This window comes from Argentina silus (genome assembly GCF_951799395.1).
Source record: "Argentina silus genome assembly, chromosome: 1".
In the NCBI taxonomy this organism is placed as follows: domain Eukaryota; kingdom Metazoa; phylum Chordata; class Actinopteri; order Argentiniformes; family Argentinidae; genus Argentina; species Argentina silus.
In genome coordinates this window covers 16,019,490-16,141,385 of record NC_139655.1, presented here as the reverse complement: position 1 = coordinate 16,141,385, position 121,896 = coordinate 16,019,490, and the positions used below count along the sequence as shown (strand labels likewise).

At 41.7% G+C, this 121,896-nt stretch overlaps 7 protein-coding genes across 18 annotated transcripts in view; 3 read left to right on the top strand and 4 right to left on the bottom strand.

The window, feature by feature from the left end:
- Nucleotides 1-3,040: 3,040 nt before the first annotated feature.
- On the top strand, nucleotides 3,041-24,444 carry rc3h1b (ring finger and CCCH-type domains 1b). Its single transcript, XM_083675138.1, has 20 exons — nucleotides 3,041-3,141; nucleotides 4,733-5,118; nucleotides 6,139-6,259; nucleotides 6,614-6,853; nucleotides 7,019-7,194; nucleotides 8,712-8,912; nucleotides 9,286-9,418; nucleotides 12,102-12,220; nucleotides 12,864-12,976; nucleotides 13,174-13,419; nucleotides 13,739-13,953; nucleotides 14,275-14,684; nucleotides 17,087-17,242; nucleotides 18,371-18,526; nucleotides 18,667-18,889; nucleotides 19,094-19,184; nucleotides 19,443-19,539; nucleotides 19,659-19,847; nucleotides 19,998-20,098; nucleotides 20,231-24,444. Exons 2-20 carry the CDS (start codon nucleotides 4,888-4,890, stop codon nucleotides 20,388-20,390), a joined length of 3,378 nt encoding a protein of 1,125 aa, XP_083531264.1. The 5' UTR covers nucleotides 3,041-3,141; nucleotides 4,733-4,887; the 3' UTR covers nucleotides 20,391-24,444.
- Nucleotides 24,445-26,384: 1,940 nt separating this feature from the next.
- Nucleotides 26,385-31,508, bottom strand: LOC310821423 (putative oxidoreductase ZK1290.5). Of its 3 annotated transcripts, none has more exons than XM_083693458.1 (8): nucleotides 31,386-31,508; nucleotides 30,293-30,541; nucleotides 29,873-29,974; nucleotides 29,673-29,764; nucleotides 29,348-29,530; nucleotides 28,900-28,959; nucleotides 28,450-28,550; nucleotides 27,513-27,643 (listed from the first exon to the last, which is right to left on the bottom strand). In XM_083693458.1, the coding sequence occupies exons 1-7, from the start codon at nucleotides 31,459-31,461 to the stop codon at nucleotides 28,455-28,457; spliced, it is 858 nt and encodes a 285-aa protein (XP_083549584.1). In that variant the 5' UTR covers nucleotides 31,462-31,508; the 3' UTR covers nucleotides 27,513-27,643; nucleotides 28,450-28,454. The 3 variants fall into 3 exon arrangements, with proteins under 3 accessions (XP_083549583.1, XP_083549584.1, XP_083549585.1); XM_083693459.1 differs by having other exon boundaries at nucleotides 29,394-29,530; XM_083693457.1 differs by lacking the exon at nucleotides 28,450-28,550 and having other exon boundaries at nucleotides 26,385-27,643.
- A 129-nt stretch (nucleotides 31,509-31,637) lies between these two features.
- On the top strand, nucleotides 31,638-35,516 carry extl2 (exostosin-like glycosyltransferase 2). Its single transcript, XM_083693347.1, has 6 exons — nucleotides 31,638-31,785; nucleotides 32,097-32,527; nucleotides 32,801-32,871; nucleotides 33,110-33,225; nucleotides 33,914-34,357; nucleotides 34,677-35,516. Exons 1-5 carry the CDS (start codon nucleotides 31,781-31,783, stop codon nucleotides 34,308-34,310), a joined length of 1,020 nt encoding a protein of 339 aa, XP_083549473.1. The 5' UTR covers nucleotides 31,638-31,780; the 3' UTR covers nucleotides 34,311-34,357; nucleotides 34,677-35,516.
- Nucleotides 35,517-38,659: 3,143 nt separating this feature from the next.
- On the bottom strand, nucleotides 38,660-50,583 carry parla (presenilin associated, rhomboid-like a). Of its 7 annotated transcripts, none has more exons than XM_083666612.1 (11): nucleotides 50,271-50,583; nucleotides 49,269-49,491; nucleotides 48,930-49,034; nucleotides 48,620-48,752; nucleotides 48,316-48,411; nucleotides 45,695-45,844; nucleotides 45,378-45,448; nucleotides 45,068-45,169; nucleotides 43,739-43,836; nucleotides 43,461-43,629; nucleotides 40,600-40,739 (listed from the first exon to the last, which is right to left on the bottom strand). In XM_083666612.1, the coding sequence occupies exons 1-10, from the start codon at nucleotides 50,348-50,350 to the stop codon at nucleotides 43,497-43,499; spliced, it is 1,191 nt and encodes a 396-aa protein (XP_083522738.1). In that variant the 5' UTR covers nucleotides 50,351-50,583; the 3' UTR covers nucleotides 40,600-40,739; nucleotides 43,461-43,496. The 7 variants fall into 7 exon arrangements, with proteins under 7 accessions (XP_083522734.1, XP_083522740.1, XP_083522735.1 ...); XM_083666611.1 differs by lacking the exon at nucleotides 40,600-40,739 and adding an exon at nucleotides 41,864-42,004; XM_083666610.1 differs by lacking the exon at nucleotides 40,600-40,739 and having other exon boundaries at nucleotides 42,881-43,629.
- On the bottom strand, nucleotides 46,140-48,292 carry LOC310802363 (E3 SUMO-protein ligase ZBED1-like). The gene is made up of 2 exons (XM_083666669.1): nucleotides 47,263-48,292; nucleotides 46,140-47,094 (listed from the first exon to the last, which is right to left on the bottom strand). Exons 1-2 carry the CDS (start codon nucleotides 47,601-47,603, stop codon nucleotides 46,743-46,745), a joined length of 693 nt encoding a protein of 230 aa, XP_083522795.1. The 5' UTR covers nucleotides 47,604-48,292; the 3' UTR covers nucleotides 46,140-46,742.
- A 19,888-nt stretch (nucleotides 50,584-70,471) lies between the features above and the next one.
- Nucleotides 70,472-97,369, top strand: fgf12a (fibroblast growth factor 12a; the record flags this gene model as incomplete). Of its 4 annotated transcripts, none has more annotated exons than XM_083666205.1 (6): nucleotides 77,526-77,721; nucleotides 78,631-78,678; nucleotides 82,649-82,759; nucleotides 85,345-85,448; nucleotides 96,085-96,283; nucleotides 97,254-97,369. In XM_083666205.1, the coding sequence occupies 6 exons, from the start codon at nucleotides 77,526-77,528 to the stop codon at nucleotides 97,367-97,369; spliced, it is 774 nt and encodes a 257-aa protein (XP_083522331.1). The 4 variants fall into 4 exon arrangements, with proteins under 4 accessions (XP_083522333.1, XP_083522331.1, XP_083522330.1 ...); XM_083666204.1 differs by having other exon boundaries at nucleotides 77,526-77,730; XM_083666207.1 differs by lacking the exons at nucleotides 77,526-77,721; nucleotides 78,631-78,678 and adding an exon at nucleotides 70,472-70,562.
- Nucleotides 97,370-118,838: 21,469 nt separating this feature from the next.
- The window catches only part of nyap2b (neuronal tyrosine-phosphorylated phosphoinositide-3-kinase adaptor 2b), a 17,418-nt gene continuing 14,360 nt past the window's right edge, over nucleotides 118,839-121,896 (bottom strand). The window contains exons 5-7 of the mRNA XM_083674261.1: nucleotides 119,966-120,982; nucleotides 119,264-119,367; nucleotides 118,839-119,080 (exon numbers count right to left, since the gene is read on the bottom strand). Of these exons, the coding sequence (XP_083530387.1) occupies nucleotides 118,865-119,080; nucleotides 119,264-119,367; nucleotides 119,966-120,982 (1,337 nt within the window). The 3' untranslated portion in view covers nucleotides 118,839-118,864. The remainder of the gene's footprint in view (nucleotides 119,081-119,263; nucleotides 119,368-119,965; nucleotides 120,983-121,896) is intronic.

The following is a 121,896-nucleotide window of genomic DNA, read 5'->3' as shown; positions in this document are numbered from 1 at the left end:
ACACACACACACATATATACACAGAAGGAAAAACACACATCCCCCCACCCTCAGACTGCTAATAATAGCAGCAGCAGCAGCACATCTGTTCAACCAAGTTGGAGGTGCTAGACACAGAATTCATGTGATAGCCATTCAACCTTATGGTCACTCACTAGATTCTTACTGTGGTTTGCACACATTAAGATGAGAGCTCAAATTTGCACAAACCACAATGGCTGCCTTGTAGGTAAAATAATTGACAGTTACTTGAAAAGGATATACAATCTTTATCTTACATTCCTATGGGTTCACAACTGATCAACACAACAGGAACAATAACAGCACTAGTGGGCCCTCCTACCCAAATTTAGTTCCAAAGCAAAAACTATCAATTTACATCTCACATTGGTCAAGGTCAGGGATGTAATTTAAGGATTCTGGGCACTGGCTAGCCCATACCTCTATCATCTTTCTTGTTGGTCTCGACTCCATTGCGATACAGACTTTCGGGCCTGCTTTGTGCCTCCTTTCTGTCACCGCACCCTCGTCTGTCAAGCGACCGCCCACGGGCCCTCTGGTTGGCCTCCACCCTTTCGTCGAGCGAGAGCGACCCGCCCCGTGAGCACACACTCTCCCAGCTGTCCGCCCTCCACAGGCCCCCAATGGGCTCCTCTAGCCTGGTCTCCTTCTGCTCGCACCTCTCCAGGTAACTCTCCAGGCTGTCTGAGCGCTGGATGTCACAGTAGGTTTCGCTCCCACCCATGTCCCCAACAGCACTCCCTGTTTCTGCCTCTGCCAGCCTTTGCTTCCACTGGGGCCCTGCAAATGAAGCACTGACAGGGGGTATGTCCTTCAGAGACGCCACTAACGAGGGGGGAGACTGAATGCCCACCCCATTTAGAAGCAGGGTCTCTGGACGTGCCACCCTCCAGAAGCCTTTAGGAGGTGCCCAGTGTCTTGAGGAGGAAGAGGAGGCTGAGGGAGGAGGGGGGTCCTCCTTGGTACTGCCTGTGCTGTCCGACTGGAGGTTCTCCAAACTGGCTCCTTCTCCCAAACCGCGGGGCTGCCCTGGAATGCTCTTAGCTGGGCATCCTCTCTCCCCTTTTTCTGCTCCCTTCACCATAAACCCCCGACCATCCCGTTCAGTCTGGTAGGCATGGAGCTGTAACCTGGTCTCCACCTCCTCCTCCTCACTGCTGCTGGACCTCTGCCCTTGGTCGGAGTACCGGGATGGAGCAGGTGGGGACACCTTCCCCCTGCCTGGGCCCTTCTGCCCAATCAGGGCCTGTGATGGAATAACTCCCCCTGATTGGAAGTCTGGACCCGGCCTGTCCTCTCTCTCCCTATCCCTTCCCCTAGGCCTCCTCTGTGATAAGGCCTTCACCTTGGACTGCAGGGCATGCACAGCTGAGCCAGGGGGAGGAGGGGAGGGGGAGCAGGAGGAGGGCGAGGGGGTCCTAGGCTCTGGGATGGGGCTGAAGAGGAAGCTCTGGTTGCCAGAGTCCTTTGTCAAAGGCAGTGAACTGGTGGGGAATGACTTTCCTTTGATATCCACTACCTCCTCCTCCATTGGCTGGCAAGGTAAAGAGCACAAAGTCTTGATAGAACCTGGAAGAAGGAAAAAGGCCTTACTGTTTCCGTAGACGATTAGTAAAATAGGCCTGGTTGTAGGATACCTAAAGTGGAGGACCGTACAGGATGATCTGTTGGAATGAGAATTAGGCAGCAGTGCATGAGAAGCCTGTGTGATGACCTAGGAATAACAATATATCACTGCTGTCATCAAATACATGTAATTAAATACTGAATGATAAGATATGATACTGCATATATCTGTAGGCTGAACTGAAATATAAGATGAGTACCGGTAATTTAGTTTAATTGTCCTTTTATTTACAAATGTTTAACAGCACTGGATTCGTCTAGTTGTGTAAAGTAATTGAATAATGATAGTAGAAATATGATATAGCACTGGAGTGGACTCCTATAGATGTAGCCTAGAATATTGGCTTGGCTAGAACAGATGATTAAATTAATCCAGCTATTTTGCCTGAACGGTTTGTAGCCTATACAAACAGACATCACAACTGAGCCTAGGACATATGAAATACAAAAAAATATATCTTGATAAGGAATAGACATACCCGAACAGTTCCAGATGATGTCTTCTTCTGATACAAGAAAGTCAGGTGGCGCACAGACTGAAGTGAGCGCGCGAACATAACATTCTAAACAACAAGACTGCGCTCTGGAAAGCTTGAGCGCATCCTCTGAAAATGGAACTTTCCCCTATTTATAAACAGATATTTTCTCAGTTTTCTTTCTGCGCTTTATGGTCTGTTTAATATACTGTCGGCACTACTTCCAGTTCAAACAGTGTGAAGCGAACAGTCGGTCTCTCAATATTCATGATTGGTCCGTTAATCCCCGCAGAAATCAGACCGGATTAGACAAAAATGGAAATAGGCTACACAAATGCTTGCTTTCATTTCGCTCTGGCGGACTGAAGCTCCCTGTTGCGTAAGTGGATGCAATTCACCACACATCATCAAACATAAAATCCTCTTTTAACCTGCACACAACTGTAGGCTAATAGACTATCATCTTTGAAATAATTAGGCCATCGTGTCATGGCCTTGTTCTGACTGTAGCTGTAGGCTAAACAGTGGGGTTAAAACGGCATATCCTAATCTACAGGCTTCTGAGGCAAAAAGTGTAAAGACACACACACACACACACACACACACACACACACACACACACACACACACACACACACACACACACACACACACACACACACACACACACACACACACACACACACACACACACACACACACACACACACACACACACACCAGTTAGAGCTAAATGGCAGGCTGTACCTGATTAATGAAGAAAGTGGGGCACATTGACCAGATGTGACCACTGCAGATGTTGCTAAATGTTTGCGCTGTGCATACAGTGACACCCTCTGGTCAACAGGGGATGCACTTGGTCCCCTCACCACTTCGCTAGCTCGAATGTTAGCGAGCCCGAGACGAGTTGACACCCTGAAACTTCGGCAGCTGCCAAGCTGCATAGTCGACATGGCGACGGGTGAAATAACACATTTTCCTAAAGACAGATGAAAATCTTCCAAAGATTTTGGAATGAGTAAGTAACTCGTGCATGTATAGGCGCAAGGTAACTATAACACGGTCAAAACGATTGATTAATTCGTTTTTTATTAGCCATTTATTTTGTTACGCCTAGTTTTTCAGGAAACGTTAGCTGAACAGTCTAGCGTAACTGCTAGCTAGCTAGCAACCAACCAAGTCATCTAAGGTAGGTAGCTAGCCTGCTAGCTACTTTCCTTTTACATAATGATTGGATGCTATGTAGTGTAGTAGCTTATACATTTCCAGAAAAAGGGCAGTGATTAGTAGCTAGTAGCTAGGTAAAGATTCGATTTAGCGGTACCGTTAGCGTAAGGCTAGCTAGCTAGGTTACATAATCGGAGCTATTATTGCCACACATGAAATGGTTAGTAGCTAAAATGGCTGGCTAGTATTAGCTAGCTGGCTAATGTAAGCAAAGTTGGACATTATTTGTTGTGTAATTTAGCTAGTGTGCCTTTTTATACACAGTTAGCTAATGTTAGTTAAACAGCCACCGGTTCAATCAATATAACTGTTCGTAAGGCAGCTAGCTGACAATAACACCCAAATATATAACAAGCTAACTAGCTAGGCGACAATACAAGGCCAGTTGCTAGTCGCTAGCCTAGCCACCCATTGCTATAGTTAGCATTAGTTAGCCAGCTACATGTCCAATATATATAATATTTGCTTATCATGTCGCATTTATCCTACATGCGATGTGAAACCGCTTCCTTATATATTATTTTCTAACACAGTAGATAGATAAACGTTGATGTACCACTGACCGTGTGACTGAAAGTTAAGGTACTCAAAATTTGCGTAGCGTAGGTTGTAAATATGCTAGATTAACTAGCTATATGTGTCTCTTTGTCCACCACTAGCGCTATTAATTTAGCAAGATAGCAAGGCCATAGGCTAGCGCCAGCTGTTGTTTTGATCTGATATCAGGATACGCTATGTATCTGTCTGAAGACCCCGAATTGGCTGGCTCTGAAAAATGTTGTTGCTACCAAATATTGCAGTTTGAGCAGTTTTTTGTGTTAAAGTAGCCACCGGATCGTGCTAGCAATAGCTAGCTTACCGGCGGATTGTTTTAGCCATTTTGAATTCGATATTCAGCACCGCTAACCAGAGCCTCAAGTCTTGTCACCTTATTGGTATTGCTAGTTAGCTAGCTTCATGGTTAACTTCTTGGGCAGTTGTCTGTAGAGTATCACCTATGATTTTACAAAGTTATAGCAAACTACTTGCCCAATTTGTAGTAGCTCTGTGAGTCTTAATGCATACAGCTAGGCAGGGTTAACGCTAAAGGGAGTATGCGGCCATGTTGACACAGGTCACAACAAGTGTTTACCAAATCATGTCAAAACTTAAGTATGTGTCAGTTGAACAATGTTAGTTAGGTAGCTTTATGTGTGCCAAGATGTAGGTTACTTTATTGCCAGTGAAATATGAAAATAATACCGGAAGCTCAGTTCTGTCGATATTGGATGTTGTGTATCAGTGCATTTGGCTCAGATGATGTTATAGTTCTGTGATAGTCAATGCAATCCACAGGTTTTAATCCATTCTGACTGTTTTTTGTCTCCCCCCTCTCTTTTAAGGATTTGTCACGTGATGTGATCAGCATCCACAATGTGTGAAAACATTTGAGAACAATTGAGTTCGAAGAAAATTCTTGATTCCAGTGGAATCTTTCCTACATTTTTTTCTTTGTTAAAAAACACGCACCCACACCCACCCTACACATTATCCCACCATGCCTGTGCAAGCCCCGCAATGGACAGAGTTCCTGCTGTGCCCCATCTGCACGCAGACATTTGAGGAGACTGTGCGGCGGCCCATCAGCCTGGGCTGCGGCCACACCGTCTGCAAGATGTGCCTGAACAAGCTGCACCGCAAGGCCTGCCCCTTCGACCAGACGGCCATCAGTACCGACATCGAGCAGCTGCCCGTCAACACAGCCCTGTTGCAGCTGGTGGGAGGACAGGTGAGTTTGGCTTAGAAGAGATGGTCTGTGTGCGTGCGCACCAGAAGGCTTTCTTTCCTTTGTCCTCTTACATCTGAAAGGGCAGGAGAAGTGAAGTCAGGACGGTCACAGTTCTATCTTGCCCACAGCCTGGTCCCAGATTTGTTTGCACAAATAGATCTGGGACTAAGATACTCTAATTCTATGCACAAATATGCTTTGAACTTCCAAGCAATCAAGAATATCTCTAACCACTCAATTTAAGAACCTGATCCTTGCCTAAGATCTGAGGATATAGGCATTTTTGTCCATTCTAGTCACCTAGTGGTCAGTATATAATCTTCCTTTGTTTAGGTAATCAGGATTTTTTTGGGATGAGAGTTGTGTAAGTTTTTTTATGTTGGGAGGTAATGCATATTGACACCTTTCAATATGATGCAGCCCGTAGCTGTGGGGAATGTAGCCATAAGGGTAGGATCTCATCTCTGACTGATTTGATTTTTAAATCAAAGATTGGCTCTGTTGATAATGCTACTTACAGGGGTGTGTCCTCTTTAATTGTATTGGTTTCGTGGGTGTGGTGGTGGAGGTGGGATCAATAATGGTGTCATTGTGAGAGGTCATTGCTCAGAAGGGTGTGGCAGACATTGATGTTATGTTTTGTTGGTAAAGTTGCCAGGGAAATGGTGTGTTAGGTAACGTTACTATAATTGTCTACTCAGCTATGTGTTCTGTGAATTGACGTCAATTCTCTCAGCTCAGCTCGTGCCTGTGCACATAGAATTATATTAGCAGAAACGACATTTCCATTAAAGTGTTCACTGATGGGTAGAGTGTATCTACCATTCAGGATGTGAAACTTCGACATTAAACATTTTTTTAATGGGGAAACTCACCTCCACTACCAATAGTTTACACGTGCAACAATTGTAATTTGCCACCCAATATTGGGTTTGAAGGTCCCTTTGGATTAAAGACCTATGTGTCCTGTTTATAAAAAAATATTTCTTAGTTTCTGGTTTCTTTGTCTCCGGTCCCCAGGTTCCCAAGGCTCAGCCGGTGGCCCTGATCACCAGCCCAGAGGACTCACAGCACTATGAGGAGGCCAGGCAGTGTGTGGAGGAGCTGGCCCTCTACCTCAAACCCCTCAGCAACACCAGAGGTAATGTGGGCACATAACTCAACACTCATTATGAATTGCCTTTGCTTGAATTGAGGACTACAATGTCCCTATCACTATTTTACTCATTCAATGCATCTTTCTTTTTCTCCCTCTCCTTGTCATCCTCTCACTACCATGCTGTCTTCCCATCGCCCGATAATCCATGTCTTCCTCTTGTCCATTTTCCTTTTCCTCCTATTTCTTTTTCTTTATTTGCAGAATTTGGTTATGCTCTATTGGCATGACTGTGAAATACAGTGTATGTAGTGAACAGACCTGATGCATAGAAATTGAGATATTGTCACAGAAACTAAATAGAATCCATTGATCATGCTAACAATTCTTTTTCCCCAGGTGTTGGTCTGAGCAGCACCGCCCAGAGTATGCTGAGTCGGCCCATGCAGAGGAAGCTGGTCACCCTGGTCCACTGTCAGCTGGTGGAGGAGGAAGGAAGGGTGCGGGCCATGAGGGCAGCCCGCTCGCTGGGTGAGCGTACTGTCACTGAGCTCATCCTGCAGCACCAGAATCCCCAGCAGCTCTCTTCCAACCTGTGGGCTGCTGTCCGGGCCCGTGGCTGCCAGTTTCTGGGCCCAGGTAGATGGAATGCTCAAAATACACACACACACACACACACAGCTAACTGTAGTGCCTTGCCCTGAAGGTTGGACTCCATGGCCCTAAAACACACTAAAGACCATGGTCTAGAAATCTTTGGATAAATGTGTTTTGTGCTTGTGTGTTGTTTTTTTGTTCTCCCAGCCATGCAGGAGGAGGCTCTGAAGCTGGTACTCTTGGCTCTGGAGGATGGCTCTGCTCTCTCCAGGAAGGTCCTGGTTCTCTTTGTTGTCCAGAGGCTGGAGCCCCGCTTTCCCCAGGCTTCCAAGACCAGCATAGGCCATGTGGTGCAGCTCCTTTACAGGGCCTCCTGCTTTAAGGTAGGTCTACCTGTCCTCTTCTACTCCCAAATTGACATACATACATAAATAGGTTATAACTTGCATCCAGCCGAGGCCACTACGTGGTGCTCCTTTACAGGGTCTGTGGTGCTCCTTTCAAGATGGACCTGCCAACACTAGGTTGTTGGTCCAGTTCCTGCTAGTACTGTAAGCTTCTGTTGATTAAATGTGATGTAGTGTAATGTCTTATGTAGGGTTTGGCCGACGGACAATGCTATTGACTATGTTTGACAGTCATCATGGTTGAGACATTGTGGTGTGCAAGACGATATGTTATTTTTAAATTTAATGTAGCAGAACAGTGAACATGTTTTATCGTCTTATGATAAACTGGTTATTCTATTTACTGTATTAGTGAAATAATAGAATTCTTAGTCCTTATCCCACCTGTTTTCTACCGTGCCCTTTTTTAACTGCAGTCGAGAAAATAAATTGAAACACGCATGGGGAAGTTGGCAGTGCACACCCTAAACAAAAAAAACATCAAAGCATCCAAAATAAAAAACTTAAATCAAGGCGTACTTATGTAGTAATGTCTATAAACAGAGATACATCTCATACCAGATCAACAAACTCAAAACAATGGAACATAAAACAAGCACTTCAACTGTATGTGTTTTCATCAGTGGTGAAATGTAAGGATGAACATGCTTGCTATTGTTTTTGCAATGTAAATAAGCTAGATTTCTCTATGTATTGGTGGTGACATAGTGATCTGATGGTAAGAAATGGTAGCACAGCGATTGGCTGTCTATTGAATGAGTCTAAAAAATGTTCTCGCTTCTCCTGCTCTCGGCCCACACACACACACACACACACACACATCTTTGCTTTCAAAAAATGTTTTCTTCTGTTGAACTAACTTAAGAACACAACAGTAATGAAATCTCTATCTCTCTTTGAGAACTATCTACAAATTGGTGCTGGTGCAGTGCCTTACGTGGAAGCTGCACACTCCTCAAGGAGCTACAGAATGCACGTTACACGTTCATGACTTGACCGTTGAGTAAAGAGGGAACACAACGCAAGTTTGAAAGATGTCCCATTATCAAGGCTATTATGAAACAGCCTATACCCTCAAAAAACATACCAATTTAAAAAGGTACAAGCCGCAACTAATGTCTATTCTGATTCGCTTCAGTAGCTTCTATTAGGCTCCAAATAAAGCCAATTAGTTCTTTGGATACATTTTCTGATTTTCATTTGTGCGATGGTTTGGCTGATTGCTGAAAGTCATTTTTCCTCATCTCCTTGTCTGTCTGCTTGATACATATACCGCACCTTCCCCTAAGTGCAAGTTAAAGTTGCATTTTCTTTGTTATAAATACATTTACATATGTCACAAAAATTGACAATATTATTGTATTTCGTGATATTTGTCGATATCGCCCAACCTAGTCTTATGCACACTCATTTGATTGAAAGTCTCCTGAGCAATGAAAGCTAAAACTTGAACACTTTAATAACTTCTCTTGCTCTTCCCCTTGGTTGTCTAGGTGACCAAGCGAGATGAGGATTCATCCCTAATGCAGCTGAAGGAGGAGTTCAGAACTTACGAGGCCCTGAGGCGTGAGCACGACTCCCAGATTGTCCAGATTGCCATGGAGGGTGGCCTGCGCATCGCCCCCGACCAGTGGTCCTCCCTGCTGTACGGAGACCAGTCCCACAAGTCCCACATGCAGTCCATTATTGACAAGGTATGTGGGTGTTCTGACTATTGTCAAAAGTTGAAATAAGGTGTGTGTAGGTGTGTGTGCTTGCCTACTACTACTACTACTACTACCGGCAAGCCCCATGTCACGCTCTAACACAATGTGGACACCTCATTGATGTTGCATATTCATGTATTTTCTTGTCTTTTTAGATATGAAACCTCAAGAGTGCCGTCTCACTTTTATGCCCAACAATGTTTGTCTCTTTGGGATGAATAAAGTTTACTGAATTGAAAGAGCTATCTGTAAAAAGCTTTCCATGTGCTGTAAAAGAAGGTTAATCCCATTGAATAATAAGTTGGAGAAATGTTGTCATTGTCATTCACCAATGTCTCTCCCTTCTTGTGCGTTCCGCCAGTTGCAGACGCCGGCATCGTTTGCTCAGAGTGTGCAGGAGCTGACCATTGCACTGCAGAGGACGGGCGATCCTGCCAACCTCAACCGGCTGCGACCGCACCTGGAGCTCCTGGCCAACATCGACCCTAGCCCTGGTAAGACTCAGGATGCAAACTAGTCACCTTTCGGCAAAATTTGCTGTTTTGATTCCAAAATAGGCCACCTACATGATTGGTGTAGATTCCCCTCCGCCATCACCTACATGATTGGTGTAGATTCCCCTCCGCCATCACCTACATGATTGGTGTAGATTCCCCTCCGCCATCACCTACATGATTGGTGTAGATTCCCCTCCGCCATTCACGCTACAGGTTCCCAGAATTTCTGCTTCCACATCATGCAGTGAGAACCTGAAACTAGTTTAATAATAATAAAAATGTGTATGCGTGTGCTAACCCTAACCCTGTGAAGAATTAGAAATAAAACACTGAAGAATAGAGGACATACATATTTAAGTACAACTTCAGACAATTATGGACCTGATGAAGTGAACGCAACACTTGAGGTCACATGACCAATTAAAACGTTAACATCACGTTATATCTGACTCCAAAAGATATTTCATGGTTAATGATTGATAATGCTTTGCTTTGCTCATCCCTGTGTGGTGTGTGGTGTGGTGAATCCGGTGAATCCGTGGTGTGGTGAATCTGATCATATCGGATTCTAGATTCCATTAAGAATACCCAAAATGCTATTTTACCATGCCCTCAAGTTAAGATAAATCAGATATCAAGGTGTTTACGCTCAGGCCAATATCTGAAGCTGATGATTCAGTCTGTGTGTCATTAACGATGCATGTGAACATTAGACATTAAATGGGAGAACCTGGTCATGATTATGTCGTCCTGTATTAACAGAACCTTCATCTAGCGCACATCACATTAATGCACATAGGAAGAATGAGAATAGAGTATCAACAAAATAACCAATTTAACAGTTTCAAAGCAACATATGACTAAGTTTTAACCATACGTTTAACGTGTGTCAAGGACAACACAGGAGAGTAACTCAAAGGACATTGCTGTCCTTCTCCTTAAATACCATTCCCAACAATAGGATGTAGGTGTGAGACACATTACAATCGCCAAGGAATTGACAAATGGCGAGGTGCAGTTTCTTCAGGATGTCTGCCAGGCATGCTCCTTCAATTGTAAATAGGTTGGGCGGGGGCATTGACCACCATTCACACTTGGAAGATCAAACAATCACTAAAATCTAAATCCAGAGTGGTGTAATAGAGTGCAATCACCATCTAATTAAAACTTTTTTTTTTTTGCCTACCCCAAATTGAACACCATCCTGCTACTACAGCTGTAGGTTAATTGTCTATCTTGTTGAAATCGCATGAGTTGAAATCAATGAGATCTTGGAATGTGTACACTCCAACAACCATTTAATGTCAAATTCTGTTAAATTGTATAGTGTGGCATATTAACAGACGTAAGGATTGTGAAAGTCGTAGTGTATTCCCAACATTAGAGCAAACTGATTGGAGCAGAGGTAATAGGAGTGACTCATCACCTGAGTCATCAGTGACTCATTGTACCTGAGTAATTTTTAAATTGTATTTATCTCATTTATATTTGACTGCATGTCAAGTTGACTTACAAACATATATTTTACTATGTGCCCCACAAAAAATACAAATGCATGCGTACAACTAATGGACATTTTTCTGAAATTATTATGAAAAAATGTGTGGAACTTATATTTTCCCCATCACTTCCACACATTAATTGTTATGTGAATTGCTGCTTGTTGATAACTTCACACTGCTGACCTGTGGAATTCTCCCTCAAACTCATGTCTAGCACAACTCATTCAAACAAAAGCTGTTACAAAGTACCTAACTTCTATGACTGACAAACGATCATGGAAATACAACTGTTGAGCAACAAGATGATTGACTCAAAGCGCATTTATCCTATCTTTGATTGTCAATCATTAATCATCAAACATAGATTAGGTGTTCATTTGAATTTGCAGTAATATCAACACTCTCGGAAAATCTTGGAGTTCACACAGTATGTGCTGAGTGTCAAGACATACACAACTGAAAGTTCTTGTCATGCTCCAAACCTACCAATCGAATTTTTTTTACTTTGGCTTACTTAGTCTTAATTGATTGAGTTACTGCTAACAGCAGCAGCAGAATGTATTCTGAAGTGTACAGAACAACATGTTCGATGCTCGAGTACAAGCAAATGCCTCCAAATTCATTGGCTGGCACTTCATCATTCATACAGTAAGACAGTGACTCCAAACATACTGCCATAGCAACTAGGGTTTTTTTCAGGGCTAAAAAGTGGAAAATAATTGACTGGCCAAGTCAATCTTCCAATTGAACATGCATTTTGTGATGATAAGATTTCCTGATGATAAGATTTTAGAAAAAAAGACCTCAAACCAAACAAAAACTGAAGATGGCTGCAGAACAGGCCTGGCAAAACATCACCAGATAATGGGTCAAGTGGGTCCCAGACTTCAGGCAGTTATTGCATGCAAAGGATTGCTGACTTGATTGAGTACTTTATCTGGACATTATAACAAATTAAATTGAATTAAAGCTGAGAATCTCTACTTGACCCCATTGTAATTGTTTGAATTCCAATCCAAACTGTTGAAGAGTTAAAAGAAGAAGAAAATGCTTCCTCTTTCCAATACTTATCAAGGGCACTGTATGTGTTGAATTATCTACAGGCACTTGACCATGCATATGTGTTTTAATCCCTCGCATGTATTTGACTAAATCACCTACCCCTCTCCGTTCCATAGACGCGCCCCCTCCCACGTGGGAGCAGCTGGAGAAGGGTCTGGTGGCGGTGAAAACGGTGGTCCACGGCCTGGTGGACTTCATCCAGAACCACAGCAAGAAGGGAGCAGACCCGCAACAGGTTTGTTCTGCCATGCATATCACCATCCTATCACCATCATATCACATACTTTCATCGTGCGGCATCGCAGAGATTTGATTTGTTTTTTGGCTAGATATACAGAAATACTATTTCTTACATCCGTATCAGGATACTTCCCAAAGAATGTAAGGGCACTGCACCAACTTGTCGTCTTGGCTCAAATGAAACTGATATTTAGTAATGAGTATCTTTGATCGCCAATGACATCATTGTTAAAAGTGAAAGACTTATTATGTTCCTCAGTTAATTCAGCGTTTTAGTGCATTTTGACATGAATAAACGTCATGCAATGCAGTGCCACCTTGTTAAAAAATCCTGGGGAGAACCCTGTGCATCTTATCATTAAAATGGACCAATAGTTGTATTTCCTGCAGATTTTCTTTAGTGTGAGCAAAAAAATAAGTTCTCTGTGCCATGCTAGCACATCTCACTAAATTAAGTACAAATATCAGCCCCACTGTCTGTTTGTTGCAAGTCCACTTAACTCGTCTGCTCAGGTTGGTAGTGCAAAAGTAACATCTGGATGTATTCAGATCCTGTTGAGTGTGTTACTATTCTATTAACCTTTCATTGTAATTTCCTCTCCTACCCCCCCATTTCCTGTCTCTCTCTCGTACCACAGCCCCCTCAGCACAGCAAATACAAGACCTACATGTGCCGCGACATGAAGCAGAAAGGGGGCTGTCCTCGAGGCGCCAGCTGCACCTTTGCCCACTCACAGGAGGAGCTGGAGAAGTAAGTCGTCCTATCATCCCCGTCCATCTTAAGAACCACACCTCTTTAAATGTGGGCTGTCTAGACACTCCTACAGACTATTCTGACATCGATTTTCATCCATTTACAACAATAGTGTTTTGTTTGTAGACAGTGTGAGATGACCATGTTTTGTGTATAACTATGTACTGTAAGATGACCATGTTTACTGTTTGCAGGTACCGTAAGATGAACAAGCGTCTGGCGGCTCGTCTCCCTGGCTCGTCAGGCCTTCTGTCAGACGAGGGGCTTCCAATGGACGTAGGAGTAACCAGAAAGCCTTCGCCCCTCACCAATGGCACGGCTGGGGCCCCCCTGCCCCAGCTCATCCCCCGTGGCACTGACCCCGGGACCTATGACCTGCTGCGCAAGCCCATCAAGATGGACGGAGGGAGCCCCAGCGCCCCAGGATCGCCCCCTGACCCGTAAGCAGGAAATCCTGTACTCTTTAGTCTCTGTATATGAAATATCGTTGGTTATAGTTGGATGATGGATGAGTATTAGTAGTTGTTTGTTTTTTTACAGATGTGAAATTTGTTTGAAAATCAGTTTCACAGCTAACTTGTTTTTTCTTGCATGCATTGTTGTCAAAACAGAAATGCGTCAACTAAATACAAACTAACTGAGAATGATACACAAACATGATCTGTCATTGATTTAGCATGGCATCTGGTCCAGAATATTAACCTCCTACCTATTTTACTGGTTATCCCTTCTTCTCTATATCTCTTCCCTCTCTCTCAGTCTGGACTCATTGCCCAAACCTGGGATGTCCCTGCCCCCCCATGCTATGGCCCACCCCAGAGTGCCAGTGGAGCACATGCCCATGCCCAAGCAGATGCCTGTGGTGCCCAGGGGTCCTCAAATGTATCCGCAGCAGCAGATGCCCGAGATGTACTATTCAGAGACGCGCCCACCACCCTCAGCTTCTCAGTACGAGCCCTCTCAGTACCCTGCAGGTGAGGTCCAATGAAACACTTGTTTTGGCTATAGCATTTTCTTTCAATCTAATGAGACTGTTGTCTGGTGGCTTGTTGGAATGGTTGTGTGAGTCATCATTTTAATGGATTTTTAAATACTACATAGTAATGTGTGGCTTTTATATAGTGTAGTGTGAGCAAGGTGTAATAGGTGCATGAGCTGAAGTGTTGAGTTAGTCTCTAATGTGCCTCTTGTAATGTTAGAAATGGTGTTTTCCTGCAGCATATGTCTTTAGGAACCCATAAGCCCCGTTGCTGTAAGACCATTTAAAAACACACTGGAAAAAATTCTCCCTACAGGATACCCCTACCAGCAGCCCCCCCAATATGTCCCTCAACGCTATATCCGTAATCCCCCACCCCCTGGCGAGCCTGCTGGACCTCCCTACCAGGACACCTACCCCGGCTATGGCCCCCCCGAGCGCCCCTACCCGGCCCCTCACTCTGGCCCACCCTTCTCCTACCCTCCCCCACCACACTATGACACCCGGGGACGCCACGGACCTTACCCAGGACCCCCGCCACCGCCTCAACCTTACCCCTCCCAGAGGGACGACCTGGTCCGCATGAGTCCTGCACCCCTGGACCCTTCCTCAGCCAACCAGGGGGGCTCACTCTACCACCCGGAGGCTGCAGGCAGGGAGAGGTACCCACCAGAGGGGTACTACCCACCGGGGGCCCAGCCCGCGCCCATGAGATCTTACGTCAGGGTGAGTTTGTTTTTTCCATCCGTCACTCGAAAATGTGTGTCAGTGTCTTAAAGGGAAAGTTAATTATTTTACTAATATTATATTAATATTAATTAAAATAATATTATCGTGGTTCCTTCCATTGAAAAGTCAGTGAGCTAGGTGAAACTGTAATCCATGGTTCAAATTTGTTTAAATAGCCACTACTAACTTCAACTAACTTAAAGGGGCACAATTGAAATCTGTCAATGTGCCTTAAGACTCTTGACTCAGGACTGTCTGTCAAAGTGCGCGCCTCTCTCGCACAGGGGAGCGAAAACAAGAGCAAGTCAAATAGTTACACCCCTCCTTCACTGCAGCGCTAGATAGAACTTTGCAGAATACTGCAAATCTAAGGATTGATCACTGCAAGATTTACCTGCCACAAGGAAAATGTAGGCCTATCCACATTTAGCGCTTGGCAGGTGTTAATTTTGTACCCTGTGTGGCAATACAAGGATATTGTTTCTCGGATGCACATCTATACAGAGTGGAGGCTTTCACCAAAGCAGCACAAAATGTCCAGTATCCATATGACTTGTCTTGGTCTGTACTGTCAGTGTTATGCATGTTGCCTGGAAGTGCCTTCCCCCGCATGCAATTGCAATGTCATGATCATATTTTGCCTCCTCAAAGAATAGGCGATGTAGCATGTCATGTGTTTGTAAATAGTAAGACCATTGAAATGAGAAGAATAATGTTTGGCACATACAGCATGTTGTCTCTGAATGCATTGGCAAGTTCATTTTCAAGTTCAAGATGATTAGCACACAATACATTTTTATTGCATGACAAAATGTTGGTGCGACCAAATCATGTGCTGGTGCGACCAAATTAAAAGCTTAGTCTGGAGCCCTGGAAGTTGGATAGATGGATAGATTAGGTGCTCTGAAATAGGGGGACTATATGTATAAGACGTGTAATTTCTGAATTTATGTACAACCTTACCCTTACATAAAAGCTGACTATCGCTCGACTTTAACCTTTTTTTTCCATGCATAACACTGACATAGTAATTGTTTGATTTCCAATCCAAACTTTTGGAGTATAGTGCCAAAAGAAAAACAAATGCTTCACTGTCCCATTACTTATGCAGGGCACTGCATATATGTTACGGGAAATGTATGCATATCCCGGTTAATCTACACCTGTCCCAACTCAGCAGTTAATGTATACTTATCCCGGTTAATCTATTTCCCGTTGCGACACCCATTTTCCTTAGTTAATCTGTACATCCCTGGTTAATGTAGACAGAAGCATGATTGAACTGTGCTGTGCCACACATGAGAACAGCATCTCTCATCAGTTGTGTATGAGACACCAAAAGCTTGCTAGGTCGACCCAAATACCTGAGCGGAGATCGCATAAACTATCATGGAATGTGATGCCTTAAACCAAGTTTGGAGTTGATATCAATAAGATAAAAATCTAGGTGTGTAAATCCACCAGCTATCAAGTCACTCCTTGAGTTTGCTGCTAGCTGTGAGGAGTTATCGGTATGACAGCAGACGTGCACGTCTTGCAAGCTATCTTAACCTGGGTAGGTGGAGTTGACGCCGTGGACCAATGGAATAGTCAAAACAGGGGAAACCCCTCACGCGAGATATGCAGACTTCAGGCTACATTGTTATATGGGAACCATATTTGGGAACCATTTTGATTCCAAAGCCACAAAGTCATAATTGCGTAAAATTATCTCCATGAATTTGTCGTTTTGTAACTTAACTTTTCAAATATGTAGTGCATTTTAATTTAATTGTATATTGAGGTACATTAGGCTGGAGGTATGATATCATTTGAGAAGTAGAAGCCATGCTGTCGGCCAGCGTTCTTGTCTCTCGCCCATCTCTCCTATCGCTTCAAAAAGCTTGTTGATATTTTCATTGTTATGGTATTGTTTGGTTATGAAGCAATCATTTAACCAACATATCCTTACCCAAAATTCTATGAGCACCTTAACCCTAGGTGGCCGATGAATTGGTCAGGCTCTTATCTCAATTACCCAGGCCTCTCTTGAAAAGGAGATTTTATCTCAATGAGACTAACCTAGATAAAAAGTTATTGCATAGAAATGAAAAGTTATTGCATCGGGTGAAGGCAAATATGGTGGATGCTCTCTAGAAATCTGCTCTCACCTGTCCAGTAATTATACATCAGGGCAGATGAAAAGGAGGAGACGAAAGGAAACCACTCAACTTTTGAGATGCACCTGGTCTCCCTTGAATTTCAAATTTGCATTGTTCAAGTCTGTTGATAAGTTAGATCATTGTTTATCAAGGTTGTAATCGAAACTTGGTTGATTGTTGTCTTTATTATTTGTGTATGAATGTTGCGAGGATAGTGAAGTGTTGACTGATGATGAGTTGTGTCCCCTGGTCTGTTAGGAACAATACGGGCGCTCCCAGCCCAGCCTGGACTACCTGCACCGCCGCCGTAAGGAGCTGATGGCCCAGCTGGAGGAAAGGAAGGTCATCTCCCCCCCGCCCTTCGCTGCCTCCCCCACCCTCCCCCACACCTTCCCCAGTGACTATCCCCCAGAGGTGAGACACTCCCAGGTTCATAAGTCACTCTGGCTCAAATCCGATTCCCCAAATGAGAGCAAGTCCACTTCACTCGCTCAGTTGTTTTTAAGACTTTTTTTAAGACTCCGATGTGATGTACGTGTCCATCAAATAAGTTCACTCTCATTAAGTCAAGTTGACTTCAGCTAATAATGGAATGGACTGTTCTTCAATCGGGAAGTAATGGTAAAGGGAACACACTTCTCTCTCGGAGTTCTACCTTTTCATTTACCTGATTGATTTTCGATCTTCTCATAGACCCTCCATAAAATGTTATCATAAATCATTGGCAAACTCAAAGCAGGGTAATAATCATACAAGCAGCCCAATATAAGCCATTGTCAGATAAACTATCATTCCTTTTTTAAAGCCACAGTGTATGTGGATACATTTATGGGCAGAAATGTTGGACAAAATAAAAGCTACAGCATAATATCATGGAACCGTTGAGATTAATCATATTGCAAAGCCTATTATTGTATTGAGTTGTTGAACATAGCTGATTTGAAAATGACATCAATTGTTTGGACTTTGGATAATGTCTTTTTTTTTTCACTGCCACCACACCTGGTATGTGGGCAGCAGAGGGCAGCAGAGAGCAGGCATTTCTTTTATATTCTTCCGAATTGGGTGTAGAAATAATTGCATTGCTTTGTGGGATGCAAACTCGTGTTGAGGGAATAAAAGCGAGGGTTGAGGACATAGCAAATTGAACTTCACTTGTAATTCACAAAAATTGGAATAGACTTCACGATTGGGGTGTTGTCACATCCAGGCTGTTTGGGGATTCTACCAAGTGTCAGTATTTCAAAGTGGCCCCATCTACTTTCCTTCATCTGCTGATCTGATCTGTGAACGTGCACTTGATAAGAGCAGTGTGTTGTTTGCCAGTTAGTTCAGGCTTTCCATTTAAAAAAACAAAACCATTATTTGTTATCACCATGTTTATTGGTAGAAGTAGATGGAGAGGACAAGAGCATGTGCCCTGTTCGGTTGTTGTCTATGCAGGAGTTTCCCACTCACCTTGCTTGTATGTTAGCAAGTTATCCATGCAAGTTGGCAGGAGTTTGTGTGAGTAAGGTGCTAACACCTGTGTTCTGTCTCCAGTATGGTGAAGAGAGCTCCAAAGCTTTTGGGAAATGCAGAGAGCCTGACTATGCTGGTCAGTATTCCCCATGGTCCTGCGACACCATTGGATCCTACATTGGTACCAAGGACGCCAAGCCCAAAGATGTCATGGCACCCGGTGCCATGGAGATGATGGTGAGTGTTGTACAACAACTGGTTCATGCTCAGTAGACATGAAAACCGAAAAGGCTCTGAAACTGAAAAGAAAATGAGCATTTTTATTGGACAAAAATCAGATAGTTCCTGATCCGTCTAAAACACTTTCTCTTGTTCAGAACGCAGAGGGTAAAGGTTTGAGGGATCCATCCCTGGACGCCCCCCGGCGCGCGGCGGAGGTGAGGGATGATGATCCCATAATCCCGTTTGGCCCCCAGCCTACTGTGTCACGCTTCGGTGCCATCTCACGCACCTCCAAGACGGGCTACCAGACCACAGGCCCCGTCCAGGCCATGGCCTCCACTGCCCAGGCCCCCAACCCTAAACACATGGCCATGGCTGGTAAGATGTCTGAGTCAAATATAGATGTCAAATACTTAAGCTGTGCTTAATTTAGTTTTCCTGGCACAATGGAATGCGTTTATACACACAGCTTTATACTGAGCATACACACTCCTTAAGTCAGCATACACTATTGTGTACACTACAGTTTATCCATGTTTACTAGACATATGATTCGACATTAACATCTTTTCCTGCCCACAGCGGAGTACTCCTATGGGAATCATGGCTGGGGCGGAGCGTCTTACCCCTCCCACCAGAGTGGCTCATCCTCTCAGGGACACTTCAGTGAACGGTACAACCTCCACTCCTCAAATCCATTGTGCCATTTAATCATCTGTTGATTCCATCATTTGTAATATATCTAGCCACAAAACCATTCTTCCAGCCGCATTGTCAATCATTCTTTACACTCATTGCTTTGTACATTCTTACAGCTATTCTTGTTTGTTTTTATCAAACTTTATAACTTGTGGTTATTCAGGAGTTACATTTTTCTTTCTTTATATCCTGATAATTCTGTATTTTCTTTTCTCTCCCTTCTTTCTCTCAGTCTGCCTATGGCAGCGCCAGACAGAGACCAGTTGAAGATTGAGCTCCAGCAGGTCAACCAGCAGATTAACCAACAAACCCAGATCCATGGCATGGAGGTTTGTATTCGCACACAACCCCCGCCACCTGCAGAAGCACTGAACCAGCAATCTTGGCGATAAGACTGTCCTGCCTTAGTAATGGTAAGGGAAACACTTTTAAACCCTCCTCCTCCCAGGCTGCCAGTAACTCTTTGCTGCTGCAGAGGGAGGCCAGTGCCATGGCAGCCCAGCCCTCCCAGCCCAGCCAGCAGCAGGGGAAGTGGCCTGCAGGTGACACCAGCGCAGCCGTCTCTAGCGAACAGCTCAGCATGGAGCTCCACCAGGTGGAGAGGGAGATTGGCAAGAGGACCCGCGAGATGGCCATGGTGAGGGTGGGGCGGGGTTAGGTTGTAATATTCTCATTGTTGTGTGACTGAAAAATGTCATCGTCTTGGATTTGTCTGTTAATTTTAGTACAATAACATTGCTTGGTACAATTGGTACAATGACACTGCTTCCTGATGGTATTCCTACAGGAAAGCCAGTTGGCCCATGAGGTCCAGTATAAGATGAAGGCTGCAGAGAATGGGCAGCCGGAGCACAAGGCCCAGCTGGAGGAGATCTCTTTGGCCCTGGGGTGAGTAAGCACGCACGCGCACACACACACAGATATACACATCTTCAGCATAGAGCCTTGTATCGCTTTGTTTAGGTTAGAAGTCCTACCTAGTAATGATTTTTCTGGATTTAATTTTCTTTCTCTCTCCAGTGAGGTGTCGAATGGCTCCAGTGGTTTAGTGCAGGATGGTGGTGTGGGCGTAGCCATGCTGTCACTGGCCAATAAAACATCATCACTCAGCCTCTGTTCTGACCCGGTGTCCGGGGGTTCAGAGCTGCAGAAGAATGGTGTGGTCCATTCCTGCTCCTAGACCACACTCACGTACGCGCACACACACACACACACACACACACACCCCAACACACACTGTGACATGGCACACACACACACACACACACAGTCGAAAAGCATGCACAGGCCCACATACACACACACACAAATACTTGTTTTATTTAGAAGATGAGCAGTATCTGCCGTGATATGAATTTTCTTTCTTTTTGTTCTGTGAATGAGCATTTTTTTAACGACTTTCATCGCCTGGAAACCAGGGCATTTGATAACATTTATTTTGTTTCCTTCTTTTTTTTTTTTTTTTTTTTTACTGGGACAATAAAACAAGGCTCTCAAGTAGATATGTAAAAAAAAAAAAAAAAAAAAAGGCTGATGATGATGCTGATAATAATAGTGCTAATGATAAAGAACGCCCCTTTGCTTCTTAATAAATATAGAATATTTCTTTATTCAGGTTCCCCACCCAGTTAAGTATCTTTTAACCCTCTGTGCTGGGTTCTTGTACCCCTCCACATAAAGGATATAGTCAGAGTTTAGCTGTAATTATGTAGAAAATAGAACTTTGTAACATTGACAACTTTGCTTTCCCATGCACCATTATACCAAGCAGCATACTTTTTCAAATGTCCATTTTCCATTTCATAACCAACTCAGGATAGAATTCTAACTTCAGATGGGTGCAATCTAACCTGTTATAAATTGTGCACTGATGCCAATAGAAGATTTGTGTGGCAGTTTGAGTTGCAGGTATGTATCTCAAGTTAGGATTTGGCCCCTAGTATCAGTTATGATACGTTATCATTAAGTCTTAGTGTTTTGACATGGTTATGTAAGCTGTCATAAGTATCTTGTCAATTGTTATAATTCATCATGACTTGGTAATTTATGTAGGCATTATAACAAACATTTAAAGTGTAATCGTTCGCCTTCAGGAATACTCCACCCTCAGAATCGTAGAACGCGGCTGACCAGATAAAGGAGTTCAGGGAAGGGGAAGCGAAAACATTTTGCCAATTCAGCCAACATTTAGATGCAAATAGGGAGGCTACTACAAGTCACTTAATACCACATGCAGTTTTAACCCACCATGAGAAGTATGATTTTATTAGTGCATTTTATGAATACATCATATGTCTGTTTCATACTTGAAAAGCAGTATATATATATATAACCAAAGCATTCTGTTTTAAAGATTGCAAATGAATCTTTTTGATAACAATTTCTCATGTTTTCTATAAGGGAACCTGCTATGTGCTTCTCGTGGATGTGGTGTGACTTTATGCGGTCAATTGTGCTCTGAAAGGCTGGAATTCAATCTAATTTGAGGTGGGGAAAGATGTAACATGCTAGTTCTCTTGCTGGAACAATATTTGGTAGATGTGTGATTGATTGAATCCCACCCCAGTGAGGAATTGAATTATATGGGTGATTCTGTTTTTGTTCCTTACCCTTCTTAGAACTCACTGTCTGGTCATTCAAAAAGTGTCCCCATTGGGATTATCTTGTCATTGGTTCTCCTTAACTTCTATGAAGTTGCATTCCCTTGTTTTCTTTCTCCTTTGCGTAGATACGATTATGGGGGTGTGGTTTACCTAAAACTAGTCAGTTGAAGGGAAATTGAGAAAGATAAATATTGATTTGTTTCTTCTTGGTCCTAATACAAGAGTACAAGGCTTTTCAACACTTTGCGTTAATACCTACAATGAGAGAGGAACTAAGTGTCTTTTTAGAAGTCATTTAGTCATTGTATTTGCATTCTTTTAGAATTCCCATGTATTACTTTGTGTTTTTAGAGAGTTCATTTTATAGCAATTTTCAGTATTGAGATGCACAATTAGTTTGTCCTGGTGATTCAGGGAACAGCTGGAAACAAACAACAACCTTAAACATCAAAGCTCAGCCACAATACAGTTACTCAAAAGGAAAAGGGTTAGTTCAAATAACACTCCTATAGGTAAGGCCAGTGTTAGTGCTGTAGGCTCAATCCAAACAGTACTTGAGGTAATAACCCATTTAAACGTATGCTCATTAGAGGATTGTAAGATTAGCCCAAGGCAAGGAAACCAATGAGAATGTCCTCTTCAAAAAAAAATTCCCCAGAAAGTCTTTCCATCAGACAATTTGATAGTTTTAGATTGTCAACATTGAGAGCCTTCAAATTGAAGTCCCAATTTCAATGCAACCTATCATGATACGTTTACAATATAGTTTTCTATTATTATTATTGTTGTTATTATTATTATCATCATCATTACTATTATTATTGCTTTCCCTGTCATGGAAATTGTTTATTGCTGATGCTCGATAAGGAGCTCTCTGCCTTTTGTAAACAATCCTCATGATCGGCTAATTGTAAGAGTTACGCTGAAATGCAAAGAGGTGGGTCCTAGTGCTCAAACGGTTATGGATAAGGATAGAGGTGAGGTTTTTGAGAATTTGGTTTAGAAAACAATGTTCAGATTTTGTTTAGATTTCAGGTGGGTGGGTTAGGTAGAAGTTAAGGTTGGGGACTAAGGGTGATTGTTGGGGGTTCTTTTTTTCCAACCACACTTCATGCCTCTCTGGCTGCTGTTTGCTACATTTATTGTTTAGGTACATGGCTCACTTATACATATGAGTATGTATACATACATTAATATACTAAAGCACTATTAACGTGCCACCTCTTATTCTACTCGCTCAGCATTTATATTAAATGATCTCTACCTAGAATCAGCTAAATGTTTTTTTTCTGTCCACTGGTTGCCAACACAGACTTTATCCTTTCCCAGTCGAAGGACTTCTGTGCGCATTGACGTGTGATCACTTAATCTTTTTGTGTTCAAACAAAGAAGTTCTCTATTGAATATGCTTCTGAAGAAGACAAATTTAATAACGAAAATTTAGAAAAAAATGTTTTTTTTTGTGTGTGCTAGATTGTGTTGTAGAATATGTACACTCTGACTATGGCTTTTTTCAAAGTGAAGTGTGCTGTACTGGGTGATGGTGTTGAAGTATCAGAAAAGTGTTGGGTTGGCACTTTTTACGAGGCGAGCCAGGCAGCCTGTAGTCAAAGGTTTGCCTTAGGTCCTCATAAAATAATCCTTGCCCATCTGCTTTAACAGCATGAGATATTCTGGATGCATCCCACACTAACCAAATTGAAACCAAGCTAAATTGGCATGCTAGGTTTTCCTTAAACTGTCACTCAGACATCACAATATAACATCACACATGCAGCAACGCAAATATTTTTGTAAGACTGTTTTTCTGCCAGTTAAGTGTCATTGACTAGTTGGGCTGTAGTTATGTTATGTTTTGTTTCTTCCTGTCATTGTTGAGTGAAATCACTGACTTCCAAGTCTTACGGTGATCTGTGAATCATCATGTCGTCCATCCACGGGGAAACTCTGACTCGGCATTGCATATATTCACACACATTTGTGTCATTGTTTCAAAATAGTCGTTAATTCTGCTTAAGGTCCCTACAGCTATGAGCCTTGAAGCCTATGGCTGAGAGCTACAAATGATGTGGTTTCTATGGGAATAGCAATGGTGTTAATCTAAATCTCCTGCTCTCATTTGTTTCTGAGTGAAACTGATGCCTATCCCCCCCCCCCCCCCACCCCCCCTTAAACCACAGAACTGTTACTGCTGTTTTGGGTTCATTTTATCCCCAACTTTTTGGGAAATGCAAAAGGCTTTTTATATGATTACTCCCTTGTAAGATATCTCTTAAATTAAGGTACAGGTCTGATTTCACCAAGAAAACTTTTTTTTTTTTTTTTTTATATATATATATGTATATTATACTCCATTAAGGAATGTTTAGAATTATCTTCCTCCAATGTGGATGTAGCCATTATTACGCCATTTTATGACTTTGTAAGAGAATTCACTGTGTGAAAATTGGTTTGCATTTTTGTATAATACAATCTGCTTTTTTTTTTTGTTTGATACGAGAGGGACGTCAAACTGGAAGTTTGAAGAGAGGAAAAAAATTAACCTGTGAAATTGAGAAAAGAAAAACGTAACTTATGTACAACAGTGATTCTATGCCGAGGGGGAAGGATTAAATGAAATTGCTAACTCTGCTATAAGTGTTGTGTATCTTTTCCACTCAGATAAGTAAATACCTTTTATAGAACATTTTAACACTCAGCTTACCACCATTTAGAAATCTAAGCACTTTGTGTATAGTCCTGTCATTTGGAGGTATTTTGATGAATTACATTTAAAGGGGCAATTTGGGATTGTTACATTCATTTTTACTTTTAAATGAATGACAGTCCCCTCTGTAAGTATTTGAAAGAGGAAGCATTTTGTCTTCTTTTAGCTCTATACCTCCTATACATGCTAGATTACAATTATCATGTGGTTAAAGTAGAGATTCTCATCTTCAATTAAATGTTTTCTTTTTCCAGATTGGTTTCACCATTTAGGAATTACAACCCATTTTATACATTGTCCCCCTGTTTCAGGGCACCAAAAGTGTTACAAGATTGGCTTGACGGGTGTTTCTGGTAAGTCAGGTGTGTTCCGTCACATCATTTGTGCAGCCATAAGAGAGCTGTGAATGTCTAGTATTGATTCTAGACTTTGCATTTGCCTTTGGAGTCCGCTATTGGTGTCTGTGAACATGAGGACCAAAAAGATGTGAATGAGGCTGAAATATCAGAGAAATCAGAAACATAGCCAAAACTTTAGACTTACAAAAATCAACAGTTTGTAACATCATTAAAAAAGAAAGAGAGCTCAGCAATCACAAACGGGCTGGTAGGCCAAGGAAGGCTTCTACAGTGGATGACCGAAGAATGCTCACCCATACTTAAGAAAAAAAAACAGAACTGTCCCAGAGATCAGGAACGCTCTCCAGGAGGTAGGCGCGAATGTGTCAGACTACTGTGGTGGATGTCTACCACTCTGTACTTCAGCTCTTCAGGGGTGAGATTCAAGAAACAAAGTCCTGAGCAGCCACAATATTTGAGTCCGGTATTTATTATTGCTTGCAAACAAGAGACGAGCTTAACAGCAGCCCAGCGTAAATACGGGGGTCTGTTTAGCGCAAGTCTGAAGAGGCGATTATCAGGGTTGTCTTTTATACAGATGAAACATAATGGTAGGCGCTGCCAAGGCTATCACCGGCGAGCTTGTGCTTACGTGAGATGGGGCGGGAGAGAAAGAACAATGGGGAGACTTTCTTACTGATCAATCGGCGTTCAACATTTCACACTTATCCACCTTCCTGTCGGCAAGATGGGTCTGTTCCCTTGTTCTTGCTCCTCCTCACCACTCCCTCCTCACCACAGCTATCCATATGGTAATCATACAGAGTTTCTCAGAACAATGGCTATAGAACTTTAGAGGTGTGGCAAGAGAAAATGTAATCACAGTATTTACGCAAGTTGTATCAGTCATATGAAGGTGTATATCCAGTTCATGCCAGACACCTCTCAAACCTCACTCAATTGGCTGAGTTCTGTAAGGAGGAGTGAGCAAAAATTCCTCAAAACAGATGTCAGAGTGATTAGTGGCTGTATGAGACGTTTACTCCAAGTTATCGCTGCTAATGGAGGTGCCACAAGCTATTGGCTGAAGAGGGTCACATATTTTTGCATACATTAAATCTGAGTTTAAATAAACCACTTTCATTAAATAAACAATGAAAATATATATCATATTTTCTTTGTTTGTGTCCTTTATTTGGAATGTCTTTATTACAAATTGGGGTTTAGATAAAGATTTTAGGAGTTCATTTTAAGATTTTATACAAAAATAATGACCATCCCTGTAGGGTTCACAAATTTCAAGCAGCACTGTTCTGCCACAAGAACTAGCTAACTTACCTTCATTGATGATGTTACTGCTGACAGCAGCAGCAGAATGTATTCTGAAGTGTACAGAAACATCTTGTTTACATTTCCATTTATGGCATTTAGCAGACGCCTTTATCCAAAGGGACTTAGAACAAATACTTTTGTTTAAGTAAGTGAATCATCTATCCAACAGTCATCATAAATCACACCAGGGGCCATTAGCAGTCATTATTTTTTATTAACAGGAGAGAACTTGTACAGGGGAGAAGTGGGGGTGAAGAGGTCTCAAGGGTTGGATTTGGGGTTAGGGTTAGTACAGGGGGGGTAGTGGGGGTGAAGAGGTCTTTAGGAAGGACTGTTAGGCAAAAAAACCTCAAAACAAACAACTGAAAGATGGCTGCAGTACAGGCCTGACAGAGCACCACCAGAGAATATACCCAGCGTGTGGTGGGGTTAATGGGTCACAGACTTCAGGCAGTTATTGCAAAGGACCAAATACTTAACATAAGTGCTTTATTTGGACATTATATGTTATTTTTTCCCAATACTTTTGGAGCCCTGAAATAGGGGGAGTATATTTTTTAAATGTTGTACTTTCTAAATTGTGAACCCAAACTGAAAAAAAAACCCAGCTGACAATCTGTACTTTGACCCCATAGTAATTGTTCGATTTTAAAAGTATAGAGCTAAAAGAAAATGCTTCCTCTTTCCAATACTTATGGGGGGCACTGTATATAGCCATTGACTTTTGAAGAATATAATGTATAAATGCCTCTAGAGCTTAGTTCAACCACCTTTAAAAGGTGTAGTATATGCAATCTCTGGTTCAACCATCTTACGCCCCATCAGAACACAACATATACAATTGTTTCACTCCATTATTTGTAAACAATGTCATTGTAAACAAACACTATAAAAACATGGTGAAAACTATCATTTGGATGGTCAGTCCTTGCATCTAAAGCTTTATCTATTAATTAGAATTATCTATTAATTTCTCCAGCCCCATTCCTCAGCTGTTTACCAAAAAAAGTGGCGTGGTGTTATTGTTTGAATGCCAGATTGCCCTAGGGGTGGGTTAAAAAGTATATTAAATTAATTTGAAGTTAGTATTTGGTCCCATATCTATTGCACTAACTGCATCAAGCCGTTATATATTCATTCCTTTGATGCGTTTGAGTTTGAGTTACAAATAAGAGATTGTGAAGATCAAACGACATGCCATCAAGAACATCTTAAGGGTCAGTGAAATAAAGCTGGTAGGTGGTAGAGTAACTATTCTTTCAGTTACATGGACACTAATTTCCATAAGGCACTTGGATGATGCTAGCAGTAAATGTTTCTCAGCCACACACACATACACACTAGTTTGCTTTTATCCTTTCCAGAGTGGGTAGCTAAGGTGAATGAGCTTTCTGTCACAGTGCAGTCTCCTGGTGTGATCCATGTCCTCTTCAGAGAGGGAGAACCCAAAGACCTGAAGAGAGACAAAAGTGAGTGACATCATTATCTTCGAGAAAGCAACGCCCCCTTGAGATCAGGGACATAACACTGTATCCTAATTGAGAGAGCTTTGAGGCAAAAAAACACCTCTCCCACTATAATCAGTTTGGGTGTCTTAATCGGCCGCTGTCAAGCACGTTAACAAACGCTTTGTCTCTGTTTCAGATGCTTGCCCAGGCTAGTTCCATTCATTGTGGTCTGTTTTGGTGTTGTCTTGCTGTGCCATCTGACAGATCATGTCAGGACAGCCTCCACAGCTCACAGGACACTTGTGTCAACAAGTGTCAGAGTAAATTATGATGCTGTGTCTTGAGGCAAGGTCATTCAATTACCTCAATTGCTGATCGTGCAGTTGCACTGACTTTTATTCAGAGCTGTACACAGAAGCCAAACTCAAGCTCAGGAATATAGGTCAAGCACTGTTTATTTAAAAACATTTTGAAATAAAAGAAAAGAGGATGAAAAACTTTGTGCTCAAATAACTGGAGAAGAGGTTGAACCTAACCTCATTAAAATATGAGAAATTATAATCAAAGATAGAGCATTGCTCATGATTCAGGGATCACCAGAGAGGGAAAGAAAAGCCATTACCCTTAATAAAGAGGCTGGACAGAAAGATGTGAGAAAAGAAGGAGTGGGGCTGGGAACTGATTGAGTAACTAAGGCATGATAGTCAGCTACAGAATACAGTAGTAGTCGATCATGGAGTGATAGCTAAGAGCTTCTGCTTCTGTTTTCCAACAGGCAATTTTTTTTAAAGGCAGTGAAGACATGCTGCACCTGTGTTACTGCACATATGTGGGATCCCAGCTCACATGTCTCCCATTATGCAACCTGCCCAGTGCCGCCATGTCCGCCTCCCCCAGTTGGAACCCAAACACCTGGGAGTGATAGGAGTCAGGAGGACCAGCGAGTGGAAAGGGGGAGGGGTGGAAGTTGAGAGAACGAAAATGGTGGTATGATACAGAGATATATGTTGTTCTAGGAGAGCTGGATCTATTTTTGAACTCATGATTACTGTTTAACATATCTAGTGAATCCAAAATGGATAGTTTATCACATTTCATAATAGAGTTACTGAAACCAACAGGCTGGCAATGTTCAGATGGAGCTTAGATGTCCCCATTCCATAAGTTTTTCTTTCATTTGGGGAGTGGGAGTTTTAGGTACAAATATGCACATTATTTTCAGCACTCTCCATTGTCTTGTTAATCAACCAACTTACAGTACCTGACAGTTTTCCAAAATCCTCTCATTTTTGGTGGACTTTGGAATGGTGACAACTCCATTCTGAAAACAAACAAAAAGATAAAAAGCAGTAAGACTAACAAAAGGTTTTAACCTTCAATATGTTTATGTATTACTATGGAGCTGCAATAAGAAATGTTTTGCTTACTTCAAAACATTAACTTTTTAACTGTGTGGAACCATGTCAAAATGATGACCACCACTTGAACACCCCTTGACCAATCATAATCAAGTATTTAACAAGGTGGTATTGGGAAAAACGTTGTATTGGCGAGGTGCAAGTCGGTTGAATATCAAAGTTATAACAAGAAAATAGCCACAAAAATGTGTATGAGGAAGGCAACTTGATATTGAAACAAAGAGGTAATAATAAACAAAGCGAGGGCTGTGGGTTTATATTGTATCCCCTGCAGCTGGAGGGTTACAATACCTGTATGCTCCAGCGGATACAGATCTGAGAGGGTGTGCGCCCATACTTGTGTGCCAGCTCGAGGATGGTGGGGTGGGTGAGGGCTTTCCCCTTGGCCAGGGGGCAGTAGCCCTCGAACACGATACCCTCCTGACGACAGTACTCCACCAGCTGTTCAGACTGTAGAAACGGATGGTACTCCACCTGAGGGGGAAGGGGCATCACTGTGATAGCATTTCCTGTTGTTACAGTAGGGGCCAGGGTTTGACTTTGAATTGGGTCAAAAGCCTGGGGGAGCTGATGTTACAAAGACATCACACATACACATACAGACACGCACACACACCTGGTTGACATGTGGCACCACACTACAGTCCTCCTTTAACTCCTGCAGGTGTCGGATAAGGAAGTTGCTCACTCCAATTGCACGACACACCCCTGCCTCACATTCAGACAGAGAAAAAGATCAGACTTACACAAGATAAATATGCTTATATAATCTGTTATTATATAATAATAAACTATTTTTTTATCCATATTTCTCACCCTCATAATACAGCTCCTCCAAAGCCCTCCATGTCTCTGCCCTCACCTCCCTATTCAACCGCCCAGGAACCATGGAGTCTGGCCAGTGCATCAGGTACAGGTCTGTGACGGTGGGAGGGAGGAAAGGAGGAAGAGGGAGAAGGGATGTAGAAAAGTAAGAGATGGTTAGTGCTTAGCATATACACAGCAAACCAACCAGAGGCCTCAGCATCTTTCTACTTCCAGGACTGGATCATCATTGGGCATTGCCATGACAAGTCAAGAAAATAATAAACTTCAGTATGTCCTTCAACTGGTTCAGGGCTTACATTTGTTGTTGTGGTCTTCACCTCTCGCAAATTAAAATTGGTTCCCATGTATTAACCAACCTGATTAAACAAAGGTCAAATAAAGTATCCAGAGCTTGCCAATAACTCTTACCGAGGTATTCCACCCCTAGTCGGGAGCATGAGTCATGGCAGGCCTTCTTGGCAGTTCTGTAGCCATAGTCTCCTGGCCACAGTTTGGTGGTGAGCCACAAGTCGTGCCGTGGTACTCCACTCTCTTCAATAGCTTTACCAAGCTGCTCCTCACAGCCGTACCTCTTGGCTGTGTCAATGTGCCGTACAGCGCACTCACGGAGCGCATACAAGACAGCATTGTGTGAATACCCGCCATCATGCGATGTTCCTTGAAAGAGGATGAAGATGGAAAGACCATCACTTTGTCTGTTTTAACATGTAGGCTGAACTTGAAACAAACTATTGCAAAGAACTTGTTTAACATAATTTAGATTAAATACATTTCACAATGATATTGTCTGAGGCTTTTCCTGGTCCCCTCTTCTGCTTTGTGCAGACATGAAAACATAGGATTTGCCTTTAACATATTTCCTTTTACTAGTCCAACTCTTCACATCAGTGCAGATGAAGAACATGAAGAACATGAACACCATTTTCAATATGTCCATATGCACTAATCTGAAAGAATTTGAAGAATGCTTTCTATGTCGAATTTAACCTTTCAGATTAGTGCAGGAGAGGGTACACGGTCAACTGTAAATTAGTGAGATTAATATGGACCCCACGACTTCTAGTGAATATCCTTGGAGCTCCAATGCGTCTACCTATTTAGTCCATATCATATCCATTACCTTTTAACAAAAGTTTGAGGTCCTTGAAGGAACTATAGAGTCGCATTTCTAGAACAGCCGACATCTATTTTACAGGTCTAAACTGTAGCCTTTTGGCTATCAATGTACAGCTTGACGTCAGATCTCTGTGAAACAAGGATTGGGGGACAGTTGGCTACAGCAGTTTGCTGCTGGTCAACATGAACGTGTGTACTGTATCATACAATGTTGCCAGACATAAATGATGATTACATTATCTCGGGTGAAACACCTCCTCCGGAACTACAGCAGCCTGCAGAACTTGCAAACTGCAAAATTCTGCGCAACATGAAATTCACCAAAAATATGAAATATGTTTGTGTCGGAATATAGCCTACCCGGTATCTAAATACAAAATCTCACCCAGTCCAAGTATTGGAATTTGCAGTCCATTGGAGAGAGAAACTGTAGGACAAGTCAAAACCGGTTGAGAGTTCATGCTTTTTCAACTGTATATACGCGTACGATATAGTCATTTAATATTTTTGATCATTTATTGCAGAATTTTCTCGTTTAAAGGGAGCCACTAGTAGACGTCGTAAAATCAGTTAAATTCAAATCCCATTACTTTGCGGCAAGAGGTTGGCCTATAAAGACCGTCGTGGATTTTGTAGTTTCTTCGAGTTTCTCGAACTTGCCAACTAATACTTTCGCGTCGAAAGAATGGGGCTACTGCGTCTGCGTAAATCACAAGGCTCCTGGAATTGAGTGGGAGAAAAATAGCATAATAGTTTTGGAATGCGAGTTATGATCATAAAATGAGGTGGGATGCTATTTGTTCTTGCTTCTTACTATATGTTCAATTGTGCATGCACGCAAAAACATATGTAAGTCAGTTCTGTAATGGTCAGCGAAGGACAAATTGATGTGTGTAGCCTATAAACTTATACATGAGCAGCGCGAGAAACTATCAACACGATAATCAGCTCGAGCAAAACGTATCGATGTTGTCAACTAATTGAAAATGTGACATGGCATTGCCTTGCTTTATTCAGAGTGGCTGGGCCTACTTTATTGTCTACGCTATCAAAAAAGTTCGTCTGTGTGTTTCTCATACCCTTTCCCCGGACACAGGGCTCTTCTCCGTGGCTGTAAAAGTCCTCGGCGGGCGTATCTTATGGCGCCGATACTGCTGCTTCTGCTGGTCGGTGCAGCCTTGACCGCCTTGCTTCCTCCTGCCGAGGACCGTGCAGATATCGGTATCATGGGAGTCCTTAAGCGCAGAGCCACAATCAACGCCGCTCCCCGACGTCAAACTGAAACGGCCTTCACCGTGGTCATTCAGACTTACAACCGCACTGACATCGTCCTGAAACTCCTTAACCATTACCAGGCGGTGCCACACCTACGGCGGGTTATTATTGTGTGGAATAATATCGGTGAGAGGACCCCACAAGAGCTTTGGGACTCCTTGGGTCCCCATCCCGTTCCAGTGGTCTTCAAAGAGCAGAGTGCCAATCGCATGCGCAACCGACTGCAACCGTTCATGGAGATAGATACTGACGGTGTGTGTGTGTCTTTATGCAGGCACCCCAAAATGGCCTCCTTCATAGAGTTCACGAATAATTGGACAGGCATTCCTCTGTAGACCATATTACTTAATATTAGTGCAGATGAAGGAAAGGAGGTGAGGAGAGGAAGGCACTGCAGACTATTGAAATGCACTATTGTGTCTTATTAGGGGTTTGTCTGTATGCAAGAAAGTGTTGTGGATTCCTTAGCAATATTATGAGTGTAATATATAATCATTTTTATGATCTCATTGATTTTATTCTCAGCTGTGTTGATGCTGGATGACGACACTTTGATCAGCGTTCCAGATATCAGTTTTGCCTTCTCAGTGTGGAAGGTAATGCACAGGTCATTCGATTTTACCTTATCATTCAATATGCCCATCAATAGTGTATTACATTACACTATTATAACACATGAATTACAGTATGCTCATGCTCACTCCTCGATATGATCTTGTCTACTGTCACTGTGTTAGAGCAGGACACATTGTCAATATTGACCCAGAATAGGCACAATGCATTCACAATGCATACGTTTATTCTGATCTTAACCTCATGTCTCTCCTTCAATAGCAATTCCCTGAGCAGATAGTCGGATTTGTCCCCCGTAAACATGTTACAACGGCAACAGGAGTTTACAGCTACGGCAGCTTTGAGCTCCAGGACCCAGAGATGGGAGGTGGTGACAGGTAGGCTACCCTCTGACACAGTAACTCATGGGGATGTCAGGTATACAACAAAGAGAAAACATCTAAACATTGTGTATTGCCTGCCCTTAGAGTGTTTCATATTAGCCACTTTATACAATCAAACTAAATCCAAGCGAGCTGGTGTGTGCTTGCACCAGGGAAATGACAAGACGAGTGTCAGGTGTCAGGTCACTACTGTGTAAGCCTATTTGAGAGTGTGACCTACTCAACATGCAAACCCTTTCAGCGTCCAGTCAAGCAAGCACGGGATGTCTTGTGGCCAAACATCTTAGCGCAGGCCTATCCTCAGAGAACACGCCTATCCGAGCGCAGGCCTATCTGTGCGCATGCAAACACACAGAGAGCGGCACAGGGTCGTAACTAACTAGAAGCAGATTCCACTATACAACCCATTTGACTGACAAGGAAAGAAAAGCCACAGTTAATTGCCAATATTTCTAGCCTTTATTTGATACTATAAAAATGTCAGTCGAACAGCCTGCGACTTCCTGTAACATCAGCAAAGCAGAGGTTAGTGCGCGTATTCAAGTGGCTAATGAATGCATAATGTTGATCCAATTAAGCTTTATTGAATTTATTGAACTTTTGGTGTATCTATCCTGACATTATGCAAGTGTGTAATGCTCCTGTCTGTATCCCCTGGTCTGGTCATCTTATCCTACTGCAGGTACTCCATGGTCCTGATTGGTGCAGCCTTCTTCCACCGCCGCTACCTGCAGCTGTTCCAGGACCAGCCACCAGAAGTACATACCTTAGTGGATGAGACACAGAACTGCGATGACATCGCCATGAACTTTGCTGTAGCACTACAGCTAGGGCTCGGGTCCGGGGGCAAAGGCAAACCCTCTGGGGTCTTTGTAAAGCCTGTAGATCTGCGTAACCTGGAGAGGGATGCCAGAAGTGGTTACTTGGGTATGTGGCACAGACCTGAACACCTGCTCCAGCGGTCGTACTGCCTGAACAGGCTGGCACAGATCTATGGTTCCATGCCCCTGAGGTACTCCAACCTCATGCTATGCCAATTTGGCTTCCCTAGCTACGCCAACCACAAGAGCCGGAGCTAACTGATGGACTGACTGACATGCATAGATGACGCTTAACCGGTACTCAGGTGGGTCAGTGCTCAGGTGTATGTCATAGGGTTGGGGGTGAGAGTATTGAGGATGCAGAGGGTGGATAGGAGGGTTTATTGCTTGGAATCAATGGTTGATATTGTAGTATTTTAGGGCAGAGAATGAAAGATACTGGATAGTGCAACAAAACGTGATTACACATTTGAGTAATGAGACACCTTGGTGTGATATCTGATATCTGATGTTATCATATCATTCTGTGAGATCATTCTATACAAATTTGAACATTTTGGTCAGGGATATGGTTTAATTTTTTCTGCAACTCAAGGTTAGGTTTCCGTTGTTTTTCTCTTCCAGGAGACCATATCAGACTTACTTGCCCTAATCCTAGGGCCAAATAATAATTCCATGGATGGTGGTCAAAGAAGATACTTTGCAAAAGAGGACTCTTACCTGCTATGCAATCAGACATATGACATCAGTATTAATAAACAAGAAGTTGTGCGCAGTTGCCAAAACTGTGTTATCCTCATTGTCCAGAACGTCCATCTAGTCTGGTTGTCGACAATGAAGGATGTTTACTTAATGTAATGCAATTGCTTTTACAACCAGCAGATGTCGGCCATTGCACAAAAGTAAGCTCTCTACTTTTGCTTGGCTCAAACCAGGTAGTGCATAGCAGTTGTAAGTGTACAGCATATGACTGCTGCCATGACTTGCTCATGTGAAAACTAGTTCTGTCTCTGGAGATGGCCTTCCTTTTATACCATGATGACTTTGTTACAATGTAAAATCCATTGACCCCCTTGCACAATGTTCTTGGGCCAGAGCCTCCAGTCTTGATGCATTTAAATAAGCCTTCTACCTAAACTCAGATACATTGTTAATTCATATTAATGTGATATTATCTGCCTCATATGTGTATGGTTTATCCTCCAAAAATCTATATTAGGCTATGTATCTCAAATGTTGAGCTGATGCATCATTTGGAAGGTGTCTTACACAATTGATGTATACAGTATGTACAGTACTCTGTATCACTGGAACATTTTACTGTCATTGATTTGTTTTTTTGTTTTGTTTTAGTCTTTGCTTTGTGTGCATATGCCTTTTGTAAGAGCTGTGTTGTCAATAATTAGGTTTCGCTGGTTCTTTGAGGTTAGGAAACAAATTTGCACTGTCAAAATGAATAAAGAATTCAACTTGTGTTTTCTTTCTTAAATATGTTTTTAGGGCATTTCTGCTTTATTGGGATAGAGACAGTAGAGATTGACAGGAAGGATGGGAGAGAGAGAGGAGGGATGACATGCAAGATATGTCGAGTGTCGGAATCAAACCAGGAACCTTGCGATTATATGGTATGCGCATTAGTGTGCTATGCCACTAAGCGTCCCTTTATCTTGGTTTTCTATTTGTACAATCTGTATCTGCAATGTTCTTCAAGAATACAAGCAATCAGCTAGCCTTTTGATGCATAGTGCAAGAGCACATTTGGGCCCTGTTCATTCTATGCTGGTGGTGAGCATTAACATAATTCTTCCTAAGCTGTAAAAATGCGTTCTGATTCATGTAATCAGCAACAGTATGTTAACAGGTTTGACGGAGTAGTGCTCTAAACACAAGATTGATTCAGGTCAGGATAATCAAATGGGCCCTGTCCAGAAATGTTAAATCCTGAAAAGAACTTGATAGGCACTACAGCTATATAGTGGGAATTCCATCTGGCATATTAAAGGGCAAAGTGGAGTTACCTACCAGAGTGATTACACCTGTCTGTATTCTCTTTCTGGACAACGTGAAGTTTGGGGTTTGAGATTAGGTCCTTTGGACCTTGTTTTCACTTTCTCTTGAGCCCACACTTAAATTTGGAAATTCCTGTCCTAAAAGAATGCTTTACCACTGTTTTGGGTGAGGCTCGTATGAGGAAATGGGAAGTTATAAACAAACAATTGTCACACAATTTAGACCCCTTTACTTTGTTTTCCCTTTCACCACTAAGCGACATGCAGGGGAAGTTTCCTAGGACAGAGCGACACAGTGGTGGGCTGGTGTTGGCAGGGCCTAAAAGAATAATAATTACAGTGTTTGTGTTGGCAGACATGATGTTCTGATGTTGGGGAAAAACCTGCTTGGAACAAAGAGGAGGTAAACTCTATTTGTCCAATGATGTAACCATCATACATTGGTGAGATTTGAATAGCAACATTTTTTGAATAGCGAAAATTGGTGAAAAAATGTTATCGTGCCATATTTCATGAAATACCAGATGTCTTCTAATTTCATAAACTGCATAGCCTACCTTACGCACAAGCCTGTTGACGCTTTCCCCCTTTACTTCTAGTTTTGAAATGTGTGGTTGACAGCTAAAATAGGAAGCAGCATTATTGATCCCGAAAACAATAGCCTCACACTCACCATGTCAGAATTCTTAAAATGTCAATGAATTTGATCATCATGGTGCTTCTAAACCAGTCACTTACTTATTTTTATTTTTATTTTTTTCGGGGGGGGGGGCATGTTTTAAAGCTGTCTAGACCACAGGTATGCTAGGTGACACTGTAATTGCCCCAGTCGGTTTTGGATGCAAACATTCAGTCATAGGCTACTCAAAGCTCTCCACATCCACAAACACACAAATGAAGATGTAGGCTGCACCTAAACCTGACTTCAGATAGGAACATTGAAGGGACTTATGACATTCCCTATACAACTCGAAAAGATGAGCGAGTAGATGAGTATTCCTTTCAAGGGGGAAAGACTGTGGTTATTAAAAATAACACAGACAGCACACCACAGAGGGGAGCTCAGCGATATACAGAAGTGCCCTGGTAAGCTATTTGCAAAAAAACCTGTGTTTTAAAACCTCCTTTGACCTGTTTGTCCTCTGAGAGGATGTCCATAAAATTCAATGTGTGTGGTGCCCTGTGAATCTCCAGATCTGGTCAGATTTTGTCCATTAAGGCTCCTAAATCACCATCTCATAAACCTTTTCACCTGAATTGAATGAATACGTTAGGTTATAAGATCATATTGTTGAATTTACAATCATCATGGTCTGATTGATCCCCAGAGGCTGGAATTGAAATAGATTAAATTAGGATTTTTTCCCACCGATCTACACAGCATACTGCATTTACATTTACATTTATGGCATTTAGCAGACGCCTTTATCCAAAGCAACTTAAAACAAATACATTTGTTTAAGTAAGTGAATCATCTATCTATCAGTCATCATAAGATAAAATAATCAATGCTCAGACCAGGGGCCATAGGCAGTCACAATGCCTTTTTTTTTTATTAACAGGAGAGAAACTTGTACAGTCCGAAATCAAACATCATAATTGTTTGATTTCAAATCCAAACTTTTGGAGTATAGAGCCAAAAAGAAGAAAAAATGCTTCACTGCCCCATTACTTATGCAGGGCACTGTGGCACTGTGCCTATGCTTGCTCAATGAGGCACATCGAAACAATTCATCACTTGCTCAATGCAACGACACTGGGGGTATAACACTCTCAAAGGGAAATATGTATACATACTAAATTACTAAGACACAGGATAGCGGGGGCTTTCTCAATGTCATGGCTCGGTTGCAAGCAAACTGCTGATTCAAAATGTTGCTGAAAACTATGTAGAATTGCATTAAATGTGTACCACATTTTCCTGGAAGAGAACTCCCAGACTCTTCGTCCAAATTATTATTCTGAATTTTAGCACCAATGGTTCTGCCATAGGTTAAGCTGAAACGTCACCACTGAGTATAAGGGGCATGCTCTTATAGTAATGATAACAACATTTATTTGGTGGGAGTGCACCAGCACAAACAAACTAGCACTACACCCCTGCCTGCAAGCTATATAGGACCAAGTCATTCATATCATCAGACAGCATCCATGTGCTGTGCCCCTGATCAAAATGAGGTCGGCCTACTTTGTCTGTTACTGTGATTGTAATAGTTATTTTTGTTAATTCAATGAAGGGGGAGGAAATGGAATTTGTCATGTGAAAGTATTGTTAACGTTGGGTAGGGGGTGCATCTCTTTTTCAAGTTTTTTTTTTTTTTAATTTTCTTTCACTTTGAAGGTGTCCAGTAGATCAGTAGGAGAAAAAACTAATGTAATGTATTTCGATTCCAGCCTCTAGGATAACAAAAGGTGAACATTTTGAAAGGGGTTGTAGACTGTTTGTTCCTGTGTGGTGTAACTTTTCACAGAATTGGTAGAATGCCATCCCGGACAAGCAAGGTAATCAGAGCTCATCAGTGTGAGGTTGGTGTCTGTTAGAACAATAACCTCTAAGCAGTTCCTCCCAATGATAAAAAAATAAATAAAAAGCCAGGGTGATATGGAACATATTTTATAAATATCATTTGCATTCACATGAATATACATTCTTCTGTGGGCATACCATTGACACATACTTGCAAACACAAACATATCACATGAACTTATATTCATGTGCATATTTACTTGAAAAATAGTTGCCAAGAAAACAGTCTCCACAGATAGAGCTACTTCTGCCCATCGGTGCAACACCCATGCTCCATGCACCAAATTGACTTTTCCGATGTTCTACTGCCCCTGTTCAGACTGAAAGTGAGACCATCTCCCCTCCTTTCACATGTGGAGTCTAAATGGCCATGTCATATGAATTCCCCCTTGTCCTCCTCAGGAAACGAATCAGAAGCGCTGCAGCTGTCACTATGGAAACAAAGCCCACAGCAGGTATGACGGCCTTTGGCAGATCGGACGAGCCTGGACTGATGGATTTACCTGGAGGGGTTATTTTTTTATTAAATTAAATTAAATTCAACACAAATGTATGTATCCCCTCAGGTACAATTAAAGTTATTGAATTACTTACACCATTTGGATGAAACGTGCACAGACTTATGTAAGGGCAGGTGCTTTTTCCCCAAAAAGGGCACAAACGGGGTGTTTGGGGGTGGCAATGCAAGGCAAACAAGAGTGGGAGGCGGGGGGGTTTCTAAAGCCTACTAGTGGTGTCGGTCAAGAGGTAAAGGTGGGTAGATAGGCCTATATCTAGACAAACAACTGTGCATCTGGCCCACCTTGGACTCACTTGAAATTAATTAATAGATCCAACGATTTACTATTCAGTCCAAAAGTGCAAACCCTGCCCATCTGGCACTCCAGGCAGTCTTTAAAAGTTTTAGAAAAATACTATTTAGACCAGTCTGGTACAGTATGGTTGCAAGTAAGCTAGTGGTTGTGTCTGTGTATTTAATGTACCCACTCTGGAATGTTTAGCACTCTCACTGTATGTCTATGTGCCCATACATTCTTTGCACTTGTGTGTATAACATTGGGTATCACAATATCAGTCAGTACTTACCCTGTACACTAAGGCTGAAATTTAGGCTCTGCTGCCCCAGCTCATTGGTGACGTGGAGCAGGTAAAGCCCCGCATCGGCTGGGCTGAGGTGAACCAGGTTGAAGATCCCATCAGAGGACTGCAGCTCCACCCTGTCCCGTAGCCTCAGGAGGGTTGCTGAAGGGGCAGGGACAGCCACAGCCCGGCTGCAGACTGTCACGTTCTGTCCCTCCTCCACCTGCGCAGATGGCAAAATCTCCACAGATAGGTTCATGGGTGGACCTTCAAAAAAATCGATTTAGCCAATTAAAAGGGGGAAACAAAGACGGGCTTTTGAATTGTGGAATGTTGTTGGTTTGTTTATTCAGCTCACCTTGGACAATGACAGTCACATGAGCTGTTAGGTTTCCTGCAGTGTTGCGCATCTCACATTCATACTCTCCATCATTGGACCATGACACCTCTTTGACCAATAGGGTATCTCCCTCTCCTGCCACCACCAAGTGTCCATCTTGCCTGAGTCTCCTCCATACAACCGTTGGTTTGGGATTCCCCTCAGCACGACATGACAGCATGAAACTCTCTCCGATCTTAACCTCTGTGTTCTGTGAGATGTTGACATTCCTGGGAGCATCTACATTGGCAAAACAAAAGAAAATTGTTGGTAAACATATTCCCAATTTGGAATTCAAACATTCTGTGATTAAACATTAAACAACAGGATTCCTATACAAAAACATTGTGTAACCATTGTGTACTTGCATTGAACGGACAGTGATGCCATAGTCTCTCTAGTTCTGTGGTCAATAGGCACTGCCTCGATGTTTAGTCTTGCTCGGCAGGTAACAGTCTGTCCATTGTCCTGGGCCGTTGGTTTGTATTTTAACACTGAGGTGACATTCTGGACTTCCTCTCCAGCCAAAATGTTCAGGTGGTCTTCTTGGTTGTGGACAACTTCATTTCCACACAGCCATTCTATTATTAGGTGGTCGGCTGGGTACACATCTGGAACTGTGCAGGTGAGGTTACTCTCCTGACCCTCAGTCAAAAGGTCACTTCCTGATATGATGGGGTCCTTGGGTAAAGCTGTCAATGACAAACCAGATAATAATAATTTCTAATTATTCTTATTCATAACCTAGAAATAAAAAAACGATAACCCAGATAAGCAGATATACTAACTATATGCCTAAATATGCTTTAAAAATATCATTCTGTGCTCAAGTTGCATTTCTAACCTCTATAGCAGATGGTCCTCATATTCAAATCATATTATACCCAAGACTTGCAACCCAACTTCGTGGGTTCGAATCTGCTTTGGGACAACTGTGCTTTAAGTGGTATTGTTTGCTAATACCTTCCATTGACAACTTACACTAACCCTAACCACTCACAGTTAATGCCCAAGCCTAAACCTTACCCTTGCACTTACCTTAAAGGGTCAATCCGTAATTGGTACATCCAATTGGATTTTTAAATTAATTATATATAGCCATTGATTTTTTTTAAATATAACTTATAAATGCCTTGTGATCTTAGATCACCTGTGTTATCCCATCAGAGCTCAAAATATAAGCTTGTTTTATTCCATTATTTGTAAACAATGCAATTGTAAATAACAATAAAAAAAAAACATGGTTAAAACTATAATGTTAATCTCATGGATGGTCATCAGTCCTTGCATCCATAGCTGTGTATGAAATTGAGCGTGGTTACATTTCTCCAACCCCATCCCTCAGATGTTTACCAAAAAAGTGGCAGGGATTCCACTTTGTTGAATTACAGATTGCACCTTTACCACTCGAAGTTAACGCTTAATACTCTCTAACCGCCATCTAAGCCTAAATCGTTGTTATAACGCAGGACCTTTTTTTGTTGTTGTTTGACGAAATACGACATTACATAGACGTAGTATAAGGACGCAGTGATACCGTGTTGAAATAACATGAAAGCATGAGATGGGTAAAAGTATACAGCCTATATATTGATTGTACCAAATGAGGCAAAGCAAAGACCAAATAATAGCCTAATACAAATAATAAAATACATAATATACTGTAGTGTAGTTAACTTACCATACACTTGCACTTTAGTGGACTTTTCCGCATTTCCTTCATTGCATGTAGCCGTACAAACTAGCAAAATACCATGTTCTACCCTCAAGGGGTTGAATATCTGAAGGGACACCGAACCGTTGCTCTGGAGTCTACTGTACAGCGGCTTGTCAGATAACGAACGCCAGGAGAATGTGACAGCATCAGCGCAACCGCTGGCATGGCACATCAGGACCAGACTGTCGCCGACGCGAACGGTGGGATTCTTAGGAGTCAGGTTTAGAACCAATGAAGACGCTTTAAGAAGGAAATGAAAATATGTTCAATAATTACACAATTTATCATTCTATATTTGCAATACTTGAATATATAATATTTAAATATTTGCAATATTTGCAACACGTTCAAAACCCTGTGGCAATACTTATACGAGATATTAATAATACGAGAGACGATTCGTTCATACCTACATAAGGCAAAAACACAATCCAAAGCGAGAACATTGTTGAGAGATATCTCAGCTGGTAGGCTACTCCTTTGCAGGGACTCGAAAAAAGCAGATTCTTTTCTCTTGTTCATCTCTTATTTATACACCTACAATTGTTTTCCGATATGTAGCATCCTCCCTCCACCCCTCTCTGAAACTTCATGAGTTCCACCATTTCAAAAGTGAAAGTTTTCCTTGCTGCTTGGGAAGGGGGTTTTTCCTAGCTGTTACGAAAGCTGTACACATCCTGCCTATACCCTATCACTCCTCATTGATATGGCCCTAATATCATTGTAGTGATAACAGGCAGAGAAAAGCCCAGGATGTAGCTACAGACTAGGGAGGGATGGGGAAACCCAGACATTGTGTTAGTGGTAATTGGATTTCACAGAAACTGGTCCCTGCCTTGAAGATATGGCTTCTCATTATGAACTAGCAACCTCAGGTATGGCTGAAGTTGGCTACTTATGTGTTACTTATTCAGCATCCTTTATTATAAAGAAACATGAGGCAGTCTTTAACTCAGATGAAAGAACAAAGCAGTTCAGCTATGCCTGTGTTACTGGTACCAAAATGTGATGCAACATGTCAAACAAACCAGCTTTTGTACCTGCAAGGATATGTTGATATCTGAATACCTTGTTGCATTTTTCACACTTTATTGATTGTATATACAGCATGAAATGGGTCATTGAGGAAGTTTATTGTTTTACTGCTCCAGGACGGCCATTCTCTGTCAACCGATTCCATATAACGCAAGTGGTCATTAAAGAACAGGAAGCAGTAATGAGGTCTCTGCATCATATCTTATATCATAATGACAAAGCCCCACACCATCATCTGCACCTATATCTGCTGGCACTGAACTAAAACCATACAGTACAATCTTAAATCCTGCTAATCATGACTGCATACCCATTACCCACTCACACAACAGCGTACAGTCTTGGATGACATGCACGCATGCATGCACACAATCAAATGCACATGTCTGGACCAGGTCTCTCTTAAAATTTATTTTTCAACTCAATGAGACTAACCTGGATAAATAAAGGTTAAATGTAAGGTTTCAAATTTAAAAACATTCAGATCATCTAATTTTTCAACATGGCAGCCATCCATTCTACTAAAAGGGACATAAGGTAGATGTTTCCCCTAACCAGAGATCAAGGATCTCGGATCAGGTTACCCTACCCTAAATTTTAACCCAAGGCAATGAACAAATATCTAATCCTGTGTCAGTAGTTATGGGTGACTTCTACCTACCACCCAAAGGGAGCCCTAGAGGGCCAACTAAGGGTCCTACACAGGTCCGTTGCTGCCTGGGCCCCCCGATCTGCCCCCACCCGGGCCCTGTGAGCGCATGTTGTGCCAAAACTTCACCAGTGGCTCCCTCTTCCTCCAGATAAGCTTGTGGCCGTATGCAACATACCATCTACAGGAGAAAGATGAACAAGTTGTGTTTAATAATGTAACCACCATTCTCTTACTGCCAGAATTGATTCATACATTTTCATGAATGCCATCAGAAGTGCTATACTCACACTCCAAACAGGGCTCCTCCAAGGTGGGCTGCGTGATCAAACAGCCTCCATCCCAAAACAAGCCCTGCTGTATCCATGGCAACAATAGCTTTCAAGGCCTAAAGAGGAAATTGTAAGGTTCTGTATAAGCTGCATTGAAAGGTAAGGCACTTAAGCATACAGTGCCCTCCATAAGTTTTGGAGAGAGGAAGCATTTTGTCTTCTTTTAGCTCTGTACTCAAATGAAACAATTACTATTAGGTTAAAGTAGAGATTCTCAGCTTTAATTCAATGTTTTCTCTTTAGAAATTAATAATAAAATACTTTTTTATACATAGTGCCTCTATTTCAGAACACCTAAAGTATTTGAAAATTGGCTTGACAGGTTTCTGGTTCATCAGATGTGTTTCGTCACATCTTTGTTTTCAATGTCTAGTATTGAGTGTAGGCTTTCGTTTGCATTTGGAGTCTGCTATTGGTGTCTGTCAACACGAGGACCAAAGAGACGTCAATGAAAGTCAGGGAATATCAGAAAAAAATCTATAAGAAACATAGCCAAAACCTTAAACCTACCAAAATCAACAGTTCGGAACATAATTAAAAGAAAAGAAAGCACTGGTGAGCTCAGAAATCGCAAACAGCCTGGTAAGCCAAGGAAGACTTCTACAGTGGATGACGAAGAATGTGCACCATGATTAAGAAAACCCCCAAAACAACTGTCCCATCAATCAAGAACACTCTCCAGGAGGTAGGCATGAATTTGTCAGAAATTACCACCCACAGAAGACTTCACCAGCAGAACTACAGACGCTACACTGCAAGGTGCAAACCACTAGTTAGTCACAAAAACAGGATGGCCAGGTTACGGTTTGCTAAAAAGTACCTAAAAGAGACTGAATAGTTCTGGAAAAAGGTCTTGTGGACAGATAAGACAAATATTAAGATGTACCAGAGTGATGGCAAGAGTAAAGTGTGGAGAAAAAAAGGAACTGCCCATGAGCATACCACCTCATCTGTGAAACATTTTGGGCTTGGGCATGTATGGCTTCCACGAGAACTGGCTCACTTGTCTGCATTAATGATGTAACTGCTGACGGCAGCAGCAGGATGAATTCTGAAGTGTACAGAAACATATTTTCTAACATATTATACATATTATGTAACATATGTACATAAATACCCTTAAATAAAAGCTGAGAATCTCTAATTTAACCTCATAGTAATTGTTTGATTTCAAATCCAAGCTTTTGCAATATAGAGCCAAAAGAAGAACAAATGACCCCCCCCCCCCACACACACACACACACACACAGCATGACGGATCACAAACACACAGAAAATATCACTCACGTTGCCTGCGGTAAAGCTGACTATGGGCAAGAGGATGATTCCTAGTTTGGCATCAGGTACTTTAGTGCAGACTGCAGCAAGGACTGTCATGATGGCCCCAGACTGCAGCACACAGAAAGTGGCATCAAAGCAAGGACCAAAGAAATTAGCAAAATCAAGTAAGCAAATGATGCTAATTATCAATTGTAATAAGATGTGCACATGCTTCTGGGTCAAAGGAGTGTTAACAACTTGTGTTACAGTAGAGTTGACGGAGTTGCCAGTTCCACAGTGGAGTATAAGAAGAGTGCATAAGACGAGGGCATCTCACCGCTCCAAGAGAGGGATGCAGGCGTCCAGTGGCTGTCTTACATATGTAACTGACCATAGTGGAGATCACACCTGAAAATCAACAAAGATGAGGTTGAGAAACAACGTCTAAACCACACGTGCATACGCAAACACACATGCAGTCGCAGTCTCTCTCTCACACACACACACACACACACACACACACACACACACACACACACACACACACACAAAAAGGGATGAGATGATCAACCTCTTTCACTCTCCTGCTCCATCATCTATTGCACATTCAATCTCTAACTAGCGTAAACACACTATAATCATCCAGGCTCCTACCAGCTGAGAGGTAGACTGCGAGGAACTGCTCCCTCCCCAGGAGAGAAACGATGCTGGAGGAGAAGGTCCACAACACATACATGTTGGTCGCCATGTGGAGTATAGAGTAATGGCTGAAGGAGGAGAGGACCATGGGAAGGCACCGCGTCTCTGGCGAAAGGAACAACATGAGTAGTTTCATGGAGAAAGTTAGAGGAAATTAGGCTACATGTCAAGGCTTGGTTTGATCAAAAGGTTGATCTTTAACTAGTTTCACTTTGAAGAAGTGAATAAAATTTCACTACAAATTAGTGCTGTCAATCGATTAAAGATGTTTATCGAGTTAATCACAATAATACACTGTGATTAATCACAAGTTTAAAATACTAGTATTTACGTGTATTTTTTGGGGGATAAGACAAATACATGTGTTGTGTTGGAATAAAGAAATGCATGATAAATTGGCTAGAGGAATCAGAGTTTACTCCATTAACATCAGTTACAACAACAATTTTGATGATTTCTGAATAAGCAGACAACCACATAAAGAACAGTTACAAAGTAACGTCTGCTACAAAGTGAATGTAAACAGCTTGCCTATAAATTGTTTGCAAAGTAACATCTCACCCAAATGAATGCTACAGTGAGTAGGCCTACTTAAGAAACTGAATACCATAGTGTCTTTGAAGAGACAAAGTGAACAGTCCCTTTTCACACTCTTAGTTTAATAAAATTACTTGAAACAGTGTGAATTTGTGTAACATGACTCCATTCAACCGGTTCATAAAGTCTACTTTTCTTTTAACCAGCTGCTCAGGCAGACAGTGAGCTTGTTGACATTTTCAGATGACAGAGCTGACTTCTTCTTCTGCACAATGTGGCCTGCCAAAGAAAACAGTCTCATGGCAATGTTGAGGCAGGTGTAGCCAAGTACCTTTGTGTAATATGGCCCAGCTTACCATGGGCACCTGTGTGTGCCGACCACCACTGTAGTGGACATGCCTCTATGTTGACACTGGGCTCTGCCCTATACCTGTCTAGAATTTTGTCTTTGGACAGTGCCTCATCATCAGACTCTGACCCCATCAGTAGGAGGGCCATTTTCTTCTTTGGTGGCTCTGGTTCCATTTCCTCTGTGGAGGGTTGTGATGCAGGTTCTCTGTCCTTTAGCATCTCCCTCTTCCCTCTCTGCTCTGGGCAGGCACCTGAGGTCCTTGAATCTGGGATCTAGAGCTGTTGCTACCTTTAGCCATGACAGGTTTGTGTTCTCTTTTCGTCTGTTGAGGTCCTCTGTGAATGCAGCCTTGAAACGCACTATATAGGCAGGGTCAACATCTGAGACCTTCATCATATGCAAGAGTGCAGGCAGCACCACAGACCAGGACACATATTTGTCATCACGCAGGAGCTCAGTGACATATCTACAAACACACAAGACTAACAGAATTAATGACTACACTTTTCATCCAGATAACACCCATTAAGGGGACAGGCCTAAAATTATTTTAAAAATACAATAACAAAGTGACTATTATATTAATTGTATTTGTCAGAAAATAAAATTGGAGAGGATAGGGAAATCACCATACCTGCATGGCTCCAGCAGTGTTTCCAACTTTGCCTGCCTGTCATATTCAGCTGAGGTTGGCATGGCTAATTTGTGCTTCTGCTGCGCCAGCGTTGCCTTCAGTGGGTCTTTGTTGTGTTGGACCCGATTTATCATTTCGAGAGTTGAATTCCAGTGCGTGGGTACATCCTGGACGAGTGACTCCTCTTCTTGCCCATGAGAGGCTTGCTGAACTTTCAGCTTTGCAGCACTGTGTTTGAAGTGTCTGACTATTTTACGGCACTTGGCTAAAGCACCATCAAACTCGCTGTCACAGAGAGCCACTGTGATTACCCTCTGTATAACGTGTGCTACACAGGGCATATGCTCAAATGGTATCTTGCTGTCGCGATCATATTGCGAGCGCTATCTGTTCCTATAGTGGTGACCTTGTTCGTTATCTCCCACTCCTTTGCAACTTCAAGACACTGAGTAGCGCATGCTTCAGCATAATGCCTTTCCTCTGTTTTCACCACACCTAAAGCGAACGAGTGCAGTTGCCATTTGTCATCGATTAGGTGTGCTGTTACACCGAGGTAGTTATGGTTGCTTACTGATGTCCAGTGGTCTCCAAGTCAGTGCAATAAATGTAGCTTGTGCCAACTGCTCCGCTTTTGTTGCCTCTTTTTTTTTTTTTGGGCATTTTAAGACTTGTGCTTCGGTGGAATGAGAGTTCATCACTGCAATATGTGCACACAACTTTTGTCTTGTCTAAACTTCCATCTCTAAACTTTTTTAAAATAATTTTGCCGTTCAGCACACCGGGGGATGTCTCCTCAGTCATCGTTATCTGCGTTAGCCATGCTTTTTAGTAATTCAGCCAGGTAAACATCCGCGCTGGAATTACGGGAGGAAGTTGGGGTCAATCTTGGTAATATGTTTAATTTGGGTGAAAAATGTACGCGTTAAGGTTTCCAGATTAATCGCAAGCGTTAACGCGTTAACATTGACAGCCCAACTACAAATAAAGCTCCAGACAGAAGGCTTGTGATTCAACAGCTCAATAACAACCCAACAAACCTAAACACATACATACTGGAGGCTGGATTTGAGGTGAAGTACTTTATCATGGATCTCTGCAGAGAGGGAATTCGCCAGCAACAGAGGACCACAGCATTTACTGCTATGATTCCTATGTGATGGAGATGGAGAGAAAGAGAATATCATGAAGGGGAGACAGATGAGAGAACATCTAAAGCAACCTCAGATTCATAACATCCAACACATTTCAACTCATCTTTTGCTTCAACCATGGATACCCCAAGCTGGTTCCAAGGCAGCCTCTTTAGCTCTTTGACCGTAATTCCCTGAAATCCATCACAATCCTCCAAAAGACTCACCAGTGGCAGTCTTCTGGCCCTCAGTCAGGCTGCTCCAGAAATCGTCGACCACAGACATCAGCAAGATAATTTGTTTCTGGAATTCTGTTAGCTGGTTCCACCAGTTGTGCCAGTAAGTCATGTCCTGTGACTGCTGGGAACAAAACAATGAGTTCTTAGGTTTCCTACATGTATCATAAGCTGATGTTCATATTCATATTATGCATAACAGATACGGTCAGGTAACTGTATTCATGGAGCCCTTGAACAATAGCTATTGGTTTCTTGAATGTGTTATGTCAAATGGGACATATTTGCATTACTACCTTACCTGTCCTAGTTTTTCTGCCTCAGCCTCCTCCCTAGCGATCTTCACTCGTGACTTTAGAGACTCGTACTGCAAGATGGCTGCCGCACCGAAGGAGCAGCCTGTAAACTAACATGGAGTCAGACAAGCACACGGTCCAAGATCTCAGACTGCCCACTGCACAGATTGTACTGATTGTACATATACTTGGAAAATGCTTTTAGAAAGCATGCTGTTGTTTTGTAAATGTTTCCACATACCAATTGACACAAGCTAAAATACTTGAAAATAACTAAAATGTAGTGACATATGCATTACAGTATACATGAGGGGAAATTTAGGGAGAAAGCTGGTAGGACCTACCCCCACTGTGAACATCAGGGGCTTGAACAATTTGCCGGAGGGCCTGGGGGGTGCACAAGGGGGTGGCGGTCCCACTTTTAGGTGCTCAGCTTTCCGAGGAACTGTCACATCAGCAACCTTAGACGGAGGAGGGCCCGTTTCTTCTGCAATGTTACCCTTCCTAGGTTCCGGCTTCCTTGCTTCTCTCCGGAAGCCACATCTCTGCTGGGGGTGGAGGGTGAACCTGTGGATGGGCGAAGGAGGACAACTTATTCAAATTAATACTGAATGCAACTAAACTAAGTATATGCTTTTTTTTAGGTCTCAGAAATCTGAGGGCATTGTTTCAAAGAACTGCAATTTAGATGGTTCGCAAATTGAGAATTGTTGTTATGAATGATTGTTGTCTGTATAAACTGTATTTAAATGCTTTGTAAATGGAATGGAATGTAAATAGTGATGTGTTTAGAATATTGATTCTCATATAGTGTGGCTATAAATCCTGTCATAAATCTTTAAATTGGTTTCAGAAAGAGTCCTGTAACTCCACTATGGCAAAAGTGATCACAAAGCTTAAACTAAACAGGCCACGTTTTACTCTCCATTATAGTAATGTGTGACTTAGATCTACTACTTATTGCAGAGGTTGACCCCTCTTGAGCTTTGATTGACCATGGTAACATGCAGATCAACAACACATATCCCTTCCATAACTCCAGACTGCCATGAAGACGTATATTGACATGATTGGAACGACTGTCAATACATGTAAATGACAGTATGACAGCATATTTGTAATAGGCTACGACAGCTCAATCTGCAATACAGTTATCGAGGTAGTTACATACCAACGACGCCACACTCCAAATCATTTCATGAAATGTTATGGAGTGTCGCGTCGGAACTAATGACAGCCAGAAGATGGTTAGTAACCTGCGCAACAATCAATGTCATACTTGGCAAGCGTTTGTAACAATGTTGCAAATGTACAGTCACGCGACTGTGTGGTCTGATAATAATCACCTGTCACCTCGCGAAACCGTGGAGGTGGAATTGATATGTTTTGTTTTGGTCCATTTTACAAAACATCCCCTCCACGCCATGTTACGATAACCCCGTCAGAAACGTCCCACGACGTTTCATTGCCGGGTCAGATCAAAGATCGTATGAAGGAGAGTAAATGGCAAATATTTTATATAATTGGAAGATGGATGAGTGGGTCAATATCCAATGGTAGCCGTTGTCGACCCTGGAAACTAGAAACGTAGCCACTGCCGGCATGCGTAGAGAGGTTTGTCAGTGCTAGGTGTCATATTTAGTCCTTATCTTTCCGCAGACTGCGGACGTAAATGGATGCTGAGTGAACCCTCTGGCAATGGTTCGTTTGGTTCTCGGGAACTCAAGCTCCCAGTTAAGAGCATGGGCCGGACCCCAAAATTGTGAAGTTCATCGATCCCTGGCGAGGGAGGAGCTGCTTTGTTTTTATTTTAGTCTAAATTATGTCTAGAAGGCCTACAACATTTGTTGCCATCGCTAGTTTGGGTACATATTCCTAATAACATATATTTTAATTATCTGTCTGCTCAGGCATTTTTGTCTTAGTACTTTGTCGATGGTCCAATCAGTACTTTACACGAAAAGGCAGCCAATAGCGTGCCCCAAACCAGAACGACAACGTAAAAGTGATAGTATGGAATGCGTGTTGCCTGTAGCCCTTCTGTTTGGTACATGACAAATCTGTTTCAATTATGAAATGTCATTGTCGCAGTGTAAGTGCGGTTTATGTTGTGAAACATTGTAATGATCGGAGCAGTCGGCTAGCAGAAAACCTATATCCTAAGGGCTGTGGCTATAGTTTCTAAATTATATGCATAAGCTTGACTATTCAGAAGAATGTTCAAATAAACAACTTCACCTGTTTATTTATGTTTATTTAGCCCTTGGGAAGCCCAGTGCAGGCCTCTGCCGATTGAGCGTGCGCACTCGGTTACCAAGACGAGAAGCACACTGGAACGCACAGGCCTCTGCTGCTCGGGCTGACAAGACCAGAAGCACATACAGATAAACTGCATTAACCTTAATGGGTAGTCTACGTCGTAATTATTGATGTATTTGTTTTATTTGGACGTTTAATCATCTATGCCATATTAGAACCAATGACTAAAATAAGGATACCCGTAGTGTAGTTTTTTCAGATTCTTGTATTATTTATGAGCTCCTAATCTGCCTAGGTGTTCCAACACCTAGGCAGCAAAAACAGAGAGGCTAAGACTGAGTTTCTTCCCCCAAGCCATCAGAATCGTCAACGATGACCCCACCAGTGCCCCCCTCAAGTCACTCACACATGCACTGTCATTCTAACACATATGCACACACATAATCATCCATCTGCTATTTATATTGCTTACTTATATGCTTACTGGTTATACTGTTCATATTGTTTATACTGTTTATACTGTCCATACTGTATATTTTTTAGTATTTCTATTTTTATTTTATTGTATTTTAAAACTTATTGTGTTGTTGCACTACTCTGTGGCACTGTCACTTTTGCATTTCACTGTATACTTGTATGCACGTGACAAATAAAGAATCTTGAATCTTGAATCTTGAACACATACCAAGCGATTAGTTTCAATATGGCCACGATATTTCATGTTATTTCATCATCAAACAATTTAGTCAATGCCATCTAGCCTACTAGATCTCATTTTATTCTCAATTTAGCCCAATCTTAAAAGTATAGGAGTTAGGTAATAAGAGGAACTCGAGTACTGCATTCGGAGTAGACTCAAATGGTCATGTTAATTAACGCTGTTTGATCCAAAGCATATCGATCGCGAGAGAGCTGTAAACGTTTCGGTACACTTATATAAAGCCTTACCTTCAGCCACCATGTGTACAGTTATTATCCACTTGATATCATCATCCGAAGTAAATTACCATCCCACTGAAAACATGTTTCAAATATTACAGAATTCTAAATAGCCAAATAGGCCTGTCTTAGAATATAATACACATATGGATACTGGCAAACTCACGAGTCATTAGAGAGAAACGATAACTTTGGTGTGCTAAACGATGTGTAGGCTAATGTACAGTAACTAAGCCTATGCCTACAATTTGAGATGCAAGACTACAAAACCTCACGTTGCCAATAAGGCTAGCACAGCTCATCAACATCAAGGTGAAAATGACACACTGAATTACCTGGGCATTATAAGTAGCCAGGCCATATATAAGAATCAGAATCAGAATCAGAATTATTTTATTTGGCCAAGTATATTTGCACATACAGGAAATTGACTTGGTGAGGTTGGTTATGTTGCTTAGTATGTCCCATAAAAATGCATTCCATGTCATACTTACATGAAAAAACGTAACTTTGGGCCCTTTTCACCAGTACGATTAGTACCATTATAAGCACAACAAGACGGCATTTTGACACACAACTGATCTCAGTCCGAACTATTGGCGCACAAATTCTCAAAGCTTTATACACACATTTTTTGGTGGGAGAATCCATGTGGTAGACCAATCACAAATTGTGTAGCAATTGCAGTAAATTAATAATAATCATACCAATTGTATGTAGTTCTAAATATTTCTGACATATTAGCTGGGCACGGTTAATCAACTCAATCAACTTCGTGCAAGCTAATGATCGCTGTCATTTATTAACCTTAAATCTTCAGTAGGCCAAATCATAATAATAATCAATTTCATTGTCCTTCGCCATCATCTTAGGCATCCAAGTAATGGATTGCCATCAAATAATGCCCTTTGCAAATTCATAATATATATCACATATCATAACAGTCTCATCATTTTCAACATCAGTGTCTTTATTGTCATAATTAAGTATTTATTATGCATCATTGTCATCATTAAAATCAATTAATCATTATTACATTTTTCTTGTATCTTGCATTCATGATATTGCAGAATAGCTACATGTTACAACTATTATTGACAGTATACAAAATAATAATGGATGTACTGGCCTATACTGCACACAGAATGTGATTTTATGTACTGTAGTGTTAGTGTTCAATTGTTGCGGCACTTCTGGATGCAACGTGCTTACGTCTAGCGCTGTTCATAAGGGTTCCATGCTCGTTCTCAGTAGCTTGCTCGTGCTCATACAATCCCTGCGCATTCTTGTCTCTTGGCTGGTTCAGACTCTTCAATTTGACTTCAGCGCTTTATAGAAGTAAGATACATGTTATTATTGTCCCAATCTGGGCTATAAAAAGAATTACGATGGCCAAGGCATGCATTTGTATATTTAACAGTAATTGTAGAACATGAAAGTCACGCTGGAATCGACCTAATTTGGCCGGTAACAATACTTACTCTGCCATTGGAATTACATTGGGAATTGTCTTTTTGGGCAGAACTAAAAGTGAGAACTACAATGGTACCACAAGTGGTCACTAGCTTTTGTGGCGTGCCCGCCAGACGGCCGATTGATCCCTGGTTCATAGAGCGCAAACCACAGAGATAGGAGGAGCCAGGGGTTTCACTCGGCATGTCTTTCCGTTCGCAATCTGAAAAATAAGCAGAGCGAGCCGGAAAACAATAGGGGTGTTTTATTTTATTTATTTATGACTAATATTTGCACATTGTCGTTATTGGTTTGAACTAAACTTGTGTACTGTCTTATAGTCTCGTTCTCAGACACTTGCACTACTGATCGACCAACGCGTCAAACTTAGCCATTGGCTTTACTTCACACAAATGCGTTGTGCGCAATAGCCTGGGGACAAGGTTAAGGGTCTTCATATTTTTGCCGCACAGAGCGAAACATGTTAGCCTGCCAATCGGTAAAAAAAATAACTTTCTTTGACTGCTACCCACATGCGTAGTCTGACAATATCCTCTGCCCTCATGAATCATTATCATGAATAAAAACATTTGTGACACAATTTATAAAATCTTCTCACTTGATTGCACTTTGTTGTCCATCTACTTCCACAAATGTATATTTTGAAATATGAAACCTCTGCGCATGCATGCCTGCAGTGTTGCTACTGTAGTTTCCAGGGTGAACAGTGGCTCATATTGGATTTTAAACATTTTTTGTTTTTGTTGGCTATGCATGTACGGGCTAATTTGCTCTGTTCTGTGGGTCGAACATATCGTAAGACCCTAGACATTACATAAGTTTAGCTCAAATCAATTGCAATGTGCAAATATTAGTAAAAGAAATCTTAACTCCCGTTCCCTATGATGTTCATTATGTTTTACTGCCCTCTAGCGGGGCATGTGAATTGTATTAAAAATACACCATCCAGCTAAAGTCCAAAGGTATGTGAGTCAGAATGTGAACGTAACAGAATGAGAGATACATAGGCTTTCTTCATGGGACCAGATGAGTATTGATTGAATGAAGTGTATTGATTGGTGATTGGACAGGTTCCATAAACTTTTCACAAGCTTGCCAGGACTCTAGAAATGGGTTAGAGGGTAGAATGTAACCATACCTGCACTGCAGTCTCTAGAAAAAGGATTATGTGCTACCTACTTGTAAATTACATGCATAAGTTACTAAGAGCTACTACTGTAACTGTACATTCTATCATCTGCAAAGCTTTTATACTGTTTGGAAGATACAGACAGAAGATTTGAAAGAGAACAAGAGCAAGAGCAAATTGAGAGAGGGAAATATAGGGTAGGAGTTGGCAATGGAGCATAATTTTGTTGGGGACAAAATAGTACAGAGAGATACAAAAAATAAAATAAGATAGAGGCAGAGAGAGTGTGAGTGAGGAAAAAGAGAAGGAGAGCAATAAAAGCTAAAAAGCTCTACTTTAACCTCATAGTCATTGTTTGATTTCAAATCCAAAATGCAAAATGCTTCACTGTCCCATTGCTTACGTAGGACACTGTACTGTATGCCTTTGCCAGAGAGTGTGAATCCCAAGGACATCAAGCTGCCAAGTTAGATGATATCCTCAAGGTCTGAGTCTGAGGAGAGAGCAGGTAGGGGAGGGAAGGGGAGAGAAGAAGGGGAGATGGGGGAGAAGAGGGAGAAGAGAAAGAGAAGGAAGGGGAGAAGAAATTACAAAGAGGGGGAGAAGTTAAGATAGACAGGGGAAGAGGGACTGAAGAAAAGAACAGAGAGGAGGAGACAAGAGGGGCATACATATTTAAGAGGCCCCAGAAGTAGACTTAGGTAAAAGCTGTTGGTGGTTTGGATTTGGCTGTTTAAACCCTGTTAAGCATGCATGGGTAGTGTACCACACTCTCTCTCTCTCTCTCTCTCTCTCTCTCTCTCTCTCTCCTTCTGCAGTGGAAACGTCTGTAGAGGACTCTAGGTTCCTCCCTGATCGATACAGTGAATTTTTCCCAGCAGTGGTGTCCTCTTTCAGGTCCTCTCATCGATCTGCCATGAACAGACGCCAGCCAGGGTCCTCGTCTGCATAAGGGGTGGCAGGACTTAAGTCATGTGACAGGAAGTTTGTTGTGTGTGTGCACTTGTGTCTGTGAAGTGGCACAACTTATGAGCCATGCATATGAAGCCAACAACAATGCAAAGCTGCTAAACAGTCTTTCCCAGCTGTAACCAATCATGCTGGTGAGGGGTATAAGCCTCTGTGTCAGAGTTCCATTCTGAGATTCCATTGAATGAAGTGAATCTCCCTCATGTGCTTCACAGACTTTACTCGGGTAAAGGTTCACATACTGTAGGGTACATTTTTAGATCATAATCAAATAACAATGCACAGACAACCTACACATGAATGTACTGTATTTCTATCCACAGCAGGGTTGGGATAATTTCCAATTTAAATTTAAATTCATGGGCCAATTCATGAAGTGGAGAATTTACCATGAATTTTAATTCTAAGAACCATCATGAGTGGGCTTGCTTTTTCCTCCTTGTACAGCTTTTAAGCTATTGACACCATTCCAACTAAAATGTGCAGATAGGTCTAACTTGAGTTGCTTACATAATTATACTTTTTTTAAAATAAATATTCAGATTTTCGTAACTCAAAAACTCCAATCTTTTAACATAGTGAAATACGTGACTGTTGTTGCTAGGCTACCTGATGCAGTGCCTTAGCTGGCAAGGTAGCTAGCAACCATTAGCAATTATGCAAGACTTTGCAAGCCCACAAAGTTTCTTCTGGATTTTTGTTGTTGTTGTTATTATTATTATTATTATTCAAATTCTACTTTGCTGCTCCTTTTAAGATATTCACACGAATCCAACTTTAAAATGTGCAGAGAAGTCTAAATCGTGTTGCTATGACTTTTGGTTTTGATACCTATTACATTTTTTAAACTATAAACTATAAACTACTAAGTATAAACTACTAACTTGAAAGTGCACTTTGTAACATGGATGTGTATGGGTACCAAAAGATTAAATTTTTGAACCACCACTACTTTTACACCTTTAAAGCTATTCACACATGCAACTATACAATGTACCAGAAACTCCAAATTATCAACCCTGATAAAAGCGTTCTGATAGCTATTAAACCATTTAAACTATTAAGCTATTTATAACTCCAAAAACTCTCACCCCGTTAATATGTTGAAATGTTCATTCAGGCCAACATTCTGAGAGCCACCATTGCTACTGCAACTGCTATGAAACTTCAAAACTTGAATAAAAAAACAAAGACCTGCAGAACACATTCTTAGAATGATTACACAACAATGCACTCTCTTGGCTACTAGTTCTACTCCACTGAAACCACTAAACCAACCAACTATCTACCCACTCCACTGAAATAATGCAACTTTGAAATGCAACTTTTGCATCTTGACTTGCTTGAAAAAAGCTTTTTCATACCATTTATACTTTGAGCTGTACTCACATTTGCCTGAAATCCTATTAATTCCTACGGCTATTTGCTTTGAATAGGAATATTTAAATATTTAAATATACCCTGAAATAGGGGGACGATGCGTAAAACGTTTTGTACTTTCTGATGGGTGAAACTAATATGTACACCATCAAATAAAAGCTGATAATCTCTATTTTATTAATTGTTTGATTTTAAATCCAAACTTTTGGAGTGTAGAGTCAAAAGAAAAAATGCCTCACTGTCTCATTACTTACGCAGGGCACTGTACCTATCTTTATCTATCTACTGTGGTGGAATACCACGTTAAAAATACTTTGAAATAAAACAATGCCAATAACCAGAGCTGATGTTTTATCCAGACACTTTTATTCACAAGTAATAAAAGTGAACAAGTTTGCAAAGAAGTTAGTTATCGTTTCAGTCCGCCATTTTATACTTTCAAATATAAGTCACCTCCCTCATATGCAAATCACTTATATCCACCAATATCATTCGTCTCCTACATCTCGTCACGGCCTGGTTTCCCCTCCCATTTCTAAAGACAGTTCTCGCGTTACTTCATATTGGTGACGAGCACATTGTGTTTATTACTGTGATTCTGGTGCCTGGCATGGTTGGCCTTATCTTCACCTACCAATCGCAGTGTTTATTAGGCTTTTTAATACATCTTCACTCCCTCTCTCCCTTATCCTGTTTTTCTCACGGAATAAGTGTATCTGGTTTCCATAATCTGCTCTCAGCGTCTTTGTCCTGTCCACTTGGAATGTTCACAACTGGTTAAATGTATATCCGCTTCTCTTTTCTGTTTACCATTTCCTACTTTACCTTGCCCTAGTCATCTGTTTTCTCCAAACTTTGCTCCTTCCTCGTAACCTTTAAAACATCTTCACTATCTCCTCTCACAAATCAACCACTGGCCATCCTGGTCTTAATCCTCTCTCTACCTTTCCTTTGTGGAATTAGGAATCTTTATTTTCTATAAAAATTTACCATACTACCTTTATCTGTCTATCTATCTATCTATCTATCTATCTATCTATCTATCTATCTATCTATCTATCTATCTATCTATCTATCTATCTATCTATCTAACCTTATCTCATCTATATAACCTTCTCTTATCTACTGTATCTGTCTGTCTATAGATATATCTAACTATCTATCATCTATCGATTCATCCATCCATCCATCCAACCAACCAAATCTTTGATTTTATCCGCTACCATAATAAGACTCTCACTTTTTTCAACTACCCAACAAATCTATCAATCGTCTAATCTTTAAACATTTTCTACTACCAAAAGTTTCTTCTGGAACCTCTTTTTCTAGTTAGATATGTCTTATACTGTAAAAGGTAAAGTCATTACTTGTTATCTGCCTATTGACTTTTGAGTTTAGGGATGTAAGAGAATTTAAATTAAGCAAAATAAATTGGTCTGAATAGGGAATTGAATTAAGGGAATTGTTGCTGAGGAATAATTAAATTGTATTTTTTTTATTTACAAAAAAAATGAATTTAGAGCAATTGAACTGATTCTGAATGAGATGAGAGGATCTGCAATTTGAATTGTATTGATGGAATTTCCTGAGAAAAGGATTTGAATTGGAATTGAATTGACCCCAACCATGATGCACAGACAGATGCCCTGTTAAGTTTGATTTGGCCTTGAGTTTCTATTACAGCACAGAGCCTGGAAACATCTTATACTAGCAGCACATTCTTTTTATACCATCAGAGGAAACACAAGCTGTTATCATTGTGTCCTAACAGAGTGCTGACGGAGGGCTTTCTCAGACTTTGATCAATGAGCCAGTTAGATAATACCTCTCTGTGACTTGTTTTTTTTACATGCATAAATAAAGAACTTGATGGGAGGGGGATGTGTGCTGCTACTTAAAAGCTGGTCCCATTTTGTTTTTAAGTTTTAAATGGTAAAAATATGGATAAGCATCGAATGGGCTGATTCAACATCAGATAACAAAGATGCAAATTCTAGCGTTGAGGCAAACTAAACACTATTTCATTAGATGACACAATTGTGCACTAACGCACCGTAGCAACTGTAAATTGTATCTATCTGTCAAGAGTCTTTCCTTGCTGTGCTGAGATACAGTAGAGTAATCATACAATCATAATCAACAACTTGAGGTAATGTTATTGATCCTGAAAACATTCATTAGTGGGCTTGGCAAGTCCAACTATTGTTCTTCCTCATACTTCTTCTTCGTAGTGGGTTTGCATCAGCAAGTCCAACTCTTGATATTCCTATTACTTAATTTACTTTAATTTATTATTATTCCCACTGCTACTCATCCAACAGCTTTTAAGGTTGTGAATTTTTAAGTCACATATATTAACATAGGATACTATAGGGACCATTGGTTTCTTATGATACATTTTGAAATGCATCTCCTCTTTCATCTGTTCAGATCAGATCAATTAAACTTTAAAATGTGTGTAGACTTATTTCACTTAAAGAACTTCGATATAGACTGTTGATACTATACAGTGCCCTGTGTAAGTGATGGGACAGTGAAGCATTTTTTTCTAAACTGGACTATTGGAGTATAGAGTCAAAAGAAGAATATATTGACAGCCATATGCAGTCTTATACCCAAATCTAGTGCATTTCTAGATTCCACCTTGTTGTGCCCTCTGCATGTGCTTGCTGGCGCTGCGTCAGAGATGTGAGTCTGAAAAATGAAATTCTTGTTGCAAAACCAATGTTGGTCAAGAAATGTCCAAATGAAACAGACCTGTCCACTGTGTGTAAACACCTGCAGGAGTATAATGAAGCTTTTCCTATGTTGCATAAATTGTATGTAACAGCCCTGGTAATTGGTGTGCCTTCAGCATCATGTGAAACTTCCTTCTCCACACTGTCACGAGTCCTAACCCCCCATCGCCGCACCATGTTACATGAAAGAAAGAGACATTTGGTGATCTTGGCCCATGAGAAATCAATAACAAATATCTTAGACATGGATGAATTTGTTAGAATTTTTGCAAAGGGAAAATGGAGACTGATGTTGTAGATAGATAGATAGATAAATAGATAGATAGATAGATAGATAGATAGATAGATAGATAAAAAGAAATTTAAAAAATGGATATATGACTGATATACTGTACATATACCTTCGGGCTACTAGTCCGCTTCTCTAACCTCTGGGCAACCTACCGCCCAAGTTGCCCACCCAAATATAGCAGGCTAAAACCGGCCCTGTATACTACCAGAATTTTGTCTCCAAATTGTTCCGAACTTCGTAGGAAGTTCTTATAGCGTCCTGACCAAGGAACTAGTGGGGAATATTGTGTGTGTACACAGCTTTAATTAAGTTATTACCCATTTTGCGATGGAGTGTAAAATATGCCTGCACAAATGACCATGCCAGATAACTAATACGTCGGCTTTGAGACAAAAGGCAAATGAGGTGCTAATCCACAGTGGACATTTTTAGGATTAGAGTCATAGGCCTATTGGTCAAACAACAACATCCGGAAAACATTGAATACACATGAATACAACATTTGGAAATATTTTCGGAAATATAACATTTGAAAGACAATTGCCAATGTATATGATACATTTAAACAAAGACAGAACTGTATTAAATGTAATTCTAGAGTTAAAAATGTAATCTTTTACCCTGAAAATGTATTATTCAATTAAAGATTTATGACTTCTGCTCTTAGCTTTTAGCTAATATACTGTATTTTTAGGGGTCATATTATTGATGGTTTTATTCTGTCTGCACCACTTGCAATACCATAATAGACCCATTCCATACTTTTAATTGTGTGTTGTTACCATAGTACAATGGAAGTATGATTTACCATCATACTTCACGGTTAAAACCATGGTATATTTCCATTGCCATTAATGGTTCTGAATATTCAGTATTCCTAGATCGTGTTGCGAAGTTTTCTTTATTAGACAACTAAGTGGAATTTCAGGGGAACGTTATCAATTCTTTACTTCCAACAAAATAGGATTATGGTAATTAAACGTTTTGGGATCTATTTGATTTTCCTTAACCAACAGAGCAAGGTTCCCAGAATGTTAGGTTGTCAGACAACCAAATGGGAATTTCAGGGGAACGTTAACTAAGAGTTCTCTAATTCACAAAAAATAATGTTACTTCATGATGTTAATTGAACGTTGTGGCATTGTTCCCAGAACATTCTAATCAAAGGAGCTAATCAAAGGAGAACATTTAGGGAACGTTACAGTAATGTTCTGTGTTAGCTGTTTTTTCTCTCACACTTGAGTTTGAATATATTTTCAGAGGTGCAATTGGCTGAAGATGACATGCAAACACTGATGAGAGTAGCCAATGTGATGTGTGCTACAGTACGTCAAAGCCTTGGGTCCAGTGACCCCAAACATCACCTTTGTAAACAACAACAAAAACATAAAAGTAGACTAGCATTAAGTTCATGACCTACCTTCACCTGGCATCAAATGTCACTGATTCAAAGAAAGGTAGATGGAGCGTTATATATCCATTGATATATTGTGTATGGTCATAGTCTAATCAAACATTAATCTTGATCAAATAAGTGGTAAACATGAAATTGCTTTGAAAGCCCTGAAAGCATGGAGTGGGTGCCATACATACCCCCCCCCCCCCCCGATGAAATCGATCAGCGTCCGGAGAAAGGTAGGCTGCACCAAAATATATACCCCCCCCCCCCCTCACACACACACACACACACACACAAACACCCGCACACACACTGAAACCCCGCCCATTTCAGTCATAAAACTCGGAAAGCATAGCCTACGCCAAAATAGCTACAGAGTCTACAGCGTTTCTATCGGATCTCTTCTGTTAATCGACCTCTCAGCATCCCGGATCCCTTGTTATCACTGCCCCAACTGAAGAGGAGAGGCGCACCCCGAGAGGACCACGCACATTCATATCACAGCACTTTCATCTTCAAGCATCTTTAACTTCCTCTCAACGACTAAGACGCAAGGGGACATGGGTGATAAAAACGCCGGTAAGAAACTTTTAGGCTTTGTGTCCCTATTATTGCTGTAAGCCTAGGCTATATCTACGGAAATGCTGTGGGGGTATTGCAGCGTTTGAGTGACTGGGTCTTGAGCATAAGAGAGAGTGGACTGCGGTAGCCTACAATATGCTCCAACTCCCACTTTTCTTTCGTGTTTTATGTCCGTTGCAGTAAGTGAGTGCAGTACATGGGTGAATCCCTTTACTCGTAAAACTTCAGCCAGGTGTTTTGCGTTATTGACGGGCAGTGATATTATTTCACCGCGGCAACCCCACAGTTGGTGCAGCACATGCTGAGCAAGATATCTCCTAATAGTGCCGGTAGCCTGCCTGCCTCACCCCGCTATGCATCCTATATGCTAAAAAAAATAGTGCACAAAGACCATAAAAAAGCCAATAGAATTTAGAAATTAGTCTGTTTTTCATTTTAGCAAATTTGAATAGGCCTACGTTTAAAATCCATCCTGAGAAAGAGAGATGTCTGCCTCTTTCTTGGGATCTTGGTCATGTCAGGTGATTCGAAGGAAAACTGCTTACTCCCCACTTTTTCGGCGCGAGAGAAATGTGCTGTTCCGCGTGTGGCTAGAGAACCTCCATGATCAGCATGCGCGCAGCGGCGGGATTGTAACTGCCAATTACCGACGGATGGGCAAAGTAAGGTACAGAGGCGGTTATGGAATATTAACACCTCAATTCTGAGAAGATAGTTTTCAACTGACCAATTGTTTTACTCTCACAATGAGTTAATGACCTAAGTTATTAGGCATATGATTCTGCCCATGCAGTTGGTTGCAATTTCCAACTCTCTTACTCCTGTAACATCACTCAGGGTCAATTGCAACCAAATTTCAGAACAGAAATCAAAAGAAACAACCTAGAGGCGATTCCAAGCAAAGCCAAAGAACAAACAGAAAAACACACTTCTTAAAGGGAAGGGTCCTTAATTAGTGATTCGCAACACCTGGGAGTCCATAGTCTCTGGCGGTGATCTCTGCCGCCCAGATGGAACCGTGACAGTACCCCCTCCCTTAGAGCGGCTCCAGCCGCGAGCCAGAGTGACCACCACGCAGTCGGCTGGTCGACGACTGCCAGGATAGCGGCCAGCTCTTGGGACGGAGGTAACCCTGTGACGAAGGGGCTCGGGCTGGAAACCGGTCCAGTGTTGGTCTGGGGCTGGACTGTGCGTTACTGCACGAGCTGCGTGAGCCAAAACCACCTTTGCTCCGGTAGCTTGTTTGTGGCTAGGGCTTGGCTTGGGGGGCTTGGGGTGCTTGGGAAACCAGGGGACTGGCTCGGTGGGCTCGGGAAACCAGGAAACTGGCTTGGTGGGCTCGGGAAGCTTGGGTTCACTGGGCTGGTTCACTGGGGGATCTCTGCTGACGACTGATGCGCTGGGCACTGATGCTCGGGCAGTAGACACTCCGCGGCCGGGAGTGTGGTGTTGCTGGACGGAGTGGGCAAGTGCCCAGAGTGCCTCCGCCTTTTAGGAGATATGCTCTTGCTGCCGCTCCAGCAGTACTGTTCGGTAGGACAAGACGCCCCAGAGCTGGTTGATCTCTGGGTCCATGTTTTGGTCTTTTGCTTGCTGTGAGGTTGTATGGTGTAGGACCCAGACGCAGACAGGAGACCAGACGAGAGAATGCAGTTCAAGGCAAATAGGCCACTTTGCTAGGTAAATAACAAAGGAAATTGCAAGGAACACTAGAGAATACAAACACAGGAATACTAGTTAGAAATCAAAAGAAACAACCAAGAGGCGCTCCCAAGCGAACAGATAGAAAAACACACTTCTTAAAGGGAGAGGTCGTTAATTTGTGATTGGGAACACCTAGAAGTCCATAGCCTCTGAGGGCGATCTCTGCAGCCCTCTGGCAGCCAGACGGAACCGTGACAAGGCGCACACACAGCAGCCGAGCCACGGAGAAGCAATATTACTTTGCTTTTCGCCTATTGGTGGTTTGCCTACCTGCCTGTTGTCTATTCACCGACTTTACGTCATAGATAATAGAGTTGCGTGTTTGTTTGTGCGTGGAACCACTGTGATAGACTACAGATTGTGACAATCACAGCATATTTTTCAACCCAATTTCATATCTTGGACAAAATACACCATACCAAACATTTTACAATAATGTGTTGCCATTTGATCAACCTTCTGTTTGAGGTTGACCAACGATGGGGTTAAGGCCTTTGGTCATTCATTCATATTATCGTCCTTAGTAATTATTTCACAAGTGAGAAACAATTACAACGCGGATTCATGGAAATATGAGATATGAACATTCAACTTTAGCTGGGTAACCTCTGTGATTTTTGATTGGTTGATAATTCAGATGGGCGGGGGTTGATAGCCTCAGACGTTTCCAGCCATCTGAGGCTATTGTTCCCCAGCAAAAGTTGGGAGGCTTTTTGGTTGCATCAAATTACACCAAACCTAATGTTTTACCATTTTCATTAAACTTATTAAAACGACGTAAGTGTCCTGACTGAACCAGATGTAAGCACTCAGCTAATGGCTGTCAAGTCAGATCGTTTGGTTGTAATTGGCCCATAATGTTTCCATTAAGGCGGGCAAAAACACTGTCAATAGAACTCTTGAAACTTTTTCTATTCATTGTTCTGGTTGTGGCCACGGGTAGGCTAATACAAAATGTATAGATTTTGCAAAAGTAGCACGTCTATGAAGTGAGGCTCGCTTGAAGCAGCGAAGTTTTACGCTTCAAGTTTATTTTCCTCGGCAGCAAGAGTGTTGCAGAGGCGTAGATGCAGAGAAATAAGCACATAATATCACATAGAAATTCACAAATAATCATCCTAAAACATGTTTGTTATTGCATTTTAGACAGTGTTATGCAGGGATAGGCTACTTCAAATAGTTTAAATTGCAGATTAGTTGTTGAGGTTTCAAGAATATAGCCTCCCATTATGAAGTGTAGCCGAAATTATTTTCAGATAGGCTGGTATTTCATAAAGTGAAGCTATATTGTCTTCAGATCAACATTTGTGGCAGAGCATCTTGTCTTGCTCTTGGTGCAGCACCCTAAAAAACTGTGTTAACAGAACTATGACGGTATGCTCTCGTTTTGGTGTTGGTGTACAGAAGTTCGGCCCTTAGTTTACAGAAACACACACACACACACACACACACACACACACACACAGTTTAACACTCCCTGTCCCTCCATTTCTTACTCCTCACATACTATACACCTGCATACTCCACTTGCGCGCGCGCACACACACGCACGCACACACACACACACACACACACACACACACACACACACACACACACACACACACACACACACACACACACACACAGGTCAAAATGAGGAGGTTCTCAGTCAGTGTTCCTCCATTCCATTACCAATGGTATATATATTTTTGCTGACCTATGCATCTTTTCTGTTTACTCCTTGTTTTCTAATAAAGAAGTGTGAGCTCCCCACATACAGTCATGCTGCCTATTCATATTTCACATCCTCCCTCCCTGCCTTGCTCTCTTCATCTTTTAAATCCCCTCTTTTTCTGTCATGCCAACCAAAGCTGTCCTCACCTTTCATTTCTGCTCCTCTCTCATACACTTAAACCATGACAATCTTATCCACTGGTACACACAAATATACTCTCTCAGCCCCCTCTCTCCCCCTCTCTCCCCCTCTCTCAGCTCAAGGGAGTCAGTGCGCAATGCTATCTTAGCCAACCGCAATGGATGGGTAGAATTTTCTTTTTTGTTTTACAATATACCCACATGGGCGTTCAGTCTCTGCCATTAAGTTTATGCACTTTTTTTGTTTGCAACAGACACTCCTGTTGCACACCAATTAGACTTGTGGTCATAATTTTGTGATTTTTAACTGGAGATGCATTGCCTAGCAGATTTACATAAACATTGCTCACTCATTGACATTTTAGCCAACTGGGAGCTTCCTTCCTAATATCACTTTGTTGTAGGTCAGAGGTCTTATGGCACAGGCAATGCATCATATATTTTATTTAACCTGTGTGTAATAAGGAGATAATGGTTGCATTATGACAAGTAGCCTTGCCTAAAACCTGAGGCTTTAGCTTAGTGGGACAAGGAGGTGGTTTGTACTTTACAGTAGTCAAACGCTTTTTATCCTCAAGGCCTGCTTGTATGAACATTAATAGAATTGACTAATGATTTCTATGAAGTGGACGGATCAAGATCAGATATTAGTAGTAGTTGAGGTTGTAGTAGTTGAGGAGTCATGCTGTGCCTCTCAGCTGGTGATAGCAGTAGAGAGGGAGATTGTCTGACAGTACTCTAATGCTTGCTACTAACTAGTGTGTTGTCTGATAAAGGGGGTGATTTCTGCAATTGGCCAGGCACAAATAACATATATGACAATGTATCTAGATAGAGTGCAACAAGAATGCCACATTAAATGAGGAGGGAGATATTTGCAAGTGCACAAAGTAGGACAAAGGTGAATAGTATCTACACAAATATGAATTACAAGCTTATATTTTGGGTTCTGACGGGGTAAGACGGAAGAAATAAGTCATGAGGCATTTATAAGTTATATTATTCAAGAATCAATGACTATATGTCATTCATTTAAAAGTCAACAAAAATATGTAGCAATTACAGATTGCCCCTTTAACATATCAAATATGTATAACATGCTATTCATGTTTACAGCTGAGCGTTCCTCAATAGTTTTGATTTGTTTGATTGATTAGATTTCACAGCTTTTTACAGTTTCCTACAACAATAACCTACATGTGTAATTGAATAGTCCAGGTCATAATAACCTGCCATAAAAAAGGATGATGCCTGCAGCAGTATGCAGCAGTGACCTTGTTTTCTTGTAAATAAGCCATGATAATATTGCATTGTGACGGGCTGAAATGGGCACATACTTTTTTTGGAACTTTATTTGTGTTTTGCTTTTCAAAGACACACAATACAATGACACAAATAAAGACATACAATACCTGTGAATGGGAGGGTGTGTTGTCTCCCATAATGGGGGGGTCTGGGTCGCTGCGTAGTTCAGCTCCCACGCCCAAAATGGGCACAAGGGATGTCAAGGGATAATATGATTACTTTACATTATTGACTTTATATAACATATAAATAGATTTAACTTTCATGAGTGTTTGGCTATACAGTTCCTATTGCTATCATCTTACAAGGTTAACATTTTAACCTCGCCTCTGTAGACACATTGAAGTGAAATGAGAGGACTAAGGGCTGACTGGGAACAGCTGTCACAGCCAATCCTGAGTTGGCATAAATTTAACATACTGTGTACTCCTTGGGTATTTCTGTTTGTGGGCTATTGACGTGACAAGTTATTTTTGTGAAAAAATACAAAGACAATATTTCAATATGAAAATAATGTATAATTCTTTTCTTTTTTTACGTCACATTTGTACATGCACTCCTCTTGTTGATACCACTTCAATTCATCACAAAGCATGATCAATATATTTGGGAGCATTTTCAGTATCAAATGGGGTAACCACTGAAAATGTGACCAATGTTTTTGTACTTGAAATTATTGTATCTGTTATTATAAAACAAGAAGTATATATAAATTGTACATTTCCCCAAAAATGTGGTCCAAAATAGTGTTACAGGGCACTTTAGGTCAATTTTGCCTCTTTCAATCAGTCACCTACCTCCACTGATGATGTCATCATGTGATTTGCATACCCAGGTACATAGAAATGGGGACAGGCTAATGTGCAGTGACACACATGCTGAGGGGCAGTTTAAGATCACTTAGAGTGAGTGTAGCGCCCTGTGCACACCATAGCGGCAAAATGGATCTCGTTGCGGCGGAAGTCATTCATTCCAATGGGGCGATCTGCACCGCTGCATCAACACTACCTACAACACACTACAACTACCTACAACACACTACAACTACCTACAACACACTACAACTACCTACAACACTGCCTGGGGAAATCCTTTGCAGAAAGTAGCTACAATGGGGTGGAAGCCCGTCTGAAATGAGTGACGCCTTGAAACATGTCAAACCAATCAAATATAAATTTGATATAAATATAAAAAAACCCAGAATGTAGTCTTTCCCTCAGGTTTTCTTCCATTTTCATAAATGTTGCAAGCTAGCATGGGCAACAACTCTGCAAAAGAGTCCTATCCGGTTGGAAAAGATGACACATAACAACAAACAACCATTCTACGGGCATGTGGGGGGAGGGTTAATGGAATGTAATATCTAATGAAATTGCGAGAACATTCTCCCATCGCTCCATTCAGTTCAATCCAAGCCAGACTGGCTAAAATTCTCCAGACCACCAACGGAGGCGTGAGAACAACGTGATTTGGAGGTATGGCTAGGTGAAACTAATGCAATAGCAACAACACAAGAACTCATAGCTTCAAAATTCAGTACTGGCTGTTTTAGTATTAGAAGCATTTATATGCACTGATTTGTAATGGCATGGTGAGCATCTGTTTAGTTTTGTGTGAAATGTGACTGGCTGCCTATGCTAGTTTTAATCCTCAAATGAAAAAAAATAAAATAAAATACATCACCTTCAAAACTCCTTTGCTAGTCATACAATCATCAATCATGTAACTTAGAAATTCGCTGGAGAGAAACGTCAATATCAGTTATGGTTGTATTGTTTTGTTGAAGTCAAACATTAGTCATGACATTAGTCTTTCAGTTTCCGCGGAACGCAGCAGTTGGTCATCACACTAGCAAGAGTCAGGAGCAAATGAACTGATTTGAACTCGCACTGCAGCCTCTCCAACCTTAAATGTTACTTAGAATTCCATTTCACTTGGTGGCATAAACATGGGCTGCTACTTTGTTCATGTCATGAACATTGCTACTTTTTCAGATTAGCTCTTTCCCTGCATTCCTAGCTTTCTCTACCTTCCTCTGTTCAAATCTCCAACTCTCATATCCACTCATTGCACAGGCACATTGTCATCATCTCTGAATAGAGATATCTTACCGCCCTCTAGAGTAAGAAATCATGTATTACCATTATTTTGTGAGAACTTGAGGCAACACTTTTTTATGTGAGTGAGTACTGTGGAGCAACTATATATATATATACATGAAGTAATACGTATGATATACGTAGGGTATATATAGGGTAATTTTTGCTGCCTTGTCATTTCTTGCTGGGAGTTCCTTCCACACACCATTGAATTCAAAATAGACCTACACATCACCGACAGCAACGGTGATGCACATCAGTGCCTAATAAGAGTTAAATATAATCACCCAGTGGTTCTTAAGGGTCCACTGAAGGAAATAAGAAATATTATTAAGAGTTCTGTAACCAACATTGTCAACGATTTACTGAACAATGTAATATTGATATAATGAGCAGTATCATAAGCCTACTTTCTTCTGTGGAGTGAGATGTCACTGACAAAGTGTGCTTTGCATTTCCTAGCGTATTCTTATTCCTATTTTAGCTGTGATCACTCAATATGTATGCTAGGCTGATGGAGACCTTTTAGAGTCGTAACACTTGCATGGCATCAGGGACGGACTGGGACAACAAAACGACAGCACATACACCAGCCCCGCAGCCCACATATCGCGTCGCTCACCGGCCGCGCAGCCCACAGATCGACCGGCCCATCCACCGGCCCCCGGCCCACAGATCGACCGGCCCACCGGGAATTCTGCCGGTGCTCCAGATGGCCAGTCCGCTACTGCATGGCATTGAGTTGAACTTTCATTTCTGATCATGACCTTACAACACATCGTTGTCTTTAAATTGTAGGCTGCATCTGACGTAGACTATGCGTTGTCCTCCTGTTCCCTGTGGATCGCAAATGGCTTTTTAGTCCCAATATTTGTGCTCTCGCGCTGTTGCCTGCATGGACAACAACTCTGCATTACCTCATCCGTGGCCGTCCCGCCACTTACCCCTGCAGTTTAACTTTCGCGTGCACGCTCGCACAAGGGCTTTCTCTCTCTTTCTCTCTCTCCAGCTCTCTCGCTCTCTCTTTCTCTCTATCTGCCCCCCCGCCTCTTCCTCTCTCTCTCTGCCCCCCTCCCCCCTCCCCCCATCTCCCCCCTCCCTATTACGTCCGCTAGTAAAGACGCGTAGACAGGGGCTGTACAATTAGGAGCAAATTCTAACGTCCTTGCGTAGCCTGCCTTTGAAGCAGTCTGTTATAAACGCGAATGTCCGTCGTTAGACGGGTTGAGAAGGGGAAAACACTCAAGATGCCTCGTTTTAGCGTAAATTGTCCTGTAGACTGTGCCCTTCCGGCGTTTTGAGGCTAGTGAACATAGAGAGATGCTGCTCTAGTCGAGGTGGCTACGCTATGCTACCTGACCCTGTGCTGTGATAGCGTGTCCGATTGCTTGGATTGAGGAAGGCTCCCACCAACCCAAATCAATGAGGATTCTGAGGCCATTCCTTCAGAAAGGAGCGCATATGCTGCAGTGTTTCTGTGGACAACGATCGAAGCCGACCACAATCACCAGCGGTGAGACATAGCTACCCTTGCATGCTTTCTCTCTTGAGCGATGAAAGAGGGGTAAAACGATTTCATTGGCCACCCGAATGAATGAGTAACATCTTCCGAGCCTGCGGTATAAGCCTCCCGTTGCACTTGTCTCTGTCCCGAGTTTTGCCTCTCTCCGCCGAATCGCGGCGCAGTGACGGTAGTGCGCGAGGCTCGTCATCCCCGCACTACTGTAGAAACCCAAGTATTTGTGTTCAACCCCTTACAGTTTAACACTCCTTGATCAGTGATTTTCTCTGAGAAACTGGACATTCATTGAGCTATAAGCTATTCTAAAAAATACTTATTCATATGCAGCAAATAAAACAGGCCAGCAGCAGGACAACCAATACAGAACGGGTTCATGCCATAAACTTATGCGGCCTGGAAACTACCCGGCAGTTCTGTGGCCCTCTGCAAACAAGTAACGCACCATAGACAGCAACGTGGCGGTGTCCGGGCATGTTTACACTTCAGCACCATGGACAGCACACATCATAAGAAATTCTGATGTGTTGGTTATTCTGGTTCACTCTCCGATGACAGATTCCACGGCCTTAATCAGTTCACTTAGATCTTATTTTTGGAAATGTATCCCTGTGTAGTTGTCAAGGTTTAACTTCAGTTTCAAAGAAATACAAAAAAAGAAAGACAAAGACATTTTACATCAATGCGTCTGGTTGAACAAATGGAAGTGGCACACACACACACACACACACACACACACACACACACACACACACACACACACACACACACACACACTCACTCACATATATATTAATAATGTTTACCCATATATTGTTAATATTAATATTGTTAATCTATTGCTAATAACCAGTACTTGCATTTGTATTTATATTGTGGAATTTAGTTATGGTGCATTTTAAGCATTTAGTACAGTTTTATTGTATATTGTGTATAACACTGTTGAGGCACCGTGTGAAGTAAGCATCTCACTGCAATGCTCACAGAGTATGTGACAATAAAGAACTTTGACTTTGACACACACGCACATATACATGTACATGCACACGTGTGCACGCGCACACAGACACACACACACACACACACACACACACACACACACACACACACACACACACACACAGCCCAACGACCTCTAGGTTTGAGACCCCTGTCCTGTTCTGCATTCATGGTCCCACAATATACTGCAGTGCTGTTCTGATCCAACTCAGTTATTTTCCAATGACATAAAGTACTATTATAAAGCATTCCACATTTTCTCATGTAGGAAATAAATAGACGTTACATTGAAGCAAAGGCAACACCAACAATTCCTTTCATCACATACGATCTCAACTTTCAGTTCAAATGCTCTCAAATTCAGGGCAGAGACAATTAGAAACTCCATTAAGCAAAGTTGATTCCTTTGGGGTAGTTGGACCAAAAGCAGCATGCACAGTGGGATCTCCAAGACCCGGATAAAGAAGCACTGTCACTGTCCTATACATGCATTTTTAACCCTTTAAGTGAACTACGGTGTCTTCAATCAGAACTTAATCATAGTATCAATAGTATACATTTTAGACAGAGATGAGGCACAAAATGGTTAGGCAAATGCAGTTTCTTCAGACAGGGTGCATTCTAGTAAGTTTGAGGTGAAACTGTGCCAACATGTCTTTGAAGTTGAACTGTTCTATATTCTAACTTCGTTTTTAAGTTATAAAGGGTAGGATTTTATCATGCAAATTTTGGATGCAAATTGCAGACTTTTTGAGGTAAGCTCAGCCGTGACCCCACTGATGATTGCTTTGTTTTTTTCATTGTTTTGCAGCTTAACCTTTAGCCCGTGGAGGGTTAATTCCATAGATACCATCCAGCCTGGGTCTAAAATAAAGAAGATCAAAAGTGTGTGGTCCTCTTGTAAAAATCACCTCACAGTAATTTTGAACAAATGGCCTGATTTATTAAGTGTTTGCACCTGTGTGAAGTTGGCACTTGTGCAAAGTGTACTGTACACCTGTGCGAAGCATTCCACTTTTCACATTTTCATCCAAAGAGGGCCAACAACACAAAGCTTCAAATACAATGTTAAATAAGTGGATAATATGCAGGATAATGTTGATACTGTAAATATCATACATACAAATAAATAAACCAAAATAATATATAGGTGATTCATATATTATATCATCTTTAAGCTCAAATGCCAAAACAATCTCACAAATACTTTTAATAATTTCGCATCTGCCCTTTGCATTTCAAGTTATAGATATTTTCCCGGTAGCATCATGACCTCACCTAGTGGGTAAGTCTTTGAAAAGTAATCGTCATAGCAACTTCCAGTATTGTCATATATTGATATTTACAGTCAAGGAGTTATAGCTACATACGGTAGCTCTACAGTAGCTTGGTTATAGATTATTGTGAGGTGGTCTTGCCTTTCAATTTAGAGCTGGCTTTTAATTTCTTCTTTTCTGTCATTGATCTAAAAGTGAGCCAGCAGAATATATTGGCTTTTGAGTAATGGAGTTTTGAATGGGCACACTTAAACACTTAAAACAGGATGTTTGTCGCGCCCAGCAACACAAAGTTTATTGATTCACAGTATGTACCACTATGATGACCAATCCAAGGAAATCTTCCACAAATTTGTTGCAGGGTAATCAGGAACATTTTGCAATAGGCTTTGATGGTTTGCAAATTATAATAGTGTTTTGCCAAATTGCCAGTGTTGATGCCAAAATTGACATCTACTGCCTTCCTGCTGGTATAGTCTAAACTTTAGACCAAGCAGTTGACTTTCCAAACCATGCTCAATAGTGAAATGTGTGTGTGTGTGTGTGTGTGTGTGTGTGTGTGTGTGTGTGTGTGTGTGTGTGTGTGTGTGTGTGTGTGTGTGTGTGTGTGTGTGTGTGTGTGTGTGTGTGTTGGAGGAAGGGCAGGGGGGTTGCACATGCTTGTAAATACAATTGTGCTTATGGAACAGATTGCGATCAATTAATGAATGAATGAGTGAATACTTTATAGTCTCAGGACCAATAGCTAGAAAGAGTTCTTGACGCATGACAAAGATGCAATGTTAGTGACTGTCCACAATGTGGTGGTAGATGTCATGAAATCTGCAGAGCTGTTCACATTCTGTGGTATGTCTTTTGTTGTGGGATTTCAAACCAGGAGTAATAGTTTCAATAGTATCCAAATATGAGAGAACATTTAAATTCCATTTTTTGTCAGTGAGAGTATGATTTAATTTCCGGTCAAATGAGAGGAATCTCTCTCTGAAACAGACTGAGCCCCAGTTAAACTTTGTTGATGCACCTACAATATGCCTTCAATCTGTGGAAACAAAAAGGAAATCTTATTATTGTGGCACCCAACGTGGGTGAAAGCAGACAAGGGGGAGGTCAAAGGGTGGTGAAATGTAAGTGAAGTGGTTTAGAACCACTCTTGCATGATCAGTAACCTTGCCTGAGACCTGAACATGTTTGCTCCCCAAGCTAATGCCTAGGCTTTAGCGTGGCAGGCTGAAGCAGTGTTGGGGACACACACACTAGAACCAAGTAAGGTGATGGAGTACTGATGCTATATGACCAGCCCTTACACAGAGAGGAAATGACATAAAAGGCAAACATTGATGAACTGTCACTGATAGATGACATGCCAGTTATGCATCTGTATTTTGATGAGAAGCTTGTTGAAAGTTTCCATATAGAAAAATAATGATTGCCTCCATGCAAAATGGAAAAACTTTGAATGATGTACTTTCTCTCCTATAAAATGATTGCTGTCATGAGATAAAAAATCCTTTATGATACTGTACATTTGAAAGGACAGTAGCTTTGTTAAAACATCACCTTCTTGACGTTGTAATTAATCTTGATTAGTTCGATTTTTTATAATACATGTAACATGACCAAACATTTTGCAAATGGATATATAGCGTTTTTGGATGAAACTCTTAAATTTGAAAAGTGTTTTATCATTTGTGTACAGATGGAATGAGGCAGGAATCTCAGGCAGAGATAGTTGATATCAATTCACTATTCACTTTGGGTATAGACACTGAGTTGTTACCCATTAGGGAATAGCTTCTCTTATTGTGACAATGATATACTGTACAGGGGAGGCTGTGTTTGATAACTCGTGTTTGATACCGTTTCTCATTCCACTCCATGCATTACAATGAGCCCGTCCTCCAATTTCTACCTCCACCAGCCTCCCCTAATATACATCCCATACAACCCATATACTGTACATGGGTTATCACAGACATTCATAGGGCTACAGATTTTCTATTGATATTCAGTAGAGGTAATATCAATTTCTTTTATGCACTTAAAATAAAGGCTCAGATTATATCTCTGTTTACATTTTCTAGACATTCTCCAACCTTCCCAAACTCTCGCTTGCACACACACACGCACACACACACATACTCACATACTTCACCAACCAAGACCTAAACTTGGAATCCCAAGAGAGATCCCAAGATTGACATGAAGCACTTTTGTCCCTTATTGTAAAACGTATGTGAAGGGGTGTTGAGGGAGTAGCTTCCCTCACCATGGATTCAGTTTTGGATGAGGAGATGTCAAACCGGGACCTAGAAGAAGCCCATAAATGTTTCATGGCGATTTGACGCAGGGAGGCAAGAGGTTTGTGTAGGACTCACGTGTTCCTGCCTCCTACTCTCTGTGCTATTGTGCTGTATGTACTCCCACATGATGACGCACATTCGACATAGGACACGGCACTAGAAAGATATACACACAAACACACACAGCAGGCTGCACACACAACCCTCTCTCTCATCAGGTAATGCAACAGAGTTCAAGAGTTGGCACTTTACTTGAGGTGGGCTGCCAGAACATTTTCTTAACTCTGGCATTGAATGACAACACTTGTTATAGCATGCCACAGCAGTTCATGGCAACCCCATAATGTAATGACAAGAACACATGACAGTCTATTTAAGTTAACACCTAATCTTAAGGTTAAACTATTGTTTTATTTGGCTTTGGTGTTAGGGCATTGTTAAGTTTGTTGAGACCAGGCTTTCCGAGAAAGCCTGGGAAAATCCTTTGCACAAAGTAGCTACAAAGGGGTGGAAACCCATTTGAAATGAGTGACGCATCATGACACGTCAAACCAATCATATACCTTGTTTAGGTGGAGCGCCAAAAAACAGAATTCAGTTCGGTTTTATTCCATTTTCTTCAATGTTGTAAACTAGCATGGGCAACAACTCTCTGCGAAATAGTCATTTTCCTCTCGATAAAGACGACACACATAACAACAAGCAACCATTCTACGGCCATGCGAGGGAGGGTTCTTGGAATGTAACATCCCGATGAAATTGCGAGCACGTTCTCCCATCGCTCCGTCCAGTTCAATCCAGATAGGCTAATCTAAAATTCTGCAGACCTCCAAAGAAGGTGTAACAATGTGATTTGGAGGTATGGCTACACGAGACTAGGGCATAGTCAGTGTGTGGTCACTCTGCTCATCATGTGGTCCATATGTGTATGAGTGTGAGTATTCAGTGTGCTTCCTGTTGTCACCGCATGCCTCCCTTATCAATATGAGCTGAGAATTTCTATCAGTGAATTGTGTGCAGTCATTCCTATAGTGAAGAATCTGGTAGTGTGACAACACCTGTTGCACATTACCTTTAACCAAACCGTCACTTATTAGCACCTTCAGTTATGTCTTATAGGTATTAGGCATATCAGGAAACGTCTACATCAAATCAGGAGCTATACTAATGGTATACTGGCAATTGCATCAGGCCAAGTTGGCTACAACTCTGTCCCAAATGTAGAATATGAATGCGGTTCCGACCGACCTGCACCTCTGAAATTGGTGGACAATTTTGCACAGCGTTATGCAAAGAATTTTTTTTGAAGATGCTCGCTCTCTTTCACTCACACACACACACACACACACACACACACACACACACACACACACACACACACACACACACACACACACACAGAGAGACAAACACAGTACAATGCATAGTCCCCCCCTCTCCCTCCTCTAAGCCCTGGAGAATTCCTCATCCAAACCTCAATCACGTATGATTGCGTAGAGAGAGAGAGAGAGAACTGTGAGCCCATTCACGCTTGCACCCACATCCATACGGAACGCATTGGAATCATAATTTCAACTAATCGTTTTGTATGCTATAAAAATAGGCGTTTTGGCACGGTTTAGTAGCCTATCAATTAACTACGGAGATTTTTTTTTGTCATCGTCAAGTCAAATCACCATGTTGCTACTGCAATCTCGCTGCGTGATGATGTTCCCCGACTATAGTCGGAGGGACTGTTAAAGCGACTGGCTCGCAGGCACAGATGTCCGTAGCCTACAGTAGTCTTGGAGAGCGTGCGAGGCAGCCAAGTCGGCTGCTGCCTACTACTTGACTACTGACTACGACTCAATTTGGCGTTGTGTTTTTGGATTGTCTCGTCTTGGTGAATAAATTGATTGACATGTGCGAAGTCTTGGATATTGTGCCATTCATCGACATTTCGTGCAAATGAGGATTACGAGCGGACATTCGTGGTTGTCAGACACGGAGCTATTCACCTGGAATACCTGAAACTCACAGTTGCGCACGCTCCAATTAAACGCTCACTTATTTACCACTGTTGCACATTATTATAATTTATATTTTCGTCATGTTAGTAAATTAACGACAGATATTGTATGGTACAGCGGCAAACGTTCATTTTATGCTCTCGTTGCGAGGAACTCTCGGCTAGCCTACCTGGTATCGTTCCCTAAGAGGATGCTGTCTTAAACGCGATGATGCGCAGGACTCGGTGGATTTGCTAAGGGGATTCACAATGACATTTGGCTAAACCCGCGTGGACCGTATTTTTGATTTTTCCGATTTGTTTGCGCCAAGAACCACTCGACCTCTGCCCAGCGACTCCAAGTTCTGTTCGGTTCGGTTCGCCCGCGAGGGAGATGGCCGCAATCGCCAGCTCCCTGATCCGTCAGAAACGCCAGGCGAGGGAGTCAAACAGCGACAGGGTCTCCACTACTAAACGCCGCCCCAGCCCCAGCAAAGACCCTCGTTCCATATGCGAGCGGCATTTCTTGGGGGTCTTCAGCAAAGTCCGTTTCTGCAGCGGCAAGAAAAGACCTGTTCGGCGGCGACCAGGTCAGTGCTGTGGTTTTGTATGAAACGATTCCCCGTCCCAGCCCCTCGATCGAGACGTGGCATTACCGCAGTCGAAGGCTCAATCTAATCCGATGGAGGTAGATTTCGCCTCGGTGGCTGGAAATGCGATGCGAAAATTCCACCTGTTCCATAGCTCACGTGTCTGTCGAGATCCACTACACGACACAACAGTTTATCCACATATTACAGTATCAGCCTTAATGTAAAATTATGTATATGTGTGACGTTACCAATATTAATGTTATATTGCTGTTATCATAATAATCGATTATCTTAGCACCATTGTTGTCATCCTATTTTAGTCAAAGGCTGCGTGCATTAGGCACAAAATATAGGCTACATTTAAATATGTAGGCTATGCATTTACAAATATTTCAGCCAGCTATTTTACATTCCATTTGTACAACTCCCTGCAAGGATTTACAATTAAAAAGCTTTACAATTCAATAAGAATGCAGATTGAGACAAAGAAGAGAGAAGTTGCACCGCAGTGCACCAAGGCTCTTTTGAGATGAAATGTTTAATGGTAAATGTTTATTGCAGAGGGGTGGTTTACTGCAGTGTAAGGAGGTAGCTATAATGATTAAAAGGCTACCCAGCTGTATTGATGGACCCGGGCTCAGTGCCTACTACACTATGGTAATGTTTTCCCCCTTCCTGGTGCACAGTTAAAAAGGAACGGTGCAAATCACTCCTCCCCTAATCCAAATAACTGTGTCATATGATGTATAACTAACTGTCTCCACAGTCAGAGAGAGAGCAAAGAGACAGAGAGACTGATAGGCATAGACAGACCCCCCATTATCCCTAAATGCTCATGATTTGACATTTTGACAAACAGAATTTGTCTGTTAAAAGAATGTTGTTTTTCCTTCTATCCCCCGTAAGATGCGCCCTCGAAACCTCCACAGGTGTCCCGTAAGGGCGGCAGGCTAGGTCAGTAGCTCAGCCTCCATCCGTGTGTGCTGTGTTTTTTCCCGTCTCCACCCCCCGCCCCATCTCGCGCCCATGTCGATAGCCTTTTGCGAGGGAAGGGAGGTGGGAGGGTTTCTGGTTGGGGAGGGATGGGGGCTTTCAGCACCTGTCTGATGCTGGTGACCCCATGCTGATTTCTTTATACTGTGCTTTCGATTTGGATCTAATTTCTCTTTCTTTCTTTTTCTTATTTGTCTAGTTGAGCGGTAGTCTCTTTGTCTATGGCAACTCTCTCCCTCTTCTCCTTTGTTTTTCTTAGTCTTTCTGTTCCTATGTGTTGGATCAGTTTTCATTCTCTCTATTTGTTCTGCTCCTCTGGTGTATCTATGTGCGTGCGTGTTTAACATGTGTGTAACGTGAAGTATTGCTGTGTGAGTGTGGTGGAGGTCCGTATATTGGTGTGCATCTACGTACTGTGTTTTTCCTGTCAAACGTGTCGACTGCAACAGTAGAGGTGACCATTCACCATTTCATGGTCATAACACCATTTGTCAACATACCCAAACTGTACTTGTTTGTGTCTCTGCATTGGTACAAAGATAAAAGTTGGTACATAGTTACAATTTCAATGACGCATTCATACACACAGGTACAGTGCCTTCGGTAAATATTCAGACCCCTTCACTTTTTCCACATTTTGTTGTGTTATAGACTCAATTTAAAATGGATTAAATTCATTTTTTAATCAATCCACACACAATACCCCATAATGACAAAGCAAAAACACGTTTTTAGAAATTGGTATTAAAATTGAAATACAGAAATACCTAATGTACATAGGTATTCAGACACTTTGCTATGACACTCTTAAAATGAGCTCAAATGCAAAAATGTCTTCAACAAGTCACTCAACAAGTTGAATTGAGTCCATCTGAGTACAAGGATAATAGTTCATGTGATGTCGGAATGAATATCTTTTGTTTATATAGTATCTGGTTTGCATAGAAATCAATTACACACTGTGTAGATTAGGATGCCACTACCAACTCAGCAAATTTCATAATTTTCTCTTGATCCTGACAAACTCCCCAGCGGCAGGGGCTGGTGACAAACATATCCATAACTTGATGCAGCTACCACTATTCTTCACACAAGGGATGGTGCGGAAACTGCCTTGTATGTGCTGGATTTGCACTAAACTTAATGCTTTGTAGTAAAACCTTTCCTTGCTTTATCATTTGAATTCAATGTTGCAAACACAATTATGGATATGAGATATTTTCCATTAAGGCCACTTCCTTTTTGGCCACTTGGTTATAGACCAGTTATTTATTTTATTTTATTATAGTTATTTTGTAGAGTGACTGAGATTATGTTGTCCCATCGACTGTGCTTTTTCCTCTCCGCCATTCAACTTAGATTTTTGTAAGTCTCCCCAGGCCTCAGGATCGCATTCCTGAGCAGTTTTGTTCCTCTCCATTTACTCAGTTTGTAATGACAACCTGATCCACAGTGTGTATTTGATTCCTATGCAAATCAGAGACCCTATAAAAACAAAGATATTAATTCCAAATTACATTAACTGTTATCTTTGCATTAAGATGTACTCAATTCAACTTATTGAGTGATTTGTTGATGACATTTTTGCATTTGAGCTAATTTGTGAGAGCGTCATAGCAAAGGGTCTGAATATTTCTGTACATAAGGTATTTCTGTATTAAAATTTTAATAACAATTTCTAAAAATGTGTTTTAGCTTTGTAATTATTGGGTATTGTGTGTGGATTGATGGCAAAATGTGGAAAAATTGAAGGGGTCTGAATACTTCCCGAACACACTGTATATACTCTCACGGTCGACATTTCCCAAGCCAAAGCCCATACAATCTTCTCTTACACTATCCACACATTCACTCAAATTCAGATTTTACCACTCCATTTCTTTCTCCTCACATATACCTGCATACTCCACTTGCATGCACGCATGCATTCACGCACAGGCATACAGACACACACACATGCATGCACGCACGCACAGGCATACGGACACACACACACACACACACACACACTGCCCTAAATTGTCTTTGAATAAATAGAGTGAACTTACAGTAATAGTCTCTTGGCGTGTCCTTCCCCCTCAAACAAGAGAAAGGTTCCCTGTCCCTTTCTTCAGCTGAAGTCGTAAGCTCTTTTTCTAAAGGATTGCACAAACAAATGACCCCGCCCCCATCACGCACACAAACTCACCTGCAGAAACACTAGTTCTTGTAAGCCCTGCACCCCATTTTGTCTCTTTATCTCCATCTTTCCCCCTCATTCTCATAAACTCACACAAATACAGTAGACACACACACACACACACACACACATACACCACTCCCTGCCCTGCCCTGCCCATGATGGATGTTGGCGGGCCTGTCCCAAGGATTGATGGCTTCGCCTTGGGGGTAGGTGAGTTGTGGATTGATGGGCATGAATTGAATGATGTACAGTTGAGCCGACATGAACTCTCACTGATGTTGGGTCACTTCCCACGCCAACCCTGGGCTCTGCAGTATGGTATGGATCAAATAAGGACTCTTTGAGACTAATCAGTTCCAGGACAAGCTTAATACCACCTAGATCCAATGTGTACATGGTGGTTATAACCGTAGTCTGAAGTCAGATACTCTAGGTACAGCATCATCTCAAATTATCTGGTCTTGTCCACTTGCAAACAAGCCTTTTTGACAAATGATTACAAAATTAAATGGAATATGAACTTACTTGCATCCAAGGACAATTATTTTAGGTCAAACACAGTGAGATAAAGGATTTATTAATTATTTCTGAATGATTGCTATGATGATTGCTATTCTTAACTTTAACAGATAAGAAAAAATAAACACAAGCACTCTAGCAACTTCCTTGTTCCAGGTTAACCGTTGCAAAGTTTTAATATTTTGCTTTCATATCACCCAAATATTCAACGAACACAATTGCATATAGAATGCAGTGCGCTCACAAAAATGTATTGTAGACCACGCCCAAGTGCACTTGGTGCGATTGATTCAATTCAAGTTCTAAACAAGCCAAACAATCCACATAATCAAAGTAAATATGTGTGAAAGACCATTGAGAGTACTCAGATCATTGTTTCTCACAAAGCGCCCCTGCCCTACAGATACAGTGAACAGACTTTTCACACTTACATTTTTCTAGCCTTGCCTTGGGCTAAGGGCTCCCATAGCCTTGGGCTAAGCTTTGTTTCCGACTTGCTCCCTCACAAGTGTTGATTGCTCTAGCCTAAGCCCAGCAGCATCCTGGCCTTGTTCAAATATCACCATCACAAAGTTGGAGGTCAACTCAGGGGTATTATTAAGCTGTGATAAACTTTGAGCCGGCTCTCTTCAGGATAACCACAGCATTTGATTAGGGATTATTTAGTGAATTTGTGTCAATAAAACCCAGACTATGACATACTGTCTCACCCTCTTCTCAAAAACAGCTAGGTTCAAACATGGTTACTGGTCAGCAGGGACATACTCAAGATATTGTTTCAAGACAAGTCACTCATCAGATATACTACTTAGTATACCCAACATCAGGCATACCCTGAACTTTATGTCATCCACAGTTGCATCATTACCTTCAAGAACCACCCCACTATTAACATCACCAGTGTACAAGAGGGCAGTAGATACAGTGTAATGGTTGCAGGTGCATCAAATCTGTTCAGATATGAAAAGTTAGCAAGTTGTATTATAACACTTTGAGGCCATTTCCATGGATTCATACAAATTGTCACGGTCTATACCAAGTACCAAGTCAATTCTCAGCCCTGACCCAAATTTGATAACCAGTATTTTATAATGAACCATCCCCAAAATGTGTTTTAACCAGTTTGAGCCTACTCAGCGTGAGCCTTAGTGGCGTGGTGTGAGGTGATGATGGGGGGCGTGGTCTGACGTGCCCCTGGGGGGGCGTGGCGGGGTCTTTCCTCTGTTTCAGAGCCGCAGCTGAAGGGCATCGTGACGCGTCTGTTCAGCCAGCAGGGCTTCTACCTGCAGATGCAGCCGGACGGCACCATCGATGGCAGCAAGGACGAGAACAGCGACTACAGTGAGTGTCAGACACTACAACTCCTAGCATGCAATGCTCTTACCATGAGTCACCAAGTTACCTTCAGTACCACTTTTTAAGTGGTTACATTTAGTACATTTAGCTTCTCATATGGTATTGTATTTTATAATGATTATAATGACTTAATCATAATATATACTCACTATTTATTGTGTGCATGGTAAAAATAAATAATTTCTTCAGTTAAGCAAGTGATAATGAATTAGGACAGTGGACCTTGTGGTTTAGTAAATTGCACTGGTTAATATTTGGAATATGGATGAAATCCATTGAAGCGTAAAAGTATTCATGGTATGAATAGTATATTTGCATTGAAATATCATCCCTAAATGAGAACAATGAAATATGTAAATCCATATCAAATGACCCCACCTTCGCTGAGCAAAACATCCCTTGTGTGCCACTGTAAGTGCCACATTGTTTTGATTTATTCCACTCTAAAGCTTGTGATTGTCGATTTTCTCTATGGATGCTCATGGCCAGCACTTACTGTAATTGTTGGGCAGTTTCATTCTCAAGAGAAATCTCTTCCTTAGGATCCTTCTGTAGGCCTTTCCCACACTACTTCATTTTTATTTATGTTTACCATGGTCACCTTTCCAAATCAGCTCATTGATTCTCCCCAGCATCTCCCCAGGAGCCATGCCCCAGTGAAAGAACAGCTTTGCCTGAAGAAAGATCTGCACCTCAGAAAAGTGCCTCAGTGGAGGAGCAGTATCTGCATGACCAACAGTCCCTCAGGAAGTTAGTCTTTTCTAGGAACAGTTTTGGATTTGAGGAAGAGCCTCTAAAAGGCCCATTGCTACTTGAGAATTGCCTCTACCCTCGAGGAACTGTGCCAGAACAAAGGAACAACCGATCTGTCTCTTTGGAACATTCTGTCCATTCTGAAGGAGCAGAGTCAAAGGGGCGACGGAGACAGCCTCTCAGTCAGGAACAGTCAAGCTGTGAAAGAATGATCTCTCTGTCTTAATTTTCTGCACAATGAACAGTGTGCTTTACAAGCATTCATGCCTTCAGGATATATTTTGTAACATTCCCTGCTGAGGGACGTTTGTGCATAAAGAACAGAGTCCGTAAACTGGTGCTAGATCTTTAAGGGCCTCAGAGCAGGTTTAAGTTTAGTTCTGCTGTTGGAATATGAGTTACTGGGGCTCTGTTGCAGTATTCTGGGAGTGGTTCTGATTTGGCTCAGCCGTATCAGGATATCCCCTTCTCTAGGCAATCCTCTCGTTGGTTGGCAAGGCTAGCCCAGGGATGAAATAGTGCAGTAAACTGCAGTAAATAATTCAGCAAATACAACTAAAAATACCCTCTTCTCCATTTGTACCAAATGAATAATTCTCCCCATGAGAAGTCTCAAGCTCTGAGACAGACTGAAGATGACATAGGTAGAGAAGGAAAACATGTACTAGAAGGAGAGAAAATGTAGGAATGGTTAGAATGTAAGAGAGAACTGGTGGGAGAAATGTACCGATACAGAGAGTAGGATGTGAGAGGGAGGGTGAGAGATGGAATGAGAAAGAGATTGAGAGGGAGAGAAATGAGAGAAGAAAGCTTTGCACTCACCTATCGATCGCTGTGATGGATTATTAGAATAATAGATTACCTCCACCCTTGAACTGCTCAACCTCCTGACCTCTGCCATGGGCGGTGACGACGGCAGGAATAATTTATTTTCAGGAGGTGGTTCTGTTGGACTGTTGGGATCAGCAAAAAGAACATTCACTGCATACTGGGTGTGACCTGCCCTGCTGAAAGTAGGCTAACATTGCAATTAGATTCATTTGTTTTCTTTTCACTCAAATGAAAATGGTCCAAACTAATCCCCTTGACAGTCTATGGTGACCCTGGCAAGGACAAACTCTTGACTTGAAAGAATATGAAATCCTGAAATCCTAAATACCTAAGTATTTTGAATTACATAGCCTTTGGAATTGTGCACTTAATGAACTCAAAATGGTGTTTTTGTTAATATGGTACTTTCTAAATAGTCACTAGATATACCAAGGACAGCACATGCAAATATGTGTGCTTCAAGAGATTGAGAAAAATGTTGATAAGTGATTAAATCCTACATTTGGGTGAATATCTTTTCATCATCGTTTTTGTACACATTTACTTGCCTCTGTCTGTGTCCTACCCAATATGCTGATGCACCAGTAAAAACATAAAAGGCATTTAGGTATCATTCCAGTGTCATGTAATGATATTTGTTGATAAACACAGATTTAGGGTTTGGGGCAGTCAATTGGATTTATATGTATGTGGGCGTCTTGGTAAGTATGATTGACTGGTAGGATAGTTTCCCTAGCAAGAGGGAATTCCGCCACAGAAGGAAGCGCTGCACTGCTTCAAGATCCTCCATGAATACAGGAATCTTACTCAGGTTACACTTATGTCAGAAGTGTGTTCAGTCTCCTACATAATTCATCTAGCTATACCCGGACACAGATGAATCACAGGGCTGTTACTGTGAGGTGTATCTTGAGGTCTCAGGTGAGTAATATTTCTCTCTCCTTTTCTCACTCTTCCCTTTTTCTATGGCTCTCTTCTTTTTCCAGCCCTGTTTAATCTTATACCTGTGGGTCTGAGGGTGGTGGCCATCCAAGGGGTGAAGGCTGGCCTCTACATCGGCATGAATGGGGAGGGCTTCCTCTACAGCTCAGTAAGACCAACTGCCTCTCTCTCTATTTTGTGTGTGTGTGTGTGTGTGTGTGTGTGTGTGTGTGTGTGTGTGTGTGTGTGTGTGTGTGTTATGGATACATTGATACAGATTTCAATTATTTTAGTATGGAGCTTTGTAAAACCTTTTTGGGCTGTTGTCACCTAGCATTGTTGAGTGTAGCTGCGCTGAGGGTGTTCCTCAAAAACAGAGATTTGCCTAGTTTACGCTACACCTGTAAGGTAGTTAACCATGATTGTTCTGTCAAAGTAAGTATTATTTGAATCGTCCACTTATATTTCTTCTATAGGTAACATAGGAAACTGTCCTTATTGCAGAGTATTTTTATTTCAAGGCCACATGATCAAATCAGTGTAAAACGTGGATGTAAAGTTAGTTTATTTTTTGCACAAAGAACATTCAATTATGACACAAGGCAAAGCAAAATCAAGTAAGTTTGGGAAACCCACAAGGGGCTTAGAAGAGGACCTTACTCAGACAAGACACAAATTAACAAAACATCAACACAATGATGTCCGCTCAAATTGGGTCTTAAAAATTGACTAATTACAAGCAATTACAAACACTCCCTGACATTGCAGTATTAGTCATTTTGGGAGAATTTGCTATTTTGGAGTCAAGAGAGAAAGAGTGGACTCCATAAACTTTGGGGTCGATGTTGACTCAATAAATCCAGTCGTACACCACTTTGAGAATTGTCATTCACGTTTTAAAGGGACAATCTTGGATTGGTATATACATACTGTAAATGTATTTATCAAAGCTGTAATTCTAAGCTTTCCAATGATATATGATGTGATATTTTCTCTATGAGTAAAGCCATTTTTTGTGACAGAGGTCGAAATTGTGACAGAGGTGATTTCTGTGACGGATGTGGAAATCAATGATGGGATGGAGGGATGAAAGATGAAACATTGTACCTCCAAATGATACAGATGGCCAAAATGTTAGGTTTGACTGTTATGGGTATAGCTTCATAGTTTGTAAAGTTTGCCACTCTCGCCACATTTCACCTACTGTAATTCACTTATTTGTATAGACTTGACAGGCGCACAAGCTTTCTCCAATTGAGTAATTATCCTATCAATTTCCCCCGAAGTAGGCATGTACACTCACCGGCCAATTTATTAGGTACACCTGTTCAACTGCTTGTTATTGCAAATATCTAATCAGCCAATCACATGGCAGCAACTCAATGCATTTAGGCATGTAGACATGGTCAAGACGACCTGCTGAAGTTCAAACCGAGCATCAGAAAAAATGCCTGTTGATGCCAGAGGTCAGAGGAGAATGTTCAGACTGGTTCGAGATGATAGAAAGGCAACAGTAACTCAAATAACCACTCGTTACAACCAAGTTATGCAGAAGACCATCTCTGAACGCACAACACGTCGAACCTTGAAGCAGATGGGCTACAGCAGCAGAAGACCACACCGGGTGCCACTCCTGTCAGCTAAGAACAGGAAACTGAGGCTACAATTCGCACAGGCTCACCAAAATTGGACAATAGATTGGAAAAACGTTGCCTGGTCTGATGAGTCTCGATTTCTGCTGCCACATTCAGATGGTAGGGTCAGAATTTGGCATGAACAACATGAAAGCATGGTGGTGGTGGTGTAATGGTGTGGGGGATATTTTCTTGGCACACTTTGGGCCCCTTAGTACCAATTGAGCATTGTTTAAACACCACAGCCTACCTGAGTATTGTTGCTGACCATGTCTATCCCTTTATGACCACAATGTACCCATCTTCTGATGGCTACTTCCAGCAGGATAATGTGCCATGTCACAAAGCTCACATCATCTTAAACTGGTTTCTTGAACATGACAATGAGTTCACTGTACTCCAATGGCCTCCACAGTCACCAGATCTCAATCCAATAGAGCACCTTTGGGATGTGGTGGAACGGGAGATTGGCATCATGGATGTGCAGCCGACAAATCTGCAGCAACTGCGTGATGCTATCATGTCAATATGGACCAAAATCTCAGAGGAATGTTTTCCAGCACCTTGTTGAATCTATGCCACAAAGAATTAAGGCAGTTCTGAAGGCAAAAGGGGGTCCAACCCGGTACTAGCAGTGGCCGGTGAGTGTATGTGGCAGTGTGTCTGCGAAATTGCATATTAATTAACTCATAGCAATATAATGTTTCTCAGTTGATTCTGCACATTTCAGCAGTAGACTATATGGACACATAAAGCAAAGAGCGCAGTTCGTGTCATTAATTTTCTGCTCTGGCATCGCCAAAAGCCAACCTGTCAAAAGTCACCAGACTTATGCATATTTAAATGAAGAACTTTACTGTTCTAGGGGAGGAGTGGGACTGCATTGTACTCAGCATTCGAATTGTATCTCTAAAAGACTGTCTTGTGGCTAGATAAATTTCACGCTTTTGTTTATTAATGAGAAACGATTTGAGCTTGTTGTAAGTGGAGCAAAAGCAAGCACACACAGGAGCTGAATCAAAATGTGTAGCCTACAAATCATGAATGTCACACATATCAAGAACTGTCCAAGGCTACAACAATGATATGACACTTATATGAAAGTTAACTATTTGAGTGTGCCATATGCAATTTTGCGGACACACTGCCACATATATTCCATGTCTGACATCATTTTATGAAGTGTCTCTGACCAATAAATTGTCCTTTTCCAAATTGGAACAACTCATACGCATTTTTTACGTAAATCATCAGGTGGCAATGAAAGTGGTCTATAACACATAGTAAGCATATCTATTAGAATTGCTCAATGATGCCTCCTGGTGGTTGTTAATTCCAAGGTGAATTAACTGAAATAAAACATAATAAAAACAAATAGTCAAGCCTCCTACCATCATGGTACGCTGGCGACATTGTCACACAAGCGGCAACGTTTTCAACTACTGTACATTGCAATTGAGATCAAGGTTAAACTTACTTGTGCTCTAAACCACAGACCAGAGAACTCAGCAGTCACGTTTAAGCAGCTGTGTATTTACATTTCAAAAGCGTGTCTCTGTTGGGTTTATACGGCATGACTATGCTAAGCTAGCTGTCACAGCAATAGCCCTTTTCAGTTCCTTGTATCTGACCGAGGGCACTTATATTTAAAAAAGAGTGCATGCCTTAGTTTTTTCTATATCAGTTTGATTTCACATCAGTCTTAGCGCACAGCCTTTTTACTGTACATCTGTTGTCGAGTTTTGCTGTTACTGAGTTGTTTTAATGACTATGTGGTGTAAGTTAAAAATGTAGTATACAATACTGCAGGTTTGAATGTGAGATCACTTGAGAGATCCAATATCTAGAACCGTTACTAGTTATCTGTTTCTTTCCTGTTGCATCCGCTTAACCTAAAGAGGGCCTCACCATTTTAGATATTAGTCCATTGTCTCAATTGGATTAAAATACTGGAGAGGCTGGAGCACGTTTGTGGGAATGTGCTGCAGCGAGAGAGGAGGAACTCTGATTGATTATGTCCAGCAGCACTGTATGGGGAGAGGGGAATTTTGTCTCCCATGAGTGTCTCCCAAGGGATGTGGCAGTGCCGTAATGGCCGTCTGATTCTTGCTCAGCCGTGAGTCTGTCAGGGTGGAACACTCGTCTCTGGTGGCAACAGGAAATAGGGAGCTCATACTCTTAAGTATGCACAATCACACAAATGTAAATGTATTTATCCAAACTATTTATTATCTGACAGAGAGGAATAGATTATGGTGGTAAGAACCGGAAGGAGGTCTTTGGAATGGATTGGAGAAAGGGGGAGGGGATAAGATCGAGAGGGCAGGTGGTTGCCCGCTTGGATGTGACCAGTTTTAGAATATCATCAGGGGAGAGGGGGGAAAGAGTTGATAGACCAGAGACCGAGTGTAGCGCAGTGGGTTTGGGAGGAGGTCTAGCAGTGTTGGCGAGAGGAAGAGAGAAAGAGCTGCTAACCTTCTTTTCAAAGTAGGTGACAAAGTCATCTGCAGACAGGGAGGAGGGGGAGGAGGTGAGTTGAGGAGTGAGGAAAATGTGGAGAACATTCCTTGGGTCAGAGGCTCTACCAACTGAGCCACAGAGGACCACAAGACAGAGGAAGAGAGAGCGGTGTGGAAGAGGGTACGCAGGTTGAAACAAGAGGATACAGTGTGGGTAGAGTCTGACTGGGAGGGGGTGGATTTGAGGGGAAGGGAGAAGGATACAAAATGATGATCAGAAACCAGAAGAGTGGTAACAGTAAGGTTGGAGGTATGGGAGGATCTGGTGAAGACAAGGTCGAGCTGATTGCCGGCCTTATGAGTCGGAGGAGAGTGGGACAGGATAAGGTCGAAGAAGGAGAGACGGTCAAGTACTCCAGATGAGTGTTGCTTCTCTGACTGGATGTTGAAGTCACCCAGTAGTGAGAGCAGTGTGCTGTCCTCAGGGAAGAAGCTGAGAAGGACATTGATCTCTTCTAAGAAGTCGCTAAGCTGACCTGGGGGACGATAGATAACAACAATGTGAAGTTTGACTGTGGAGGTGACAGAAACAGCATGGAATTCGAAAGGTGGATATGGGCAGGTGTGACAGCGGAAGGACATTATGTGACCTCTCTGGTCACAACCAGAGAGTGTAGGGGAATGAGAAAAGGAGTAGGCATCAGAGAGGGCTGCTGGAGTAGCTGTGTTTTCCAGTGTAATCCATGTCTCTGTGAGAGCAAGGAAGTGGAGGGACATGAAGCAGGTGTAAACTGAGATAGCCTCTGCTTTCCGGACCGCTCACTGGCAGTTCCAAAGTCCTCCTGTGGTCAGTTGAGCATGGTGGGTAAACTAGATTAGATGGGTTGCGAGGGGGGGTGTAGCGTCTGTGTCCTCCTGAGGGATGAAATAACAGGAATGGGGAGAAAGCACATTATGATATTTGCCGGTATAGAGATAGAGGGTTTGTGGGCAATACAAGATGTAGGTTGTGCAGTCAGAGTAGTGAAAAAATAATCAAATAGAATAAAAATACTTTGTAGTTTGGCCTTCCTCGATGGACTCCTTCGTCTTTGTGTCAGGAGGCTGTTGCGCTTTGACCGTCAGGATAGACGGTCCCAGGGCTTCAGAAACTAGGTCCCAGGGTTTCAGGTAGGATAGCTACAAAAAATACTACCAACACACTGATTTTAAACAAGATTACATTAACTTACTCAGTCTAGAAACAGGCTTCACCACTCAGTCCAATTGTATTTAGTTGACACATTCACATAAGGAGAAAGTGATGAACAAATATATATGAACTTAAACAATCACAGAACATGCTGAGAGACAAATCCCCTCCCCCCCATACACATACACACATATATTGTACAGTACCTACACACATATGGGGACTGACCAACCCAATGTACAACCAGACAAGAATACACCCTCACATGTATAAATAAATAGCACCCTACACACAGCTAAGTTCACAGTTAAGTTTTACTGAATTCACTCCATTGGCACCCAATCGCATCAACATTTAGCCCCACTAAGTTGGGTTATAACATTCCAATTACCACTTGAAGCCAGACAGAATTGAACCCCAGAGTCAGCAGCTTTTAAGGCTTTTCCACAGAGCCCTCATCATCACTTTTATGGGTTGGAGCACAAATCTCCTCCCCCATACAAAGAGGAGAGGATCGGTCAGAAGCTGGGCTTTTACAATAACAGCTGAAAGACCATTTTAATTAAAGAAAGGAAGAAAGCTCTCCTTGGCTATATGTAGCAGCCCATCTCTCAAGACGTGTATCATGAGAAATTAGCATGCCATGGCAGAACGCAGGTTACAGAGGCCCACAAACAGCGGATGAAACAGGGTTCATTCAATATTTACCAAAGAGTGTTCTCAGACAGCGCACACAGATCAAATTGACATCGTCACTGCATCTAAACTACCAGAAATGTCTGATGCACTCACGTTGCATGGGGATTCGTCGGTAATACATCAGGAAAAGTGTGTCTCAAATCTCCAGCTGCTCCTTGGCAGACCATCGTTATACGCCATCACTACATCCAAACTACGAGAAATTATACGCGCATAGATTATTTTTTTTCAGAGGGCCTCCATCGGTAATACATCGAGAAAAGTGCGTCTCAAAACTATCTCCAGCCGCTCCTTTGCCGACCATCGGTTATACATCGGCGCTACATATGCCAGTTCCCTTACCAATGTTATTGTTTTTTCTTCTACAGAGGCACTCTGTTTATCGTACCATATGCTTCCCTGATGTATTACCAATGCTCACTGGAAGACAAATGTTACAACTGGTAGGCCATACATTCATTATACAATGGCTTTCCATAAAGAGAGATGCAGGAAATCGCTTCACTTGTGCTTTGCGCTTAATTCAGTCTTTTTTGAGACTGCAATCTGACAGCATGCACACCTTAGTTACTGTGCTATAGCAAACCCCATATAGTCTCCTAAACCATGGTAGGCACAATCATATGGCATACTGATAATGCTGATGTATAACCACTGGTCGGCAAAGGAGTGGCTGGAGATAGTTTTGAGATGCACTTTTGTATTACCGCCATCTGGAGGCCGTCTGAGCAAAAGGTCCCCGTGCTACATCTATGCCATGTAAAGTGCATCAGTAATTTCTCGTAGTAGATGTAGTAACAACGTAAATCCGATCCATGTGTGCTGTCTGGGAAGGCGGCGCACCTGCCAATGCTACCACAGGCCTATACATTAGAGATACAAAATTAAGAAATTGTCACAATGACATGGAAACAGGATGTACAACAATAACTGTATTTATTTTAGAATATACAATAGTAGTTGCTGTGACTCCAGTGTGATCATTCAACAGGTGATGAAAGGGAGCGCACAGATGCGTTCTATGATTCCCTTAGTATTAGCTGCCCTTAAATATTGTGTGTACATTTCTGAAGTCTACACTACATAAGTTTTATGTATGGATCATCCCTAGCCCTTGAACATGGGGAAGGGCTGGGTGTGTGAGAGTTTAGATAACTTGGTGTGTGTGTGTGTGTGTGTGTGTGTGTGTGTGTGTGTGTGTGTGTGTGTGTGTGTGTGTGTGTGTGTGTGTGTGTGTGTGTGTGTGTGTCGGCGTTTGCGTGTGTGCCTTCGCGGTTGTGTTTGTCAATACATGATGGTGACACCATTGGATGTTTTAAAATATCATGATATGAATGTGTACTGAAAGTGGTTTATATTCCTCAATAAAATAGCTATATCTCTAAACCTACTTCTGACATGGTTTAAGCAAGAATGCAACTCATTCGCAATTTGTATGACCTGTAATTGCAACTGAGTTCAAGTTAAAACATAAGCGTGCTCTAACCACAGGTGCGAGGACACAGCAATATCGTTTACACAACTGTCAGTTTAAATTCTGTGGGTTTAGACGGCATAACTATGCTCAGCTAGCTGACACAGCAATAGTCCCATTGTGTTTGGTTCCATAGTTTTGGAGTGTTGAGGGCTGTGGCAGTTGTGGTGTAGATGATTTGAGGTATGCTTTACCGACATGGAAACAACAGACTGTCATCAGCGGTGGTGTTATAGAGAGTTGGTATCGAGTGTTATGGCTATGGTGGGTGGATTGTAAGGTTGGAGTGTTGAACATTGTATTGATGTTGTGTGGTGTATGAGGGCTTTTGCCATGGGTGTGATGTTGATGTTGAGTGTTGAGAGCTGAAATGCGTAGGGGTTCAGCTGGAGTGAGGAGTTCTCCATTATTTATAACACTTTCACTGTGACCTACTTTGCTGGAGAGCGGTAACCACTCTCTCTCTCTCTCTCTCTCTCTCTGTATCTTAAACACATCTATCTTTAACAAAAGGACACACACTCACAAATCCTTGAGGATCATACATGCTTACAGTACATACATGCAGGCAAACACACACAAACTATCGTGCAAGAAAAGCCTCAAACAAACACTAATACACACTTCTTATTAAAACACTCCCACATGTTCACACGTCACACAGACTGTCCTGTTGTACCTTGCTTCCGAATGGCTTCTAAAGTGTTGTCAGTGTTTTTCTCAATCTTACACTGACTTATTAGTTCTTATTTATTAGTTCTTATTTATATTGGGGGCGCTGCTGAAGAAATTGTACCGCAGTGGAACCATCACTGGAGGCACAGAGAGGAGAGTGGAGGTTGTGGGGAGTGGAGGGGGTTGGGATGGGGGAGGAGGGGACTTCAGTTTTTTAGGGACAGAGCTGCCACACTGCATATGTAAACTGAAGTGTTTTGTGTGAAGGTTGCTGTGTGTCTGTGATTTATGACCAACGACAAATGTACATTTGTGAAATAGAAAATGTTGAAGATTAGCAGTAAGGTTGTTTGGCTCTGCAATCAAATGAAACAATAAGCCTACGTATGTGGGTGCTAATGAGACGGTTGAGAGGGTGTGTGTGTGTGTGTGTGGGGGGGGGGGGGGGGGGCTTATGCCTGTAGTTATGCCTGGTATCAGTTGAGAGGGTGAAAGTATGAGTTAGTGTGTATAAATGATTGTGTGTGTGTGTGTGTGTGTGTGTGTGTGTGTGTGTGTGTGTATGTGTGTGTGCCTCGTTTGCCCATTAATTGTGCGTGCCCTTGGTTCTTTGTCCTTCCTACACTCCCAATGTGACTGAGGTAGCAGTCTAGACAAGACTCGCACAGGCCTAACCCGGCTCTACACCCAGAATAATAATGACCCCTCAGAGTTCCATAGAGGGGACTCTTAGTGCCCCCCCCAAAACAGACCTAATTCTGGTTCAGAATCAGATTCAGTTCAATTTGGATTCAGTCTCTGAAAATGACTTCTGTTTGAGAAGCCTGGTCCATGCTTGCAGCTCATACTGTATCTTTGTATCTCCTCTATCTCTCCCTCCTACACCTGCTGTATATCTGTCAGACTATTCTACAGTATGTATATATTAATTTCTCTGTGAAATGGGAAACATTTATTCTTGTTTGTGTACTCATGTCTGTTCTGTCTTCTTTGCCTCTATCCCTTGTGTTTTCTATGTGTTCTACGTCTGCTCTATCTGCCCCTTGTTTCCTGTGTTCTTCCTGTGTTTGTAGTATACTGTGCTTGTGTGTGTGTGTGTGTGTGTGTGTGTGTGTGTGTGTGTGTGTGTGTGTGTGTGTGTGTTTGTGTGTGTGTGAGCGGCCCCACGTGGCCAGTTTCACTAACAAGTTCTTTTCCTCTCCTTCAGATCACCCCAGAATACAAATTAGCGTCCTTTTAATCAGTTTACACTCTCCAAGCACAGCCTGTTACCCCTGAAAGGTGGTGTTTTTTCTCTTACTGTGAGCCAGTAACAGCTTTTCTTCATTATGCATTCCTGGCAGAAGGGCAAACTGTTAACGGCAGACCTGTATGCGTGTGTGTGTGTGTGTGTGTGTGTGTGTGTGTGTGTGTGAACAAGTATTTTTTGTGTGCACAGTGGTATTCGCTCACATACAGTGTTCACACCTGATTCATCATCCCTTTCACTTGTCATTAAACAATAAACAAGATGACACTACTATCATTCCCCCATCAGAGCTTATGTACTGTACTGTATAAGCTTCCCTGTTACAAGCCCAACAGATATAGAGTGGTGTCCTTGTGGCCAAATTTGGAGGGGGTTCCGGAATGTGTCAGTGTGGCTGGCAAAGGCGGGTGATGGGTGAGGACGGAAAGGAGGAAGGGGGGGCTTGGCAGAGAGGGGGAAGGGGAGTCTGAGGTAAATGACCCCTGTCTGAGTGCCCCTGCAGTGGGTTCTATCGGACAGGAGCGATCTGACCTCCTTGACACTCTAGAAAGAGAGGCATCTGCTCCCTGACAGCGTGTCACAAGGCCTAGATAAACTCGCCCGCCAACTCCCCATGTGATTGTCCACACCCCCACTGACTGACAGGCTTACACACGGGCACATATCTAGAGTCCTTCACACAACCGTACACCACTGTGTTATAAACGAGCACACACACACACACACACACACACACACACACACGCACACACGCACATACACACAAATGTATATGCAAGCATACAAATTAATTTGCACACATGTATAGTGATATAGTCAGACATGAATGCTCAAACATGATTAGGACATTATGCATTCTCTTTCTCTCTCACAAACAGACACACACACACAGACACACACACACACACACACACACACACACACACACACACACACACACACACACACACAGAAACACAAACAAGTACGGGAGTGGAACAGACACCTCCAGCAGTGAGCAGAATTGGGCTGTCAGTCAAAGGGACAACCTTAAAAGGGCACAGAATCCTGGAGGATACAGAGATGAATGAAAAATCACCCCACATACCAACCCTGCCAAATCAGAGATGACACCACATAAGCAGGAGATCCAGACATCTATCTGGACCCCATACAATCTGATACAACCAAACCAAGCAAAAACCCATCTAGGACAATGTATTGAACCAGATCCAATATACTTATTACTAAACCCAAAGAAAAAATTGAAATATTGTGCACTCTGATCATGTAACATACATGCATTATTAAGTGGACATGCAATTCCTAAGATACTGTAATGTTGCCTTTCGATCACCATACCATCATAGCTTTACCCAACCCATCTACTGTAGCCACAACAACAAAATCAAACCTCACTTCCTGTTTTTTTGGGGCTCCTCAGGAAATGTTCACACCGGAGTGCAAGTTCAAGGAGTCTGTGTTTGAGAACTACTATGTGATCTACTCATCCACTGTGTACCGGCAGCAGGAGTCAGGCAGGGCCTGGTTCCTGGGCCTCACCAAGGAGGGCCAGGTGATGAAGGGGAACCGGGTCAAGAAGACCAAGCCTTCCTCACACTTTGTGCCCCGACCCATTGAAGGTAAGGTTGTTATGCGGATGTGGATGTCCTACAGTATTGCATGTATAACCACTTGAGGTTGGTTGGTTCCCCTTATGGTGAGATAGTGGGGGAATGGGATAACATCATAGATGGTTAATACTCAAGCTACCAGATGATTATTGTTATAATAAGAAATTGGTAGTTTCTTTGAATCTTCCCATTCCTTAGTTCAAAAACATGTCCCCAACAACTCCAAACTATTTTCTTTGGTGTCTGTATTTATTTGGTATTCAGGTAATTACAAATGTTATAGGGTCAGAAAAAATAAAGTCTTAATTAAAATTTAAGTTGTTCATGTAAAACTCGTTATGGCACTACTGTTGCCATAAAAATTGTTTTAAAATTTTAAAATTTTTGAGTATCTGACATTTTGGGCTGATTTGGGCCCCCGTTGGTTTGCTCAACCTATCTCATTCACTATAATTGGGTAAAAAAGTCTGTTTTTGTCATTTTCACTTCAGATTGCTTTATTTCTATGTCTAAAGATGTTTCAAGGAGGAAAACGCATTGAAATTGCTGTTATTGTGGCATTTTTTATAATAATTATATCCTGGAAGGTAGTTTGAAAGGGCGAAATATGTTGTTATCTTGAGGGTTAAAGGTGCAGCCTTTCCAAGTTTACCTCAGTGGTTCAAGAATTTACATACAAACGTGACCCCCCCATTAATCTGAGTTTGGGCACTCTTTTATAAATGTTAATAAAATATGTTTTTTTATCATGTCTTCAATGTGTTTGTTGTGAGTGTTCTTTTAAAGATATGTAATAATGCTCACAGAAGAGCTGATACTGCCCCCCCCCCCCAGCCCAGTTCAGTAATTGTCCCAACCTTATACTTGACCTTGTTTCTCTGTCTGCACCATCCATCTCTTCATTTGCCCTCCATCTTCCCCTCTATTCCCTCAATCTATCTTCCCCTCTCTCCCGTTCCTTTATGTCCACTCTCTGCAGTGTGTATGTATAGGGAGCCATCGATGCATGAGATAGAGGAGAAACAGCGTTCCAGGAAGAGCTCAGGAACTCCCACCATGAATGGCGGGAAAGCCGTCAACCAGAACTCAACATAGCAACGGGGCCCCAAGGGTGGGGCCTCCTCCTGACAAAGGGGGAGGGGCATAACAGACCCTTCCTCACCACCACGCCCTCTGAAGGGGGGGATCACCCACGACAAGGAGCTACTGTACGTACACCCAAGACGACAAAAATACTGAACACTTGCCTGTGAAAAATCTTTTAGATAAGTATGAAGATAACCAGAGGAAGACGAAAAAAAAAACTAAAACAAACATTTTCAATCAGGACAAGTTTTATGCAAAAAAGAAAAAATAAGCTGTGACAACAAAGGAATGGTGGTCTCTCTTCACACTACAAATATCTATCGTTTCCAATTAATGCTGTGAAAAATTAGCTATAAAGTGGAATTTTACCCTGTAATGCAGTGGATTTGTTCTTTTCATTAGTCAATAGTAGACATATTCACAGAGAAATTGTGTTTTAAAACAATATCTCAAGATAGTCAAGATATATTCGCTTTGAATGCCCTGATAAGTCCTGATGTTCCAAATTGCCCATTTGAGTAAACTCCAACAACTCTCAAGATTCCCGTCTCCCTCCCATGTGAGGTCCTTCTGTTGAACAGCGCAAGAGCTTGCGCATGCTGCTCTCTGGGAATCACTGGCATAGTAGAACAGGGTCAGAGTCCAAAAACTCTCACCTGGGGTATTTTAAGGCGGTATGAGTTTTTTATTGAACACAGACCTCCTGTTGCAATAGCTATGATGCAGCTGTACATGAAATGATGATAGTTTGATATGGTATGCATCGTGGATTGACCAGAAATACACATGAAAATGGACTTCGGGTACACTTCCCCTTTAAGACATGTTCGTCATGTGTTTCCATGAGTTGATTTTCTGAATGCTGTGAAACCCACACATGCTTTATTGTGTTACTGTTGTCAATAATAACAATATTATTATCTCTTGATAACTCCATCATCCCAATTAGTATCATGGTTATTATTTAATGTAAACATTTGAACATTTTTTTTTTTTATTGCTTGACAGTGAATGCACTTTCACACTACATACATTGGTGTGAAGGTAGGACTGAATGTATTTGAAAGCTCTCTGATGGGTTCAGAGGTAATAGAAATGGTTGGGTGGGACTGTTTTTGCTGAGGTGATGCACTGTGTGTGTGAACACCCACAGGATAGGTTGGGTGGATTCCAATGCTCTTACTCCCCACTATAAGATGACTGGACAGATAAAAGCAATATGGTGGCAACTCTCCAATAGAGTGCCATATTACTCCTCAACAATCCAGTTCTGTCAATGCAATGGTCAAGAGGGAAACCAGACAAGAAAAGATAGCCTTGAAATAGTTTTTGAGTAAGTCTTTTGCAAAGTGGGTATAGTCAGCTTCAGTTGGTTCAGTTGGTTCAGCGCTATTAAGGGCATTTTCTCTAATGAGCAATGTGGTGCTCAATCCTGGATAAAGCTGTCAGTGAAGTAGTATTCTCTCCAAAAATGGAAGGAATATTGGCCACCATCAGCAATATGATCCGCAGCAGCAATCAAGGTTTCTTTAATGATTGCCTTTGTGTTTTTACGAGGAAGTACTTCTCCTTCAGAAAAGCCTTGACAAAGACTTTGGTTGAAATACAGTACATAAACGTGTACTTTTAATCAGTCTAAAGAGATCATGAAATAACCCTTGGGGAGGGGAGGTTGTTGTGGCTTGTGTGAGAATGGGGCAGGCTGCTTGGGCCCAGGTGATGGAAACGTTTTCCACTGTTCGGTGAGATGGGAGAATGCCCTGTCTGGCCTTTTAGATCAGATATGTACAGGACTAGATGGGGTTGTGGTCCCAAAAATTTAAAGGGATAGTTCAGTTTTTTTTATGCTTGACCTCATTTTCCACTTACATGGAGGACTATATTTTTACAGTCTTAGCGCAAACACAGGCACTGGCAAGGGGTGCTGGTGGTGGCGCTAGGGGGTGTGTCTGAAATATAAGTGATATTTTCAGGGCCAGAATTTTTCAGCACACCTGATGGCACTTAACTTGCACATTATCAACAAGCCTCTGTTACCGCTACTCCTCCCACCTGAGTGTAGGTGAGACAGTGTTTCAGCCCTGTGGTAATTTCACCAGTTACCGCCAATACGCCTGAGTTTTGGACTTCTGTTTTGCGCCATCCAGGGCTAGTATTTAGCCATACCAGTGTACATGAATGGGATCATCTGTACACTATCAAAAGCACAGAAACTTTCAAAATGTCTCCATGCAAAATGTAAAACATGATTTAGTTATTGTTATTGTTTTTTACAGAAAATGATCTGTCATTGTGCCTTTGAATACAATGGACTAGCTACTTCAACCGAATGACATTGCACGCTCTGGTGCGTGGATGTAATAAGAAATTCGTTCCAAACTGAGGGCAAAACAGAAAGTATTCTCAGTCCGAATAATATATATACGCTTACACTTGTAATAGTGAAAATAACAAGAAGTTTTCATATCAACATGCGTCTATAGCCCACAAAGATATGAGATGGCTGTAGAATTTCTTGTGGAGATGTTTTGAAGTAGTCATACGTATAGTGTACAGGTGATCCTATTCATGTGCACTGGTATGGCTAAATGCTAGCCCCTGAGCCAGCCAAAGAAAGCTCAAGAATGGAAATATGACTGAAAAAGTGTCTGGATGAGCCTACACTCTCCAAGTAAGTGGAAAATTAGGTCTAACATCGAAAACACCTAAACTATCCCTTTAAGGAGATTTCTCTCCTTTTGGCCTCCTCATCTTAGTTCCCATAGACTCTGGAAGGACTAGAGATGTCACAACAATTGCTTGGTTGTCACCTACAGTAACTAGCCTTACCAAATAAGTGGGCATGAAGGAAAGGAGATGGATAAAGTGATCCTTTCCACTATGCTACTGCAGTCAACAATACCGTGCCCTCAATGGAATGGGAACGGCTCATGGAGGAGCCCCAGCAATCCTAATGGCAATGACAGTGTTTTGAAGATGTCAGCCCTGCGAGTGTGTAAATATTTCACTGTTTTGTATTCCCAGGCTGGCACCCCAACGGATCCAATATCAGTAGGTTTTGTGACCCATGAAATGAGCCATTCCCTGTATTGTGAAGAGTCCCCCACCCCCCATTTCATAAATCAACATATGAGAAAGGCTGTATAAACAGAGATAGACTGGAAAACCAGTTGGTAGGGGGGTCCCACAACCAAGATAGAGAATTAATCTAAGGAGTAATATACCTATCGTTCGTCTAACTCAGGAAGTCACACTCCAGTCCAATGAATGGAGTCTGACACAAGACGGCGGGCCATCCTTGCCCAGCGCCCAATGCACAAAGCCTAAAGTCTAAAGGTGTGTCCTTCTGGGTGGGTGGTGTTGGAGGCAGTCTTAGGGTCTGGACAGGGCATGGGGTTAGGGGCTGTCGGAGGTGTTGGCTCTGTAACTATGGCAGGCAATGGCAGAGGATGTAGTAGGGTCAGTGTAGGGTTAGGGTTAGGGTTAGGGTTAGGGTTCAACAGAATAACTGAAAGGTTGTTTCACAAGTCTTCCATTAGGGGCAAGAGTGAGCTCGACTCAGTTCTGCAGCAGTTGCTCCGCGTTAGAAGTTGCCCCTTGATCTACAATCAGCTTACTCTGCCCCCTTCCTAACCTTAACTGTAAGGGGGAACTGTGAAACAAACCTTGGATCATTGTCAAGGGGCAACTTCATCCTCCTCTAAGGAACTTTGCTTCATTCTTGGAGAAGGGGGAGGAGTGAACAAACAGAGCACTTTTTGGGGTCAAATAAAATTGCCGAAGGGTAAGTGAAGGGGCTTAATAATGCGTAAAAGATAATCTATTTTTTTCTGTTTGCAGATGATTTCACAGTAATGGAACACACTCATATATGCATTATGAATTGTGAGATGAAAAAATATGCATTGATAATTAAAATCAGAATGAAGTTAGTGATTGTTTAAGAATAAAAATACGTTATCAAAAGCTTTCACCTATTCATTGTGTCCGTGTTGTTGTTCATGATACCCCTGAGAACTCTATCCACTGTATTCCATAACCTTTAAGTCAATGACAACCTCTCAAAAAACAACCAAGTGACAGACGAACCGAACTCCCAACATTTTTTATTCTGTTCAGATTTCAGAAAGCATCACCAATATACCCCTTGTGTCAATTCTATGTGGGAATGATTTATCTTATCATTCAGGTCTGAATCCAATGTGTCATTTTGGGATTGCACTCCTGCGCCCTTAATTCTCCTGTTGTCATGGAAACAGACTTTCTCTGCTGTCTGCAAGGAGAATAAGGAGGAGGAGGATGAAAGCTTCCGGGATGGGGGGTTCATCTCTCAAGCTGACACACATGCATACCACTTTCAAAATGCACGCACACATGTATACACACACACACACACACACACACACACACACACACACAATCACTACCTGATAGTGCTAATTCATTTAATTATTTTTTTCTAAATGCTTTTTGACAAAGAAAGTTATTTTATCTCAAAGCACTCTATGACACAATGATTTTCAGACTGCAGCAATTTATATCTAATACTGAAATAGTGTATCTCCAAGGTGCTACTGTTCATGGCTTACACTTATTCTACTATGGTCCTGTTGTACTTCTAAATGCGCTTTTCAATAAACATGATAAGGAAGGAACTTCAACAACTAAGAAAATGAAACCCAGACATAATAACAATCAATATGTTGTCCTTTTTAGTGTTTCAATAAACTTGTAATTGTAAAACGGCTCAGGGACAACAAACTTTTGCCTGTAAGTGAGAAAACAGGGTCAGCTATTTCATCTCCCTCAAGTCTCCTGGCACTCAGAGTGAGGTCAAGGGCTGCAGACTGCTAGAGCCGCACTCTGCACCCTCTGTCATGTAAATATGGAACAATGCAGGGGAATCAGACTGCGGCCCCGCCTGCTGCCTCCCACCTCTTCTCTGCTTTGTATAGAAATTCTGGGGCTATTGCTCTGTCACCTACAGTATAGTACCTTGAGCATGTTCTCCAAAAACTGACAATTTGCTGGTTTAAGCTGAACCTGAATCGTGATTGCTATGTCAGATCAACCATGTGTTTAGCTGATTCGCATGGAAGGTTTATGGTTAAGGTTTATCTACCTTTTAACCGATGGTAACTGTGCCCTTCTTCTTCTGTTGTTATTGCCTAAATGTGCGTGACAACTAAATAAATTAAACCTTACCTAACTAAGTCAACAGTGAACATAATTTCTATACTGAAGTTGTTTAAGAAAGAGAAAGAGATAGACAGGGACAAACAGTAAAAAGGTATGACAATTATTTTTCCTCAAGCAAGCCCACTAATGAGGAAGAACAATAGTTGGACTTGCTGAAGCAAGCCCACTAATAAGTAATATGAAAAACTATAGTTGAACTTGTTGAAGTAAGTCCACAAGATAGCTATAGCTTTGTATGGATGAAGTCAAGTATGTAATGTTCCAACCTAGCAACCACCAGGGTTCCAAAGGACGAAGAGTATAGAAAACGATCCTACTTATAACAAACCATTGACTTTAGCACTACTTTAACAAGCTCAAAAGCAAAAATATTCAGTTCATCATTCATTCTATGTGTAGAACATGCTGGAGTGTTGCTCTGTGTAGCCTGTATGTCATTTTAAAGAATACATTTCCAATGCTTTGCTATTAACGAATATAGCCAAAAGTCTCTGCCAAACCTTTGTGTGGAAACTGATATTATTATAAAATGCTCTACAGGGATATAACCAAATTAATCGCCCCTTTATTTCAGGTGTGCAAGTGAATGCATTTACCAGGATTCTGAAAGTTTCTATACCTTCTGTGGCCATTGCTAATGTTAATAATGGCCACCATCAATGAGACTAACAATATCCATTAGCTATCTTCCAAATGGCTGTTTTTATCAGTGGAAAGGCATTTGTATGACTAATTGTATGACTATGTAATTCAACTTATAAAATTCTTGTTCATCTACAACTGGTTACGATAAGCAATTTAATAACTTCCTGTAAATTGCTAAATTCCAATCTCAGTTAAGTTTCGTTTTTAACTTAATAATAGTTGCTTGTGTGCTTACAATATGTGTGCGGTGGGAGCAAGGCTGAAGGGGCGTCACCAGTCTTGTCATACACTTTTTGGGGTTCAAAAGCCAAAGGTTGAGAACCACTGTGATACACTACATATTTTTCAAGTCAATTTCATTTCACTTATGGGACAAAATACATCATATTATGCGGATTCCTATCACTTCAAATCCGATCAGCTGATTGTCAATCAAGGTGTGAATAACATAATTTCAAAGGTGAGAATTAGCCTAAATCCTTTTCATGACGATTAAAAGTTGCTTAATTAATGGACAACTAAAAAGTGCCCCTGATCTAATGGAATTACAGTGGAGTGAAATGGAATAAAATCTTTGAGTTTCAGGTATGCATGGAGAGCTCTGTTTTGTATGCTTTGCACTCATGATGTGTAATTACACAATATATAATTTAAAAATAACATTCACAGAGACAATCACAGCAGTTATACATTATGGTGAAATCCATGTACATTTTCAAATATCATAATAATGTATATATTGAAAGAAAGTTTATATTCCTGCCTTTGCGTTGCCTAAACCTTCTATTTTGCTGGTTTTGGTTAACACAAATTTACCTGACCCGGAGTGGATAGTGAGGTTATTGGAGAACAGTGCAATTGAGTTCAAGGTAAAACCTAAGTATGCCCTAAACCACAGCTGCAGAGGACAGAGCAAACATATTTAACCTCTTACATCGCCAGGGATGTGCTGTCTAAAATATTGTGTAGGGGCTGAACGGGGGGCGATGCCCCCCCCTTTCTAACCAGAGAATGTGGTAGTTGCATATCACCTGTAAAACAAGCAATACTGGTGACATTTGACGGGAGAATAACGTAGTGGTTAGTGAGAGTGAAAAGCATGAAATAATCGGGTCTTAGGTAAATGACACAAGGCCTACAGCTGATTTACCTGAGTGCACCCATCCAGACCCACTCTGATCACAAGAGTGTTGCAGATATTTGGCAGTATAATAATCCCAACTCATCCAAACCTGTCCTACAATATAGCAGTAACCTATGTCAATGCGCACCACCACACAAAGTGATTGCATATAGTGAGAGAGAGCAACGTAATGCAAGATGGAGATGGAGTAAGGTGAACACGGCCATCACATGGTGATGGCCTTGAGGTGGGTGAGCACGAGGCGCTTAAAGGTCTTCATTACCACAGAGGTCAGGGCGACTGGTCTGTAGTCATTAAGGCCTGTGATCCTCTGTTTTTTGGGAACTGGGATGATGGTGGATGTTTTGAAGCAGGCAGGTACCATGCATTCGACCAGTGAGGTGTTAAAGATTGGAAGTTAGCAATGGAGATGTCCAACAATCTAAAAACAAAAAGCTTGTTTTAAAGACTTACATTTTAAAATGGCTGTGCTCGCTTGTGATGTATCTGATTGGTGCTACGACCTGTCAGTAATTTCATTTTGAACACCAACTTCTGACTGCTCAGTAACCATTGAACAAGCTATGTTTGACACGCTTTTGTGTGGAGCCTGTGGAGCACTCTGAGTCTGTTACTGACAGACTACTTCATTGGCAGAATGGTTGGTTGGCATAGGAAACAGTAGATCACACTGAAGACCACAATGAAGCCCATATATTTTTTTTATCTCTCTTGAAAGTGGTTCAATTCTGTTCACACATTTGTTGATGAAGGACTGTTTTTGACTATCTCTAATTGACTATCCCATGTACATTTGAAGATGAATTTGATAATGAAAATAATTATTTCAGATATTATATTTGCACCTTATCTCTTTGTCATGTGTAGTATGTTACAGTATTCTGAACTATGATCAGAGCATATCTACAAAAACATCAAGGTGTTTCCCATCAATTGACACCCTGCTATTGCTCTTTCTAATGTTTTTCAGCAGTTTAGTTTGGGGATGGTCATTTAGGCGGAAAAAAGGGCTTTCAACAGAAGAGGCATGTTTAGGCTGTGAGTCTCTGTTGGGTTTGGGTTTAGGGTTAGGGTTAGGGTGACTATGCTAAGCTAGCTGTCAGAGCAATAGCCCCCCTGGGTTTGGAAGACACTTTCTATACATTTATTTTCAGAATACAATGAGTTAATTACAACAACCACAACAGCTTAGAGTTATACGCCAGTGTGAGACATCCTAATAAAGACCCCAGTCTAATTTCTCCACGTCTTGGTTTCCCTTCATTATATTGACACTCTCTCTCGTTCTGTAGATATAGGCCTGAGCCTTTGGGACCCTCTTCGTTTTCTTTCTCTCCCCTCTCTCCAGAGAGAACAGGGAACTCCTGCTCAGAGGTACGTTGAGTTCCTCATTAAAAATAATTGGTCTCCATTCAATTAAGACTCAGTTGATCTACAGTTCCCAGGTCTTTTCATCCAAATCAACTGTTCAGAAGTGTTGAAATAATTGGAGTATTGGATAATTGGCTTTAATTTTTTGCTTCTTGGAGCACACGAGTTGGGAATCATTATACAGATTTCAATTAATGTAGTTGTGATAGTGGAGGAGACTGCACAGTAGTCTGTAGCAGAGAGAGAAGACAGATGATTTTCCTCCCTAATATACATTATCTTTCTTTTTCTCCCATTTGATACTAACATACTGTATATGCAAACAAGCACATGAACACTGTTGTAGAGACACACCCATTCAAAGACACACCCATACAAAGACATGCGTGCACCCGCAAACACACACACGCGCACGTCATGAGCATGTCATTCTGCTGGCAATGTTTCCTGTTCCATTGCGATGATCTTCTGCTCAATCCCAGTATAGCCCAGGGACAGAACAGATACTAAGCCGAGCTCTGGCGTAAGCTCTGCTACACTGCTGCTTTAATGATCTATCTCTCTCTCTTTCTCTCGCTCTCTCTCTCTCTCCTTTTTGTCTTGGCCCTGTTTGCCATTAATGAATTCATGTCTTTCTTAAAAACCCAAGCAGCTCATGCAGTCTTGCACACATCCATTATATAAAAAGCATACTTACATTGACATATACACTCACCGGCCACTTTATTAGGTACACCTGGCTAGTACTGGGTTGGACCCCTTTTGTAGCCCATCTGCCTCAAGGTTCGATGTGTTGTGCGTTCAGAGATGGTCTTCTGCATACCTTGGTTGTAACGAGTAGTTATTTGAGTTACTGTTGCTTTTCTATCATCTTGAACCAGTTTGGCCATTCTCCTCTGACCTCTGACATCAACAAGGCATTTTCGCCCAGAGAACTGCCGCTCACTGGATATTTTCTCTTTTTCGGACCATTCTCTGTAAACCCTAGATATGGTTGTGCGTGAAAATCCCAGTAGATCAGCAGTTTCTGAAATACTCAGATCAGCCCGTCTGGCACCAACAACCATGCCACGTTCAAAGTCATTTAAATCACCTTTCTTCCCCATTCTGATGCTCGGTTTGAACTTCAGCAGGTCGTCTTGACCATGTCTACATGCCTAAATGCATTGAGTTACTGCCATGTGATTGGCTGATTAGATATTTGCATTCCCGAGCAGTTGAACAGGTGTACCTAATAAAGTGGCCAGTGAGTGTATAATGTATACTGTAGATTTTTATGAATGCTTACTGTACATAAATACATGTCTGCTTACATGCATGCACACAGGTACATACTGTTTGCATGTGCACACATGCGCACACACACACACACACATGCACACGCACACAGTCCCTTACATGTATGTAGGTCTATGCATACCAATATCACAAATTATTGTTCTAGCTAGCCTATCCAGTTGATTCAACTGAAGATCACAGTTCAGTTAATGAAAAAGAGAGGCAGGGTTAAGTGAATATCCAGCGGAGGTTGTATTTCCCAACAACTCTCATACTCTAGATCATTGTAATAGATTTTCACATTGCAGACATTTCAGTGAGATTCAGTGGAACAGGAAGCAAACATCCCCATCTGCTGGTGTAGAGGTGCTAAAACACACCCTATGGACTGAGAATATGGCCCAATCTCAATACACCCCTTGCTCCTACCACTTAGCCCTACGACTCCGTTTTGCGCGTTCAGGCGTAGGGGTAGAGTGTCCCGATTCTTGTTTGGAAAGAGGGGTAGGGCGAAGTGGTACGGCTACATGGCCCTCTAAACTGAGGTTTTTCAGAGGCACACTCAAAATCCAGTGTTATGAGAAATCTCCCAGATTGCCTTGCGAATCATCGGAAAGTCGGTGGCGAACGCTGCACAAGCAACAAAAGAAAACCACAAATGTAAGTATTTTCTTCGTAATAAAGATTTTAAATTGTATTATCATCGTATTATCTTAATATAATGTTGTTTCAATGTATTATAGGCTTTTCTTTATAACATAAGCATAACACAAAATCGCTAGTATGCTGATGTCTCTAGCTAGCTAGCTAACGTTACAACATTGTTTTAAGGCTGATTTGTGCATAACAGTCCGCATTTTTACATATTTCCATGTTGCATTTCCCCCCTTTTTTGACAGCTGAAGACGGCATAGTGAGATTCGAAATGTCCGGCAACAAACTCGTCGCATCTGTTTACGTAAACGCCATCAACGACTACTGATGACGTATCAGGGTCTTGAAGGGTTATCCCATTTCATAGGGGAAGATTTCAACCACGAGCCCTTGGAACTCAGTTCCAAGGGGCAAGTTGAAAAGCGAGGGGCACTCGAAAACGAGGGGTAAGGGTAAAAATAAGAAATGGGATTGGGCCTATGTATTCACTGTAGATCTACAGTAAGTAGGGGGTCAGAGGGTATCATATAATATCCATTTTATGAAAATTGTTAACCAAATTCAGATTGTATTAACCTAACAATAACAACAAAATCAAATGTGAAAACAATGATAATAAGTCAAGGTCTTTGGGACTTGGGGAACACCTGTGTGGGTGTAAATGTGTATGTTGCTGGCTGGTTAGGTAAGTAGTCTATTTGCGTCAGCATGCCGTCCATGTCTTCCAAAAGAAGACTTTACAGCCCGCTTTGCTAGCTCATCTCAGGGGTAGCTTCACGCTACTCTCTGGTCTTCGAGGGAAAACATAATTGTGTGAGTATGACAGTTTGTAGTGCAGCCACTCAAGGTTATATTTGGTGGATTCCTGTGAAAGGGGAGAAACATAGCTTTAGTTCAATCATGCGCTTCCCAATGGTTAGGCTATCCATTCCCTGCCTTGGTTTTACGTACAGGTGCACATCGTAAGCAATCAAGTTTATAAAGCGCTGGAACACGCACCAAAACCGCACACACACTTCAGAAAGAAAATCAAGGCAGGGGTAACATAAACACAGAGGCTACTCTGGTTTAAATAGGCCGAAACACAGGCTACAGTCCAAAAAAGCATTAATTCCCCCAAATATCGACAACTGTAGCCAGGCTGCAGGCTCTACAACAATAACTGTCAATGTCAGGACCCGCAACGAACTAGGCAAGCTCCCCACAAAAACATTACAGTAGGCCTTCGCCTATTCAAGCCTCCGTCAGAACCTCCATAGGCTAACATAGATTTTAAGTCAGGTGGATTGGTGGGTGAAAGCCATCTAAACTATTTACAATGCAGCCCTAAATGTTACCATTGTCAAGCAATCGAATGCGTAGGATCAGCTCTCATCTGTTTTTTCTTAAATTGGTGCTGAGGTTTGAGATGTGGAGATCCACTGACCGATCCACTGATGTGCAAAAACACAAACGACTTGTGTGAAGCGCATCTTTCCTTGAGTATATGAGATGCTCTAATGTTCAATGCAGAGTTGTCAACTTTGTGCAACCTTACTGGTGTTTTAAACGAATGTCCTTGCGTAGATGGGATGAGGTAATATTCGACGCAGACCGTTTTCAACCTGTTTGTCCTCAGTGATGCGGTAAAGCATGTGACAGATAATTTACTACAGTCTAATTTAGGTTTCAAAGCATTAGAAGTGAAACTAAAGATTCTCATAGTTGGAGGACATTTTACAACATGACAAGCAGAAACAGGATGTTGGATAATCCATATTAGTGGTTTTATATAGTTTTCTTCTTTAGGCTATCCTAATAAAATAATTTACCCTGACCATACACTCTCTCTCTCTGGGTGTCTGTGTGCGCGCGCATGTGCGTGCTTTCATACCACCTGATGCCCACGTAGGCCAAGGCTAGTCACACGTCATGGTGGATGTACATTTGCGTAATCTGTTGTTTTAACATGTACATCATCTATTCCCTCTCCCTTAATTAGTGCCATTTTCCTGAGACTGAAGCACCATGTGCGTTCATGTGAGATAAAACGTTAATGACACCGACACGGCACAACAGTGATCTCATTAACCTGGTTTGCGCGCCATAAAGTTGTTGCAATGACTCGTTCACACGACGGGAACACATTGGGGAACCCAGAGGTCGCTGAATATTGTAGAATTTCAGGCTATCGTTCTAAAAGTAGCGATATGAGTGAAAACGGGTCATCGTGGCGTGCCCTGCTGTCAGTGCGTGTGGAGTGTGAATATCACTAAACTCAAACCAGGAAAACATGAGCCGAAAGTGAATGTGAGACTTAAATTATGGCTGCTTCAAAATACTGGCGCTGATAAACTAGGGATTCCGTGGTTGAATGAGACAAGACATTCAATTTATAGATTATACATAACTGTACATTGACCATCCGGGCCCAAAAATCCGGGCATCTCTTTAATAAACATACAACACAAGCCAATGCAGTGACATACAGTCACTAACCTTGTGACTGGGAACGACATTATACCGTCACTGACCATTTCCTTATTGATACTTACATCAAAGGCATAGTTTACAGTTCTCACAGAAGGCCTATAAACTCAGGCCTATGGGAAAGCCTGGGTAAGACTGAGAGTAAAGTGCTTATATTTTAGTTAACCCTGACAGGAACCTGGCCCTTCCAGGGATACCCATCTAAACATGATTATAAACTGTAGCAGCCTAATGCAGCGACCCTGCCATTAGTAAGTGTAATATACTGAGTGGATTAATCTTGTTAGCACAGGAGGGGGTGCACAGTGGAGTGTTTCTGTCCACAAGTTAACCCTGCTAGAGCACAAAAGAGAATGGGTTTTGTAGGGCATGATAGAACATTGTAGCTTCCTTGTTCCTTGAGTGTTATTTTAAGATGGCATGACCACTGTGACCGGCTAGGGATTTTCAAGCTATTGATCAGTCATTGCAGTGGGTGAGTGAGGTTGAATCATTGTGCCTTAGGGACCTTTTGTTCTTGTAGCATGACAGATAGACAAGGAGAAAAGAGACATTGAAATCACAGATGGTGGATCAAGGGCAGAACAAAGGGGCTTTCCATTAGCAGTTCATAGAATGTAGGCTAACCTGGCAGCTAATGCAACTGATTACCTCCACCATTGGCTTGTTTGTGGAGAAGACAGCCAGCAACTTGCATGCACACACATCAAATCTCTTATTAAGTCTCTTATCAGTGTCAGACTACTTTGTTTTCTAAAAATTACCAGTGCTCTTATGCAAAGCCTAATCAGCCAGACTATTTTGATGCTTATGGATGACTGATTCCTAAAATGAAAACACATTGGCAAATCTAGAAATATCTTTTGTTGATTCTTATACTTGCTATTCTAACTGTAAATTATATTTCACAGAAAGTGCATTGTTGAAGTTTGCAGTCTATATGATGTTTGTCTATAACTACACTGTTTGACCTAACTGTACATGCTAACTGTTGTGATTGGCCATCAAAATGATCCTCGGATCAAAGTCATTGAGCTGAATTAATTGGTTTAAATATGCCGTAAAGGCCTATCGACCAGCCATAAATAATACCCTGACAGAATGATAAGGGAAAAAGAAACAACAATGAGAGAGTACACAGAGAACGCCTGGAAATAACTTTTGTATGCTCTCAAGTTTCACAAGGCTTTATACGCAGAAACCCTGAAAATGAAACTTAGGGGAAAGACTAAAAGTACTGCACTGCTTCCATTTTTCCCCAAAAATGTATTCATATGAAATTATTTTTTTCATTTTTGTGTGCACCTATTTTTCCTCTGGCCACCAATGCCAGGAATGGGGGAGTGGCTTTGTTTGATAGCTAAGTTAGCTAGCACCTACCGAGTACCTACCTCAGCAATTCCCAAACTTGGGGTCGGGACCCCATGTGGGATCCCCTGATTGCAAATTGGGGTCCACTGAGAAAATCGAACGAACATTTTTTATTTGAATGAAGACAAACAACGTGTATTGCACCTGTAGCCTATATTGCAGTATTTTGGGGTTCAAATCCAGCCAATTAGGCTAGAGCATCTTTTAGGCAATTAGAATATACTTAGGGATGGGCATGATTAATCGACGATCGATTAATTGATCATTAGAATTTCGTCGATGACATTATTTTTTTAGTCGATGAAACTAGGCTTCGCGTCGTGCCAAACAACTCCCCTTACCTGTTGTAAAATCAGCGAAACCCGTGGCCTCTTGGGGCTTATTGCTTAATTTTACCACACGGGGGCAATATTTGAAAAAAACGCCACAGGCCTACTCAGTTACATGCGAGTTTCCGTGTATTTCAAAAGTAATCATGAAGAGGTCACGGCGAAGTGTGGTGTGGGACCATTTTGTTTTTAAAAAATGACTTAGTTAACTGCAAACACTGCGAAGCTGTGTATAAGTATAACTCGGCCATGACTCAAATGATGTACCACTTGAACAACGCGCATCCGACCCTGGTTAGTGGCGGTGCATCCTCCTCTCAGTCTCAACCTAGCATCAACTCGGTGTTAGCACGGAGGAGCTGCGATGCACAACGAGCAGAGAAAATTACCCAAGGGATCTGCAAGTTCATTGAGTTGGATATGCTGCCCTTAAGTATTGTTGAGGGAGAAGGTTTTCGAAAACTGATAAACTTATTGGAACCAGCATATCACATTCCGTCACGACGTACTATCACCAGACTGATAGAAACTCACTACGAAGAACGGAAGCAAGAGCTGTTAAAATAATTTAACAGCAGAGCCTGCTTAGCTGCAGGCTCCGCTGCTAGAGCACAGCAGCGCGTATCTTCAATTGAACGGATCCGGTTTAACTGCCACAAGAGTTGTTCATCTTGTAATAAAGATCTCAATGAGGAAAACACGCTGTGTTTTTGTATTTTCATTGCATTTTGAATATAGCCTATAAATAGTGAATTTTAATATAAAAATATTAATGATTAATCGAAAATCGATCGTTAATTCTCCCGACGATCGACTAAGACAATTTAGTCGAATGCCCATCCCTATTGGACATAATTATTATGTGTTGGCATACCCTTCACATCATCCACTGCCAATTACTAAAGAACACTACTTGGATCAGAGTATAAGAATAACATTTATTACAAACAGTGTTTTATTAATAGCTAATTCTAAAAAAATCACAAGGTTTAGCATCATTATTGACAATAAGTGATTCAAATACATAGATATCAGTGCTTAGCTCTTTTGTCATTTGATTACACACAATATTTTCAAAACAAAGTCAACACACTACTATTTATATCTTTGGACACCATTGAATTAAAGGTTCATCTGAGCGAGTGCTTCACAGTATGAGCCCACGAAGAAATGGAAAGTCTTCCATAAAACACCTGGTCTGAATTTAATTTAATTTACCTGCAATACTTAGGTAGTTGGGGAAGAACATCTAATGATGCCCATTAGAACCTGAAGCAAGGACTACTGACCTAATATGTCTCTCATTAGCCAATCTCTCAAGCTTCCTTCTTGATGAAAGGTCATTGGTGTTACCCTGTGGGTGTGTCCTAAAAATGTATTCCGCTTGACCTGCTGTGTTGCTACAGTTTCCGGCAGACCCGACAGCGACTGATGACGCTCTCTAGAAGATGCCTCTTCACTGTCTGAGGAACAGGTTTACTGCACGGGAAGAGAAAACAGAGGAACGCATGGACAAAAAAGAATCTGCCCAACATTTACAGCATACCACCTCATCTGAAGAAACACGGTTGAGGGTGTGTTATGATGTGGGCCTGTATAGCTGCCACAAGAACTGGCTAACTTGTCTTAATTGATGATGTTACTGCTGATGGCAGCAGCAGAATGTATTCTGAAGTGTACAGAAACATCTTGTCTGCTCAAGTACAAGCAAATGCCTCCAAATTCATTGGATGGTGCTTCGTCATACAGTCAATGACCCCAAAGATACTGGCATAGCAACTAGGGAGTTTTTGAGGGTCAAAATCTTCAGATTTAAATCCAATTGAACATGCATTTAAGTTCCTGATGATCAGATTTTAGATATACCAAAAATACCTAGAAACAAGCAGAAGATAGCTGCAGTACAGGCAGAAGATAGCTGCAGTACAGGCAGAAGATAGCTGCAGTACAGGCAGAAGATAGCTGCAGTACAGGCAGAAGATAGCTGCAGTACAGGCAGTTCGCCCAGTGATAACTGACAAATCCGTCGTTATTGACAGTTGAAGTTATAATAATTAATATGTGAATGGTGAAACCAATATGTACACAAATACCAGCAAACCGTAACCTTGCCATCCTGTTTTGGTAACTAACCAGTGGTTTGCACCTTGCAGTGTAGCCTCAGTAGTTCTGCTGGTGAAGTCTTCTGCGGATGGTAGTCTCGTACACATTCACACTTTCTTCCTGGAGAGTGTTCCTGCTCTGTGGGACAGTTTTTTCTTAGTCATGGTGTTGGCTTACCCATAGGTCGTACTTACCCCAGAAGAGACAGACGACCTCCAGATAGACTGACACTGTAGTCTAGAGACTAACCCACAGCGTTGGGGCATAATAATCCCCAGGGTTCAGTCCGGGAAACGAGGTAGTCTACCCTCTTTCCCTAGTTCAGGCAATAGTTCTATATTGTCAAAACATGTTTTGGTAATTAACACATGTTAATTTGTTAAAAGTAATTATAAAGGGAAGAATACCACAATAGAGACTGTGACATATTAATGGAATTTATTTGAAACAGAGACTTTAAAAAAAGTAAATACAGAGTGAAATGTTTTACTTTTGTTAAGGGAACATCAAAAGTAAAGGGGGAGGGATATGTTATGTATTGGCCATCTGAGTTTGTCCCTTTGAAGATACCGTCACGTATCCCTTATATACCTTGTGTGTTACGGTTATGCGCATTCCGGGGTTCTGACAAGGATACAATTACCCATAAGAAATATTCCTCCGTCTCATGCCTTTTTATTAACAGTTATACTCCAGTAAAAGTAGGAGTATACAACACATGGTGGGCATTCTTCGGTCATCCACTGTTTAAGTCTTCATTGGCCTACTAGGCTGTTTGCGATTTCTGAGCTCACCAGTGCTTTCTTTCATTAGAATGATGTTCCAAACTGTTGAATTTGGTAGGTTTAAGGCTTTGGCTATGTTTCTGATGATATTTCAGCCTTATAATGACATGCCTGACTTTCATTGATGTCTCTGTGGTCCTCATGTTGACAGACACCAATAGCAGACTCCAAAGGCAAATTCAAAGCCTAGAATCAATACTAGACATTGACATCTCTCTTATACAGATGGTGTGACAGAACACACCTGGCTTACCAGAAAGACCTGTAAAGCCAAGTGTCCTTTTAGGTACCCTAAAATAGGGGGACTATGCATAAAAAGTGTTGCAATTTCAAAATGGTGAAACCATTGTACACAAATACCATCAAATAAAAGCTGAGAATCTCTATTTTAACCTCATAGTAATTGTTTGATTTAATTGATTTTCGAGTGTAGAGCCAAAAAGAGAAAATGCTTCACTGTCTGACATCATTTAATGAAGTGTCCCATTTGTTAAAAATGGCCAGGGTGTGAGGTCTCTTAACGACCCATTTCAGGTTTTCACCCCCTATTTAGGTGGGGTAAAGCGGTGCGGCAGAGGTTGGCAATGGCATTATGATAAAAAAAAATATATATATGCACAAAAACAAGATGAAATTATTTTCTTCAGATTTAAATCCAATTAAACATGTATTTCATTAACTGATGATAAGATGTTAGACATAAATACCTCAAAACAAACAACAACTGAAGATGGTTGAGTACAGGCCTGGCAGAGCATCACCAGAGAAGATACCCAGCAGCTGGTGGGGTCAATGGGTCGCAGACTTCAGGCAGTTATTGCATGCAAAGGATTGTCAACCAAATACTAAACATGAGTGCTTAACTTTGACATTATATGAATCCGTCTCATTACTTATGGTGCCCTGAAATAGGGGGACTATGTGTACAAACTGTTGTCATTTCTAAAGGGTGAAACCAAGATGTACACAAATACCATCAAATAAAAGCTGAGAATCTCTACTTTAATAGTAATTGATTAATTTAAAATCCAAACTTTTGGATTATAGAGTCAAAAAAAAAATCCTTCCCTGTCCTTCCTCATTACTTACACAGGGCACTGTATATAACATTTTTAAAAAGTAATTTTGATCATTATAATTTACATATTCCTGCAATTACATGTAATTTTCCTTAGGGCACATCCAATGGACTGTAGACAAATATCTAATATATTCAGAAACTACAATGTGTTTCTAGCCAGTGGGAGTGTGTTTGTAGCTGTAGTTTTGAAAATCAATTAATACAAAATTAATTAATTGATGTGATGTTAAAAATGTATGAAGTGATCCCTTTAAACTTTTTAGAACACACTGCCATGGTAACAAATGGAGGAAGTTACAGCAAAACACAGACGTTACATATGGCCTGGACTAAGCTGACACTACTTAAATTTTTTGCCATAGTGTTAATATCTATTTTGTTAATGTACATCGGGTTTATCAGTAATACAATGAAAAGTACCACATTGTAGTAATGTAGTAGTAGTATTTGGTCATTCACAGAGACATATTCAATTTTCTCTCATTGACTTAACCAACAAGTGGCGCATTCTTATGTAATACTCTTATGTAGTACTCTTATGTAGTACTCTTATGTAGTACTCTTATGTAGTTATGTAACATTAATTCATGGCGCTACTATGAAGGTTGGGCTCCTGAAAAGAGCCCTCTGACTGTATATCACTATGCAAAGATCAGGGAAACAATAAAAGATTGTACCACGAGTCAGAGCTCCTCCACAACGGGTTGAAGTTCATATTTATTTCTCTCGACAGAACCCATGTGACAATCAGCATACAGTACGTTTTTTTTCCAACATGTTTTTTTCTGGGGTTTGTTTTTTAAACAAGAGAACACTCAATAGTGCAATAAGACAGAGGACTCCGACAGTGCTGTGCTCTCTCTACGGTTCACAGTGCACATTTTTATACACACAAAGATTGTACATCGTTACATTTCCAACCTGCACCCACCCACCACGTGGGGCAGAAAAGTGAATGTTTAAAACAATCATTTCAAGAGTTTACCTGCATTCAGTGTAGCTTGGAACATACTACAGTAACATACATACATACACTCACACACATACGGGTAAAGACATGGCAGGACCTCTGTGTTGATTACTCATTATAAGGGGTACTGCATTGGCGCTCTAGAGGGCCAGTTTGCTTGTTCATGCTACTCCTAGTTTTCCTCCTCTCCCATACTGTTCATGCCTGACATTAATGGACAATTGCAGCGTTGTAACAGCTAGCCCAGGCTGATGTCCGATTGATGATTTTAGCACACCAGCAACCATTAACCCTAACGAGGCCTCTGATTGCAGCCACAGAGAGCGCCGATTGCCAAGGAAACCCTCTATTTCCTCTGGTGCATGGAGGACAGGAGAAGGAGAGCGAAGGGGGAGAGGGTCAAAGCGTTTTTTTTTAGGGGTGCTCAGTGGTGTAGCACACTAAGGCGCATACCATATCATCGCAAGGTCCCTGGTTCGATTCCGGCCGTCGACATATCCTGCATGTCATCCCTTCTCTCTCTCTCCCATCCTTCCTGTCAATCTCCTCTACTATTATCCCAATAAAGCAGAAATGCCCAAAAAAAAGTATATTTATAAAAAAAAAATTTAATGCAGAGGTTGCATGTCACGTACAAAAGACAACCACTTTAGATGATGTAGAAGGTTGAGGTAGAGGGAGAGAGGAGGGGTAGAGGGACATGTATCCAGTCTAATTTAGTGTAATGGAAGATAATGGGTAGTGCAGTTTTATCTGTATTCTTCTTTTTTTTAATTTCTTTTTTTTTTTTTTTACAAAGAATTGATCCATAGGCCCTTGTGCAACCCTTGTCCAACCCTTGTCCTAATTATCAGGCAGAACTGTGGCCACGATATAGGTCCTTAGCATCTAATCCCTAGAATGGATGCCAAGCAGCCATTCAAAGGGAAGAATGTGTCACAGACAGCCAATCACAGATGACCGCATGTCACAGACAGCCAGTCACCCATGATTATACCACCCACTCAACCAATTATAACTTATTACATGGCACAGCTCTACTACAGTACTCTACATTTTACAAAAAAATATAAGCATATTTCTAAAGTTATTTCTCAAGCAAGTGCATACACAGTCTGTTTTGTTCTTAAAACTCAGGTGTTGATTGTTTCTGGCTGGTTGTTGGTACGAATTAAGTACAGTATCTACTCCATGAGAGGATGCTCTCAACGTGCATGGCAGAGTAAGACTGCTGGCTTCTGCCAGCTATTGCCACCAACCCATATGAGATAACCAACCCTCCAAAGCGCAACCACACCCACTATGTACTTCAACAGGTTTTGGCTGGTTTGGGATAATGCGGTTCTCTCCCTGACACACGCTCATCGTTTGTTTTTATCTAAGTGTAATGTCGATTCAAATTGGTAAATCTACTACATGCCAACCAACACTTGTCTCATATAATTTCATCCTTCCTTTTCAAAGGCTCTGACCAGTAACTACACAGCTTGTTACTTTAACATACAAACTGAATTACAAGGGTTCTGACCTGTTCTAGGACAAATTTGTACATTCTAGAACACTGGCCCAACTATGGAAGGGCTATAGAAATCTATGTCAACAGATCTCCTCAACATACAACAGTGACAATGTTGACAGTCAGAATATCCTCCATTCAAAATTAGTGCATTCAGCACTGGTAGTTCATTGACATTTCAGCATAAAAAAGTATGCTTCTAAAGTATTGATATAATACTTTATAGATGTAAAATATAAAAAAAAAGTTTAAAAAAAAACAACAACAACAAAAAAACAACAACAACATTGCTCTACATCTACATAATTTTAGTTGCTTTATCCTCTTTTATTTAGAAAATATCTATTCATACTAAGTATATTACATGGAGTCACATGAAATAGAAAAATATTGAATATCACCAGTGATGTTAAGAAAACATGACAACCTGAACGAGCGGAAATATTGCTATGGTAACCACCATTTTCCTTTGACATCAACGATCCCCCTTCCTCTTATTGGCTGCTGCAACCATATGATGTGGAGTTGGCGAATCAGCAGGCTTGAGTCCAGATGGGGGATTGGGTGGGTGTCCAATGTATTATTATTGTCAGATGGCTGTGTCCCAGAATACGGTGGTCTGTGTGGGGTAGGGGGGAGGCCGGATCTTTTTGGCCCCGTTGCTCTTTCCCCAGCTCTCCTGTTTGCACTGGGTCCTGTCTGGGGGCCGCTGCTGCCTGGATCGGATCTCTATGCAGAGGGTGCGCTTCCTCTCTATCATCTCCAACATGGTGCTGTCCCCACACATCCATGGCATCTGGGGCATCTGGGGGCAAAGGAGAGGAGCATTGAGGACAAAATTGTCATGGTCACCTGCCATATGAAGGGTTAGGTCAATACAGCTGTGTACAGAAAATCATCATTTAGTACAAACGACACATGATGGGAAACTGAAGGCTGCTACCATATGGGCAGAAGAAAATGGATGGAGGTTGTGACGTGTGCATACCTTGGTTTGCAGTGCCTCCGGTGCCTGCCTTTGCGGAGTTCCCATGGGAGAGGGTGTGACTGGTGTGGAGGGTGAGCGGCTGTACTTAGGTGCTGCTTTCAGCTCTACAAAGAGGGAGACAAAAATTTACAATACTTACATGTAATAATTCAGAACATAAGTCAAATTAAAACGAAACTGTTCAAATGTCATTGTTAGATTGTAAAGCCAGGCCTAAACACTGAAATTATGTACAAGAATAAAAAACTAGATTATTTTGAAGTTGAAGAGGGGTGACCATAGCAAGTTTATGGTTACAACCTTTTATACTGTATGTTCTGAATAAGATAAACTAACATCTGGAATCACATTCAGGCTTATGCTGCAGTATCCTAATGTGATTCCAAGGCAAGCTTGAGTGATGTGAGGTGCATTTTGTGCACATTGTAATTATCCTGAGCTATTAGACCGTTTGAAGTCTGAATGGTTTGCCTCTATTGCACACCAGCCATGGTCATCGTTTTCTATTGACTGACTAAAACTTATCATATGCAATCGGTTTTTTTTTATAATTCAAAAGTACTACCTTTAAGGATACAGTAAATTAATCTCAGTAAATTGCAAGTAACTTGTTTTGTGTATGATGAGGACAGTCTGGTGTTTGAATATAATGGACCATGGATGCCTGCCATAAGCATCCATTGTTTGCAATCAAATCCTCACCAGTGTTGCCCGTTCCCAACACCATTGGCGGACTTCCAGAAGGCCTTCCATGCCGTGTTGGTGTGGCTGTCGATGACTGTTGCCCCGATACGGCACTCCTCTCTTGTGCTTTTGATTGCTCAATGCTATAACTACCTCTGTCTTTGCTATCACGCCTAGCTTCAACTCCATTGGTGCTCTTGTCCTTTCTGTCACGTCGGGGCTGATCTAAGCCATTGCCTCCTCTGTCCTTGCTGTCACGCCTGGATTCAATGCCATTTCTGGCCAACTCCTTGCTGTCTTGTCTAGGTGAAGGCTCCACACCATTGTAGCTTCGGTCTTTACCTTCATGTCTAGACTCCGTACCGTAGTTCCCCCTGTCTTTGCTATTACGTCTGCACTCAAGGCCATTTCTGGGATCTTTGCTATCTTGCCTTGGTAGCAGCTCTGGTGGCTGATCCATTCTTTCTTTGCTGTCATGTCTAGAGTCCATACCATTTCTGACTCTGTCTTTACTATCTTGGCGGGGTAAAAGTTCTGGTGGGTGGCCGATTCTTTCTTTGCTATCATGTCTACTAGACTCCACACCATTCCTGGCTGTGTCTTTACTATCTTGTCTTAGTAAAGGCTCAACTCCGTGACCAATTCTGTCTTTGCTGTCGCGTCGTGGCATCAGTTCGACACTGTTGCAGCCTCTGTCTTTGCTGTCTCTTCTCATAGGCAGGGGCTCCACACTATTGCAGCCCCTGTCTTTGGAGTCCCGTCTCACAGGAAGGGGCTCTACACTGTTACAACCCCTGTCTCTGCTGTCCCGTCGAATAGGCAGCGGTTCAACACTGCTGCAGCCCCTGTCTTTACTGTTGCGCTTGGGCAGTGGCTCCACACTACTGCAACCTCTGTCCTTGGTCTCCCGTCTGTGAGAAGACTCTTTGTGGTGGCTGCTCCGTTCCTTACTCTCTCGTTTAGACTCCTTGCTGTGACTGTGACGCTCCTTGCCATCACGTCTGGATTCACCATGGGACTTGCTTTTGGACTCAGCTGTAAGAGAAGACAATCAAATTAAATATGGGTGCTTTATGTTCCATCAGTCAGTCAATGGTATCCAGTGTTTTGCAACAGATTCTCTAGTGAACATTTCTAACAAAAAGGATGAGAAGAATGCTATTTTGTGCAAAAGCACTTTACTACCATCATGTGACCACTGGGTGGCACTCACTCACCGTGAGAGCTATTACCATTGGGGCTAGTGGGATTATTCTGCCTGAGTTACCAGGAGTCAGTGTTGCTGCTTCATATGACATAATTATATATGTCATGAAGATATTCAATATCCAATATCTGCACAGTGGGTAAATAGGTCATGCTAGCTGTGTTTCTCTATTGTCTCTGGGGGGAAAAACTGTTAACCTCCACTTATAGCAAGAGGGAGGATGTATATTTGTGACCAATCACAGAGCAACACACAGTCGACCTGTCATTATCTGAGCTTCATGAGGTTGGACACAGGAAAACCTGTCAACCTTACAACACTGCCGATTTCAAGATAGCGGAAACATATCCAAATTCCGGCCAAAAGACAAAATAGAACTGTATGACGTAAATGCCAATTATATATGGCAATGTCAATATAGTAAGATGTAAATGCCAATTTCTGGATAACAAGACAATGGACATGGACATGGCAATGGAAATGTACTGTGCATCAACAGGAAAAAAGCCAACTAATAGTGAAGCAGGCAGCTGACATACACAACAATTTGTTTAAATGGTACGGAACAGTTGAGAGAATATTCTTGGAACGTTGTGATTACAAGAAATCATAAACTATCACAGATTGTACCTCTCACTGTCTCCTGATTGGTAATGTTAGGGCTGTTTTCTTCTAATTGGTTGAATAGGCATGTTTCTCTACTTGCTGATTGGGCAAAAGGAGGAATATAGGCCTAGCTCTC

Bases quoted from the DNA above. Each gene is read 5' to 3' on its own strand.
- parla (XM_083666608.1), bottom strand. From the start codon at position 43,629: ATGGTATGTTGCATACGGCCACAAGCTTATCTGGAGGAAGAGGGAGCC. The intron at 40,740-41,728 runs GTAAGTTAACTA...TGTCATTGACAG, and splicing joins CACTAAAGTGCAAGTGTATG to CTTTACCCAAGGACCCCATC. The intron at 39,092-39,674 runs GTAAGTACTGAC...TAACCCCTCCAG, and splicing joins TTTCAGCCTTAGTGTACAGG to GTAAATCCATCAGTCCAGGC.
- LOC310802363 (XM_083666669.1), bottom strand. From the start codon at position 47,603: ATGCCCTGTGTAGCACACGTTATACAGAGGGTAATCACAGTGGCTCTC. The intron at 47,095-47,262 runs GTATGGTGATTT...GTGTGTTTGTAG, and splicing joins ACACTGCTGGAGCCATGCAG to ATATGTCACTGAGCTCCTGC.
- extl2 (XM_083693347.1), top strand. The intron at 32,528-32,800 runs GTGTGTGTGTGT...TTTTATTCTCAG, and splicing joins CATGGAGATAGATACTGACG to CTGTGTTGATGCTGGATGAC. The intron at 33,226-33,913 runs GTAGGCTACCCT...ATCCTACTGCAG, and splicing joins GAGATGGGAGGTGGTGACAG to GTACTCCATGGTCCTGATTG.
- rc3h1b (XM_083675138.1), top strand. From the start codon at position 4,888: ATGCCTGTGCAAGCCCCGCAATGGACAGAGTTCCTGCTGTGCCCCATC. The intron at 6,854-7,018 runs GTAGATGGAATG...TTGTTCTCCCAG, and splicing joins CTGCCAGTTTCTGGGCCCAG to CCATGCAGGAGGAGGCTCTG. The intron at 19,540-19,658 runs GTTTGTATTCGC...TCCTCCTCCCAG, and splicing joins CCCAGATCCATGGCATGGAG to GCTGCCAGTAACTCTTTGCT.
- LOC310821423 (XM_083693457.1), bottom strand. From the start codon at position 31,461: ATGAACTCTCAACCGGTTTTGACTTGTCCTACAGTTTCTCTCTCCAAT. The intron at 29,975-30,292 runs GTAAGAGTTATT...CCACCGTCACAG, and splicing joins ACTAGGGGTGGAATACCTCG to ACCTGTACCTGATGCACTGG. The intron at 28,960-29,347 runs GTATTGTAACCC...GTTTGTTTTCAG, and splicing joins GTATCCGCTGGAGCATACAG to AATGGAGTTGTCACCATTCC.